Raw genomic sequence first — 134,700 nt, forward strand, 5'->3', positions numbered from 1 at the left:
CATGTAATGGATTTATTATTTATTTTAATTAAAAATAAATATTAAAACATTTTTAATTTAATTTTACATGTCTCTCACATAAAAGCCTTTTGGGGGTCTTCAGTACTTTTTAGGAGTATAAAGCTGTCCTAAATGGAAACACTTGAAAATTGCTGCTGTTGAGCAAACACTAAAAAATAATGCATTGAGCAGCACTATTCACAATAACCAAAAGGTGGAAATAACCTAAATGTCCATTAACAGAAAAATAGGTAAACAAAGTGTGGTATATGCACACAATGGAATTTTATTCAGCCTTAAGAAGGAATGAAGTAGTGACACATGCTACAGCATGGATGAACCTCGGAAGCATGCTAAATAAAAGAAGCCAAACATAAAAGGCCATATGTTATATGATTTCATTTATATGCAGGGTCCAGAATAGGTATATCCATAACAATAATGGAGCTTGGTGGTTGCTAGGCATTGAGGAGGGGAGAATAGTCATGCTTAATGGGTATGGAGTTTTATTTTGGGAAGATGGAAATGTTTTATAACTAGATAGAGGTGGTGATTACACAACATTGTGAATGTACTAAATGCCACAGAATTGTTTTAAATGTTTTTATTTTAAAATGACTAATTTTATGTTATGTAAATTTCATCTTAATAAAAAAATGTGACAAAGTACAGTTAAAAAGCCAGTAGAGAAGTTAAAATAGAATTACAAAAATGATTTAGTTAACTCAAAAGAGGATAGGAAAGGAGGAAGAGAGGAACAAAAAACAATGGGACAAACAAGATAAATAGCTAAATGATAGACCTAAATCCAGCCATATCAAGAATTACATTATTGCTCAGCTGGCGTTGCTCAGTGGTTGAATGTTGACTGATGAACTAGGAGGTCGGGGTTCGATTCCTGGTCAGGGTACATGCCTGGGTTGCAGGCTTGATCCCCAGAAGGGGATGTGCAGGAGGCAGCCGATCAGTGACTCTCTCATAGCTGATATTTCTAACTTTCCCTCTCTCTGAAATCAATAAAAATATACTAAAAAAAAATTTACATGATCCCATGATCTAGCAATTCCTCTTCTAGGTATTTAACCCAAAGAAATGAAAACATTGTACATAGATGTTCATAACAACTTTACTTGTAATAGCCAAGAACTTGAAACAGTCTAGGAGTTTATCAACAGGAAAATGGATAAACAAATTGTGGGATATTCATATGATGAAATAAGACTTAGCAGTGTAAAACTACTTATATACACAGCATGGATGAATCTCAAAAACATGTTGAGTGAAACAAACCTTATATAGAAGAATACTTGATGATTGCATTTTTATAAAGTTTTACAAAAGGTAAAACGAACCTGTTTTTAAGATCAGATTTTTAAAATATGATTTTTAAACAAGTGATTGTCTCTGGAGGGTAAGGGCATGGATGGACTTGAGGGAACTTTTCTGGGTGATAGAAATGTTCTTTCTTTTTAGAAGTTGGGTTTACGCTATTGTATTCATTTGTCAAAACTCATGTCAAAATATTTCATGGTACGTAATTGGTCCAATTTTATTATTGTGGTAAATCACAACATAAAATTTACAATCTTAGCCATTTTTTATATGTACAGGTCAGTGGCATTAAGTATTTCATGTTGTGCAACCATGTCCACCATCCATCTTCAGGGTGCTTTTTATCTTACAAAATTGAAACTCTGTACCTATTAAACAATAGCTTCTCATTCTCCACATTCCCTCCAGCCCCTGGCAATCAACATTCTACTTTCTGTCTCTGTGATTTTTGACTACCCGAAGTATCACATGGTATCATACAGTATTTGTCTTTTTGTGACTGGCTTATTTCCCCAAGCATAATGTCTTCAAGTTTTATCCATGTTGTGAATATGTCAGAATTCCTTCCTTTTAGGGCTGAATAATATTCCATTGCATGTGTATGCCACATTTTGCTTATTCATTCATCTGTTGATAGACACTTAGGTTTTTTCTGTGTTTTAGCTACTGTGAACAACACTTCTATGAACATGGTATGTAAATGTCTCTTTGTGACCCTGATTTCAATTCTTTTAGGTATATACCCAGAAATGGAATTGCTGGATCATATGATAATGCTATTTAATTTTTTCATTTATTCATGTATTTACTGAGTGCCTGCTCTATACCAGGTTCTGTGCTACATCAGTGATACACAAGTAAACCAAACACACCAACATCTCAGTGACAGGGAGGCAGACAATAAACATAATACATAAACTGTATAATGCCTTAAAAGATGAAAATGTTGGTGGGAAAAACAGAACAGCTGGAGGGGATCATCAGTGTTTTCTAGGTTTTAGATGTGTGTGTTTTTGTTTGTTTTTAAAGCCCAGAAGACTTTATTTGTAGGAACTATTATGCAGAAGCTCAATATATAGGACAGATAGGGAGCTGCTGGGAGAGGGAAACAAGAGTTAAGCCCTAGGACCTTTGCACTGCTCTGGACCTCCAGGCTTCCCAGAGACCTAGTTTGACACACTCCCTGCCCATATAATGAGCCAGAGGCTCAGAGAGGGGGAGTGACTTGCCAGGGCCACATAAGTTAGTTACATGCCCTAGTGCAAAGGTGTTTCCTCTCCACTTCACCTTCTCCCCCAACCCACTGTCTCTGGGAAGGAGGGATGGTGCCACTAGGGTCCTGGGGAGGCAGTGTATTTTAAATTTTTGAGGAACCACTGTACTGTTTTCCACAGCAGCTGTACCATTTTACATTCCCACAAATAGTGTACCAGGATCCCAATTTCTCCATATCCTTGTCAACACTTGTTATTTTCTGTTTTTCTGATGGTAGCCATCCTAATGGATGTGAGGTGTTTTCATAGTATGTAGTTTTAAAAAAACTGAACATGCAAGAAGAGTTGAACTAGTATTGATAAGAGTAAATGTTGAAAGTACTTTTTTAAAAAAAACTAAAAAAATCCTAACCAAATACAGTCTAGTTGATGATAAGCATGTTTAGGGGTGAAGTTTTCTGGTATTTGCAATTTACTTTGAAACACATCAGAAATAGGATGGATTGATTGATGGATGGACAGATGGGTGATAAGGTGGTAAGGCAAATACAGGAAAATGTTAACAATTATATAAGTGGTGGAAATATGAGTGCTTACTAATACTTCTTCCAACTTTTCTTTATGTTTGGAGTTTTCCTAATGAATCTTTCTTGAGGGAATTTTCTTTGTCTTGGGGAATTTTTGCTCTTGCCGAAGACTCCTTTAGAGAACTTGGGACCTGAAGGGCTGAAAGGACTCCGTTAGCAATTCAGAGGCCCCAGGGGAAACTGACTAGAACCAACTGACCTAGAACTAGGACCCTGGAGGTAGGTGTGTATTAGGGTGGAGGGAGAGAGAGTAAAAGGGTCAAGGGAACCAGTGACGGAGAGTGGGAAAGGTGGAGGGCAGTTAGAATCCACCCTTGAATGTTTATCTGGAATGGGCCTGTCTCTAGCCAGGAGATTATATAAACTGCTAGTTTTTCTGTTGTATTAGGCACTTAACACTCTAGAGAGTTAATGTAGCATTGTGAACTAGGGGAGGTCAACTGGTCACTTGAGCAGGATCTCCAAGTGGCATGATAGTACCAGGGCTCAGGGTTTGGTTCTCAGGATTGCAAGTCCAGAGACTAAAACATCTGAGTGCCCCATGTGTGCCCAGATCATGCCAGCCCACTTTACAGGAAATTACTACACAAACCAGAGTGATGAGACATGGAAGTGCCAAGTGGATCAGATGTGTGGGGCAGATGGTCATTGTATTCTCTCTCTGAGGGCGTGAAGAACAAATGTCTTCAGAAGCCTCCTTGGGGGGAGGAGCAGTGCAGCAAGAGGAGTGAGTGGGGTGATTGCTTCGTGGCTGACATTGTCGACTCAGGGCGGCCAGATCTATGCCTGTAAATCCGATTGGAAGGCTCATCTTGGCTGGATGTAGCACACTCTCTCCCAGACAGGGCTGGAGACACATTTTTTGTTGTTGTTTTTAAAATATATCTGTATTGATTTCAGAGAGAGGAAAGGAGAGAGAGAGAGAGAGAGAGGGAGAGAGAGAGAGAGAGAGAGAGAGAGAGAGAGAGAGAGAGAGAAACATCAACGACAAGAAAGTCATTGATCGAGCCCACAACCTGGGCATGTGCCCTGACCGGGAATTGAACCCCGATCACCTGGATCTTAGGTCAACGCTCAACTGCTGAGCCACGCCTGGCTGGGCTGGAGACACATTAAAAAAAAAAAAATCTTTATTGATTTCAGAGAGAGGAAGGGAGAGGGAGAGAGAGAGAAACATCAATGATGAGAGAGTCATTGATCAGCTGCCTCCTGCACACCCCCTGCTGGGGATCAAACCTCGATCTGGATCCTAGGTCAATGCTCAACTGCTGAGCCACGCCCGGCCGGCTTCTCCTTTCTAGACACCATGCTTCTTCTGTTAACAGATTTTATTCTTCATATGACACAGTGAATTAGGTTGTGACATTTTAAGTCAGTTATCCCATGGGTATTTTCCATGAGCTAACACCACACCTTTGCACACCCTTGGTTGGGGAGTGGGAGGTGCTAAGAAAGTAGAAGAGGTGATGATAGACAGCAGAGTACCCACACTATCTGTCAGACCCTTTCCAGAGTTTGCAGTCTCTATGGTTCTGTTTGGATTTTAATCCTGAGGTTTTCACGCCCCCTGTTTACTTTCCCAGCTGGTATGTGGAACCATTTTTGACCTAGGAGAGTGGCATTTTTTTCTGTGTACTCGATTCATACAGTGCATCTTTGGCCAGAGCTAAGGCGTGTCTGCACTTGTCAGTAATGTTGGGTCTGATGGGATTTTCTCTCATCGTCTAAGCTGCAGTCCTCAGCCAAACAGTCTCTTCCACATTGGCAGATAGAAAATTGTAAAGCACATTACCCTGGCTAACCAACGTATTGTAGGCGTTTGTCAAAACTCATGTCAAAACATTTCATGGTATGTAATTAAAAAACCCCCAAACTAAACCAGTATTCAGCCTAGTTGATGATATGCATGCTGAACTGTGAAATACATCAGAAATAGGCTGAATTTAGAGGCATTCATTTTAGACAGTGGGGAAAGGGACTCAAAACTTGTTGGGTTCTTATTCACAGAGCACCCTCACTTACTCACTGATTTTTAAAAAGTAGTATTTATTATTATTTCTTAACTTCAGAGTTACGTGTGTGTTATAAAAAAGCCGAAGATTGAGCCATTTCACTTAAGTGTGGTTGTGAATGATGGGGGTGCCGTGCGGGAAAGCACCTTCCAGTCGTGGGCTGAGATGCTTTGGTGCTGGGAGGGGTGGGAGGAGGTAAGATGTACAAGGACCATGTCAGGGAGCCCGGTCCTGTCGCCCAGCAGTAATGCTCGCGGGAGGCGTCTGAGCAGCTTTCCGGGGGGCTGCACAATTAAGAATCTACTCTCATCAGAGTTAACCCGGGCTGAGGGGCTTGTGTAGTGTTCTTTCCTTCCTTGAGAGAATCTGGAATAAAGAAGTTCTGTATGTAATGCTATGGAAAGCTCTCCAGAAGGGGAAAAGAGACCATGCAGAATGGTGTGAGTGTGTGTGCAAAGGGACAGAGAAAGCACGTGCCCATGTTTGCTCGCTCAGCTCCGGGAGGTCTCCACAGCAGCAACTGGTTTCTGATGGGATTGGGTGGAGGTGAGGTCTGGCCCGGTGGGTGATGCAGTGGGAGGGAGGCTTTTCCTGTATACTTTTTTATCGTTTTTGATTTTGCAACCTCTGTAAATGAATTTCCTGTTCAAAATTAAATAAACGAAATATTAAAAAAAGAGAATATAGAATAGCATGAGATGGTGCTCTTCAGTTCCTTGGAAGAAATAAAAATGGGAGATTTTAAGGCTGTGGCATTCCCTGATTAATCATAATTTCAGTTATAAAGAACAGCCCTGCTCAGTGAGAAACCGAGACTCTGTGTCTTAATAAATGTCATGTGTGTGGCTCTGCCGTCAAGGTTCATTATTTTGATATTGGTTTTATTTCTCTTTGCTTTGTTTTTTATTTTATTTGTTTATTCTGTAGGCAAATTTATCTTCACTTCTCCTTTCACAAAAGTATTGGGCTTACCCCTGCCTGTAGGTGGGATTGGGGGATGCAGAAAAGCGTTTTTCTAGAATAGATTCTACAAAGGCAGGCGTCATGCGATGGGAATCAAATTAGCTCCCTCGCCAGACTATCTGCCTTCCCTGCGGCTTCCATCTCTCTTGTTTGAGCTTTTAGGGATGGAGATAGTCACTCTGGCTTTGATCTGGAGGCTCATGATGAGAAGCCCTTCTGCAATATAGCTAATCAATTAGAACACAGACTTCCATTATCCCTACTTGAAACGGGGCCTCTATCTTTAAGGATATCTGGAGAATGGAAAAGTCAACACAGAATTAGGAATCCTAACATTAATGCAATTTTCATTTGTTACCAGCTTACTCTGTTGTCTTTGAGATGCTATTAAAAATGCATGTAGGATGTGAGTGAGATAAAACATATCAAAGTTCAAGTTGATTCAGATTTACAGTGGCTCCATGTCTGTGGCCCTCTGGCTTCCAGCAGCTTAGCCATCTGGAACACAGCCCAGAGCGCGGGCGTGAAGGAAAAGGGCCTCTGAGCAGTGAAAAGTGCTGCATGAAGCTCCAGAAGGTCCACTCCAAGGAGGGTCTTTCCCACACTCAGGGCCTGTGGAATCAGTAACTTATTTTATGTTAATAATAATAGCTCTTCCTTATTGGGCACTTACTGTGCGCCAGCTAACATGCGTTATATGTAATGATTTATTTAATCCTCCGACAACCCAATGAGTTAAGCTACTATTATAATTATCATTTTATAGATGAAGAAGTAGAGAGGTTAAGTGACTTACTTAAGGTCACATAGACAGTGAGTGGTAGAGCAATAATTTGATCCCAGGCAGCCTGGCTCCAGAGCCTATCTTATTAACCATCTCTACTCACCTCCCATTTGATTGTGTGTGTATTTGATTTTCTGACTCTAAGCAGATTAGGAAGCAGGACCACTGGAAGCAAGAATACTCATAACATCAAGAGACTATGGGCAGCCTAGTGGTGACCTGTAAGCTCAAGCAGCCTAGGTCTTTGCTAGGAGCCCATCCTGCACATTTCAGTCGTCCTTACAGGAACCACCAAAACACAGCAGAGTACCATGATTAACACTTTATAAAGATGGCTGTGGCAGACGTTATAAGCTGTCCTTTCCTCTCTTAGTAATAGAACCCCCAACTCTTCCATGGACCAGGGCGTCTCTTGCTGCTAGGTGTGGCCATGTGGCTAAGTTTAGGCCCCTGGACTAGGAGCAGACATGATATGTGACAGGTTGGACAAGCTCTGCCCTTCTGCCTTTTCCTCTCCACGGGCTAGGATGTGATCTTGGGGGCCAGGTGGTGAGAAGGGAGATACCCAACGATAACAGCAAAGGGTGAAAAGTACTCCAGTGCCTGACCCTGTGGAGCCACCACGGGTGTCTCGGACCACTCATTCCTGCTGTGTTACCTCCGACAAGTACAGACCCCCTTGCTTAAGCCATTTTAGATTTCCCTTAGAGCAGCCAAACTCACAAGCCCATGAATGGACACAGGACAGCAAGGAAAGGGTACAATATATTTGCTGTATTTTGTTAACAGATCAAGGAAATATTCAAAGCATTTTAGAAAGAGTTCACTGATGGGCTTTGAGGGGCAACTCTAATTATTTAGAACTTTATAAATGCTGCAGAACAAGGTTGGTGTTATGAGGAGAGGAGGAAAATTCAGTTCAATTCCACAAATATTTATGGAATGGCTACTATGTGCCAGGCAAGGCCGATAGAGTCCATGTTGTCAGGGACTCCCAGTCGGCAGGGCGCGGGGACACAGATGAACATGTGGATATAAAAGATCAACACTCGTGGGCACAATACTCAACCCCAACTTGAGGCATCAGGGAAGGCTCTTTGGAGGGCCGTCCACGCAGCCCTAAGGCTGAGTAGAAGCTTTGCTGGCCAGCGTTCTAGCTCGTGGCGGTGTTGACTTTTCCTTAAAGGATGGGGGACTTGTGTCCTATGGAAGCTGGAGCCAAAAAGCCTATTCAGAGGCTTCTCTGCCTCGAGAAATGTGTCCCATCAAAGTAATATCTTGAGTTCCCCCTTTCTGCTTTTCCTTTTCTTCTTGTTCCAAGCTCCTCCACCCATGGGACAGGTCCCAGCAAATTTTAGGGTGGCCAGCGTGCCCTCTTGGGCTGTGGGTGAGCAGATATTACCTAGGAATATCATCCAGGAATCAAAAGGGTCTTCAGCTAATTGTGTCTTTTTAGAAATTTTATTGTTCAGTTTATTTATTTATGTTTGTTTGTTTGTTAATCCTTACCTGAGGATATTCTTTCCATTGATTTTCAGAGAGAGTGGAAGGGATGAAGGGAGGGAGGGAGGGAAAGAGAGAGAGAGAAAGAGAGGAAGAGAGGGAGAGAGAGAGAAACATCAATGCAAGAGAGACACATCGATTGGTTGCTGTAGGTACCCCGACTGGGGCACGGATTGAACCTGCAACCTAGGTAATCTTTGACCAGGAACTGAACCCACACCCTTTGGCACATAGGCCAATGCTCTAACCATTGAACCACACCAGCCAGGGCTCAGTTTTTCTTTTTCTTTTTTTAAAAATATATCTTTATTGATTTCAGAGAGAGGAAGGGAGAGGGAGAGAGAGAGATAGAAACATCAATGATGAGAGAGTCATTGATCGGCTGCCTCCTGCACACCCCCGACTGGGCATCAAGCCCACAACCTGGGCATGTGCCCTGATGGCGAATCGAACCACGATCTCCTGGATCCTAGGTCGATACTCAACCCCTGAGTCACGCCCGGCCGGGCTTTATTTTTTCTTTTATTTTTTATTTTTTCAATTAGTTTACATTTTGTATTGGTTTCAGGTGTACAGCATCGTGGTTAGACAATCATATACTTCACAGAGTGTTCCCCCTGAATTTCCAGTACCCACCTAATACCATACATGGTGATGACAATATTATTGACTATATTTCCTGTGTTGTACTTAGCTAATAGTGTCTTTTCTTTCGTCTGTCAGTAGTGGTAAAAGCTGATGCAGAGCTTGGGGAATTAAATGAAACAGTGCTCACAGAGGCAGAGCTGGCCCCTGCTCACCCTTGTCCCCCACGACAGGCTGACAGATAGTGGGCAAGTTACTTAACTCTGGTTGTCAGCTCTGGATGATGTTACCCTGACCCAAGCAGGGGACTCTGGGGAATGATAGATCGAAGGTATTAGATGGCACTTGGTGGACGGAGAAAGCCGGTAATGAATTGCTTTGGGACAGTCTTGCAGAAATATTGATGCTTGAAAGACTCTTGACATTGTCTTTGCCCCAGACAGTATTAACTCAGGAAAAGAGTGTAGTGTGTGGTGGGGGGGTAGCCGGTGAGTTGCAGAACAGAGGAGAAGCTAGAAAAGGTGGAGCAGGGCCAGTCAGGAGGACTGTCTTCCCCTGAACTGTGGCTTGAGGCTGGCTTCCTTGGGAGCTCACCCCAAATTTTTGCTTATCTTTTCAGTCCCCAACGTCAAGACCTGGGTCTGATTTTAGTTGAGTTGTAAGTCAAAGCCAAAATCTGGCAGGTCACGGACTTCTAAAAAATTGCCTATAATTTTATTTTAAGGAAAATTGTTTCCTTTCAAACACACATACATATACGTGCATATACATATGTGTGTGTATATATATATATATATATATATACACACATAAGTAATTTTATTTGACTTTTAACAAAGATTAATCACATTTGTTTTTCATGCTAAACTTTGTGACAAGATAAAAAAAGATACTAAAGCTCTGGCCTGTGTGGCTCAATTGGTTGAGTGTCATTCCATGCACCAAGGGGTCACAGGTTCGATTCCCAGTCAGGACACATGCACAGGTTGTGCTCGATCCCCAGTAGGGGGCGTGCAGGAGGCAGCCGATTGATGAGGTTTCTCTCTCTCTCTCCCTCCCCTTTCCTCTCTCTCTGAAATCAATAAAAATATATTCAGGAAAAAAAAGATACTAAAAATGGAATAAACAAAATACCAAAACAAAAAGCCCTGAATGTTGCTGAAATGAAATTTCAGTGATAAACGAGAAGGCTTCTATTTAGCCTGAATGAGTTAACATTGTCCTCTTTGATATAACAGATAAATATATTGAGCAGTAATTATTTGGCACACTGTACTTGTCATTGAAATATAACATAGTGCTGAAAGGTGCTTTTAGGTGACTGTGGGAATGATTTTTTGGTGGTCATGGACTTCTTAAAAATTTTATTTATTTTTATTGTAAAATATACATAACATAATACTTACCATTTTGTTAATTTTTAAGTATATAATTCAGGGGCTTTAAGGACAGTTACATTGCTGTGCAACCATCACCACCATCCATCTCCAGAACTTTTTCATCACCCCAGACTGAAACTCTACCCATTAACCCCCGTTCCTGCCTGGCTGTCGTGGCTCAGCGGTGCAGCTTCGACCGAGGACCCAGGAGATCGCGGTTCGATTCGCTGTCAGGGCACAGGCCCGGGTTGCTGGCTCGATCCGCAGCAGGGGGTGTGCAGGAGGCAGCCCATCAACGATTCTCTCTCATCATGGATGTTTCTGTCTCTCTCTACCTCTCCCTCTTTCTGAAATCAATAAAGATATATTTAAAACAACAGCAACAACAACAGAACCCTGTTCTTCCCTTCCCCAGGCTGGCACCCATCATCCTACTGTCTATCTTTGTGCCTGACTGCCCCAGGGACCCTGGGCTTTTGATCTGAAGTGGGCTGGCTGTGGCCTGAGGCACCATGTGCCTCCTATTTCTCTTTATTTGGTGTAGGTTCATTAATGTCCAGCTGTGTGATGACAGTCCCCAGCCAGCAATGGTGCCTTGAAGACTGTTCTTACGGATTTTTCTCTCACTTCCTGTCATCGCCACGAGAAACCACTTTGCAGCTAAAGTTTCAGTGTCAGACCACTGTCTCCAGTGTGAGTAAAAGGAGCTGCCAACCTCACAGTTAACTTCTCTGGGTCCCAGGAATAAGGGGGCTCCTTCCCTTTAAGCGATTTCAGTTGTGTGCTCAGTGGGGGGACGAGTGCCATCTCAGAGTGAATCAAAGCCATGTTTGAAGGACGCTGCTTCCAACGGTGATGATTTTCAGTGTTTCCTCTGCATTTGCTCTGAAAGACTTGCTTCCTAAATATGAAGGTTTCCTATCCAAGAGTGTTTAAAAGAAAAATGTATTAAGTGTGTAGTTCTGCCCCTTTCCTGCCCTCACCCCCTCCCTAAATCTGAATCCTGTTGAGCCGAGCAAGGAGCATCTGGAACTTTTAAAGGTCTGTTTCATCTGGGAGAAAGGCACATCTGGTTAGAGTGTTTCTGGAAAATGAAAAGGCAGAATAGAAATTTGAAGTTTGCAGTGTGTTGGAAGAACATGTCCATGCCTTATTCCAGAGCATGAGAATCATGGGGACATTTGGTCTGGAGGAAGCTGGCGGTCCTCCAGTTGAGACCTTTCTCTCTCCAAAGCTCCACAGAGTGAACCAGCGAGCAAGGCACTGGAAAAGTGGACCACGTGTTTATTGTGAGAGTTGGAAAAGCCTGAAGAGGAGGGTGTTTTTCCTTCACTTTAAAGTAATGAGGATGAATAGCCTCCTATCCCGCTTGCTGGGTGCTTTGGAAGAATTGCTGAGGATGGATGAAATTAATTGGATTAAATTCTATTGATTGATTGATTGATTGATTTCAGAGGGAGGAAGGGAGAGGGAGAGAGAGATAGAAACATCAATGATGAGTCACAATATCAGCTGCCTCCTGCACGCCCCCTGCTGGGATTGAGCCCGAAACCCGAGCATGTGCTCTGACCAGGAATCAAACTGCGCTCAACCACTGAGCCACGCCGGCTGGGCAGTTGGATTAAATTCTTGTCCTCAGCTCATCACCCCCTCCCTGTGTTAGAACTATATATCCACATTGTGCCATGTGATGGAGTACATGTATGGATGGAGTACATGTCCTCACTTTACTGATTCTGGGTTTCCCACGTGACTGCTTTGGCCAACAGAATATGGGTGGGAGTGACTGTGTGCCAGTTCACTTGCTCCTCTTGTGCTTATGCCACACAACATGAGAAGAACATGTTGGGGGGCTGCTGAACCCAGGAGAATGAGACAAGTCTCAGGGAGCAAACCTGAATCTTAGCTGCACCCTTGAGCCAGGCTGACTTGCAGTAGTAGATTGATGTCCAGACCCATGAGTAATCAAAATATATACTTATTGTAGGCCACCGAGCTTTAGGGAAATTTGTTACAGGGCATTACTGTGGCAGTAGCTGACTAATGCAAAGACCAAAATGCAGAAGCAGAGAGTAAAAGGATAAGGGAAGTAGATGGATGACATAGGAATAAGGAAGGACATGATGGTGGGGTCTGAGCATAGAGAAAGTAGAGAAGGGCTTGAAGGGGAAGATGAGGAGGAGGTGAGAGGAAAGGAATGCTGCGGTTGCATTCAGATGCTGGGTGGGCAGTGGCAGGAGGACACACACACGCACACACACGCACACACCCTTCCTCTGTGCCTCTGGTGAGCACTGGGCCTTTCTGGTGTCTGTTCAGTGTTGCCAATGTCTAGGAGGTAGAAATTTGATTCCTAGGGGGCTCTAGACTTCCAGTTCTGGGTTTATCTAGGCTATGGTCACAATATGTCATTGGAGCAACACTAAAAAGATCGGGCATGTGCCATCTAAGGACAGAACTCTGCTGAGTGGGTACTGGCACCACTAACCACTAGCTGGGATGCTCCCTAACTTAAAAAATGTCGTTAGCATAGGGAACCAGCCCTCGAAAGAGCACACACATTCTGTGAGCTGGACTCTGTCAGGTCTTGTGACCTTGGGAAAGTTACTTAATCTGTTCAGACTGAGATTTGGAGGTAATGGAAACGATAGTACCTGACTTTAGGATTGTGGGGAGGAGTAAGTGAGAGCGATTCTGGCTCAGAGTAAAGCCCTCCATACATTAATGTTAGTAACTGTGCTGCCATTTTGTGATAACAATATCTGTCATTCAGTAAGAAGCTGATATATCTTGTTTTTTTCTGAGCCTAGATAGTTAATAAAGGTAGGAGTCCCACCAAATGGAGTGTAACACCTGACCAGGTCCTGAACTCTCGTTGGCAATGCTCTGAGCAGAAAGCAGCCTCCACTTTTGGTTATCTCCTCAACCCACAGCAGCCAACATGCTGGCTTTTGTTTCTTCTTTTCTCTTTTTCTCGGGGAATTCTGTTTATTCTTATGCTGGAAGGAGGGAAAGGTGGAGGTGCACCTGAAGGAGCAGATGGCAGAGCTCAGTAGGACACCCAATCTTACCGCCAGCTTGGGCTGTGGCCCTACAATATTCTAGTTGGCTCTTCCACCATGACCTATCTAGGTGACTCCTCTGTCACATTTACGGTTTGTAAAATGGATCAGATGACCTTTCTCACGACTTCAGCTGGGGTATTTTTAGCCAGGGTCGGTCTCTGAACCCTAACTTGCATTTATTTCTGAACCTACTGTGTACATTTGCTCCAGTTCTGCCTTGTACTCTCCTTTTCCAGGGGAGAATTTCCAGCGAGGAAGGGAAAGGGGGAGAGAGAGAGAGAAGTATCGTGGTGAAAGAGAAAACATCAGTCAGTTGCCTCCCGCACACACCCTGACTGGAGATCGAACCCTCAACCTGGTATGTGCCCTGACTGGGAATCGAACTCAACCAAATGAGCCCCACCAGCTAGGACCATTTTTCTTAGTTTCTGTGGAGGAGCCTGTTGGCCCCAGGAGGCAGTCTTCCCCATTTGCTTCTTAAAGCCAGTCTTTTCTGAGGCTCTTTGTCCGTCCCTGGTCCTGGTTCAAATACCTGAGCGGGGATGTAAGGGGGGGTGACTCAACCCCTTCCCCAAAGGCCTCTAGTCCAGCTCTTCAACAACCTGCAAAAATGAACATTGCTTTTGTTTTCTCTCTTTGCCCATTCCCCAAGAGAACAGGCCAAATAGTGTTCATTCCTCTTGCATCAGATTTGAGTTTGTGCTGCATTGTGGTATAAATCAGCCGTAGAAGGAAGAGCTCTACACAAAAGCACACACCTACTGTCTTCTTACCATCTGCATTTCATTCTAAGTGCTTCATATGTAGTTACTCGTTCAGTAGCTCAGCCACGTTGTGAGGTGGGTTCCGCTGTTACCCTCCTTTACAGATGGGAAACTGAGTCTCGCAGAGCCTAACTTGCCCAGGGGTGTGCAGCTAGGAAGTGGAAGTAGCAAGATCTGCGCTTAAGGAGTCTGGCTCTGAAGCCTGCAGCTCTACCCACTATGTCATCATCTCATCTTTACAGTACTGGCTGGGTTGAAGGTCACCACAACATTTATTTACATTTTTTTCTGGAAAATAACAAACACTCAGCAATGCTCAAAGACTTGGCAGACTTTTAATAGGCCCTAGGACGAACCTGGCCCTCCACTGGTGAATGTTCTATTTAGAATATGGAGCCCAGCCGGGCGTGGCTCAGCGGTTGAGCGTCGACCTGGGATCCAGGCGATCAGGGTTCGATTCCCGGTCAGGGCACATGCCCGGGTTGCAGGCTTGATCAATGACTCTCTCATCATTGATGTTTCTGTCTCTGTCTCTCCCTCTCCTTTCCTCTCTGAAATCAATAAAGATATATTTTAAAAAAAAGAAAAAAAAAGAATGTGGATTAGTTAATGCTTCTTTGTCCCCAGCTTTGAGCCCCAGGTACCTAGTCCAGAAAACAGGAAAAGTGCATTCCACTTCCTATTATTATGCCAACATCTCTCCGCTTTTAACTTGACTGAAACCAAGTTAACTGTCACCCCTCTTTCCTCTCTAGTTCACACAAAAACTAACAACGTACAATTAGATCCATTTTCCAAGATCTGATGTCCTTGGATACAAGCTTTGGAGTGTCTGCCTCCTCTGTTTGCTTGGCTTCTTATACCCAGTAAGTCCCTTTTGGCCTGGCCCTCCTCCCCAGACAGTGGCCTTCCCATCTCATCAGGCTAATCCACCTAGAGCACGAGGGCTCTAGCAGGAAAGACATGGCTCTCTCACGCTTAGTTGCAGAGTGTAATAAAGGTGTTGGTGGCAGCAAGAATGGCACCAGTTGTTTGTTAGACCGGCGGGGTCAGACTGGACTTGTTTCAGCAACCTCGGTACTTGAGCTCTGGCTAGGAACAAATTCACAGCCAAGACTCAAACTATAAGAGAAAGTTTATTTGGAAAGTCACAGAGGTAGAAGTGATCCATAGAAGAAATGGGCTCAGGAAACAAGTTATAGAGGCAAAAGAAAGGGCCCTTGGAGCTTAGAAGGGGAGAGGAAAGGCTCTGGGACAGTGAGAGCCCAGGCTCTGAATCTAGAGAGACTGGGTTTAAATTCCAACTTTGCCAGTTACTAACTGGACTAGTACTTCACACCTCTGAGTCTCTTTCATCATCTGTAAATGGGGACGATTCTTATAGCACATCTTTACATCATCTGTAAATGGGGATGATTCTTGTAGGATTAAATGAGATAATGAATGTAAAGAGATTGGCATAGCATAGATACTCAATGGGAAGGGGCTGAGTTTTACTCACATTAGAATCCCTGCCCCTAGCACAGTGCCTGGCACATAGGGGATGCTTGGACCTTTCCTGCCCTGAACTGGTGGCAAGGGCCTTTGGGGATTGGGGGCCTGGTGGTGGTAGCAAGTTCTGAGGTAGCTAATGCTACCTCTCCACATCTTTGCCAGACCCCCTCTGCTTAACGCTGAAGGTTTTCAAAGGCGATTCTGAGTCAGTAATCCATTTAGCACCCATTTTCCCAGCGCCCTCTTTGTATGAATGCCGGTGATGCCTCAGCCTAAGGGCTGCAGTGGCGAATCTCCTGCCACAATTTCCTTCCCACGTCCTGGCTTACACTGCCCTCTGGTGTGTGCTTATGGGACAAGCATGCTAAATGAGGGTTTGTGGTGACTTTTTCTTGACATTGAGGAAGATGCTCCCCTATAGCAGCTGTTTGCACTACTGTTGAGGGGAGAGGTGGTGTTTAAGACCCCCTCCCCAATTTTGCTTGCAGCTCCTAAGGTTTACCAAATACAAGGATTTGTCCCTGACCACTCAGCCATCAAATAATACCATCCTCCTAGTCTCAAGTTTCTCTATGGCAGGCAATTTGTGTTTGGCCAAGACTCAAAAGGAACAGGATGGTTTGATGTCATTCCCCATCTGCTGCCTGTTTTTCTCGAATCCCTGGGCACCAAATTCTTAGAGCTGCCCCAGCTGCTTTCAAGGGTCTAGGGTAAAAAAGGCATCAGAGCCAAGAGAGACCCAGAACCGACCCTCTCTCCCCACGCCTGCCCGCCCACCTGCCTCCACCGCCTTGCCTCCTGTCTGATGTCCCTTCTCAGAGCTGGGTCAGTGAAGGTGAAATGGGGTCCCGCAGGCCAGAGGGGGTCAGTGGGCGCGTAAGTTCAGCACACCTTCTACTGACCACGCCATGGAACCTATTGGAAGCATGTGCCTTTTACCATTAGACTGAATCATGAAATTGCCTTTATGCAACGATTTTTGACCTACAGAAACAGCAATTTCATATGGTTCGACATAATACTTAGGCACATAAATTCTGCGTGTGCTAGTGCCGGCCCTGGCGTCCAAAGTTCCCAGGTTCGTTCAGACCCAGGCTCATGGCACATAAGGATCCCAAACTGTTGAGCTGCAAAGAGAGCCCTAATGCCCTAGAGAAGGTCAGGTTGACCTTCGAGCCAGGCCCCTTTGTTCCCACTCGGGTTCCACGGTGACCTCCAGGCCAGGCTTGGTTGGGGCATGCAACCAAGGGAGGAGCTGCCAGCGCTGCACCAGGTGGCAAGGGAACCCTGGAGAAGCCCTCTGGTCAAGTGATGCTCACCTACCCTCCGAGACCCACAGGGTTTCTGGCTCAGCTGGTGCTGGGAACCCGTGGACTAAGCCTGAGATCCGAGGGCCACCAGGACCCCTCAGGTGGCTCCTGTGTCCTTCCAAGCCTCGGGGCCAGCGCCCGAGCAGGCCCTGTGCAGGAGACATCTAAAACTTGCTCAAGGGATGAAGGAAAAGTCACCCGGGAGGCATTTTATTTTATTTTATTTATTTTATTTTATTATTTTATTTTATTTCATTGATTTCAGAGAGAGGAAGGGGGAGAGAGAGAGAAAAATCAATGATGAGAGAGTCATTGATTGGCTGCCTCCTGCACACCCCCTGCTGGGGATCGAGCCCGAAACCCTGGCATGTGCCCTGACTGGGAATGATCTCCTGCGTCATAGGTCGATGCTCAACTGCTGAGCCACTCCGGCCAGTCCTGGGAGGTTTTTAAGCTGCAGAATCATGGGAGGTTTATGAGTTGCTGTTCACAGGACTCACATAGAGTTTCAACTCTGTGATTTGCCTGCTGGCCCTGAAATCCCCGGACTAACAGATAGGTCTTGATGTCTTGGAATCTGCTGGTGCAGGTTAGGGATCTGGTCTTTTTCCTCCCAGGAGAATGCAAACAGGAGAGGGAGGGTCTCAGCTCAGGCCGTTTTCGCATCCATCCATCCACCCATCCACCTAGCCATTTATTCATTCATTGAACAAATGGTTATTGAATGCTTATATGTGCCAGGCACTGTGCTAAGTACTTGGTCTATAAGCGTGAACAAAACAGACAAAAATCTCTGCCTTCCTGGCATTGTTGCATTTTGGGTCATGACATTAATAACGATGCTGTTGCCCAGGTAACATTTCTGTTATGGAACCTACCACATTTACCATGGGATAAGATGATTACACAGACAAAATGTGTTTTTTCTTAAACTTCAGTAAGAGGACATGCCCTGGATATAATGTTAAATAAATAAGCATGAGCGAAAATTGTATACGTAGTTTAGTTCCAACTATGTTAATATTTGTGTGCATAGAAAAAGGACAGGTGGGAAATAGCCCCTAAATATTAGTAGTGGTGCGTCAGACTGTATTTCCTAAGATAGCCACATCAAGGTCCCCCACACCCTGGGCTCCTCATACAATGTGACCTTGATTATCCCTTTGAGAGGTGTGGTCAAGGTTTCCTCTCCCCACATCCCTGACAATATAGCTTCTACCTGGTCCTGCTGGGATGCTTCTTTTTGGAATGCCAGACGCTGTGAGGAAGCACATGGAAAAGCCATGTATAGGTGATCCGGCCAAAGCCCCAGCTGAGGTCCCAGCTGATGGCCAACACAAGTCACCAGACATGAACGAGTAAACTTGAGCCACCTCCTGACTGCAACCATGTGAGAGACCCCAAGCACGAACAGCTTAGCTTAGCCTAATTAGCCAACCCTCCAGAATCAGGAGAGAAAATTGATAGTTTGGGGGTGATTTTTTATATACAATAGATATCCAGAAAAAGTGGTTTACCTAGATTGTGGGACTATGGGTATTGACACTACTTTTCTATATTTTCCCAAGATTTCTACAGTGACCACTTATTTTATAATCTGTAAAAAATTGTTATCAAAAATAAAAACATGGTCTAAACTTTTTCACTTCGCCTAGGGAGGAAAAAGATCTGAATTTGAGTTGAGGGACTTAAACTAGACTTGGAGAAAAGCTTTCCATGCAAGACTGATTAGTTGCTGGGAAGGACTGGTAAGATAAATTCAAGTCTGTATGGTGGAAAGAGTGGTAGGTTTGGAGTGAGGAAACTTGGAAATGAATCTCCGTTTTCTGGGTGACCTTGAGCGAGCCCTTGCTCAACTTCAGCTTTCTGTTTTGAAAACAGCAGCCAACTGTGTAAGGAAGATCACACCCGCCAGGGCACCTGGCCCAGAAGAGGCGCCCGGGAAGTGGTAGGTGATCCTGTCTAATCAATGCCAATGATAAGCGGGCATCTGCAAGCTTTGTGGAGGGCTCATCCTTCACTGCCACCAGAGGGTACAGATCCAATAATGAAACTGCCCAGAGAAGAGCCACACTTTTTGTCTTTTTGTTTTTTAAAATCCAGAAACGCTGAGCCACCTTTCCAATGGTCCTTGCCCACGATGCCCCACCAGGGCTGGAGGCTCCAGCTCTGCCCCCTGCAGAAGTCCCCATCGCACGCTGAGCACCCCTGAGCCCCGAGATGCAGGGGGGGACCGGGGAGCCCCGCCCGGCGCTCACGGGCGCCCCCGCGCGGTGCGGGCCCGGTGTCCCGGCAACCCCGGAACGCGCCCCGGTGGCCGGCAGGCGGCCCAGTCCCTCCGGCCTTTGGCTCTGGGTTCGTGGCCGAGGATCCGGCAGTTTGGCCGCCAGTTGGTGCGTTGATCTCACCTGGTCTTCCCTGGAGACCCCGGGGGAAGGGGCTGAAGGCCCGCAGGTGGAAGGGGGCAGCGAGCCCTGCTGGGGCTGGGGAGCTCTCACCCCAGCTCTGGGGCATCCAAACCGTGGGACACGGGGCTCAGGGAGCCAGGGAAGCGCTGAGGAAGAGCCAGCCCTGCCCTCCTGACTTTCAGAGGCATGCGGAGTTTCTGCTGCTTTTGGTTGCTACGTTTCTTAACAAAGGTCTTCTTGGCCTCCAGCTTGCTTTTACTGTTTAAAATCAACAGGTGCGCAGATGACTCCAGACACGGGAAGCGGCCCCCGGGGCTGCCATCTCCCCTCCATCTCCAGAGCGACCTGCCCGGGACCGCTGGAGAGGGCTCAGGAGGAAGGAGACTCCATCCCCACCGCCGTGGGCAGGAGAGACAGTTGAGTTTAAGAAATCAGGAGGGCTCGATGTGGATTCGGTCTCATACCCAAGTGCACCAAAGCCGGGAGACACCATTTCAAGTTTAAAAGGAGGCTAGTTTGGGGGTATATAGAAAAAGTACCTACTTGTGTAGAATTGTAGTTAATCTTTATTAACCCAAGATCTGATAAGGCAGAGAGCATAAAGCAGAGAGTCTCATAAATGAGCCCCTGGACCTCCCAACAGCCCCAGGGGCATATTACAGACCAGCAAAGGGAGCCAGGGCTTTGACCTGCCCAGTGCTTCAGTCAATAAATGGTGAAGCTGGGATTTGACAAGAGTCTTCCGGTCTCCAAAGTCTATGTTCTTTCTTTCTTTCTTTGCTCGTATATTAGTAGATGTGTGTCAGTGTTCACTGGATGGGACGGGTCAGGTAGAAATTATGACCACTTTAAGGAAAGGCTTAAATTAAATCAGGGATAATAGTTCAGTAATTGGTTCTTAAGGCTGAGGGGGAAATTTGGGGACACATTTGCCTTGAGAGAACAGTGCCATGGAGCAGAACAGCCACAGTTTCTCAGAAAATTGCGGAGTGAGTATATGCCCAGGATGACATTTACCTGCTATAGGTGAGTGGCCTGTGTGCCGCAAGAAGGTATCATACAATCTTCGGCCTCTTCCCCATCAGGTCTTCCCGTGGTCCCTGGTCTTCTGTCCAGGCCTGCGGTCTCTACACTCTGCTCCACATGACCCACCGCACCCACTTACAAGTGGGGCCAGTGGGGCAGACGATGTAGAATCATTAGTTGCCCTACATGCTAGGTCAGCGCGGAGAAAAAGGTTCTGGAATTCTAACCTTAAGCTCCAGACTTCTCTACGGTTTCCAGGTGGTCCTGGGTTAAGGAGGGAGCTGTTGTATTAAGGTGAAATAGAGGGGGGCTCCATGTTTCTGAGTTAGGGGCACTAGCCCCTGAGATCCCCAAACCACATTAACCAAAGAACTGTGGCTTCCCGTTCTGCTCTGTAGGTGTGTCCACTCGGGAGACCACACCTGAGCTCACGGGGTTCAGGAATGAATGCCTCCGAAAACCAGTTGAAGATTAATGCACAACTGTGGGTGTATAGGAATTTTCCGTCACAGAGGGCCCATTGCTTTCATTCTTCTCATGGGAGTCTGTAACCCAAAAAAGGGTTAAAAACCACTATCCTAGATCCTTGGGTTGTTTGTTGAGCACAAAAGCAGGGGTGGGAAACTGAATGCTTAGTTAAAGAGTATCCGCTTTGAGCTAACTTGGTCTGATGTATCATTTCTCCCTTCCAGACAGTGCTATTGTGCAGATCAGCTGAGATGACAAATGTGTGAAAGAGCCTTGGTTATGTAAGGTGTTATTCCTGCCTAAAGAAATGGAAATAATTATCCTGAATTCTACAGATGGTACCAAAGAAACAGAATTTCTTCCAAACTCTTCTTTCCCCCTGAATTCCTTTCTAGTTACCAGAACCCTCGCTTGGTCTTTTTGGTTGCATTGTCTTTCTTCATCTCAGTGTTTTAGTGACTTTGTTAGAATTTCCTGTCTTATGGCTTACTGGATATTTATTGTTTTCAAATAGCAATTGTCATGATAAATGGTGATCCTTTCAGGAAGGACTTACCTTAGCTTATTTGTTCCTCTCCATAGCCTAGTGAGCTGGACAGAGAGGTGGGGCAGGCCTTGGGGCTGGGCACGAGGAAGGTCACTGGCCTGCTTAAAGTTACCTGACGTCCCTCTAAACATCAGTATCCGGGTGGAAGGGCTCAGGCTCTTCTGCCTGAGCAGGTGTGGAGAGGCAACCTGAGGCCACGTTTAAATGTCTCTAAGTCAGGTTTGAGGCTGAGTTACTTCTAGAAAGATCCTGTAGTCATTTGAATCTGGAGAATGTGCTGTGTGCCAGTGTAGCAGGGAGACTGCTCTTTTTGTCCTTGCCTGTCAGATGCCTTCCCTGTTATAGCAGCCACAGGCTACTTTCTAGAGTGTTGCCAAACAAAACTTCTTAAGCAAACAAGGAAATATGCTAAATCTGTAGGTGTAATTTCACTGCTTGCTGGTTATGTAATACATTCAGATTTTGCCCCTAAAATGAAAGACAAAACAAAATCAAAACCAAAAAAAATTGTAAAGGGGCCCAGTTCTTGCTTTGGTGACCTTTAAAGTCCTCTAGTGGCAAATATACAATTAAAATGTTTACATGCTGTGAAAAGGCAATAACTGTTAAAGCCTCTGGGCAAAATTATCATAAGTCAATGCTATAATAAATAACTTAGAACTTATTTATGAGAATCAACCTAGTTTACATCTCTGCCCTTGATCTTATTTTTTCTCTACATGTGTGGGTCCTTTCTGCATCCTTATACCTAAATTCTGTACCTTTTATATAGATTTGTTTCTAGAAGTAGAACCACTGGCTGAAAAGTGCACTTCTCATAGGCTTCGGAGGACACTTATGGCCAAATTGCTCTTTAGTAAGGTGAAGATACTTCCACCAAGAATGCCATTCCTCCAAGTGGGACCAACCTAGGGTATTTGCAAACTGATGGCAAGTGATAGTATCTTAAAATTCCGCTTTTTGATTATTAGGAAAGATGAACTTTCTTCTAAGTGTATGTATTTATGTGTGTGTATTTTATTTAATGAATTACCTAGTCATGTCTTTTGCCCATTTTTTTCTTTTTCTTTTTGGGTATTTATTTTCATCTTATAAATTTATAAAAATTCATAATTTGTGTCCTGGCTGGGTGGCTCAGTTGGCTGGAGCATCATTCCAAACACCAAAAGGTTGTGAGCTCGATTCCTGGTCGAGGCCGGTGCAGTAGATGTTTCTCTCTCACATCAATGTTTCTCTCTCTCTCTCCTCCTCTCTCTCTCTCATTCCCTTCCCCTCTCTCTAAAAATCAATAAAAACATATCTTAGAGTAAGGATTTAAAACCCCCCTCATAATTTGTCATTAACTCTTTCTTATTGTGTATGTTATAAATTTCCTTTTAGCTTATAGTTTGCTGAGGAAGTTTTAAATGTATTGTATTCAAATTTATGCATTTTCCTTTGTTTTGCCTATATTTGATAACTTTCTTAGAAATAACTTCCCTGCTCTAAGATTATATAAACATTTACTTATCATTTTTTCAGGTACATTGTTTAAGTTTTACATTCAAATCTATAATTTATCTAGAATTTATTTTGTGATAAGGGAGATTTAATTTTATTTCCATACCAAATGGTTAATTGTTTCAGCAATATTTTTTGAATAATCAATTCTTTCTTCACTGAGATAAAATGCCACTATTATTATATAAAATTTTATGGCCTAGCTACATTTTTCATTTTGTTCCATTGATTTATCTGTTAGGGTTTGTATCAGTACCATCTTGATTACTGTGATATTAAACTACATTTTATAAATTATACTCCATTCCTGGCCAGTGTGGCTCAGTTGGATGGAGCATCATCCTGTACACCAAAAGGTAGCGGGTTCGATTTCCGGTCAGGGCACATACCCATGTTCTGGGTTTGATCCCCCCAGAAGGCAACTGATCAATGTTTCTCTCTCTTGCTCTCACCCATCCTCTCTAAACACAGTAAAAAATAAAGTAAAAAAAAAAAAACAAAAAAACAAAAAAATTATACTCCATAGCTCTATAGCCTTGAACACATTACTTGACATTTTGGGTTCTCAATTTCTTTATGTGTAAAATTATTACTATTTTATCTGTAATTATGACTTCCTTTTTCTTCCTAATACTGTATACTTGTGTTTGAAATTTTTTCTTGAGCTTTATGTACATTATTAGGTTTTTCCATGAAGCCATAGTTCTGATCATCTTTTTCATTTCATTCATTTCTGCTTTTATTTTATTATTTACCTCCTTAACATTTGTGGTAATTTATTTTTTCCTTATTTCTTGAATTGAAAGCTTAGCTCATTAATTTTGGGATCTTTGTTTTTGTTACACTTTAGCCCATCAATTCTAAGATCAACCCTTTCCACAGTTTGCAGCTCTGAAGTTGAATTGGTCTAACCAGTGCTGTGGGCCCAGGGCCAGGTGTGAAGTAGTCATAAGCTTTGCTGTATGAGCAGTGAACAATGCAGAAAGTGTGTCTGCCGCTTGGAAGAAAGTTCCAGAGGCAGGAGAGGAGCACTCATTTAGAAAGGCTGCATCACCCATGTTTTTTTCCAACCGAGGTCAATGTGGGTGTAAAATGTGGACATCAGTGATTGAGTTGAAAAGTGAGTCAGTAATCAGATATTCAAACGTGAGTATGGTTTGAAGAATGCCTTAACCAATTTATTTTGCTTATATATATATTTAGATATGCACGTGAGTGATATGTGATTAAAATCTCTAAATAAGTCTAAAAGAGTGCTTCAATAAGTATAAAATAAAAATTCTAAGTGGCAAAGCATTGTGCCATAGTTTATTATTACTTATTTTTAATATATCTTTATTGGTTTCAGAGAGAGGAAAGGAGAGGCAGAGAGAGAGAGAAACATCAATGATGAGAGAGTCATTGATCAAGCCCACAACCCGGGCATGTGCCCTGACCGGGAACCGAACCCCATTCACCTGGATCCCAGGTCGACGCTCAACCACTGAGCCACGACTGGCCGGGCTGTGCCATAGTTTAATTGGCAGCCTTTGGGTTTTTTTTGGTTAGTTCTCACCTGAGGATATTTTTTCCATTTATTATTTAGAGAATGTGGAAGGGAGAGGGAGAGACAGAGAGAGAGAAACTTTGACGTGAGAGAGACACGTCAATTGGTTGCCTCCCGCGCGTGTCCTGGCCCGCAGCCGGGGTACCTGCCCTTGACTGGAATCAAACCCCAGGCCCTCAGTCTGCGGGCTGATGCTCTAACCACTGAGCCAAACCAGCTAGGGCGGCAGCCTTTGTTTTTTGTGGTGCCTAAAATAATAATGCTATTACAGTGGATGGTGTCTTGTATTCAGTGAAATACAATATATACATCTATGGCTCACGTTTCTAATTACTGCTTTTGTTGAATCCCACAGGTTTTGCTATATAGTACTTACGTTGTTGCTCATTAAGCACTCATGCTTTCCATTACGATTTCTTCTTTTATATGAAATATTTACAAGTGTGGTTTGAGTTTCCAAGCTTATGGATGCTTTTTGGCTGTCTTTTATTATTGATTTCTAACTGTATTGCATTGTGGTCAGAGAGTGTGGAATGTGTTATATTTGTTGACTCTACTTTTGAGGCTCAGTATATGGCTTTCAGAGACCTGTGCTCTCCGCTCCATAGCTCTGCTCCTTTCTCACCCCTCCACTGGGCTCCACTCCATTCCAACTGTTTACACCTTCCCTGTGTCTGGAGCTGCTCTGGGCCCAGCGGCATGTTCCAGAACAGTATGTTCTTCCCACACTTGGCTGGCCCTGAGAATCAATCACCTGAGGTGCTTCTTCAGTCCAGAGGCTGTGCTCCAACCACTAAGCCAAACCAGCCAGGGCTACCTGAGGTGGTGCTTAAACACACTGATTCCCAGGTCTTCCCTGGTAGGTCTGGGTCAGAGCCAGGGAACCTGCATGTTTTTGAACAAGGGCCCCCACCCAAGGTGGTTCTCATGACTAGCAAATGGGGGATACCAGGCAGCTGGGAATCAGGAGGTGGGTGGATGCAGTGCTGGGATGGAGCTAGACTTGCAGAGGAGGAAAGTCAGTGCCAAATGTGAGCTTAAGAGCTACTGGGGGAGGAGAACTTGTTAAAAATGCGGGTCCCCAGGCCTCACTTAGAGAGTTCTAATTCAGAGGGTCTGCGATGGAATTTGGGGATCTGTACTTTTAATTCTGATGCAGACAGTCCTTAGGCCCTACCCTGAGAAACCCTAGAATCGAGATAGTGTAAGGGGAGGAAGTAGCTCAGCTGGCCTTCAAATGTTGTAGAATCACAGGGAATCCTCATAAGAGTCAAGGGTTTGGTGACAGGGTTGGGACTTGACAAAAGTGCAAAAGATGTGATCCACTTGCTATATGAATTTGATAGGGAGCCGATCAGAAATGAATAAGAAATTGTCCGAGTAGCAGTCCCACCGAGAGATGATGGGAGTTTGCAGGTGGCCCGTGGTATAAACTCTGTGCATGTGCAGCATGAGACTAGGGAGGTGGAACAGCAGTCAATCTAAAGATGCACTCAAGAGCCAGAGAAGTCTGAATCTTATTTCTTATAATTTTCTTATAACCAGGAGTTACATTGTGTCTATTGAGCTCCTATGCTCTATGAAGTTATGCATAAAGAAATGCACTATCCATTTATCTGACATTTTAAAAAATGAATGGACAAGGCACACGCTTATATACAGTGATGAGAGAACAGCTTGTTTTTCACAAAGCAGTAACTGTATAGCAGAGTGAAGACAATAAATAAACTCCTCTGACAGTTGCAGGACTCCCTTACTTGTAATTGTGGGTGACTGGAGAGTTATAATTTTTTTCCATTTATTGAAATCTGTTTTGTGCCAGGTCCTGTTCTGAGTGCTACTAAGATGACTAAGACACAGTTCGTGGGGAAGTTGTGCGCATAAAAGAATGACGACACTGATACTGTTGTAATTAGCTAGTTATGAGTAACTGGCAAGGAACAAAGGGTAGGCCAGATATTATAGGAGTGCCCAATAAAGTCTGGGTGAAACAGGGATGGCACTTGCCTGTTAGTCACTTGTGGGAACAGGTCATTGGCCAGAGTAGGCGTGGCCACTGCAAGGGTGGGAAGATTTGAGGTTCTTAAGCTCCTAAACAAAGGAGTTCTTTCCCTTGGTTCTCTTGGGATCTCGTTGCAGGGGGCACGCTTGCTTGGCTCTCCTGTGTTTGCCCACATGGCTCACAGCCATGTGGACCCCATACAATGGACCGATGGACTGTAACTAGCTTATTGCTGTGCTGGACTCAGCTCCACCATGGAAGGGAAAGTTTGGACACTGGCGTTGCTTTTAGCTCTGCTGAATCCCCAGCTGCACATCTTCTGGGACTGGATTAAGGGAAACGGGACTTTGCAAACCCATTCTACACAAATAAAAATCACTCATTCTCCCATGGGAGTCTTAGAAAATTCTTTTTCTCAGGATATCATAAGAACCCCATTCCCACTAGCCATGGAGAAAGACTATCCACACATTTCTCCAATAACTACAGTGTGAGGGGAACCCATGCAAGTTTTTGAAGACAATTCTGTGTGTTGTGGTCACCAGCTATATTCATTAGTCTTTCTATGAGCAGATTCTTTGGAAAATTGTATTGAAATGCTCAGTAAATGTACAGTGATATATAACTTGAGTCAGATCTTATCTCTTTTACTTAGGTCAGAGTAGACTAACTATGTGGAGATGCAAGCAGTCTAGCATAGTGGTTAGGATTTTAGACTGTAGTGTCATATGAACTGTGATCAAATCTGGGCCAAGGTGTTTTTTTTCTATGTGATTTTAGGCAAGTTCCTTAACCTTCTGAACCTCAGTTTCCTCACCTGTGAAATGAAAAAGTAATACCTATGTCTGTGGGTAGTCATGAGAATTAAATGGGCAAATGTGTGTAAGGTGCCAATACTCAGTATACAATAAATGTTAATTTAAAAATTATAATCTAGGGAACAAGACAGATTGGAAAGTATTTTCATTAATGTAGCCAAATGATGATATCTATGTGTTGCAGGTACTAAACACAAGGATTTTCTGGAATCTAAGGGATGCTTTGCCAACACAACGTCCTCTGGCCAGAGGGTCAGCCCCTCCTCTTCTGTTGTTACAAGTCCAAGTGTCAGTGAGTCTCCAGGCCCCTGCAAAGTGTCTGCTCACTCAGAGTAAGTAAGGGTCCAGTGAAGAGCCATAGACAGTGGGGCAAATTCTGACCAGGGAGCCAACAGTCCGATAGGTAGCTTGACATCTCCGACAAGAGAATGGATTCTGGGGCCAGACTGGCTTAAAATCCCAGCTCTACCAATTAGCATCTCTGTGATCTTGGGCAAGTGATTAGATGACTCCCTGGCTGTGCAAGTGCTTGCTTTTATAAAGTTCAAAAGCAGGTGAAACTAAACTATATTTTTAAGGAGTACATACGTACATACATAGGTGGTAAATCTTATAGAAAAGCAAACAAATGATTACTATGAGGGTTAGAGTCAGGATAGTGCTTCCCTCTCCAGGAAAGGGACACAGACGGTGTCTGGGGAATGGGGGGGATGGGTGGCTTTGTTTTGTTTGATTCTTGTCGTGGATGTTGGCTTTATAATTATTTATAAAACTGTATTTATATTTTATGTTCTATATACTTTTCTCTGTTTATATATCTTTTACAGTAAAATTTTTGAAAACCTTATTCTGACAAATTTTGTTATAATGAAAGTAATTCAATTTGTTGTAAAAATTTTGAAAATATAAAAGCAGTATTTAAAAAATCACAATAACTCCACCTCTTAGAGAATCAATGTTAACATTTTGATGTTTTTAATATGCATAAGAAAGACTTCTACTTCTTTCTTATGCTCAGAAATATATATTTATTTGACACAATTAAGATCATATTATACTACTCTTTTTTTTTTTTAAATATATCTTTATTGATTTCAGATAAAGGAAAGGAGAGGGAGAGAGAGAGATAGAAACGTCAATGATGAGAGAGTCATTGATAGAGCCCGTGACCCGGGCATGTGCCCTGACCAGGAATCAAGCCCCAATCGCCTGGATCCTAGGTCAGCGCTCAACCGCTGAGCCACACCAGGCCGGGCTATACTACTCTTTTTAAAACCTGCTTTTTCCCACTCTGTATTTACTCTTCCACAGTCACCTATTTATCTGTCCCTGTCCTCTGCCCCTCGACTCTAAGCTCCTTGAGAGCAAGGACTCTGTTTGGATGCCCAGTGTCTGGAACAGTGCTTGCCACAAAATGTCCTCGGATAAATGTTTGTTGACTAAACAAAGTAGGTGAATACTTCTAAAGTTGTTCTGGAAAGTCTCCTTTATCCTTGCAATCTTTTTTACACAATTTGTTCAGCAAAGCCTTTCCAAAAATATTTAGGAGAGATTTGTTTCACCCTGATGTCAAAATTATCACATGTTCTGAACTGGAGGGCTCTGAGTTATTGCATTTTTTTTTTTCTCTACCTGCACACTACCAAAGTTCAAAGATACAGTATGTTTATTTAAAACGTGTGCGTTATTGAGCTAGTGTTTGTTGCGCTTTTCAGGCAACGTAGTCCAGAGTGAGGCTGCAGATCAAGCTCTAGGCCCTGCCTCGGTGTGTTTTACCCTTTGCTCCTCTGAAGGTCTATTTCCTTTTTCAAGTGGAAATGGTTCTACATCGTTAGATTGTTGGTAGGGAGCAAACACAAGCAATATAAAGTTGCTTTGAAACTATTCAAATACAAGTGTGATGTAACCTTACGGAAAAAGAGCCTCTGTTAGGTAACAGATAACTATACGTGAAAACACTGGCCAAGGCCATCTATCACCCACAAAGCCACTTAAACTGGAAGTGATTGTGTTTGCTGCTGACACCCACAGCACTTTGATGTAGGCCCTTTGTTACCGGCTGAGCTGCCAGGAATTTCAGCACCAAACATAATGCTCTGTTATTATAACCATTTCAGCCTAGGTTTGTTTTAATATCCCATCGTGTATACAGGAGACATTTTGTTTACCCATTCATCTGTCGATGGACATTTGAGGTGTTTTTACTTTTGGGCCTTTGTGAGTACCGCTGCGATGAATATTTATATACATATATCTGTTTGAGCCTCTGTTTTCAAGTCTTCTTCTTTCTTTAATACTCATCTGAGTATCTGTTGGGGGAGAGAGGGAGAGAGAGATCGGTGTGAGAGAGAAACATTGATTGGTTGCCTCCTCTACGTGCCCTGACCTGGGATCGAACCTGCAGCCCAGGTATGTACCCTGACAGGGAATCGAACCTACAGTCGTTTGGTGTAGGGGACAACGCTCCAACCGACTGAGCCACCCGGTCAGGCCTCTGTTTTAATTCTTTTGGGTATGCCCTAAATGCCTGGGAGTAGACTTCCTGGGTTGTATGGTAACTCTATATTTAAATTTTTGAGAAACCACCGAACTCTTCTTAAGCATGCAACTTTTGAATATGTTTTAGTCTCTTGAATTGTGAATAAATAAGTCATATGTTCATGGATGTGTATGGAAGAGTAAGCCTCGTTGTCATAAGTGAGGGTAATTCTAGTGTGGGATGTGTAAGATCAGGTTCTCAAAACCAGTTTAAGCACATGGGCGAATCTAAGCCTTCTGCTTCCTTTCCAGCCCTGCTGCAGATTTGGATCTGAAATCCTCCTGCTCACATTCTGATCACTCCTCTGAAACCTCACTGCCTGAAATCCAAAAGGATAAATATCTCGGGGAGTTTAGCCTGCTAAAGTCGCAGACAAGTAAGTCAGCCCTAGGTCTTCCTCCACGTGCCTCCAAGCCCAGGGTCTTTCCAGAAGTCTGCCATACTGTTGGGCACCATGCACTGAAGACCCACTGCATGCTAGGCATTCAGCGTTCTTCATCTCTAACTCTCACAACTCCTCTGCTGGGGAAAACATCATCACATGTTTTTCAAAAAATGAAATGCCTTTATATAAAAACCATAAAAGAACTGTATCAAAATGCTAAAATAATAAAGAAGTATATAGCCCTGGCCAGGTGGCTCAGTTGGTTGGAGCGTCGGCCCTCGAACTGAAGGGTCTCGGGTTCAATTCTGGTCAAGGGCACATACCTCAGTTGAAAGCTTGATCCTGGGCCCTGGTCAGGGTGCGAGCACCCAATCGATGTGTTTCTCTCACATCGGTGTTTCTTTCTCTCTCCCTCCATTTTACTCTCTCTGAAAAGCAATGGAAAAAAAATATCCTCTGGTGAGGATTAAAAAAAAAAAAAGTTGCGGGTTTGATTCCCTACCAGGGCACATACCTAGGTTTCGGGTTCGATCCCTGCTCAGGGCATATATGGGAGGCAACTGATCGATTTTTCTCCACATTGATGGTTCTCTCTCTCTCTCTAATCAATATAACATATCCTTGGGTGAGAATAAGAAAAAAGAAGTCTATAAAATATATAAAGAAACCCCGTCCCCAGTATTCTTCAACAATGTCCCCACTCTGCCCGATAGCTGTGAAGAGTTTAGTACATACACTATTCTTCCAAAATGTTGACATGCACATGTGTTTGTATGTATAGATATGCGGGTTGCTTTTCACTAGTAGAAAATAGTATACAAACTATTTTCACTCAAAGTAGATAGATCCTGGACCTTTTTCTTTCTTTCTTTTTTTTAAAACACTGTCATTTCTTTCTTTCTTTTTTTTAATATATCTTTATTGATTTCAGAGAGAGGGAAGGAGAGGGAGAGAGATAGAAACATCAATGATGAGAGAGTCATTGATCGGCTGCAGCCCGCAACCCGGGCATGTGCCCTGACCAGGAATTGAACCCTGATCGCCTGGATCCGAGGTCGACGCTCAACCGCTGAGCCACGCCCGGCCGGGCCTGGACTTTCTTCTGTGTCAATACATGTAGATCTCTGTGGTTAATAGAGACCTACCCATTTTACACAGAAGGAGACTGAGGCTTGGAGAGGTTTGGTGACCCACACAAGCACACATAGCTAGGAAGCAGTGCCTGCCTCCAAATCCTGCGTTCTTTCTTGGCCACCACAGAGCCCAAGTGTTTCTCAAGCAACCATAGAGCTATTAGGGGATCTTTTGTTGCTTAAAATCACTTTAGCAATTTTATAGGAAAAGTATAGAATGCAGAGACAAAGACGCCGCAAGGTCCAGTAACTTGGCCGAGGTCTCACAGCAGCCTTTCCCATTTGCCATAATCACATGTATACATACATGCTCTGGCGTGACTGTCGCATGCATGTGCCATTGTTGCTGCCGACGCCGTGTTCCATCTGGTTAAGTTGCCATGGTTGGTCCAGCCCTCCTCTGGCTGATGGGCATTCCCTTCTTCCCACCCTCTTATCAGAGTGAAGGTTGGACCGTAGGTGCTTGTAAAGCTGTCTCTGAGCTTCCCCACCCATACATCACTTCCAACCAGAAAGTCGGCTTTATTTTTGGAGTAGAAGGTAAAAAGGAAAAGAAAAGAGGCCCCTTAGCTTTCTCCCCACTTCCCTTCCTTTTGTGTCTAGTCTCAAAGAGGCTAACCCTGCTCTGATGCAGGACCAAGGAGTTACGCACGTTGGTAAAGGTACAGCCAGAGAGTGCCTGGGGAGTGTCACGACCTTTTGTCACCCTGTTGCATTATGAGGCTGGAAGCAATGTTAATGGAATGATTTCGATGTCTTGCAGAAGATGGGAAGCGTCCTGAGTGGACATTTTACCCGAGGTTTAGCAGCAATATCCACACCTACCACGTTGGAAAGCAGTGCTTCTTTAAGGGGGTCTTCCTCGGCAATAGGAGGTCTCAGTCAGAGAGGACGGTGGACAAGTGCCTTGGGAGGAAGAAATACGGTAATGTTTTCCTCCTGAACCTTGACTGTGCAATGCCTGAAATTACCCTTGAGTCATGATTCTGCAGGCCCAGCATTCCGTGGCTGCGGCAGCCCTGCGAGGTCACTGTGTCAGCCTAGCGCAGCCAGGAAGATAGGGAAGTGAAGGCGACGGTTGGCAGGCTGCACTTTTTGGCAAAGAACTCACAGCATATGCTGAGCCACATTTCTGCTTTACTCTGAATCTCATGAAATGCTAATGTGACATTTAAGTCATCAGATAAGTTGTCTCAGATACTTATTAATAGAAACCTTCATTGAAGTTTGAAGAAAATCATTTATGTTTCAGTTATATGCTACCTGTCATATGCATTTAAATTGTACTTTGTATCTATCATCTATCTATCTATCTATCTATCTATCTATCTATCTATCTATCTATCTATCTATCATCTATCTATCTATCTATCTATCTATCTATCTATCTATCTATCATCTATCTATCATCTATCTATCATCTATCTATCTATCTATCTATCTATCTATCTATCTATCTATCTATCTATCTATCTATCTATCATCTATCTATCATCTATCTATCATCTATCATCATCTATCTATCTACCTACCTACCTGTCCATAATTTATTAAAGACACTAAAGGGTTGCTGATTACTGACAGATCTTTCATGGCATGCTCTTCTACAGAAATACCAGTGTAGGAGGCAGCCACTGCCTCAGGGATGAAGAGAATGGCTGTAGCAGGAATACAAAGAGAAAGAAATAGAAAGCTCCCATTTTTGAGTTTTAAAATAGGCTTTTAAACTCATATCAGCAACAAGTAGTTTTGAAACCGAAGGATTTTGTTTAGATAGAGAGTATGTGAAAAGTCAGACTAGAGGAGGTAGGAGGGTAGTCATTGATATGGGGACTTGGAAGAGCCCGGCTCCTGGGATCAAAATCTAGTGGGTGATTGGATGTGAATCTAGCGGGAGCTCTTGTCTCAGAGTGTGGCTGGGGGACGACCTCGAGCCTCAGAGGGAGGTGGCATCTGCCCTGACTCTAAGCTGGAGAGTAGTGATAGCTGTGGGCAATGGGTGGGCAGAAAGCCAGCCTCAGGGTCTCATCCACCCAGGATGTGTGGAAGGATAGCTGCCTTTCTGTGCCCTCTGCAGGCTGTGGAGGTTGGGACAGAGAGGAAAAAATGAGAGAAGGGGAGAGAGCAAGCCGAGAGAACTGCACAGGCCTCACACTGGAATGCTGGGAGGGCATGGTGTAATGATCTGTGGATCGTCAAGCCAGGGATCTTATGAGAATAAATTTACGCATCACCCGATGCATTGTGGACGGGGCTGGCTTCCTGAGGCTCAGACTGGATGACACATTTTAACAGACAACAGAAATAAATGCCAACTCTCGGAGAGTAGCAAAGATAAGGTGAGCATCAGATACTAGTGTGGTTTGCAGACAGTAACTAAGGCCCCAAAGCCTTCCACTAACGCCCTAATGTTATGTAAGCCTACTGTGCACACCTCTACTTCCCATTCCCAACTGAGATGCAGCCATAGGATAGAATATGAAGGATTTATTTAACTGATTTGAATCTGAAACAACTGAGAAAAACCAAGAAGGGACCACTTTTAGGTGTATATTACTTAGGAATGCTCTTGGCCGCAAGTAAGGGAAAAACAAATTATCAGAGGCTTAAATCATAAGATATTTATTATATACCTAAAAAAGAAGCTTTGAAATCTAGGCTGCCCAGTAATGTCATCAAAGATATAGGCTCCTTCTGTCCTATGCACTGTCATTCTTAGTAGCGCTGGATTTAGTCTTATCAAAGAAGCTTATCAGCCTGGCTGGGCGTGGCTCAGAGGTTCAGCATCAACCTAGGATCCAGGAGATTGTGGTTCTATTCCTGGTCAGGGCACATGCTCAGGTTTCGGGCTTGATCCCCAGTCGGGAGTGTGCAGGAGGCAGCCGATCAATGATGAGTCATCATTGATGTTTTTCTCTCTCTCTCTTTCCTTTCTTCTCTCTGAAATCAATAAAGATATATATATATCTATATATATCTATATATATATATATCTATCTATCTAAGCTTATCATTTTATGGTAGCAAGACAACTGTTGCAGTTGCAAGCATCACGTCTATATTTAAGACCAGAAGAAGAGGAAACTCGCTTGTTGCCTTCCCCTTTTAGAAGGAAGGAAAAGTTTTACCATATGGTCTTTAGGAGGCTTTCTTTCACTCATGTCTCACTGACCAGAACTGAGCCAGTGACAATAAAGATAAAAAGTGAACGGGATTATAGTGATGATCCGAATCTAACCCTACACCATCACTTCCCTCCTACCTCGACATTATCCTAAATTTTGTGATTATTCCTTTTCCTTTCTTCCTTTTATTTTAAAAAAAAAAATAAACACTGCCCGGCCGGGCATGGCTCAGCGGTTGAGCATCAACCTGGGATCCAGGCGATCAGGGTTCGATTCCCGGTCAGGGCACATGCCCGGTTTGCGGGCTAGGCAGCCGATCAATGACTCTCTCATCATTGATGTTTCTATCTCTCTCTCTCCCCCCCCTTTCCTCTCTTTGAAATTAATAAAGATATGTTTAAAAAAAATAAAATAAAAAAATAAACAAAATAAACAAAATAAATACTGAGGTGTATTTATTGACTATATAGAATAAAATTTCACAAACACTTATATGCTTCTCACTCTATTTAAGAAATGGCATATTACCTTTATATTTGAAGCCTCCAATAGGCCTCTCCCTAAATATAACATTTTTCCTCCCCCTACTCCAGTGGTAACCCCTATTCTACCTCCATTAAAAAGTAAATATTTTTATTAAGGACATTTTCAAATATGTGCCAAAGTAGAGAGAAGAGCATAATGTAACCAGATGATCCCATCACTCAGCTTCAACAATTATCAACATGTGACTAATCTTGTTTCCTTTTAACCCTTTCCCTCAGGGATTATTTATTTATTTATTAATCCTCACCAGAGGATATTTTTTCCATTGATTTTTCTCAGAGAGAGTAGAGGGAAGGGAGAATGGGATGAGAGAGAGAGAGAAACATCAATGTGAGAGAGACACATTGAGCAGTTGCTCCCCCGCATGGGCCCCTACTGGGACCCGAGATCGAGCCTGCAACCAAAGTATGTGCCCTTGACCGGGAATTGAACCTGGGACCCTTTGGTTCTTGGGTCGATGGTCTAACCACTGAACCAAACTGGCCAGGGCCCTCAGGGATTATTTTAAAACAAGTTCCAGACATCATATAACTTCATCTGTAAATATATTCGTACGTACCTCTAATAGATAAGGGGTTATTTTTATTAATATGACCACAGTCCCCTTCTCATGTCTTTAAAAAAAAGCAGTAATTCATTAATATCACCAAATATTTCGTCATTGTTCAAGTATCCAATTGCTTCACAAATGCCACAATTAAAAAATATTTATAGTTTGTTTAAATTAGGGCCTAAATAAGGTTCACACTTACCAATTAGTTAAAAAGTCTCTTAAGTCTCTTTTAATATATAAATTCTCTTCCCCCCTTTTTTTCTTGCAATGTATTTGGTAAAGAAACTAGATTATTTGTCCCCAGTCTAGAGTTTGCCACAGTGAGGATTCAGCTGATTACAGTCCTGGATACCATTTAGCAGGTTCCTCTGTCCTGTGTATTTCTTGTGAACAGATAATCTGATGTGTCTTAGTGTGATTACTTCTTTTAGGTGATGCTCTGCAATGACTTCTTTAAACATCAAATGCAGCGGTCTTTTTCCACTTTTCTCTTTCTTGATTTTCTGGAGCACTTGATGTTGTTAAGCTTGACACTGAACACTTATTCCTTTATGAGACTCTCACCTCCTTCACTTTCTTTTATTTAAAAATTAAAAAAAATTTCAGTTATAGTTGACATTTAATATTAGTTTCAGGTGTACAACATAGTGATTAGACATTTATGTAACTTATGAAGTGATGCCCCTGATGAGTCTAGGACCCACCTGGCACCACACACAGTTATTATAATATTATTGACTGTTCTCTATGCCCTGCATCCTTCTCACCCCACCTCCCAAATGCCCTCCCACCTGGCAGCCATCAATTTGTTTTTTGTATTTAACCCTCATAATTTCTTTTCTTTTTCTTCTTTTTCTTTTTGATCTTTTTTTTTTTTTAATCCTTACCCCAAGATATTTTTTCCATTGCTTTTGAGAGAGAGAGAGAGAGAGAGAGAGAGAGAGAGAGAGAGAGAGAGAGAGAGACGTCGATGTGAGAGCGGCACATCGATTGGTTGCCTCCCGCACATGCCCCAACCGGGTCCGGAGATCGAGCCTGCAACTGAGGTACATGCCCTTGATAGGAATTGAACCTGAGACCCTTCAGTCCACGGGCTGATGCTCTCACCACTGAGGCAAACTGTCTAGGACAAGTTCCTTCCTTCCTTCCTTCCTTCCTTCCTTCCTTCCTTCCTTCCTTCCTTCCTTCCTTCCTTCCTTCCTTCCTTCATCTTTCTTTTAAATATATCTTTATTGATTTCAGAGAGAGGATGGGAGAGGGAGCAAGAGAGAGAAACATCAGTGATGAGAGTCATTGATCAGCTGCCTCCTGCACACCCCCTGCTGGGGATTGAGCCCACAACGCGGGCATGTGCCCTGACCAGGGAATCGAACCACAATCTCCTGGATCCTAGGTTGATGCTTAACCGCTGAGCCACGCCGGCCGGGCAACCCTCATTATTTCTTTGAACAAGATGGAGAAGCAGCTTCAGGGACTGCCATTTTCAACTGGAATCAACACATTATAGAAAAAAATATATTTAATTAATAGTTGACTTCCAGCAGCTATGATCAGGCCTCCCTAAAGGCCTAATTTATTATCATAGGTGGGCAGACAAAATGTCTATGATTATAGGTTGTAAGGAAGTACATCTGAAAAAATATATTTTTCTCTTGTATGAGTCCTCCTACAGTAGAGCATATTGTAGTGGTTGGAATAGGATGGATTCTGCTGGAGTAACAAACCCCTGAAATCTCGGCAGCTTAACCAAAGTTTACTTCTTTCTTTTGTAAAGTCTACTGTAGCCCGGCTGGCATGGCTCAGCAGTTGAGCATCAACCTAGGATCCAGGAGATCAGGGTTCGATTCCCAGTCAGGGCACATGCCCGGGTTGCGGCCTCGATCCCCAGTATGGGGTGTGCAAGAGGCAGCCGATCAATGACTCTCTCATCATTGATGTTTCTCTCTCTCTCTCTCCCTCTGCCTTCCTCTCTCTGAAATCAATAAAGATATATTTAAGAAAAAGTCTACTGTAGATCCAGCAGCTCTCCAGGATAGCTCCCTTCCAAGCAGTGACTCAAGGATGTCTTTTGCTTTCACCTTGTGACTTCTCCATCTCAACACATGGCTTCTAAGGTCACCATAGCAGGAGAAGGAGGGAGTGCTTGAGGGTCACATATCAACTGTAAGTGCTTCAATCTGGACGTGGCACACATCATCTCTGCTCCCGGCCTGTTGGTCAGAACGTGGCTCTACCTGACTGCGTCAGGGTGGAGAGACGTGGGGCAGAACGTGTTCTCTGGTGAACATTTTCCAGCTTCATATGGTTCTTTGGTTTTAATGTGCATATCTCATCTTCTAGCTCCTGAACTACTTCATAGCTCAGAGATTGGCCAGTTTATCTGAAAGCACAAACGAGCATGATGTGTTATGGACCTATCAGCTATTGACACACAGTGGCCAGCACTTCGGGCTGACGCCTGTCTCTGTGGAGTATTCAGGAATTATACCAAGATCCCATAATATACCTAATAGGTTGAACAAACATATTACCTCAGAAGTGTTGTTTGGGAGACTTTCCTCTAAAAGTAACATTTTATACTTGGATATAAGCCATTGGTTCTTTTTCTACTTGCTGACATTATCTTGTGAAATCTGGTAGATTTCTAAGTGTTTTCCTCAGACCACCTGTGCCATAATCAACTGGAGAATTTGTAAAAAATGCTGGTTCTGGGAACTACACCAGACCTTCTGAAACAGAATCTCTTAGGGTGGGACCCAGGAAGCTGCATTTTTAATAAGCTCTCTAGAGGACTCTGAGGTACCCTAAAATTTTAGGATTACTGTCCTATGGTATATGGCATTTACCACCTAATGCAATATTACTTAACTTCCTTATATGCATGCCTTATTTCTCCATCTAGATAAGATTCCCTAGGTAAAGGTTTATACCTTTGCTAGATGGCAATTGTATTTTCCAGATTACAAACCAAATTTGGAGTGGGAGTGGTATTAGCCTAGTCCTGATTTCAAATAATAATGACAAATGTTACTTGAGTGCTTATTAGGGGACCAGATTATCTCATTTAATATTCATGATAACCCTGCAAAGTAGACGTTTGAAAGGAACAGTTTATAAACAAGGCTTAGGGAAGTTAAATAAATAGCTACAGGGCACAGGACTAGAAATTGCAGAACTGAATTTGCACTCAGGCATGACTGACTCCAAAGTCTTAACCCTCTCACCACCTTTTGCTGTTGCCTGACCTTTACTTGACAGTGCCCTGGTTTGGGATTCAAAAGATAGGGTCATTCCGCTCTCCTTGCTCGCAACCTTCTGCACTCGTGGACATCAGGCACTCCATCCATGGGTGCAGTTGATGCTATTTTACTATACTTAAGAGCTAATGAAAAGTTTAGATGAAGAGTCTTAGCAATTGAAAAGGCTTTTTGAAAGAGAATAGTAAAAAAATATTAATTTCTCCAGTACTTACATCTACTATGAGATGGCTTCTCTGAGTTAGCCAGAGGAATTTGGGTAGGAAAAACCTTCCCTTGTGCCCTGGCTGGTGTAACCTAGTTGGTTGAGCAACGTCCCATGCACCAAGAGGTCACTGGTTCAGTTCTCAGTGGGGGCACATGTCCCAGTTGCGGGCTTGACCCCCAGTACAGGGCGTGCAGGAGGCAGCCATTCAGTGTTTCTCTCTGTCATTGATGTCTCTCTCTCTTCCTCTCCCTACCTCTCTCTCTCTCAAATCAATAAAAAATATTTAAAAAACAAACAAAGAAAAAAACCTTCCCTCGCTCTTCCTTTGGCTTGCCTCATGGGTACAGTTGAATTGAGTAATATCAAAACAAGCATTTAAAAAGTGAACACTGAGTTCTGTTCATTGGGTTTGTGGGCTAAGAAGGAGGACATGCTCCCAGCCACGCATCCCTTACTCCTAATTGTAACTGCTCTGAAACCTTATTTTCTTTAATCTGGCTTTCCGCACCCCCCTTTGACTCAAACTGGCCTCACCCAGTGCCTGGACTCACCCACCTCCCTCTCCCTTGCTTAATCATTAAGCCCTCAGGACAGTGAGGCTCCGGTTAGCATCCAGTAGTCTTAGGAACAAGGACCTCGGTCTACTGACTACAGAGGCAGAGTTTTCAATCAAACTAAAGATAATATCTTGGCCTCATTTGTTAGCTCTGTGCCCAGAAAAGCAGAAGGAGCCCACTGAACAGATCCTTGCAAACTCAGAAAGAACAACTCCGTGGCTAACATCAGGACCAGATGCAACGATCAATTACCCCTAGCCCCACCAATCAATAGAGACCATGGCCTCAACTCCTTTAGTCACTATGATTAATGATTTTTTCCCTATATAATCCACCCCCTGGAAGCCACTGGGGGAGCCAGGTTTTTGAACATCAGCTCACTTGTGACTCCGGGCATGGTGCCATTTTCTTAATAAATCCTTACTATCTTGGCTGCAGACTCCTGTTCCTGACTTATTGGGCTTTGATGCGCACAGGCAAATGGACCCCTTCAGTCTGGTAACATGAGCCCAAGACTGGTTAGTCTTGCAGTCCAGGCTTGTTCTCTTAGGAGGTGCATCTGGTGTCAGATGTGTGGGTTTAAATGACTATCTTGTGCCAGCTGTCTGCTTTCGAGCTCAAGTGATTACTTGTTCCCGGGCGTTTGAAGGGGCTGAGTTGGGTGTCATAGTATTGGCCATATAGGCAGTGTGCGCAGCAGCCGTGGACCTTCTCCTGGCTCCTCTTCAACGGGAAGGCACCTCCTGCTGCTGCACTGCCCAGTCCTTGAAGCAGGACTCTCATTAGCTGATTTCCTCCCAAGAACCAGTCAGAGAGGCAGAGCCCCAACGACAGTTGCTTCTAGAGCTTTATAGGTCTCAGGGATTCAAAGAGCACTAATGCCCAGGGATGAAGAGACTCAAGCCAGAGTTCTTGCTCATTGTGGCAGAGGTACCTCGGATACGTGGTTCATTTTAACCCAAACCTCAGCTCTTCTTTACCAGGGTGAGATCATCATAACGACTCCTTTTAGAAAATGTCCCAAATATAGGCTTGCACTTTTATCTTCCTCTCCTCAAGGTAAGGCAGTAATAAACAGAACTTTAAGATACCTATATGTACCTCATTGTAAAGCACTACATTATCTTATTTCCATCGTCAATACTTACAGCAAATCTGTGGATCGTTTTTAGCCGTTTTTATGATTTTTTTTAAACATCGTTCACAGATATTGATCCCAGGAATGGAATCCCAAAGTTAACTCCAGGAGATAATCCATATATGTACCCAGAACAGAGTAAGGGCTTCCACAAAGTAGGATCAACTCTCCCACCAGTGAATTTTTCATTGTAAGTATATGCTAATACTAGGTTATTTAGTTAAATTTAAAGTAATTGTATCTTTCTCTACTACATATAAATTATATTTTATTTATTTTTAATGGATTTTATGTGTTTTTTAAAATATGTCTTTATTGATTTCAGAGAGAGGAAGGGAGAGGGAGAGAGAGATAGAAACATCAATGATGAGAGTCATTGATCGGCTGCCACCTGCATGCCCCCCAATGGGGATCGAGCCCACAATCCGGGCATGTGCCTTGATCGGGAATCGAACCCCGATCGCCTGGATCCTAGGTCGATGCTCAACCATGGAGCCATGCCTGGCCGGACTATAAATTATATTTTAGAAAGGGTTGATATCAACAAAACATGGTTGGTGAAAATTCCTAAGAATGGCCATATGTAGTTCATTAGTGTATGCACACATATGAGTGTATAATTAAAATTATACACAGGACCTTTACTACAAAAAAGTGATTGTTAATTTTTTTTTTAATCCTTACTCGAGAATATTTTTTCCATTGCTTTTCAGAGAGAGTGGAAGGGAGAGAGACGCATCTATTGGTTGCCTCTAGCATGTGCCCCAACTGGGATTGAACCCGCAACCGAGGTACATGCCCTTGGCCAGAATCAAACCCGGACCCTTCAGTCTGTAGGCTGAAGCTCTAACCACTGAGCAAAATCAGCTAGGGCTGTGGTTGTTAATTTTATTCCTATTGTTATTACCACAAATCTGAAGACTTCTCAATTTTCATACCGAATCACGTTGTTGATTAGTGACTACTAGTTAGGTTCACTTACACTTGGAACTAAACTTAGTGTAAGTAAACTTAGTCCAAAGTGACTGAGGAGAAAGGAAGGATCATTAAATTAAAAGAAAAATAGTTGGTGTATTACATTAAAAATACTAATTAAAAAACAAACTACGTTTGATTTAATGATGCTTACTAAAAATGATAAAACTAATAAGAATTTGTCCCTTACAGTTTTGAAGCCCATACATGACAATTAAAATGAGAAAATAAGGCACTTATTTTTAATTTTTATTTATTTATTTTTTAGAGTGGAAGGGAGGGAGGAGTAGGGGGAGAGGGAGAGAGAAACATCGATGTGAGAGAGACACATCAATTGGTTGCCTTCTGCATGCACCCCCACTGGGGCTGGGGAACGAACCTGCAACCCAGGTACATGCCCTTGACCAGGAATTGAACTGGTGACCCTTCGGTCCATGGGCTGATGCTCTAACCACTGAGCCAAACTGGCCAGGGTAATTTATTTTTTTACATTCATATTGATAAAGGCTTTTTATTTTTATTTTTTAAATTTAATTAAAATTTTCCCATCATCATTTATCCCTTCTGTGCTCTCCTCTACCTCCACCCATGCCCCTCCACCCCCAAAAGCACCACACTGCTGTCCATGTCCTAGAGTTCGCTCTCTTTCCCCCCCAATTCCTCCCGCCTGCCCCCCGCCCCCCCAGCTGTAGGCCTGCTCTCTGGGCCTGTCTCTATTTTGCTTGGTAGTTCAGTGTGTTCCTTAAACTTCACATATGAGTGAAGTCATGCGGTACTTGTCTTTCTCTCACTGGCTTAGAATAGAAGACATTGTGTTGAACGCGATGATGTACCGATCTCTCTGCTGCTGAAGCAAGCCAGCTTTATGACCGCCTTTCCTGTTTTTCAGAGCGCCTTATGAAAAGAAATTTGATACATTTATTCCACTTGAGCCTCTCCCACAAATTCCCAAGTGAGTTCTCTCACCGTGGTGTTTATTATCCTATTTTTATGAAAATATCAACTTATTCTTTTGTCCTGTGGAAGAGCTCAGACACCCAGCACACAGGGACCTTTTGCATCCCAGCAGGTGGACGGGGCAGTTGTATGGAGGGTTTGGGGTGAGACACTTGGAGGCAAGTGTCTGTGGAGCCTGACAGCTGGGCTGTCAGTCTCAGCTGTCAGTCTCAAGATATGATTGACAGGCTCCCAGATGCCATGTGGTGTACAGGGAGGGATCATATGGAGCAAAACGACAGGAGCCCTGATTTCCAACACATAAGATTCTGCTGGCAAAGAAAGACACGTCCTTAAATGAGTGCAGCCAGGGAGGACGGTGGGAGTTTGAAAAGGCAGAGAGAAAGCCAAGGAGCATTCCGGTATTTGAAGGAAGTATCTTTCCCCTGACCTCATATTTTGCTTAGTTCCATTCTGAACTTTATTTATTTACTCAAGTAAGGTTCTAACCTAGAAAGAGATATGTGCCAGTGTGTTGCTCTGTCCTGCTGCTTTTATTTGGGTTTCTACTATTGGTCTGTCTTTAAGTGATAGCTTTAAATGATAACCTTGACTGCCATCTGTTGTCTATATGGCGATCTGCTTCCTCCTTGCAGGGATTTCCCTACCCTCAGCCGGCTGATCAGCGCTTTTCCCCAATCATGGTGCATTTCTCCTTAAAGGATACACAGTTTCTACTCTGCCCTGGCTGGTGTGGCTCAGTTGGTTGGGGGTCATCCATGCACCAAAGGGTTGCTGGTTCGATTCCTGGTCAGGGCACATGCCTGGATTTTGGGCTCGATCCCCTGTAGGGGGCTTGCAGGAGGCAGCTGATCGATGTTTCTCTCTCTCTCCGTCTCCCTTCTTCTCTCTCAAAAACAACAACAAACAAACAACAACTACAACAAAAATCTTTAAAAAAACGGATGAAAGTTGTAGCTGCCAAAACACTAAAACATTCTTCATCTCCCTGCCCCAACCCATCCCAGGAGTCACACTGCCTGATAGCTGCGCACACAGTGCAGCCCAGCACGTGCCATTTCACATCTCAACGGACCTGGGGGGACCCTGCCTGTCTGCATGAGCTGAGGTCCCAGCAGAAAACAGAAGGCTCGCTCAGCTGGGAGTCCGAGGGCAGGTTCCTGAAGGAACTGTTCACAGACGTGCGAGCAAGTTGAGAGAACTCATATGGGAGGGTGAAGCACACAGGGGCTCCCGTCAGCGGGAAGCTCTTACTACTCCTGGGTCCGAGCAGCAAGAGGAGGGATCACGGCTCGCAGAGCAGTGGGAGACGTAGAAGGGCTGCTCGGAAGGGGTTCCTGGCAGTGGAGAGTGCAGCCGCTGCCAGAACTGGGGTACCTCAGGAGACAGGCAGGAGGTAGGTAAGAAGCATCCCACCCTCTCTCTTCTCACCTTCTCGTTAGCCAAGCCCAGCTCAAAGGTGGGGGCACGGAGGAGTCAAGGGGATGATAGCTGCAGGGGTCAGCCTCCCAGACAGAGAAGGGTGAGGAAAAGGTCTGGGTTTGGGGCAGGGGCACATGGTGAACGATCAGCATGGTGTGTTATTTTGAGACTGGTCTTCTAAATCGGAGGCCTCCTTACTAACCTGTTTATAAATGTTGCCTCAGACAAATGCAAACTCCGGGCGCTGTGTTCTTCCTGCAGCTTGCCTTTCTGGGTGAAGGAGAAGGCCAATAAGCTGAACAATGAGATCAGAGAAGTTGAGGAGCTTGACAACTGGCAGCCAGCAATCCCTTTGATACACAGTTTATACTCTGCTGGTGAGTTCAGGAACCTTCAAAGAATAGCAGAAAAACTGGAGGCGAGCCCCGAAGAGCAGGCTTTCGAGAGGCTTCTCCATGGAGATGAGAAAAGGCTGAGCCTCTCCCGGAGTGGATGGTGTGCTTTGCCCCAGGTGGTCCCTTGGGCAGATAGCATGGCCGCACTTCATAGGTTGAGTGTGTTGGCTGAGAACTCTTAGTATTTTACTGGGGCGCAGCTTTTAACTCTGTGCCTCTATCCACAGGTGCTTTGGATACTTCAAGACAATCCTGAGCAGAAACAGGCCCACAGAGCATGTACCCGAGCACTCTGGAGAGCCTCTTCCAGCTGATTGGAAGTCACACTTCTGTCATTGTGACTGTGTTTTCAATCAGATGTTGGACTTCCATGAGGAATCACTGTGCTTTGCTTTCTTTAACTTTATATTTTGAAAACTTTCAAACTTACAGAAAAATTGTGAGAATCGTACAATGAACAAATACCTACACATCCTTCACCTAGATTCTATGATTGTCCAAATTTGTATGCACGCTCCTTCTCATATTATTGCTATTATTATTTTGCTGAATTATTCGAGAGTGAGTGGCACACATCATAACCCTTTACTCCTACATACCTGTAAACATCACTATATATCTCCTAAGGTCAGGGGTATTCTCCAACAATCACAATGCAAATGTCAAATTCAGAGAATTTAACACTGATAAAATACCCCCACTATACAGTCCACATTGAGTTTTATTCAGTTAAATTTAGTTTTCTAAGGATGCTCTCAAATCGATGGTAAAATGTAGACGTGAGCTTTCATTAATTTTGGTAAAGTTATTTTCATTTTCTTAATTCCTTTTGAGATTTTTCTCTACTATTCACTTGATACACGCCAGAAAAACGTTGAGGGCTGGCTCTCTATCAGGTTATTAATGCTAGTGCCCTGTAGCACTTCAACATTGTCTGTCTACACAGCCAAGCAGGGTGACAGCTCGGTGAGCACCAGTCATGAGTCTTAGGGTCTCTTATCAGTCAGGCAAGGAGCAAACGTTTGGAGGAAAAGGTGGGCACGAAAGCCACCCCCGTACAGCCAGGCTTCGACTCTCAGCAGTCAAACCAATGACTCAGCATTTCCATAGCCAATCTCTTTCTCCACTAAGGAGACCCCACTGGTTGGCTAATGAGGGGTGCAGATTTGGTCTCCCCAAAACCTTAGAGTGGAAAGAGAGAACTGGGGCCCATGCAGAGACTCAGAGTGCCCAAAACATGAGACACAATTTCTTTTCCTGTCAAAACATGGTCTTCAGACCCAGCCAAAACGATGAAGCAGGCATAGAACATGCCACATTCATGCTCTCTTCCTACACGCCTGTACACACCCTAGGAGAGAACACATGGCTACCGCCAGCAGCTGCTCCCGACCACTCCTCAGGTTAACATCAGCATACCCCTGTGCTGATCTTCTTACCCCTGGGACACAAGGCCCACCCTGCTACCCAACCAAATACAGGAAACAAAATAAAACCAAGTAATTTAGAAACGGGAAAAAGGAGGTTGCCAACAGATTCTCAGATACATTGACTTCTGAAAAAAATACTTGTTACTTAAAATATAGAGATGTCATCTGCAAGCACCTGTGTGAGTGGATAACAGAGAACGCAATATAGACAAATCAAAGGTTCTGCAGGAGTTTCCGGATGGGATTAGCCTGGTGGAACAGGAAACTGCTTGGAGGAAAGGGGTCCTACACAGTAAAGGGATTAAGAAAAAAACTAAAATACAGTTTGAGATTTGTAGTAGTCTTTTAGATTTCAAAGAGGTCTATATAATTCCTAGATGCTGCTCTGAGCCCGAGTAGATATGATTTTAAAAAATTGTTAAATGCTTACATTTCTGAAGCTCAGGGCCACATTCCATCCCCTGGAAATCAGGGCAATTTTTATGGATTTGGGGTTCTCTGTGGGCACATCTAAGTGGCCAGGCCTTATTCCATGGCACTCCCAACAGCTGGCACATGAGTTTCATCCCTAACTTTCAGGTTGTTGTGTGCACACATGCGTGTTTTGGGGAGACTAAGACATAGACAAAGGCCGAATGGGAAAAATATATGGGTCATAGCTGCTCCAGCCCTTTCTTCTTTTTCTTTTTAAAAATCCTCACCTGAGGATATGTTTTTATTTATTTGAAAGAGAGAGAAAAACATCAATGTGAGAAACATTGATCAGTTGCCTCCCATATGCACCCCTACTGGGGATCAAACCTGAAACCTGGCTGTGTGCCCTGATGGGGAGTCGAACCCTCAACCTTTCCATGCACGGGATGACACTCCAACCAACTGAGCCATACCGACCAGGGCCCAGCCCTTTCTTCTATCTAGGCACAAAGAGGTTTAACTTCCTAGACATGAAGATCCCCATCTTGTTTTAGGTTCTTTGGTAAGTAAAAATGTGTGTGCACAGGGGTGTGTGTGTGTGTGTGTGTGTGTGTGTGTGTGTGCACTTCTTACTTTCAATAACTGAAGTTTTCAGGTTTAATAAAAACAACCCATATATGACATTGACAAGTAAATTCATTAGACTACCAACTTACACTGCACATAAGGTATTCTAATTTCAGATCCTGAGAAAAATGGAAAATGCTTCTGTGGACCGGAGGGAAAATTGTTATACAGCTAGTGGCACTGAAGTCCAAATAAGCTAAATGAAGACAGTTCCAAGACTGTTTCTATAACCTCTGCTAAGTTATCAAAATATTAAGATATTAGAATATTAAACTTTTAAAATTCCACAAATGATTTAGGAATATTCTGTATGATTCCATTGTCTGCATTTCTAGGTTGAGGTATTCAGTTTGGTTAGATTGTTTCCTTCTGCTCTTAGGCATTTGGTCCTCAAAAGTTAGGTGCGTAGCCCTGGCCGGTGTGGCTCAGGTGGTTGATCCTTGTACCATGCACTGAAAAGTTGCTGGTTCGATTCCTGGTCAAGGCACACACCCAGGCTTCCAGTTCAGTCCCCGTTTGGGGTGAGTATGGGAGGTGGCCAATCGATATTTCTCTCTCACATCCCTCTCTCAAATCAATAAAAACATACTTTTAAAAAACTTAGGTAGGTAAATGCCTTGTTTATAGGATTTGTCTCGGTGAAGTATTTTAGCATTGGATCGCTTCAAGATCGTGGCAATGGCCTAGGGAGGCTTTTCATTCCTGGCTGGAAAATCAGGAGCGAGTGATACCTTGGCAATGTGCCAGACATAGAGGGTGCACCTTTTGGGGGGTTACTGGCCAAGTTCCCAGTGGGCTCAGGGAAAGGATGTGGGGGCCTCTTTGAGATGCCTGGTGTCTTTTCAATGTTGGGAAACAGTCAGAGCCCAGCCTTGGGGATGGGGGCCTACTACTGACTTTGAGGACCCAACACCTGGACTTTGCAAGAAATACACGCCTGACAAGTAAACATTTCTGGGCCCGGAGGGACTCAGCCTCATATCAGATAAGAAATCATATTCTCCAATGACTTGTTTTCTGAGGAAATGTATCTGCCTCCACCAAATATGGTGAGAGAGTGGGGGCAGCGTCTAGTGGTGATCGTGTGAGTGTGGGTAGGATCGTCTGGCTAGAAATGTGTTCCTTTGGTTGAGTGCAGTGTGGGCTGGAGTAAAAACTGGGGTTCTCTTAGAAAGGGAAGACAGAATGGATGTATGGGGCATAATTATACTAAAAATCATTTGTTTCTCTTAAGTTCAAATTTAACTGGGAGTTCTATATTTTTATTTGCTAAATTTGGCAACTTATAGCCGAGGTGGCACAAAGGAGGGGGGTTTGAATGCTAGCTAGGAGGTAAATGGCAAGACTCGGGGATGGCCCGGGTATGGGTGGGGGAAGATATGGGAGGAGGAGGAGTGGCGACAAGGTGGATGGTGCTGTTGCCAGGGCAACAGGAGGAGTCTGGCCCAGGTGGTATCTTTATACACCCAGAGGAGGTTGCCCTCTTTGTGGACACAGTCCCGTGGACATACCACTTGGTGAGCAGTGTGCAAGCTAGAGCTCAACCCTTGCCCCTTGTGCAGTGAACCACTTACACAACCGTACTTGGCAGCCTCGTGTTATTTACTGAAATAAGGAATGCTGCAGAGAGGCACAGGTTTTCTTGGGGGGTTCAATTTTGGGAAGATGAAATTGAGGACTCTGTGACGCACACAGCGAACTGTCCAGGATGTAGTTGGGCATCTCAGTCTGGGGTCTGGTATATGCATGTGAAAAAGTCTCTTGGGGGAAATGTAAATCCCCAGCCTGTGCCATGTGGATGCAGGGTCTAGATGTAAATTGCCTCGCTGGAATATCAATCCCAGACCGAGAAATGAGCTTAGAAAGACTCCTGAACCTCTGGGGAAAAGGCAAAATACCGAGAACAAGCCAATTCTCTTTGGGGACACTTCCCCACCTCAGGGCACAGGCGGCTTCTTAGAAATAATACCCATGAAGATAAGCTTCTGAGAAAAAAATTACAAACAACTGGACCCAGCATGAGGAAGTCTCAGTAGGTGAACCTCAAGCCTATTAACATGATTAACCACAGTTAGCAATATGATATGAATTACCAGCATTTAGGGTGCATGAAATTCCATTTCATAGTAACTTGACACCCAGACATAATTTCTCTCAATACTCGCTGAGGAATTTCCAAAGGGGAGGGAGGGGCTGAGGGGTGGCAATCTGGTAGATGGGGTAGGGGCTAGAAGACTTGTTCTGAAATTGTATTTGCAAAGCAGCACAGTGTTGCTACTTAAATTCCGTCTGTTTCAGGGGCGGGGGAGCAGATGAAGATTATGGGTGTGGCTGACCCCAGCCCCTAGCCATGGCTTGCTGTTCTCACAGGCTTTTGACCCTAATTTTAGCCCTTTCCTGGACAGTTTCTTGATGGCAAAAAACTAGATGAAAGGGAAACTAGAATTTTGATTGTTTCCTTGGCTAAACAAAGTTAGCTCAGAACCAGCTCCCCAGAAAGGGACGAGGGGTGGGGAATTGGAGGGTTAATGCAACCTACAGAACCCCCCTGCTTACATCTCCCCGTATCCCCTCATAATCTGGATGGGCGGCCAACCTCTTTTTCCTGGGCCACGGTTTCCCAAATTGTGTTTCTGGCATATCAATAGATATAAGAAAAAAGGATTCTGGGGTCAGGTTAGTTTGGAAATGCTATATTATGAAAGGGGTGTATTCATTTCCTAGGGGTGCCAGAACAAAGTACCACAAACTGGGTGGCTTAAAACAAGATACATTTATCCTCTCAGCTTTGGAGGCTGGAAGTCTGAAATCAAGGTGTCAGCAAGGTTGGTTCCCTCTTAGGATGTATTCCATGCCTCTCTCAGCTTCTGCTGTTGCTGGCAATCCTTGGCATTTCTTTGGCTTGTAGATCCACCTCCAACCTCTGCCTCCTCCTTCACAAACTGTTCTACCTGCGTGTCCACGTCTCTTCTTCCTTTAAGGACACCAGTCATTGAATTAGGACTCACCCTACTGCAGTATAACCTCGTCTTAACCTGATTACATCTGCAAAGACTCTATTTCCAAATAAGGCCGTATTTATAGATACCAGGGAATAGGACTTTGAACATATCTGTCTGGGAGAAGCAATTCAACCCACAACAGGGAGACTTATTTCTTCATCTTATAATTTCTTACAGGCTTTAGTTTTGGTAAAAGGGAGTTGACAGAGCATTCTGTTTTTTTCAAATTCAAGCAATCATGAAAAACTTGTTTATTTTTAATGGAGTACCCAGTGTTCTGAGGAACATATTTGGGTGAGTGAGGAAGAAGTGGCTATACAATGCATGCCCCTAGGGGACACAATTCACATTGTAGACATGGTAGATTGCATTTTCTTGTAATAAGAGTGTTCTGTTCTCAAAACAATATTTTGTGACAATATTCCAGCGGGTGTCAATAAATTGCTTTGAAGAAGGGGCACCTTTTCTAGTTGATACAAAGGTGACTTATGTGGTAGAGGTGGTCCTGAGTGGGACGGAGAAGCCATCATCACGGACTCTTGGAATGTTAGATCTGAAATGGCTCTTGAGAGAGGACAGGGTTTGTTAGGAAGCTTGCTTACAAATCATAGAAACCCAACTCCACCTGGCTAAAGCCAAAAGGGGACAAATAATTAGAACTCAAGAACAGGAATGCATCTAGGACTGAGGGACATACTGGATCCAGGGACTCCCACAGTCAGGACCTGCCTCTGTGTCTCTGTACGCTCCTTTCTGCTCCTCTCAATGCATCTGGCGCCTGCTTTCTTCCCTTCTTAAGTCTACATAGTACAAGACATCGTGGCGGACAACTTCTGGGTGTCACATATTAGAGCTTCATAGGCCAGCAGAGAGGCCGACCTCTTCCAGGTTCATGTCAAAATTCCTGGGGAGGAGACTTAATTGGCTCAGCTTTGATCAGATCAATCACAGGGACAGCAAGTGTGTGTGTGTGTGTGTGTGTGTGTGTGTGTGTGTGTGTGTGTGTCACTGTAACCATAGCAACTGAATGGATGTTGAAGGTGGAATGAACTGGAGGGAACAGTCACACATCCTACAGAGGCTTTCTGGCACAACCACTGATCTCTGAAGGTTGCCCTTCTTGTAATAATAGCTGCCACTTTTTTCTTTTCTTTTTAAGTGTTTTTTTATAGATTGCAGAGAGGAAGGGAGAGGAAGAGAGAGAGAGAAACATCAATGAGAGAGTCATGGATCGCTGGCACCTGCCCGCCCCGCTGGGAATGACCCCACGACCCACGCCTGTGCCCTAACTGGGAATCGAACCTCCATCTTCCGGATTATAGGTCGATGCTCAACTACTGAGCCAGGCCGGCCAGGCACAGCTGCCGCTTTTTTTTGAGCAGTTACTATGTATCAGATACTGGGCTAGGTTTATGATATTTAATCCTTAGGCCAACCCTATCAGGTCGGCCCTATTATCTCTGCAGATTGGGAAATTTAGGCTTAAGTAAGCTATTGCCTTTTCCCGAGTATTCTGTGCATAAATTCCCATTAGTTAAATGCCTAAGAAAGTGCTAAACCGATCGTTAACAAAGCGCTTTTTAAACCAACTGGGCTGGAACTCCACGCGCATGCTGTTCCCATTCTCCGCCACTAGGTGACGTCACGACCAATCCCACCTCTACGTTCCTCGCAAAAAGCCGCGGCGGATATCTCGCGGCCGCCGCGTTTTCCTCCGAGCTGTTCTGGACATGCGCACGGCGTAGTGCGCTTCGGCCGGAGTGGATTCAGGGTTTTCTGTCAGCGCCAGATTACAGCTTTAACAACGAGGCGCTTATTTTTCTTTCAGCCACCCGAGTTCTCGCGATACTTGCTACTCTGCTCCCCCGCCCACCTCCATGCGCCTGCGCAGATCTCTACATAGGAGAAGGTCGCGCCTGGAGGAAGTGGCGGCTTTAAGTCTCGTGGCCGCAGCGCCGTTGCTACTTCTCTGAAGCTCCACTCGGCCGCTTGCCGAGACACCCCGCCGCCAAGATGCCTCGAATTATGATTAAGGGGGGCGTCTGGAGGAATACTGAGGTAAGTTCCCCTTTCCCGCCGTCCGCTGCCCTTCGCCCCCTCCGCAGCTTGTGCGCACGCGCGCGGAGGTCCGGGAGGCGAGGCGGCTACTCTGCAGGGTCCGCTTGGGGGGCAGCCCCGGGCGGACCCTCCGAGCCTTTACTCGTTCCCGATCCTGCGTTGTTTGAGCTCCTCAAGGACAGGGACCGTGATTTAACCACCTGACTACCTGCCAGGCGCTTGTTAGGCCCCCAATGAACACTCGTTGAATAGGGGATACGCCCCCCTGCCCTGGAGTAACTCAGAGGATGGAGGGGGGAGATAGGACGTCCGCGAGAGTTTGTCTTCTGGGGGCACACTTGCCCCTCAGCCCAGGCACCGTGCCTTTCTTTGATACTCAAAAATAAAGAAGTGCTATGGCCACAACTTTGTTTCTTCATTGACTTCCGTGCAGAGGGGAAGCGGCTTGAGTGCCAGGTTCCAAGAGCCCGGTTATACCCTCCTCCCTCTGGTTATCAGTTATCAGGGCATAACTTGTCCTCCCGACAGATCCCAAGGCCTGTCTCTTCCTGTCACTCCTCCTCAGCCTGCAAGTAGAAGCCAGATGGGATAAAGTGATTACAGTAGTGTCTTTGCTTCCAGAAATGTAGTGGATACTGCCAATGGTGAGCCGGTAGAAATGAGACGGTAGTGCAGTTTATGTTCAGAGTGCACTAAATTTGTCAGTTTCTAGAGCACATCATATTTTTTTCATGATCCCTGTCTTTATATATCTTGTACTTTAAATAGCCTCCTACTGCTTGGTGTCTTTCCAACCATCCTTCAAAATCCAATTCAGAAACTCTTCTTGGAATTTTTGCCCGTTTCCTGTAAAAAACTAGTTCCTCCCCTAGTGCTCCCATCGCTCCTCTTTCATCCATTTGTTACGCTTGCTTTGACCTTTTGCAGGCATCACATCCTTCTGTGTGATGCTGGGTAAGTTTCTTAACCTCTCAGCACCTCAGTTTTCTCATCTTCTTAATGGGGATGATAATTAGTATTCTTTCAGTAGGTGCTAGTTGCTATTTCTTTCCCCCACCAGACAGCACTGCAAGAGGTCTCCCCTAGAACCTTCAGGACAGTAACCAACATGAAGTAGGTTGCTTAGCAAATTGTTGAATGAATTTAGTAGGGTAGATAACTGCTAAACAGGTGGGCAAAAGTAGGTTTACAGTTGTGAGTTTGCAAAACAGTTAATTTTTGTATTATTTATTATTATACTACTTATTTGTATTACAACTGTAAACCTACTTTTGCTCATGCCTGTATATACCAAGTTGAAGGCGTGTTTATGTTACAACACAGTTACAAATAAAGTCAGTGACAACCTTGCCTCACAGCTTGCACGGGAGGATCCAGGCTGTTTAAATTGGAGAAGAGATGACTTCAGGGGAGAGACAGATGTACAGAATCAAGTAACAGCAAGATTCCTCTGCAGTGGCCAAAGCTCTGGGGCCTTTTTAAGTCTTTGAGGATGAGAAGGTGTGGTGGGGTGGAGTAGCTCATGTATGAGGCATATAACTCAAGTGGAAAAAAGCCTAAAAGCAAAATGCCCCAAGTGCATTTATCTATGGCTTTATTATCGTTGGTGTCTATGGCTTATCTTGCTGGGCTCCCCTGGGATTGGTGAATTCCATATCAGAATGGGTGCCCTGGTGAAACAGTAGCTAGAGACTGGAGGAGGCTGGAGGAGAGCTAACCGGTAGAGGGGGAGAGAAATACTTAATTCTCAAGTTAGATCTGTATGTGGATCCTAGGGTCAGAGTGGGGGTTTTGGGATAGAGAGAAAATGCCATTCATAAATGAGGCAGGAAGCCTGGATTGGATAATGGAGTCACTAGAGTCTTGACTTGCTTCTTGAGGGCTGGATGCGTCCTATTGGGTTCTCTTTCCCTTAGCACACGACCTGGTGTAAGGTAGGAGTTCAGGAAATGTCTTTTGAGTGAATAAGTGAATAAGCTGTACTCTTTTGAGGAGAATGACAGCCACACATTGGAGATTATTTTTTGTGAGTCTCTTATCAAGTAGGATTTCTCAGATTGGGCTGTATCCATCCCAGTTTATTTGAGGAGGGGTCTAGGTTTGTGCGTAAGGGAGGGTAGGAAGTCCGTCTAAGAGGTGTCTTCTTAATTTCTTGCATTGTGCTGATTCTGGCTTTCTCTTTAGTATGATAGTAAGTTAGGTATTTTTACCTTTTTAGAAAAATCTAGGACAGTGATTTTCAGTTTTCATCTCATGGCACATGTAAACTACTAAAATTCTGCAGCACACCGAAAATTATATTATTTTTTGCTGATCTGACCAAAAACAAAAAAGGTATAATTTTGATTTATTCACACGGGATGACTATTGTGCAGGCTGCTGTCATTTTTTTATTTGACAGTCTAAGGGAAAGGAGGTCGGTGCCCTTTACTAAACAGTCAGATATTGCATGTTTTAAAAATTCTTGCAGCACACAGGTTGAAAAATCACCGATCTAGGAGGTATGTGTGTGTCTTTCTCTTTCTTTCCAGAAACCCTATTAGAGTTCATTTAAATTTTGTCTTTTCTCACTTGGAGTTTTGTTTTTCTTTGATAAATTTTTTTTAGGATGAAATTCTGAAAGCAGCGGTAATGAAATATGGGAAAAACCAATGGTCTAGGATTGCCTCACTTCTGCATAGAAAATCAGCAAAGCAGTGCAAAGCCAGATGGTATGTACTAGTTAATGAATGGAAAACAGAAGACAACCTTAATTATGATGAGGAAAATGTCAGTTCTTTGAACCTTACCAAAGAAACAGGCATTGTAATATAACAGAAAGGATGCAGTGGGAGATGGGAATTTAGATTTAAGACTTAGCTGTCACTTGCTTCCTGTGTGATACTAGGCAAGTCATTTTTCTACCCTCTCTATCCTGCCCCTGTTTTTTCCCTTTTGGGGATAATAATACTTGGCTCTAACTGGTGGAGATATGAGGCTCAAGTGAGTTAATGTGTTTGAGAGTGCTTTGTGAAGCATAAAATAAATCTGTTTTTAGGTATATATGGACTCCAGCTTATAAGTGGATTGTGCTCCAAAAGTTTAAAAGTTGTTCGAACTTTCTTTCCCAAAGAAATGAATGATAAATAATGGTTAACTTTCTAGGTTAGCTCACAATAGTTGAGTTTCCTGATAATACAGTTGAAATGTATATTTGCTACCCCAAAATATAACATAACCCATCACTATACCTGTGGTATTCCCTTTTAAGTCAAAAGATAGTAGACACATTAAACTTTTCATATGTGTTCTTGGCATGAGTGATCAGGCCCCAGCCCTGACTCATGTGGTACGGGGGTCATATTTTTAATCGTACAAGAGTGACCTAATTTGCTAGGCACCTGAGTAGGGGAAAGCATCATAATGTAGAGATTGGACCTCAGAGAGGAAGATGGTCCTTAGTCTGAATAAGTGGTTCTGATTTCTGCTTCTCTTAGTGGAGCTAAGCCCCTACTCTGATGTTTGGTAAGGCTTGTATCTTGTTTGCCAGCCTCTCACCCCGCTAAGTAAACTGGATGGAAAAGGTGGGTTGGATGGGGCATGCGAATAGACAGATAATGACAGTAGTTTCACTTAAATTTAAAAACATCAAACAAAAGCAGTGACTATTCTGTTGTAAAAAAACAGCTTTTGTAATTGAAAGATGAGAATTACATCAGTGTATCTAATATGTAAATAGGATATTCATGATAGGTGACTGATTACTGTATTAAATTGTATATTTTTAATAGGTATGAGTGGCTGGATCCAAGCATTAAGAAAACAGAATGGTCCAGAGAAGAAGAGGAAAAACTCTTGCACTTGGCCAAGTTGATGCCAACTCAGTGGAGGACTATCGCTCCAATCATTGGAAGAACAGCTGCCCAGTGCTTGGAACACTATGAATTTCTTCTGTAAGTAAAGCTCCATAAGCAGTATTAAAATGTGTGTATATCTTCTGAATGAGTCTGAATAAACTTCTAGCATTTTCTATCTTTAAACATTTAGTTTCAGATCTGATAAAGCTGAAGGAGCTAAAGCTATTGGGTTATATACTCCAAATCTCATGTGGTTGGTCAAAATTATTTCTTCTGTTAAATCCTTTTTAAAAGAATAATTTGAAAATGTACAAACCATTCATGTTTATCATAGAAAACCTGGGGGCGGGGGGCTGTGGAAATAGTAAAACAAATAAAAATCGCTGATACTGCTGAGAGTTAACCACTGGAACATTTTGTTTTGTCACTAATAGTATATATATTTTTTGTATTATATGGCTGTACTGCATTTGTGATTAAGGGACTGCTTGGATCCTATTTTATAGTGAATGGAAACACTCACTGAAATTAGAGGGACTTTTAATATCATTTCTTTCAGGTGAAGCAATAGCAGAAATGCTTTATTTTGTTGATGTCCATCCATTGGTGTGTTTTTTTTTTCAGTGTGATTTTTTTAAAAATTGAATTTATTGAGGTGACATTGGTTAATAAAATTATATAGGTTTCAGGGGTATAATTCTGCAAAACATCATCTGTACATTGTACTGTGTGCTCACGATCCCAAGTTTCCTTCTGTCACCATTTATCCTCATTTACCCTTTCCTACTTCCCCCCAACCTCCTTTCTCTGGTAATCACCATACTGTTGTCTGTCTGTGAGTTTTGTTTTGCTATTTTTGCTTAATCCCTTCACCCAGCCCCTGTATCCCCTCCCCTCTGACAGCTGTCAGTCTGTTCTCTGTATCTATGAGTCTGTTTCTGTTAGCTTATTTTGTTTATTAGATTCCACATGTAAGTGAAATCATACTGTACTTGTCTTTCTCTGACTGGCTTATTTCACTTAGTATAATACTCTCTATGTCCATCCATGTTGTTTCATTGGGTTTTTGAAGGAAAAGAGTGCCGGCTCTAGGAAGCTTGGTATTTCTAAGGCTAAATGGTGTGATAGTATGACTAACTCATCTGGACTCTTTTCTAGGGATAAAGCGGCCCAAAGAGACAATGAAGAGGAAACAACAGATGATCCACGAAAACTTAAACCTGGAGAAATAGATCCAAATCCTGAAACAAAACCAGCACGGCCTGATCCAATTGATATGGACGAGGGTAAGTATATGCTTGTAAGGAAGTTATTTCTTTGGCGACTCATACACTCCTCAGGCTTCTTTTTAGCCCTTAATTCCTTCCTAAATGCCACTGATATTTTAGAATCCCAGTTCAGTCTGCTGTTGTTATTCTAAGTCTCATTCTAAATGTGTCCAGTCTTCTTTTATAGAGTAATTGCTCTTTTTGGACAGTGTCCCTCTATCTTCTGATTTTTCAATTCCTTTAATAGAATAAGCAATGTAATACTACTGGACAGATTTCCTGGAGGCTAGAGGTAAGCCCTTGATATCCTGTATTCTTATTCTCATTCTGTGGAGAGAGCCAAGAAGTCAGGATTTTGGGCTCCAGTCCTATTAACTACTTTGACTTTAGGCAGGTAATTTAATCTGTGAAAAAGCAATACCACAAGACTAATGGAGACTTAGGATGACTCCTTGAGACATTGAGTCAGGCATCAAAGGAACTGGATTTTAGACCCATGTCTGCCACTTATTAGCTGTGTGACATTAGGCAAGTTGTGTAATCTCTCTGAGCTTTGATTCCATTTCCTGCCAGATGGAGAATAGCATTTGTCTTACAGGATTGTTGTGAAGCATTCAGTGAATAATTGTTTAGTTTTGAAAATTTAAAAGTTTGAGGGTAGTGGTTCCCAAAGGCTGACAGTGGCTGTTCTGGTGCATCATTGTTACCTGGGGAACTTTTAAAAATACAGGTACCAGGGCCTTCCCTGGACATAACTGAGTCAGTAATTTCAGGGGTGGAGGGGCAATCCTGGAATCTGAGTTTTTTCAAAGTTCTCTTGTGATTCCATTGGACAGCCTTGTATAGGAATTGGTCTAAAGCACAGATAATGAATTTATATTCTACTCTGGGGAGCTATGGAAAATATATTGGAGGAGAGAAATTGTTCTGAGGAAAGAGAGGTGTATCGAATGAAGATGATCGATTCCCTTATAATTAAATAGTAGTTTCGTAGTATTTCACAACTTGTGCTTTGCCATTAGTAGATGATAATGAAAGATATGATAATTATAGCCACTTTTTAATGAATACTTGCTAGATGCTTTACCTATTTAATTTTTCTTAGCTCTTAACATCCCTGGTATGTAGGAATTGTTCTCATGTGTAGAAGCTGGGCTTTCTCATCTTGAGCACTAGAGCACCTCTCTTACACTCCTTGTTTCTGTTGGAGAAGAATTTAGTTTTTCTTCTCTTTATTTTTGTAGATGAACTTGAGATGCTTTCTGAAGCTAGAGCCCGCCTGGCTAATACTCAGGGAAAGAAGGCCAAGAGGAAAGCGAGAGAGAAACAGTTGGAAGAAGCAAGGTATGGTTGTTTCCATTCATAGTTGAACAATTAGTCCGTGTATCCTTAGCCAGATAAAACTGCATGGTTTATCCAACCCTGTTGGTGAGTAATAATTAGAATTGTCCAATTCTGGTTTTGGTAATATTCTTTATTACTTTGGAAATGTCTTAGTTTTCCTCCTAATCATTTCAGAATACACACACAAAATTTTTTTTTTGGTAAGATACAGCAGAAGTAATGTCCAGATAATTTACTTGGTCTGTTGGATTCTTCTGTTAGCATAAGAGTGCTTCATATGTTGTGGCCTTCTTGGAGTCAGATGGCTGGAGGACACACAGGCTATATGACTTCCGCGTGATTGCCAATTAGTTACTCTCCTTGATTAGTTTTGGGTAGGCACTGACTTAAAACAGGAAATTTGACTGAAATGGAGGGAATTAATTAACCTTAAACCATATTTTAGGCTTTCACAGAAATTTTTATTTAAAAAGTGAGTGAATTAAGTGTTGCCCTTTATTCAAGGTTTTCTCCACTTTCCCCTCTCTCTTTCCTTTTGGTTAGAGCCATGGTTGACTCTTCATCCTAATGGCCCAGAAGTGGGTAAATGGAAAACCTGAACTGTGTAAGTGCTCAGAAGCTTTTGGAGTTCAGGCATGATGATAACCTCCCTAGCCTACACAGCTGCCTTTTGTCGTCCCCAAGCCAGGAAGTGCTTCCCCACCTGATGACTAGCATTGTGTTGATGGTTTCCCCAGTAATGGCTTTGAAGTGCCAGATCTGGGATGGAGGATTCTTTCTTGTCTGAGGATGCTTGTTGGCATAGCTCGCCAGTCAGTAGCCCAGAAGAGGTTACGATGGGAATATGACTGAGCTGGGACAGTAAGCAAAAACCAAGAGGAGGTACTAAATTTTATGCCCAGTATCAGCCACCTTTCTATTCTGTACATTTGTTAGGGATAAATAATTTGAGTAAGGTTGCAAAAAAGCACTTTTCCATTTTTGTCCATGGTTGGTTGGGAACCAGTTTTTTTTTTTTTTTTTTGAGCCTTTTAACCATATGGATTAGGCCCAGGATGTGGCAAGTGCATGTGTGAAAAATCTCCAAGTATGGCTGACATTGCTTTAAGTAAATTTTTTCAGCTTTAAGTTTACCCTACACCTTCTTGTAGATTTTCTTGGAGGGTCTACACATCTTTATAATTTATGTTGTATGTATATCTTGTCATAGACTAGATCAGCGAATTTCAACCTTTTTCATCTCTTAGCACACATAAGCTAATTGCTAAAATTGTGCGACACCAAAAATATATTTTTTGATGATCTCACCAAAAAAAAAAAACAGGTATAATTTTGATTCAGTCACACCAGATGGCTGTTGTTGTGTTGGCTGTTGTCATTTTTTAAAATTTGACAGTCTAAGGGAAAAGAAGTCAGTGCCCTTGACTAAATAGTCAGATATTGCATGTTCTAAAAATTCTTGTGGTATACTGGTGTGCTGTGGCACTCTGGTTTGAAATCCCTGGACTACATTGGTCTGTATGCAAAGTTCAGTGCAAGCCTATTTAAATGCTAAATAACAGATCTATTTTATAACTTAAAGCTTTTTATTGACTACAAAAATAAAACACTTTTCCTTCAGTATTCTATTTTCTTTTGGGGGCATGGTTGATACAATGCTATATAGCTTGGTTATGTTCACTTAATATTATATTGCAGAGGTTTTCTAATGTCATTTGAAGTCTTTATTTTCTTTAAAGAGTGAAGTTACTTTAACTTTTGAAATATATCCTTTGAAACCTTTCTCAATATAGATGTACATTTATGTGTATGTACACACAAAGTAACATAAGATTAGGTCATACTACGTATACTGTTTTTTAAAAAATTGATTTTTAGAGAGAGAGGAAGGGAGAGGGAGAGAGAAACATTGATGTAAAAGCACAACATCAGTCGGCTGCCTCCTGCACCCCCCCTAATGGGGATCGAGCCTGCAACCGGGGCATGTGCCCTGACTGGGATTTGAACTGGCAACCTTTCGGTGCTCGGGCCGATGCCCAACCATCTGAACCACACTGGCCAGGGCCTATATATACTGTTTTGATGAGAATTCAGATGTTAATCTTATTGGGGTTCCCTTGTAAGTGATGAGTCACTTTTCTCTTGCTGCTTTCAAGATTGTCTTTGGCTTTTAGTATTTTTAATGGTGTTTCTCTTTGTGGATTTCTTTATGTTATGTTTATCTTACTTGGAGTTTTGAACTTTCTGGATGTCTAGGTTAATGGTTTTCAGTAAACTTGGGAGATTTTTGGTCATTATTTCATGAAGTATTTTATTTTGCTCCCTTTTTTCTCTCCTTTCCTTTTGCTACTCTTTTTTTTGTGCATATATTGGTGCACTTACTGGTGTTCCACATTTCTATGAGGCTCTGTTCAAATTTCTTCATTCTTTTTTCTCTGTTCTGCAGATTGCATGATCTTTGCCCGTCTATCTTCAAGTGTGCTAATTCTTCTGTCAGTTTGAATCTACTGTTGAGCCCCTCTAGTGAAGTTTTCATTCCAGCTTTATAGTTTTCAACTCCAGAATTTCCATGTGGTTCTTTTTAATCATTTCTGTCTCTTTACTGATATTCTCTATTTGATGCAACATTGTCGTCATACCTTTCTCTACTTCTTTAATCATTTTTCCTTTTTGTTCTTTGATCATATTTATAATGGCTCCTTTGAAATCTGTCTGTTAAATCCGACATCTGGTAGCTCTCAGAGACAGTTTCTGTTGCCTGCTTTTTTACTGATGTATGGGGTTATGCTTTCCTGTTTCTTCACATGTCTCATAATCTTTTATTGAGAACTGTAGAACTTAGAGGATATATTAGTAATTCTGGGTACTGGTGTTCCCCCACACCTCCTTGTTATTGTTATTTGCTTGCTTGCTTGTTTAGTAACTGACAGGATTATTTAGTGAAGTCTGTTCTCCCCTTCCCTCATCTCAGAAATGTAAAGCCTCTGATCTTACTTCTCTTGGGGGTGCAGTGTTGGGTATACCCACAGTCACCCTGGGATAACCTGGTTTTGACAGGAGTTTATTTGACTTTTTTTCCCCTGGCTACACCCAACTCTACTAATTGCTAGCTGATGGCTTTATTGTTTTCAACAACATTTTGGGGCATAAATTACTCCATAAACTGATCAGTCAAATTTGGGTTCCTTTGAAGGGATAGTTTCTGAGGTCTGGGTTTGATTTGTTCTGATCCCAGGGGAGTTTCTGCCACCTGTCTCTTCCTGTGTTCCTCTCTGGGAAACTAGTGGGCCTACTGCTTATCCTATATCGCCAGTGAAAGGTTCTTCCCAATTGCTTCACCACAACTTCCACTGTTTTTGAGAGTACCCTTAGGATTCACTTCTCCATGCTCTGTTGCAAATGAAGTTAGTTTCTTTGGGAAGTGATTTGGAGTTCCTGTTTCACTAGTGCACTCTGATGTGCTTGTCTCTGAATGACACACTTACTTTTAGGAGCTGAGTGCTTGGTGAGGGAGTGTGACACTCCAGCTTTCCTTGGCCTGCCTCATCCCACAATCTGGGGCAAAGGCTGTTGGGGCTGTATTATTCTTAGCAGCAGTATGCTCAGGATAGAGCTTTTGTCTGGGCAGAAGAAGGAAGCCAGTACTTCCTGGCCACTGTGGATGGAACTAGCCTCGGCAGTGGATATCTGGAGGCAGGGTGAGAAACGCTCCTGGAATAAAAGCCCTCTTACTGGAAGCTGGAGGAGAGACCTAAGAAGCCTGTGTTCTTGGCTGCACCAGTGTGGAGTGGAGTTTCCATCTCCCTGAGCTGGGAGGGAGGAAGAGAGGGGAAGGAATGGGTCTAGATTCAAGTATCACAGACTCACTTTTCTTACCAAGTTTTAGGAGATTTTCTCGAATAAATGTTTCTTCATTTGCTGTATCCCCTTAGGATCCTTTTCAGAGACTTAAAATTATTTAAAAGAAAAAATTTTAAACTAATTTTTGTTAGTTCTGCTAGAAAGTGGTTCTACAGAGTCCCTCAAGCTGGAAGTTGCTCCTATAATAGATTTTTGTGGATTGATATTCCCCCTTTAGTATTGTGAATAACTTCCTCATCATTAAATCATTAAAACTATGGCATCATGGGAAAGTACAATTAAAAAGTAAAAATTAAACAAAACTCCAACTTCCAGTGATTATCACTGTTAATATTTTGGTGGACATCCTTCATATTTCCCCATGCATTTATTCATTAATAGATATACATATAATTTTTACATGTTGCTCTGTAACATGTAGACTTTGAAACAGTTTTTACATAGCAGTGTGTCTTGGGCATCTTTCCATGTCAGAGTAGATTTATGGGCTTTTTAAAGGTTATATGGATGGCTGTATAATGTTCTTTCTTATAGCTATGTATAAATTCATTTAACTAATTTCTTATTGTTGGATATTTAGATTATGTCTGGTTATCCACTATTACAAACAGTGCTTGAAGGACAGCTTTACAGCTAAGTGCTGTTCCTGTTCTTTATTTCCTTAGGCTAAGGCTGGGTTAAAAAATGTGAAAAGTTTTAGTGTTTTAATGTATTTTTCCAAGTTCTCTGTGGGGAAAGCTACACCAGTTTACTTTCTTAACTGCCACTGTGGGAGAGTGTCCACTGTTTAGCACCGTTGCCATTAAAACAAGACAAAAAGCTAAATATTAATAATTAGATATGCAGAAATGGTACTTGTTGATTTAATTTGTGATTTTAGTTAAGTAAACCTTTTGTCATTTCAGCAATTTGTATTTTTTTCCTTAGTGAACTGTTTATTTTCTTTTGTTTTTTCCCTTGGGTTGCATTAAAAAAATTGCGTCAATTCTTTTTTTTTTTTATAACTTTATTGATTTCAGAGAGAGGAAGGGAGAGGGAGAGAGGGATAGAAACATCAATGATAAGAGAGTCCTCATTGATTCGCTGCCTCCTTCATGTCCCCGACTGGGGATCGAGCCCACAACCCAGGCATGTGCCCTGACCAGGAATCGAATCGCGATCTCCTGGATCCTAGGTAGATGCTCAACCACAGAGCCATGCCTGGCCGGGCTGCATAGATTCTTGATAACTAACCATTCATAATATTAATTGCAGATATCTTTTCTATTTGCCTTTTAATTTTGCTTTATTTTTTTAAAAATAGTGCTACAGAGATATAAAATTTAAATTTCAAATTGTGGATGTGACTACATTCCCATCCAGAGATAAGATACATATTACAGTTTCTTCTGTTTTTCTTGTTACGTGCGCTTGCCTTTAAATTGAAACTGAACTTTATTTTGGTGAATTGTATGAGGTGAGGATTTCTTTCTTTCTCAAATAACCAAAGAGTTTTCCCAACTTTATTGGATAATCTGTCCCTTCCTGGTGGCATATGATTTTCAAGGTGTTCTTGTGTTCTTTTTCTTCAGGCGTCTTGCTGCCCTCCAGAAGAGAAGAGAACTTCGAGCAGCTGGCATAGAAATTCAGAAGAAGAGAAAAAAGAAAAGAGGAGTTGATTATAATGCTGAAATCCCATTTGAAAAAAAGCCTGCTCTTGGTTTCTATGATACTTCTGAGGAAAACTACCAGGCTCTTGATGCAGATTTCAGGAAGTTAAGACAACAAGATCTTGATGGCGAGCTAAGATCGTAAGTGCCTTTCTGATTTTGAAAATGGAAAGGTACAGCAGGAATTTTATGGAAGGCCATGTAGTATCCTTGTCAGAGCCAGATTTTTATTATTTAGCACATTGTAGTCTATGTATACTTTTATTATTTAATGGGGTCACCTTTCTGAGGAAATCAGTGACCTTAGCTGTCCTGTTTTTAGCATGGAATGCTGTTTATATCTCTTGAAATGTCAGCACTGTTCTTAGTGAACTGTCTACTCACTGAGTCATAATTTAAGATTTATGTACATTTGTAAACAGGTTAGTTGTTTTAGTAATAGCCTAAAGGAATCTATCAAAATCCGGTCTGGTTCTTTTTGTCTTGCATTGTAAAAATTTTCACTTAATGGGGATAAATAGGTATACTTATAAAATGTTTGTCTTAGGGTACAGAAGATTTTGCGTGTTTTAAGGGATTTTAAGAGTTTCTTTAATTCTTATATCTGAAAATTGTGGGGAGAACCACTTACGATTGTCAAAGATTTTTAGTTTTTTACTTCGTGAATGACATTTTATTTCTGTTGCATGAATTGTTACTAAACAACAGATATTAGGCACTGTAAAACAGGATGTACTCCATGGTATTTATTTCTTAAATTAGGACCTTCTTTAGGTAACTTCTACAAATAAAGAGGTTAAAGATGAAAACGAATCATTTGGAAGTTGACTAGATAGGGGGAGAGGATGGCAGGCAGAAAGGGAGGTGGTATTTCTGGAGCTTTTTTTTGTTTGTTTTTTGTTTTTTGTTAATCGCCAGAGAGAGTGGAAGAGGTGTGGGGGGAGAGACAGACACATCAATTGGTTGCCTCCTGAAGGCCAGTGCTCCAACCACTGAGCCATTGCAGCCAGGGCATTCCTAGAGCTTTAAAAGTTAGCCTTGGGTTTGTTTTTTTACTTCCTAACAACTCTTTGGTGTAATATGTCAGGACTTAAATGTCCTTTTTAAAAATTTTGTGAATTTAAAAAGTTAGACAATTGAATCAGTTTTAAAGGGGAAAATTTTAAATTTACAATGTTTTAATTTTGTTCCCTTTATATAATTGTTTTCTTTTTACATCATTTTCCTATGTGTACACACATATTTTTATGTGAATATAATATGAAATAGGAATAGTTTTAGGTTTTTATTTTGATGTTATATGTAACATTTAGCTTATAGTTTTTAAAAGTATATCGTTTTTAATATTTAATACTTAAATCACGTAGTGTATCCTATTTTCTTAATTCTGTTTTTATTCTAAGTCCGCGTCTTCTTGAATATAGTAGGTAGTTAATGGCGTAGGAACCAACTTAATGTATATAGTTTTTATCTGTTAATTAGTAATTTTCTTAGAAATGGGATTATTTTGTTCAAAATGTAGGGGTATTTATATGGCTTTTAATGTTATTGCCTATATGTAACTTTTAAAAATCTCTACCTTGATCAATGGCAGTGAAAAAGAAGGAAGAGACAGAAAAAAAGATAAGCAGCATTTGAAAAGGAAAAAAGAATCTGATTTACCATCAGCTATTCTTCAAACAAGTGGAGTTTCTGAATTTACTAAAAAGAGAAGCAAACTAGTACTTCCTGCCCCTCAGGTAATATAAAAGCATTATTTTCATGTGTGAACTCATATACTTATCATTTATTCATCAAATATTTGAGGGCTTATGTGCCAAGGTTTTGCGTGGTGTTCAGTGCCCTTAAGAAATTCACGGTGTAGCCCTGGCCAGGTGGCTTGGTTGGTTGGAACGTTGTCCCGTACACCAAAAGGTTGTGGGTTCAATCCCTGCTCTGGGCAACAGGTTGATGTTTCTCTCATGAATGTTTCTCTCACTCTCGCTTCCTCTCCAAAAAAAAAAATCAATAAGATAAAATAACTCATGGTGTAATATGTGAGTCACATAAAAATAAGTGATTGTGATATAGCATAATAAATAAGCAACAACTTCTCTGTATAATCATGTTAGGTCTGAAACTGCTCATATGACGGTTTAGCAAGTAGTGTCAGCTGTTAGCAATTTGTCATCAGGTTAGGGCTCTAGGCCTTTTTTTGTGGCAGACCAGAATAAAGGTATTGTGTGACTTTTTGGACTTTAGGCTGCTTACTTTTAGTGAATGTTTTGTCATGTCATACTTAACTTTTTGAGGCAACAGCAATGAAAAATCAATGGGGGAGTTGTGGAGAAGACAGAAACATTTCTTCATTCAGCTCATCACAGGCTGTATTCCTTTGACTTAATTATAGTTGGTTAGAAACACGGGAATTGTGAATAAGTTCTTGTTTTTGTTTGGTTTGAAAGAGTCTGCAGATGGAAAAGGGATGTATTTTTTTTGCCATAGGAGAGGAACTGCCTAAACTCTTGTTCTGTTTTGAGTGATGTAGCTCTGCAAAATTAGTTTAGTGAGCAGAGGGATGGACTTAGGAGGCAAGAGGAGCTTCTCTCCCCAAATGAGTGCACCGGCGGCATCAACACAAGATTCTTTGGCACAAACAAAATAATTTGTCAGATGCTGCCATTCCTAATAGTGATATTTCTTTTTTTTTTTTTTTTAAATATATCTTTATTGATTTCAGAGAGAGGAAAGGAGAGGGAGAGAGAGAGACAGAAACATCAATGATGAGAGAGTCATTGACCCAGCCCACAACCCGGGCATGTGCCCTGACCGGGAATTGAACCCTGATCGCCTGGATCCTAGGTCGACACTCAACTGCTGAGCCACGCCTGGCCGGGCTAGTGATATTTCTAAAACTGAGATTTTTGCCTGTTATTTTTTTCCTTAGTACTCCTTAGGATATTTATTTTGGTAAAATTACTAAGATAACACATTTAAGTTTTCTTAAGGATCTTGTGGATTAGTGGGCTCTCCCGTGTGATGTTTTAATTGGTTTTCAGTCATTTCCCCATATGATAGTTTTGTACAAACACTAATATTTTATATGATTGGTATATTAATATGTTGCTTGGTTTAAAAGGATTTCAGTGTGGAAATACATACAAGGCTTTGCAGCTTGATACCATGGAACATCCCCCCCCCCACACACACATTTATATAGGAAAGACTTTAAAAAACTGTATTGTGGAAATTTTCAAACCCACAAAAAGTAAAGACAGTGGTACAGTGAACTGTGTATTCATCACACAGCTTCAGCAATTTATCTTTCTGGAATATGGAATTTTTAAGTTGTGGTGTCCTCTGGTTAAAATATTGCTTACTGTGATAACTTTGTCTTTTTAGATTTCAGATGCAGAACTCCAGGAAGTTGTGAAAGTAGGCCAAGCAAGTGAAATTGCACGTCAAACAGCTGAGGAATCTGGCATTACAAACTCTGCTTCCAGTACCCTTTTGTCTGAGTACAATGTCACCAACAACAGCATTGCCCTTAGAACACCACGAACGCCAGCTTCACAGGACAGAATTCTGCAGGTAAGCTGCCATATAGTAGAGTGAGCATTTCACTTTTTGTTCTTGAAAGTATGAAGCAGAACATTGAGTGGTTTGGTTTTGTTTCTTTTAGAGTAAACAGGTTGAATCTTGAATGCATGGATCCTAGAGATTTCTGTAGTAGGGAAGCTAAGTCAGCAGATTCAGTAATTAAGTGGTTTTCTTTCTACATTTATGAATTCATAGTGGTTTTTTTTGAAGCCAGCCCTTCTACCTTCATTAGTATTTAGTACCTGTCAGTAAAAAGCACTGCATTTAAAATTGAAATCCTTGAAAGAAGTCAGATGTGTGTAGTCAGTAATTTTTAAAACTACCCTGCATTTCTGTACTTTGCTTGGCATAGGCTGCCGTCAGTACTACCTCCTTCCCTCTCCTTAACACCTGAGGTATACAGCTCTTTGTGTTCTTGGGGTGTCTGCATGCCAGAGAATAGCCAAACTTGACAAAACACTGTTGAGTCTTACTAGCCTTCCATCTCAATTTCCTTTTCTCTAGTAGTCAGAAACACTGTTGTAAGGTCTTGATTCAGGAATTAAGTATCCTGTATGGCTTAGTAAGAAAAAAGTTGTGTCCCTTGTCACTTGCTCTCTAGAGGCACCAATTACAACTCTCTGTCTTTACCACCTTATTGCTAAGACACTTGTTACATGTTGATTTTTGTTTGGTTTTAGGCATAGTTTTCCACCCAGAATTTGAACATTTGTCTCCCTTACATCCTCTGCCTCTGCCATGCATACACACTCTTTCCAGTCCCTCATCTTCCATTATAGTTGTATCATAATTTTGGTTAGCTCCACAGTCGTGGTTTATCTTATGGCTATGTAGACCATAGTCCGTGCTGAGCCACAAAGTGCCTTATAATTACTGCACAGTATTTTGATTTTCTTTGAGTTAATACTTGTTTTATTCTGTTGTTAAATTTTCTGATTACTTAGCACTAATTCAACTTAAGACTCTACATTAACTGTAAATCTCCTGTGATCTGGGTAAATTTTAGGTATTTTTATCTTTTTGAAGAAGACTTTCCCAGAAATTCTGAATGTTCTGGTCTGGACTGATTATTCTTTAGATCTTGTTTTTAGCTCCTTCTCTTGATTTCCTTTCACTGTCACCCTAGAAATGCCCTTGGATGTCCTCTTTCCTGGCTCCCCTGCCTTTGGCTCTCTTGGCTTACTCCCTTGTTAGTGAAGCATACCTTTCATTAGCTTTTTCAGGATGCATTCATGGAAGATGGAATTTTTAAGACCTTGCGGATCTCTGAATTACTATTCTACCTTCTTATTTGATTGGTAGTATAACTGTTTAGAATTCCAAATTGAAATGATTTTTGTTCAGTTTTGAAGGCAGCACTCCAGTGTCTTCTAGCTTCCATTGTTACTGTTGAGACCTCTGGTGCCTGTTCTTTTTCTGGAAGTTTATGTGAGCTTCTCTTTTTCACAAGCATGCTTCTTGGTGTGGGACTGTTTTTAACCATGGTGCGTGCTAGGTACTCTGGATCTTTTCATTCTAGAAAGACTCATGGCCTTCAATTCTGGGAAGTTACTGTATTTTGAAATTTAATAATTTTCTCCCTTTCATTGATCTGGCCTCTTTATCAACCTTACATTTTCTTATTTAAGTAGCTTCCATTCTCCTGCCTGGAAGGCATCAAGCTGGCCAGCCTTTTGGGAACCTAGATGGGGAAAAATGCTTTGTATTTGGAATAGCAAAAAGAACTCACACAGTTGATAATGTGAAATGTAAGGTTCTTTTCATGAATGGTGCATAATGGAATAAGCCTTGTTCCAGTTATCTTCATTTTGCCCTAGAACTTAGTCGTTTAAAACATTGTGTTATACTCATGCTTTCTATGGGTTAGGAATTCAGACAGGGCATAGAAAGAATGGTTTGTGCATAGGGCCTCAGCTAGGATGAATCAACATTTGAGGGTGACTACTTGATAGAAAGGCCTGGAATCATCTTCTTTCCTTGTTGGGTGTTTGATGCTGGCTGTGGGTTGGGTCTTCACCTGGGAATGTGGAGTAAGTATATGCGGCCTCTCCCTGTGGCTTGGGATTTCTCACAGTACGGTGGCATCAAAAGTTGAACTTCTGTGGCCTCTCAGAGCTCCAATGTGAGTGTTGTAGTGAGTGTGGTGGGAAGCCGCATTTTTTTTCACCCTTGCGTTGGCAGTCAGGCAGTGTCATTTAGTGCTGCTTTCTGCTAGTTATAAGTGAATCCACCTAGATTCGAGAGGAGGGGACGTAGACTCCACCTCATAATGGAAGGAGTGTCAAGGTTGGATTATAACAAGAGCGTGTGAGATGAGAGATAATGGTTATAACTATCTTTAAAAATTATCCTTTACAGACCCTAAATTGGGTATTAAGAGATGTGTAGGTACAGTGATAGTAATGAGTACAGGGTTACAGTGGAGGGACTGAGGTCAAGCAAGACTTCAGAAAGGAGCCTGAAAGAAACATGAGTTTTCTTATGAAGTGATAGGCCAGTTGGTAGTGTCTTAACTTCCCAGTAGGAGAATCTGGGATTCAGAGAGGCTAATGAAGACTAGATATACAATTAATGGTAAAGCTAGATTAAAGTTTAGTTGTTCTGACATTTAGCCTAAGCTCACATTGGGAAATTTGAATTCTTAGTTCTTTATGATTATAGAGAGGTTTGGTGCAGGTAGTTGGAGAGGCTTTTGGGTAAATGGTAATGTCACATGCGAGGCCACAAAAGCATTTCTTGACATATAAAACTTTGCCCTTAAGCTTTTGAGGTGCTATGTTAGGTTGACAGAAGGAATGGAAGTATTGAATCTGCCATGGTCCAGTAGTCATTTCTCTTTTGGTTTTCACTGAGAAAATGTATAAGAATTTTGCCTGTTTTAAGATTTGTATAGTAGAACCAGAAGAGAGGATTGTTCTGTCTTCTGTCTAAACTTTTAAAATACTTTATTTTCTCATTAATCAGGAAGCCCAGAACCTCATGGCCCTGACCAATGTGGATACCCCATTAAAAGGTGGACTTAACACACCTTTGCACGAGAGTGATTTCTCAGGTGTGACTCCACAGCGACAGGTTGTACAGACTCCAAACACAGTTCTTTCTACCCCATTCAGGTATTGTAAATAAGCACATGTTTTCTGTTTTAGATAAACTTGAATTTGAGGACTTGGACAACATGTTTGCTTTAGTAATGTTAACAGAGAATGGAAATAAATGATCAACTTGCCTTTTTGATTTTTCCTCACATTAGTAAATAACATAATAGTATCCAGGAAATGGTTAAATACTATATGGAGCTTACCTCTTTTTGTAGAGTTTCTGATGCTAACACCTTGTTTCTGAATACTTTTTATCTGATTTAAAAGAGCAGATCAATCTGTTATTAATCATCATTTGGTGAATTTGATAAAAATCATAATCCTTTTTATGTATGTATACTATTGCTTTCCCCCCAACATTTTATTATGAAAATTTTTGACATTCAGAGAGGTTGAAAGAATGGTAAAGCAAACTTCCCCATACCTACCACCTAGATTCTAACTAGTTGTTAACATTTTACTGTGTTTGTTTTATCACATATCCATCCATCATCTGTCAATCCACTTTATTGTAATACATTTCAGAGTAATTTGCAGATATCAGTTTATTTCACACTTCCTTGTTTATATCATTAACTATAATTCAGAGTTCAGTATTTGTTTGCAGTTCTTTTATTTTAAAGAATTTTTAAGATACAAACATTATAGAAGCAAGTTGTATTAAATGGAATTTAAGCTTTTAAAGGTTGGAAATACTTGGGGTTTACTTTTTTTTTTTTTTAATCTTCACCTGAGGATATTTTTTCTATAGCTTTTCAGAGAGAGTAGAAGGGAGAGAGAGAAACATTGATTGGCTGCCTCCCACTCTTGCCCCAACTGGGGTTGGAGCCTGCAACCGAGGTATGCACCTTTGGCTGAAGTCGAATCCAGGACCCCTCTTTCTGAGGGCTGATGCTCTAACTACTGAGCAAAACCAGCTAGAGCTTTACTTTTAATTTTAAACATTAGGATATGTTCCCCCACTGGTTGTTTAGATGGGAAGCATATGGCTATTAGAGCCATACATGACAGCAGGATCAAGAAACATTGGCAGCCAAATCCTTATATAGTAACACTTCTTGCAAGGCTTGTAAGAGAGCCTAATCCCTCTTTTCCTGTGTATGTCTTGTCTTTCAACTAGATTGTAAGCTCCTTGGGGGCAGGGACCATGTCTTGTATGATAACACCTCACTTCACCTCTGGGGAGCAGCTGTCTGGCAGCATCACCTGTCTGGAACACACCCAAGATACAGGAAGTAAGCAACCAAAATAAAAAAAGGCTTTGGACAATTAAAATTTAAGTTGCAAAGGCTATGGACTTTATTCCTAAGAGATTCTCTTAGTTCTCACTCACAACTATTCATATTTAGATATGATTCCAAAGAAAATATGAGGAGAGGAACTACTTACAGTATGCACACTGATGGTAATGATGTGATAGCCAGTAGAGGCAGGGAGCATAGAAATGACCAGATGAAGACCCTCAACTCAAACTGAGAGCCTGGGGTCTTTGACTGTGATGGCTCTCCTCTCTGGCCACTGTGTGTTCTTAGCCGCCCTACTGCATCAAGAAAAAGTTGAGATGTTTGATGGATCTAGTTTAGGAAAGCAAGAAATGTCACATGTAATGCCTTTATTTGAAGTCATTAAAATAAAAATACTCTGTGTAAATAATAAGCTAGCTGAGCCAAACCTTTATTTTAACCTAGAGATCTAATCCTAAAACCAGGTAGGGAGACAGAATTTCTGGAGTCTTTATTGCGTTCCTTGTAAAATAACTTAAGTGAAAAACAATTGAAAGCACAATACAAATAAAAGTGGCACTTTTATTAATTAGAATTTTTGTCTTTCTAGGACTCCCTCTCATGGATCTGAAGGGCTGACTCCCCGGAGTGGAACAACTCCCAAACCAGTTGTTAACTCCACCCCGGGTAGAACTCCTCTTCGAGACAAGTTAAACATTAATCCTGAGGATGGAATGGCAGATTACAGTGATCCCTCTTATGTGAAGCAGATGGTACATGTCAATTCCTTTTTAATACTCTTAATTTTTTTTATACCTTAGGAGTGCCAAATTAAAATTTCCTCCCTCCCCAGTCAATGCATATTACATATATCTTAAGAATCTATACACCTATGGATATCAGAAAAGAAAAATAATTTGCAGTACTTAAGAAGGGAAACTTAATCTCATATGCCTTTTTTTTCTTAATATGTCTGTGAGTATTGATTATGTTTATAGTAATACTCCTTGTACCTTTTATGATTTTAATTTTTATCATTTACTAATCAATACTTTCTTGAATGACACATTTATTTAAAATTTTTTTATTTCTGTAAAATAAATCTTTAGTTTCGAATGCCTCAAATCAAATTTAGACCCTTGATTCTTGTTAGCTCTGTACTTCTGCAAGGACACATCTATATCTCAAAGCCAAGTTAATTTGATGTTCATTGTTGATCTTAGTGAAGATTTTTTTCATATGTTTTGCATGGTGATGTAGAAAGGTAATTATAAAAGTTGCAGTTTCGCTCTGCCCATGTTACTGCTTTTATTACATCACTATTTTGCCTTATTATGTGATGCCACAGAAAATCATTGTGAGGTATTTATTTTTATAATAAGTTCCAATGATGTTGGCCCATTTTCAGTTTACAAATTCTAACTTTATTATATAGATTTGGTTAGAGTTTTTTGTTGTTTTAATATGTTTTTATTGATTTCAGAGAGAGAGAAAGGGAGATAGAAACATCAGTGGTGAGAGAGAGTCATCGATTGGCTGCCTCCTGCACACCCTCTGCTGGGGATTGAGCCTGAAACCCAGGCATGTGCCCTGAATGGGAATTGAACTTTGATCTCCTGGATCATAGGTTGATGCTCAACTGCTGAGCCATGTTGGCTGGGCTAGATTTTTTTTAATGCCAAAATTGATACTAACTAATGCTAACTCTGAATTGCTACATAAGAATTAAATGAAGAATGTAATGTGTGCAAAGCACAGATCTGGACACTTCAGGGGATCTAAAGTTGAGTAAAGATGTTCTTTGTCTTAAAGAAGTTTATACTCTGGAGAGATTGGCAGTACTAAACCAAGTTAAAAATAATTGCAATATAAGAACAAAGTAAGCACCAGTATGCTTATATAGGGTGGCCAAAGAAAGAAATAATATTTGTTGGGTGGGTATTAGGAAAACCTTCGTTGACGAGGTATGCTCAGAAGGAAGGTGGTGGCTGTCCCAGATGGAGGCCACAGCATGAGTATGTGTGGAGCATGTTTTTAGCAACTCATCTGGTTTTTACACCTGACAGGTATAATGAAGCAGTGGGGAGTGAACTGGAAAGGTGAGCCAAGGATATACTGAGGAAAACTGAGCACATTGGACTGTTTTTTAGCCTGGCATATGATACAGTCTTTCTATTAAACACAAACACACACCCAAATTCAGGCATATTTTTCAGATTAGATTTTATTCGTCCAAAGACAAAGTAACTTTTGAACTTGTTCTTTTATTTGCTGTTAAGTTTGTGTCAGAAATGTTTTTCTTAAATAGAAATAGGACATTTTTTGCCCCTGCAGAAGTACTCCCAAGTCTTCTATTAGAATATCCCAGAGTAACTTCACTGATTTCAAATTGATTTGTCTTAATGTAAGGAAGAAACAGAAATTTAAAAACTTTTCTCAGCTCTGAAGTTAGGGATCATTTTCTAGAATTAAAATTAGGCTGATTATTTTTTAGAAACTCATAAAGTATTGGTTGAATACTTAATGTTTGTGAATTGAGAAGGACTAATTTTTTTCTACAGGAAAGAGAGTCTCGTGAACACCTCCGTTTAGGGTTGATGGGTCTTCCTGCCCCTAAGAATGACTTTGAAATTGTTCTACCAGAAAATGCTGAGAAGGAGTTGGAAGACCGTGAAATAGATGATACATACATTGAAGATGCTGCTGATGTGGATGCACGAAAGCAGGTGGGTCATCGTGCTGGAAAGGAAGGAAGTGTGAGTTTGCTGAATGTGTCACTGGGCTGAAAGAATGAAGAATGGCCATTAAATGTCTCAAGATCTCTACTAAAAGTTTTTTTCAGTATTTAAAAGAATTACCGTAAATTACTTATATTGTTAATAGTATATAATCACAAAATTAATGATATACTCAGAATATCTTGGTAGGCATTCTTAACATGTATATATATATGTCAGTTTAAATACCCTTTGTACAATTCATTATGCTTTCTTAAAATACACAGTAGTCTTTTAGACATTGCTTTTTACTCTAGTCAAGAAAAAGTGTTACTGATCAGTCTTAAAAACAAGTACATTTGGATTGGTTGAGTAAATGGTTTTAGGTCAGTGTAAACTAATAAAAAAATGTGGATTTGGAAATTTAGAGAAAGTGTGCCAGAATAATAATAGTAACGCTTTGTACTAATATGTCTTGTAGTTAATTACTTTCTCATTCTCACATGTGATGTAAATAGGATAAGTACCTGTATTAGCTTCATTTTAGAAATGAGGAAACAGGCTCAGGTGAATTAAGTTAACTTTCCCAGGTCTCATGGCTGGAAAGTGGTGAGTCTTGAACTAAAACTGAGATCGAGTGAATTCCCTTTCAGGAATTCCTCCTCAGTATAGTTCAGGATGGTTTTAGAAGTTGAATAATTTCATGGGATTGCAGTGAGAATGATATCACTGGAAATCATATTTTAGAGGAAACAACATGAATGTGCTTTTAGATGGGAATACAGAATAGTACTTTTTGTATTTAGTTCTCTTAGTTACTTTGAGATACATTTAGTCAGAAATAGTGTGAAATTCTAATGTGTTATTCCATATTGTTCATAATTTGAGGATCAGGAAACTACACTCATTGGCTGGATTTTTAAATTAAAATAATGGTAGCTTTGGGGTGGACAAAAAGGGTTGTGTTGCAGGAGGAATAATCCACTCGAAGTTTAGGATTCTGATTTATACAAGAAAAGGATAATTATCCGATGGATACAGGCATATAAATTTGGAGAGTACTCTAGTAGATGTTGGAAGTTCTTAGTTTCTGTTTTACTGAGTGAATGAATAGATGAATTAATCTCTGTTGCCTTGTATGGCCTTTCTACAAACTTACAGATGTCTGTAGCTTTAGCTCTTGAACATATATGTTCTTATAGATTAAAGTGTTTTCAACTTTATTGAAATGTGTTGAGTACTGTATAACTGCAGTAATGGATATCAACATAATTTTTTAGGCCATACGAGATGCAGAGCGTGTAAAGGAAATGAAGAGAATGCACAAAGCTGTCCAAAAAGATCTTCCAAGACCATCAGAAGTAAGTGCAGAATTTTTGGCTGAGAAAGTTTTAAGTTTCTTTTCATGTGATTGATGCTTTTTTAAATATCATTCATAAAGTCCATAAAACAAAATTTTATCTACTCTGGAATATTGTGAAGCAGTTCCCAGATCTAGTCACTGGTAAATAAGAATTTAAAAAGGAAAAAAAAGGATTTCTTTTGAAAATGTATAACTGCTATTTAATTCATGCTAGAACAAGTAATAATGTTAATCTGTTGCAGTGATATGTTTGGTAATTTTACTTATTTTACAATTTTAGGTTAATGAAACTATTCTAAGACCCTTAAATGTAGAACCACCGTTAACAGATTTACAGAAAAGTGAAGAACTAATAAAAAAAGAAATGATCACAATGCTTCATTATGACCTTCTACATCACCCTTATGAACCATCTGGAAATAAAAAAGGAAAAACTGTAGGATTTGCTACCAATAATTCAGAGCACATTGCCTATCTGGAACATAACCCTTATGAAAAGTTCGCTAAAGAAGAGCTGAAGAAGGTATGATTGAGCAGGAATATTTCTGTCTTGAGATTTAAGTAGTTGGTTGATACTGTGTATCACAGACAAATATTAACTTCTTTTCCCATATTGATATTCATAAACAGCTGACATGGTTAGGAGATAAATGTTCCTATTAAGTGTTATGTTCAGTGATAGACCTTTATTAAACACTGGCTCTGGTGGCAGGGTGTTTTTGTTTAATGGGTTTGTGCCTGATTGACAGTTGCTACAGTTGCTGTTTTCTCACTTTAACTCTGCTCTCTGAATAGAATCGAATGCCTTTAATACTTATACCGCACTTATTTAGACTAATATAAAAAAAAATACTATATTTAAATGTTTACAGATTAAACTTTTTACCTATTCAAAGAAAGGAAATATTTTTTACTGAATTTATTTCCCTCACATGATTTTCCCCTGTCCTTTTGGATGAGGAAAGAAATATTTTTTGCATAAAGTCTGTCCTGCCTCTTCCTCTGTATGTATTCTTTCTCCTCTGACAGAGCAAACAGTTGTGATTGTGAACAGAAATCTGTACAATGGTGTAAGAAAGTACAATTGGTTTCATGGTTGGAAGCAGAGTGGTCAGTAGCTTAAAAGTCTTTTTTCTTTAGTGTTTATCCCTGAGGGGCATTGATTGGAATGTGCAAATGTATAATTGGGAGAAAACAAATACGATTCTTTTTTCTGTTTTCTCTCCTGCACCTTTTCTCTCCCTTTTTCTTTTTCTTTCTTTGTCTTTTTCTTATTGATACATGTTTATTCTTGATACATGTTTGTAAGTGATACATGTTTATTATAGGAATTTTAGAAAATAGAGAAAGGGAGGAGGGTTTAGATTTATATTTCAAAATTTGCCCCTAATTTATGAGGAACTTTGAGTTACTTCTTTAAAATAAGTGCAGTGGGAAACTGACATCTGTTGAGTGCCTGTGCTGTGGTAGGCACATTTGATCATTGAACTGGGGTTGAGAATTAGACTATGAACTTGATACCTGAACAGTTTTCTCTTTTTAGAGTAAAAACATGAGGGAAGATAGCATTTAGGAAATAAGGTTTTCTAAATTAATTGTATGTATGGACACCTGAAATGAGGATCACATTTGCCCTGGCCAGTGTGGCTCAGTTGGCTGGAGCATCATTCTGTACACCCAAAAGTTGTGGGTTCCATTCCTGGTCAGGGCACGCACCTAGGTTGCAGGTTTTTTCCCTGGTCAGGTACATACAGGCGGCCAACTGATTGATGTTTCTCACATCATCCAACCTCCCTCCCTCCCTCCCTCCCTCCCTCCCTCCCTCCCTCCCTCCCTCCCTCCCTCCCTCCCTTCCTCCCTCCTTCTCTCTCAGAGATTCTGTAGGGGATACATTCTAATAAAATTTTTGAAAGTAGTAATTGTAAATAGTGCTTTGTAATTATTTAAAACCGTTAAATTAGTTTAAATATTTTCCCACATTTTATTTATTTATCATCCTGTTTGTTCCAAAAAGAACTTGAAGCAGCTGTTTACTTAGCAGATCCTTTATGGGCAGTTTAAAGATAACTTAGCTCTACTTTCTTGTAATAACTATAAGAGCTGAACTTGTAAACTTTTATTATGTACAGTTGCAGAGTAGAATACCATTTCTCTTACAGTAAAGTGTCAAATTTTCATTATGTTAAAATTGGTTTCTGTTATTTCGTCTAAGAGGTATTATTTAAAAGTATCAATTTTTTATCTTCTTTAGACATTTTTTATGTTTTTTGTTTAAATTTTTTGTATGCTGATCATTTCTCTTTAATTTTATGTATTTTGATCTCTGTTTATTTTCTGATAGTAAGAATGATTTCTAGTTAGAATGATTGAGAGCTTTCTATAAAGCACAAAAAGTGGTTGTCAGTTTTTCACGAGCCATGAAGCAGAGGGCTGGAAGAAGTCCATGTGGTATGCTCACAGAGTCGGTACCCAGTCTAGTGTTGGGCTAGGCGCTCTGTGTATTATCCCCATTTTAGAGATGAGAAATGAGTTCAGAGATGTTAAGCATGTCCAGACAACTACTTAAAATGGTAAAGCTGTGGTTTGAACCCAGGCTTGTCCAACTCCCCCTCATTCTGTCATTTTAAACTGTTTCTTTAGTAGTGAACTAAAGCTGGTTTGTGATCCATCATTATTTGATTTCTTACCCCAATCTCATTCTCTAGCAGTGTCAGGGAAATTCTCTCAAATGAGAGAAAAGGCCTGGGTTAAAAAACTGCCTAATTCCCTTTCATGATCCTGTGAGGTCCTAAGTGTAGATAGGGATGGTAGAATGGAAGTTCACTCAAGTGATGTTTGGCTTGGTCATGATCCTGCCTTGCTTGCTAACTAATGATATGTTCTTGAATAGCCTTTTAATCTTTCTGAGCCTTAGTTTCATCAACTTTAAAATGAGATTAATATTGGCTGCTTTCTAAGATGATTGTATTATTTGGAGGTAATATAGGTAAAACCATTAAATCCAGTTCCTGGCACACAGTAGACATCTGAGAAATGGTAGCTGTTACTATAATGAGTGAAGGCAAAGGATGTTTATATTATTGGGGCTATATGGGTGCTTGACTTTTCAGACCAGTCTGCATTGGCTTACAGGCTTCATTATTCATTTTGCTTAGGTGTTGTTTCTCCCTTCCAAGAAGCAACCAGTCAACTAGAACTCCTTGCCTTCGTCCAAAGAAGGAGGAAAGACTAGTCTTTTAAAGCTCTCCGTTGATGGCAGGTTTTTCTAGTACTCAGACTTACTGAAATTATTATCTTGAACAGGCCCAAGATGTTCTGGCACAGGAGATGGAAGTGGTAAAACAAGGTATGAGCCATGGAGAACTCTCAAGTGAAGCTTATAACCAGGTGTGGGAGGAATGCTACAGTCAAGTTTTGTATCTCCCTGGGCAGAGCCGCTATACACGGGCCAACCTAGCAAGCAAAAAGGACAGAATTGAGTCACTTGAGAAGAGGCTTGAGGTTGGTATCCTTTTAACATTCTAATTTAAATGTACTTTGATTAAAATAATGAACCGCCTGGCCGGTGTGGCTCAGGGGATGAACATCGACCTCTGTGATCCAGGAGATCGAGGTTCGATTCCTGGTCAGGACACATGCCTGTGTTGCAGGCTCGATCCTCAGTGGGAGGCGTGCAGGAGGCAGCCAATCAATGACTCTCTCCCTCTCCCCCCTCTCTGAAATCAGTAAAGATATATTACAAAAATAAAATAAAATAATGAACCAAGTAATACCACTGGAAACTTCAGAAAAATAGACTTGAGGTGATTTGCCTTTGCAGTTCTTGAGGGAAAACTATACCGAAGTGTTTGATCCTCTTTGGCTTTCTTTCTTTGTTGGATTTTCAGAGTTGCTGGCCTTCATGATGAAGAGTGTCCTCCACGTTGGCCACAGGTCAACAGAATCTTTTAGATGGAGCAAGGAGCCAAGAAGTTAACACTAGTCACTCAGAACAGTGTAGATCAGTGCTAGAGTAGCTTGTTTTCTCTAAGAAGGAAACTCAGTGGTACCAAGGAGCCTTTTTTCTAGAGCCAAAAGAGCACATTTATAAAACTTGAGTACCTTTTGTTCATTCTCTGATTCCTGTGAGTTTGGTATAGAGCGCTGAGTTGGATTACCTAGACAATGGCTTCCATGATTTTTCATATCTCTGAAAATGTTGAAATGTACCAGATGGTAGTTTCATGACATGTGGTTTCTTAATATTGTCTGCATTTTTTGAATTTCAGAATCCGTGTAGGCATTTTGCCAGTGGCATGCAAATTGTGGTTCATGGACCACTAGGCTGCCTTGTGGATTCTTAATGGTGGTCTTTGGGGATGTTTCTGAGGCCAAGTTGGAGTGGGAAGGAGGAAGGGGTGCTTCATGCAATCACATGCAGAAAATAGCCTCAATTTTCTCTTATGTGATTGCCAGTTTCTCTTTACAGAAAGCATATTTGAAACAATTTTTATTTAGGGTTAAAATAAAAAATGGTAAAATTTACTGGGGTGTTTGGGACTGTGTGGGGTTAGGAACATGAACAGGAAAAAGCAGTATCTTTTTTTTTCTTTAATTCTTTAATTCCTACCCAGAATGGGGATTGAACCTGCAACCTTTTGGTGTGTGGGACGATGCTCCAACCAGCTGAGCCACCCAGCTGAGCCACCCGGCTGGGATGTAAAGGTCTTTTTAATTATAGTTGACATACAATATTATATTAGTTTCAGGTATACAGTGTAGTGATTTGACGTTTATTTATGTATCTTACGAAGTGATCACTATGAGAAGTCTGGTAACCATCTATCACTGTACAAGTTATTGTGATATTTACTGTATTCCCTAGGCTCTGTTACATCCTGTGACTTATTTATAACTATAAGTTTGTACCTCTCAATCCCCTTCACCTTTTTACGCATCCTCCCATCACTAAACCCTCTGGCATCTATCAGTCTGTATGAGTCTGCTTTGTTTTGGTCAGTTGCTTAGTTTTTTAGAGCCCGCATATAAGTGAAACAGTGTCTTTCTCTGACTTATTTTACTTGGCATATACCCTCTAGGTTCATCCATGCCCCAGATGGCAAGATTCCATTCTTTTCTATGGCTGAGTAATATTATGTTGTATATATATGTAAATCTCACATTGTCTTTATCCATTCATTTATGGATGGACACCTAGGTTGCTTCTGTATTGTGGCTATTGTAAATAATGCTGCAGTGAACATAAGGGTGTGTATATCTTTTCAAATTAATGTTTTCACTTTCTTTAGATAAATGCCCCAAACTGAAATTGCTGAATTGTATGGTATTTCTATTTTTAATTTTTTGTGGAACCTCCATACTGTTTTTCATGGTGGCTGTGCCAGTTTACAATTTTACCAACAGTGTACAAGGATTTCCTTTTCTCCACATCTTCACCAACACTAGCTATTTCTTGTCTTTTTTTATGACAGTCATTCTGACAGGTGAGAGAATATCTCGTTGTGGTTTTTACTTGCCTTTCCCTGATAATTAATGATGCCGAGCCTCTTTTCATGTCTGTTCGCCATCTGTATGGCTTTTTTGGAGAAATGTCTGTTCAGGTCCTCTGCCCATTTTAAATTGGATTATGTGTTCTTTTGATGCTGAGTTTTATAAGTTCTTTATATATTTTGGATTACAACCACGCAAGTATCTTCTTCCACTTAGTAGGTTGCCTTTTTGTTTTCTTGATGGTTTCCTTCACTGTGCAAAAGCCTTATTTTTTATTTTGTTACCCTTGCCCAAGGAGACACATCCAAGAAGAAAAAGCAGTATATTTTTATTTGAAATTATTCTAAGTTTTAATTTTACTTTTAATATCACATGTATAGGCACATGATGGCTGATGCCCGTGAACCTCTTTTATCATTTAGTGGGAAATCAGAATTTGTTTTTGAAGTCATTCTCATCTTGGATGAAATTCTAGCAGTCCAGTGTTGCTGCTTATTCTGGTTGTATTACTAACTTCCAGCAGGGGGTGCTGTTGCTCTCTTTTAATTCACAGAGGGAAAATAGAACATCAGTGGTTAAATTTTAAGTTATATTTTCTGTTGTGTAGGCTTCATTTCTTATAAATGGTAGTTAGCAGTGTAATTCTGATCTAAGGTCAGCCTCATAGTTGATTGGAAAGCTATTTGGAAAGCTTTCTTGTAACATTTATATATAAATACTTAGGTCTCTCACTTAGTTAGAAAATCTTCTCATTTGAGGTGGGTAAAGTCTTCCTGCCTCAAATTGTAAGGACATTTTGTGCTGTTTAAAAATGTAAAAAAAAGTTTTTCCCTAAATCTCAATTACTTTGTTGAGGCACTAACTTTCATGACAGCAAATAAATGTGTCACAAAGTGAGTGGTGCCATAAAGTACAGTAATTTTTATTTCTATGTTGAATTGGTCTTGTGAGTTTTGAAGGGAAAAGTACAGAAAGAACCATCGCTGTTCTTTTGGAGATTTATTTGGGTCGTTTATGAGCAACCATTAAAAACATGTGGTTCTCTTTGTTCAGTTCAGTACCAGGAACTGAAATCTTCCGTTGAACTATTTTTGTTGAAATATTGGTGATTTTGAAAGAATATTCATAAAACAGTTTGAAGTAATTTTTCTTTTCTTGACTCCTGGGTATTGTTTACCCAGCTAGTTACTTTTAAAGAATATGTAATCAAATCCTTTAATTTAGTAAACTGTGCTTATTTCAAATGAAAGTTCATTAAATCTTTAAAAAGAAGAAAAGAGACTCAAAAACCCAAATAAACAAATCCCCCGTTTTACTTGTATCCATCCCTAATTCAGAACTAGGTTTGTCTTAGCTTATTTTAGTTTTTGAAGACACAATTCTACTGGTTTGAAATACATAAATATTTTATTTCAATTGTGGTAATTCTTTCATCATTTCAGTTGATTGCTAAATTATAAACATTATTCAAAGTTTGTTGTGGGGAAGAAACTCCAGTTGTATTATATAAACTAAATGCTATACTTAAATTATCCTTTCCACTCTTAGGTTCAGGGAGATATGCTTTTCTGTGTAAGCACAGTATACCATGGCTGCCAGTGTGTTTGATTTTTGCTGCCATGAACTTTGGAACAGTGAATTTAAATTATGGCCCTATCACAGCATATCAAGCAAGATGAAATCCAGCTTTGTCGTGGTTGGTGTCTCCTAAATGGATTAAAAAATATACCCGGAGGTTTATATTGGAGCTAGTCTTTGAACCATTACTCATGATTAATATTTGAAACTTAGAACTTAAATGAAAATCCTTAAGATACTCATTTAAAACTAATAGAACCATCTCAGATTTTATGTAGAATGTGGTGGGTGGTGCAAGGAGTCTTTTAAATAGAATCAGAATGTAGACACAGGTCAGAAGTAAGTGGAAAAGACTTCTGAATTATAACCAAGTCCATGTATTTTATTCTGCTTTGGAGGCAGAATTAACTTTAGAACCTTGTCAGACATTTGTGTGTAAAATAAGGCAGGAACAGCAAATAGAAATGACAGCTAATATCAGAAAAGGAAAAGTTAGAAAGCTTAGCATGTTGATGCCATTTAAGTATGGTGACAAAAAGCCGTGTGAATTTTAATAGCTTTTGAGAGGGCATTATAATGTAGGAGGGTAGAGTGGTTGCTGTTTATAGAGATACCCCCAAATAAATAAGAAAAGCTTAATTTCTGTTCAGTGTTATGTTATTGCTTTGTTTGTTTTTTTAAAGAGGTATGGCTGTAATTGTAGAGAAGTTGTCACCAAATGGTTAAAAAGAAAAGAGCTTTAGCACTTTATTTAATCACATGTTTGGTGAATGTTACTGGACATCTGTGTGCCAGCCCCTGTTCTAGGCCCTGGGGGCACAGCAGCAAACAAGGCAGATGAGCTCTCCACTCCTTTGGACTTCAGTTATCTGGAAAAGGCTTCATGTGGAGAACCTCCTTTTCTGACGATGCCAGATAAATGAGTCATTACTGTGTTTGGGAAGTGCAAATAGAATTTGAAGTGTTCTAATTTGTTTCCACTTTAAGTGGAAATAGGAAATCGTCTGAAGACATAATTATTTTGAGTGAAATAATTTCCAGTAGGTGCAAAAGTGAAATGAGAAGTCTGAATTTAGGCCTGCTATTAAATTTAATAGTATTTGAAATAGTATCTAAACTGCTGTGTTGAGGAAGTTTGGCTGAAAAGTAGATTTTGTCATGTTAGCTATAAAAATGGAAAGGCTTTCCTTAGAGGTGGAAACTAGGTCCAGAAGTAATACTTCTCCCTGTATTTTACTGGCACAGTCAACTTAGTCAAGAAATATTATGTAACATTGACTTCTTGGAAATAAAGTAACTTAAAGAACACAGATAACAGACTTAAAATTCTTCTCAGTGTATTTGTAGAACTCTTTGAGGACCCTTGCATTTACTGAATGGTTATGTTTCAGCAAAATTGGCTGCATAATGGATCCCATTTTCTCAGTGACTTCTATTATAAAGTCAGATGTTTTAACACAGGAAAAATATTCCCTTAATACTTTAAAGAGTGAAAACTTAGGGGGTAAGGATTAAGTTGGTGGGCAATTCTGGATGGAGGACTATATGTTGTATCTCAGTAGGCTTATATTCCCTTGTGAGTGAGTGAGAGAGAGAGAGAGAGAGAGAGAGAGAGAGAGAGAGTGTGTGTGTGTGTGTGTGTGTGTGTGTGTGTGTGGGTGGGTGGCATGGGCTGCAGGAGAGGAGTCCCCAGAACTTTGGAATGCTCTGTTTCTCAAGTTCTGCTCTGCCATGACCCTTAAAGGCATTGGCAGATGTCTTGGTTGTTCCTAGTAAGAGTTCGAGAGCTAGACCAGAGATCTTGGTACAACCATGTTGCTTCTCTTATGCGTCTGCATTGAGTTGAATTTGTTTCATGCAGTTTGTGTTTCATTTCCTAACTTGTGCAGATGTAAAGTGCTCTCGGTGTTGTTTTGTTGGTACATTCCTGTTTCTGGAAAGGTGTTTAGTAAGGTTTTGCCTACCACTTAGCTTGTTTTGCAGGGGTGCAATCTGAGAATTGCTGACAATCACTTACTTGGACCTGCATCTCATCAGTATAGAGAAGGTTTGCTGATAAAACTTAATGCTAGTAAGCAGTATAGAGAAAAAGGAGAGACACTCATGGACTCTTGTTTGAAAACTTTTTGATGGCTGAACCACATCTTTACTACTACGGGATCATATTGCTTAACAATGGACCGGGAAGTGGAGCTGCCGTTGACTATATTTTTTCCAGTGGCATAAGTTTATATTATGAGTCCCTAAGCAAGAGTTTCAGCGAGGGATGCTCTTAATGTTTCTGAACCTCACTGTAACAGGCTTTAACTGAAGACAATATTGGAGACCCAAGGATAATGTGTTTATTTTGGAATTACTTAAGCTTAGTAATCTTAACAAATTTAGTGAGTTTGAAAGTAACAGTTACTTTTATAAGTCCCATACAGCCCCCTTTTGTAATGACCCAAGGAAATACTTATGCTTCCACTGATTCATCTCCTGGGGACCATCAGTTTTCCATTGGTCTCTGTCTAGTCTTTTTTAGACAGTTTCTTTTCTATGCATTTAAAAATAACATTTGTAGGGCATTTTTCTATAATACCAGTACTTTGTAGAAAATTTAAAAGAAATTTAAAAAATGAAGACAACCTACCATCTAGACATAATCACAAAATAACATTTTGTATTTGTGTATCTGTGCGTGTGTGTGTGTGTGTGTATATATATATGTATGAGTACAAATATATAAGATTAAATGTGATAGGAAAATGGTTACTGTACGTAACACATCTGTATGGATGAAAGGAGGGAAGTGTTTAAAATTGGGATCGTCATATACTGCTTTGTTCATTTAATAGTATAATATTATAAATATTAAAAAAATAGAAAGAAACCTGATCACTTGCTCTCATTTAAAGTCTGTGGCAAAGATTAGGTGTTGTGAAATCTCCAAATAATTACATGAGTTATAGTCTGCCCAACTTCTTAAAAAGTTGTTAGTAACTTTTTTCCTTGGTAAAATTTTTCTGAGATGATTGTTCTCCTAGTTTTTTAGCTTGTTAAGAATTAAAGAATTATGAATTTAAAAATATAAGCTGGGGAAAGTAAAAGCTTTTTTGAAGTGTCAAAATTCTTATAAATGGATATGTACAGGTTAAGTCAGGGGAAGCGTGATGGGCAGATCCATTAATTAAGATTTTGTTTACATGTGTCTGGAATAATTTGTTCTTCAGGGAACTGTCTGGTGGCATTAAGCCATTTAGTCCCACAACTTGAATTTCTTCAGGCATGTTTGCAGTTCCGGGGCTGAGGCAGGGAAGACTTTCATTATTAGCAGTGGTGTAGGCTAATGTGTTGGACTTTTAAGTAGGACATAACTGCATAGCTTTGTCACTTGTGGCTGTGTGGCCTAAGGCAAGTTACTTAACCTCTCTGGGTATCAAATTTCCTTATCTATTAAATTTTGGGTAGAGAATAGTTTTTATCTCACGGAAATAAGAGTTTGAGATAATATAAGATTAAATGAGATACTGTGTGCCTAGCAAATACCAAGTTTTAGTGAGTGGGAATTTTCTCCCACGCCTTTCAGGTGTGTTCATCCTTAGTGTTATCTAAATTGGGTAAACTTGGTGTATGCTTTGAGGTATCAAAAAGTAACTTCACCTTGAACAGCAGCAGGGCGGCTGAGTTTTTATTTTATAAAATTTGACGAATGTCTGAAATTTGAGACATGGTTGATCTTAAGAGAGAGATTAAGACTCAGTCTGATTTTGGTTAGTATAAATGGGTTTTACATAATTGTGGATTTTAATTTAACATTTGATACATATATTTTGGTGTGTTGAAATAGTTGGCATACTGTACATTTTAATGTCTACATTATATTTCATTGTATTGATGTTTCATGGTTTGTGGTGTGCAGTCTTGAAATAATTACCTTTAGAGTAGAAATTGAATTTGAATTTTAAAAAGCCTTTTATTATGGGAATTTAAAAATATAGCCAAAAGTACACTATTGTAATGAGTCCTTGTGTATTATCACCCAGCTCTGACAGTCATCAACTCATGTAGCCACTGCTTCAATTTCCTCTTCTTTATTATTTTGAAGCAAATTCCAGACATACTATAAAACAGAGTTATGGTGCATGAAATTTGTCAGCTTGGTTTCCTTACACATACGTAGATATATTCTCATTCATCTCCTTTTTTAAATTGAATTTTTCTCTCTCATTTTGGTTGTAGTCAGCTTTAATTATATCAAGTGTTATTCTGCTTTAAATTTGTAATGTTATAGTGAACTTTATTATTAGACATTTAGTGCTGATATATATTTAAAGCAAAAACTTCCATTGTAACCATATTTGGGAGGCTGGTCTGGTGACAAGTAAGCAACATATTTAATCCTAGCTCCACTAACTTTGTTAGGTGTTTTAAGACTTTTAAATGTATCTTTAAGTGCATAAAAGGAGTAAAAAGATTTATTTTGAGAACCTTTGTTAAATCAGTCAAAAGGTGCCGTGCGATCTCCTTTAGCCAGTGGTGTTTAAAGGCTTAGAAATGTGAATCTGGTTAAATCAGAATCTGGTTCTTCCCGAGTCTTTCTTTATAAACAATAAGGTGTTATACTCTGTTGGACACTACTGTTGTTTCTGTGTGTGCGTGTAGGGTGGGGGAGTTGGGACTTTCTGAAGGTAGTTCTCTCCCATATCTGCATTGGCTGGAAAAAGGCCCAACAGGTTAGGGTAGGTTTTATTTTTCTCCTAAAGCACCTTGAGCAGTCATAGGTTGAACATTTTACAGTGTATACAGATATCTTCCTTCACATTTTATTTCATTTACAGGTTACATTTGATATTATTTTGTATTAGTTTCAGGTGTATAGCATATAGTGGTTAGTCACCATATACTTCACAAAGTGTTCCCCGCCAATATTTCCAGTACCCACCTGTCACCATACACAGTTGTCTCGCTATTTGTATTATTGACTATATTCCGTTATGTGCTTTACCTCCCCCTCACTGTTTTGTAACTACCAATTTGTTCTTCTTAATCCAGTCATTCCTTCACATTTTAATGATCAGATGGCAGATGTAAGATAACTAAGCTAAAATTGAATATTAAAAGCAGTATTCCATTTCTTTATATTTTTAGTGACTAACTTTATATAGTTGACTAAATTAAATTTTTTCTGTACTTAAAATTTTTTTGGTATAATTTATTTCCATATTTACTTGGAATCTTAGCACAATATTTGAGCCAGAAGACTGTTACAAAGCTCGAACTAAATTAAATATAATTGTTGCCGTTAAATAGAAGCTAGCAACTTTGCAGTTTTATTGGGAATAATAAATGACTCAACTGTGTGTGAGGTGGTAATTCACAGATATAAGGTACTAATCATACTGCATGTGCCTTGATGACTAGTTAAACACTTTCTGAGCATAAGTATTATGTTGTTACACCAGATTAGAAATTGAATATCCATGGAGTGCAATGGGTAGCTAATTGGATGATCTTAACCAATGAAAATGATAATTTGTGTGACTAATTTTAAAAAAGCAACCTCCCCCCCCCCCAATATATATTAATTTGAAATTCTGTGCTGTTAAGGTTTTTGGAATGTGTATTTGAATCCACATATAATTAGAGTATCAGATGTTGGTATTCTTAGAACATGCTGAATTATAATAGAAGGAACTCATGGGTTTTATTTTTTACTTGTTATTGGGTATGAGGACTTTTTGGTAGGTCTAGTTAAGAGAAGATAGCTGATATCTAGTTTCTGTAATGACAATGGCTGATTGTCTATTAGAATCATCAGGGGCTTTAAAAATACAGAGGTCTGAGACCATTAAATAAGGGTCCCTGGGTTTAGTACACTGGCACTGGTAGATTTTAAAGATCTATAGATAATTCTAAAGTTTAGCAGGGGTTGAAAACCACTGGCTTGAAAAGATGTGCTCTAGTTACATGGTGTGGTGGTCCTCAGGAGGCAAACTGCTCCCTTAAAATGAGGAACAGGTGTTTTTCCTTGCTTTATTTCAGGAAGGGGTCCATGTCATTTTTTTATCAAAGTTGGAATTATAAAGAAGGTTTTAAAGCCTCATTTATAGTCCCTTGGTCTTTTAGAGAGGCGAGCAAAAATGTTTAAACTCTTAGTGTCTATAAAATAATTGTAATCAGAGCTAACATTTGTTGACTGCTTACTCTGTGCCAGTCACTGGGCAGCTAAAGGCTTTCATATCACATACATTATCTTATTTAAGCTTCATAATAACTTTTAGCAATGGCTGCCATTTTACTGATGGAGAAATAGAGACACAAGTCAAATAACTTGTATCAGCTCAGAATATCTGGGTGGCAGTGCTGGGTAGGAAGAGTGACTTACTCTTAGCACCTGTGCTGTGCCACCTCTCTTCATCCGGTATTCCCTGACCCTTAGCAGATATATCATTGCCATGGAATGTATTTCTATTTATTATCTATTAGAGGAAAATGGCTCCTTCATAAAAGATACTATTTATTCATGGATTTATTCTTCAGGTGAATTACAGAGGAATGAAAGCTTATTAACTTACAAAATGCTGAAGATACGACTGGTTTTAAAAGAGCTTTACTTAAATTAATTTTAGATTAATCTCATGTAACGTCCTTCCTCTGCTCCCCTTTCCAAAGCTTATCTGACTTTGACTTTTAATAAACTGAGTTGGAAAAAATGAAATACCATTTTCCCAGTAAAAGTGTACCTATATTTCAAGGAACACTTTATTTTTTGGTGTTCTTATATATTCTGATTTTACATAAAGCATTGATATTGGCATGTTTATTTTTAAATTAGATATCACTCATTGAAGTGTATATTTCAAAGTTATCATGGAAAGCTATATATTAGTTTTGGTGATTATATTGTTTATAAATATTTAAAAAACATCCTATGTACAGTTTTCATATTAGCCTTTTACATTTGACATTTTCCCTTGGTACCTTTTCTGCTTGCTTACTGCTACCCCCCACATTTAGTATCGCAGAAAAAAAAAGTATTTACATTGTCATCTGTCTCCTTTGTTATGGGTGCTCTCAATCTTGTTATTATGAATTAAAGAGTATCATTGGGGGATCTTTTATCCTGAAGCTACTTAATTTTGTTTATGGAGGCCACTTGATGGAATGGAATCAGTGTGAGAGGGGACCAGGTGGGAGGGAGGGTGGAAAGAAGAAGTGGAGGGAGGGAGGAGAGGAGGAACTGACACACAAAGAAATCAACCCTGATTTAATAATTATTAAGGCTTTGACCTCATAATTTTAAGTGTTGTATGTTGAAAGCAAGCATTTGCAGGTCACTTTAAAGTGGGGTGCAGAATATACCAATGGGATGTTATGCCAGTGGGATTCTGCATACACACCTCTTCCCTTCTCCTCCACCTTTCCTTAGACCTTCTCAGCTGGGGCTTTCTTTGACTGTGTATCAGCTTTAGAATTTTGTTCAAATCTTTCTTCTTCTTTTTTTTTTTTAATATATTTTTATTGATTTCAGAGAGAGGAAAGGAGAGGGAGAGAGAGAGAGAGAAACGTCAATGATGAGAGAGTCATTGACCAGCTGCCTAGCCTGCAACCTAGGCATGTGCCCTGACCGGGAATCGAACCCCGATCGCCTAGGATCTTAGGTCGACGCTCAACTGCTGCTGAGCCACGCCCGGCCTGGCTCAAATCTTTCTTCTGTTAACTGCTCCTCTCTTGTTCTTTTGTGGGTTTATACATTTTTAAGTCTTTCCCTCTAATTTTAGAATGATCTGAGGAGGAAGCCCACCTGTGCTCAATATATATATTTATAGAAAACTCATTTTTCTTAATTTTATGATGTCCTTTCACTCCTTAAAAATTAAAAAGAAAATTGTGTTGACAAATGTGATACTCTCTTTCCTTAATGGGTTATATGCCAAATTTAGGATTTTTACATTATAAAAATAATCTAGTAATTTTATAATTTGAGGGGTTATGTTTTGATCACAATTATTAAAAATGTACAAGTATAATGTAGAAGTACATTTTTGAGCTATAGGTGGTGAAGATGAGTCGCTGGCAGTTCCAGAATCAATGCAGATTAATGATAGCAGAAGTTATTTTCAGAAGTAGAGATTAGTTTTTCCATACTGTGACATTCAGGGCTGCTTTGAGATTGAATTATGGGTGAAATTACTATAAATATGTTATTTAGGACTAACCTGTAAAACCCTTCAGGTGCAAGACAGAGCCTTCTTAAGCCTAATTTTGTGTTATGGTAGCTGAAGTATAAGGAACTCTATTGTGCTTCTACTTTGAGCCAGTACTGCCTTTTCAGTTCTGTTGTTTAGCCTGCTTTTCTCATGTGTGCTGATGTGATCTCCCCCCAGATAAACAGGGGTCACATGACAACAGAAGCCAAGAGAGCTGCAAAGATGGAAAAGAAGATGAAGATTTTGCTCGGGGGTTACCAATCTCGTGCTATGGGGCTCATGAAGCAGTTGAACGACTTATGGGACCAGATTGAGCAGGCCTACTTAGAGTTACGCACCTTCGAAGAACTTAAGAAGCATGAGGACTCTGCAATTCCCAGGAGGCTAGAGGTAACGTCCTTACTGCCCTGCAGCAGGGCTTAGAAGGAGAGCTGCAAGAATTCTCCAGGGCTTTCCCCTTTTCTCTTCTCTCCCACCCCCTCCTCCTCCCCTCCCCTCCCCTCCCCTCCCCTCCCCTCCCCTCCCCTCCCCTCCCCTCCCCTCCCCTCCCCTCCCCTCCCCTCCCCTCCCCTCCCCTCCCCTCCCCTCCCCTCCCCTCCCCTCCCCTCCCCTCCCCTCCCCTCCCCTCCCCTCCCCTCCCCTCCCCTCCCCTCCCCTCCCCTCCCCTCCCCTCTCCCTCCCTCCCTGGCTATCTTCTGAAGTGGATACTGTCTGGCCTTTTCCAGTGAGGGCCTAAGCTTTTCTGATCTAGAATTGCCTGGGTGTGGATGGAGATAGGAGACCAGCGATGCAAAGGCTTTTCCTTTACTAGTTTTCTGTTTTGTATAAAGATACATTCTGAAATGAAATAAGTACCCTTGTGATATATCCCCCTGAAACAAAATTGTATCCCATTCATGTAGCTCTCCAAGGTACATTAAACTGGTATCTTTTTGTTTGGTAATTTAGGGTGCTGGGAATATAGGTAGTCATTCCAAACCATCAAGTTCCTTTGGTCACATTCGATTAACTTGATTTCCTGAGTGCGCATGATAGCCCCTGCCAAGATAAAATGCAGGCAGGGCTTAAGTGCATTTTTTGGTATTGATAGTACAATAATGGTTTGTTTATTTGAGATAGAAGCAGAGATTTTACAAAAAGATGGCGGTCATCTGACTAATCAAAGAAGGGCCTTAGTAGTATTTGTTTTATAGCAAAAGTAGGTGCTATTTTTGTTTCTCTTTGGGCAATGCTTGCCTCCTAAGAGTCAATACCACTGAACTCAGCTGTTTGTAAGATGATAAAGTACCATAAGATCCTTTTTAATTTTCAGTGCTTACTTATGAAATAATTATTTAATATTTTTGTCTCTTCAAGTGTCTAAAAGAAGATGTTCAGCGACAACAGGAAAGAGAGAAGGAACTTCAGCAAAGATATGCTGATTTGCTGATGGAGAAAGAATCTTTAAATTCTAAAATATGAAGCACAGTGTATATTCTGTCACAAGATAATTAATTTCTGGTTTTCATACTCTGGAAGGCTGAAACTGATGTTTATCTTCATTGACAAATTTGCCCATAATCTGTGGTTTTTTGGTTGTTTATTTTAAACGATATCGATCTAACACATTCTATGTATAAAGACTTTAACTCCACAAGACATTTTAGGGTTTAAATTATTATGACAATCATTCTTTTAGCAGTGTCATATTTGCAGATTTTTTAAAAGTTTCGGCCTTTATCTTAAAAGCTTGATTTTAAAGTGCTGCCTGTGAGTATACTCTTGAATAAAAACAAAATAAAAAAATTGAGGATGTAGCCTTTTGTTTGAAGTAATTGGATACTTTTAGAGTGCCCACAAACCAGGAAATAATGAATAACTCTCTGTAGTCAAATGGTGACCCAGTATCTTAACTTAAACCCCAAAGAGGCAATCCTTTTGTGGCTTTGTTAGTTTTTAGTTTTTACTGTTTTAGCATAGAATGGTCATTTGTCTCTATACTGACAAGATAGATTAACTTTTAATACCTCTTTTTTTTTCTTCCCTCCAATATAATTTTAGGGAAGATCTCTTCTCTGCCCAGCTACTTACATATGTAGTTTATGGATTAGGGCTCAAGATTTCTTTACTTGTTATTTTCTTGTAAAAGTTTTCTGACAAAGGCATTTTAAAGATTAATTTCAGCAGGGCTATCAAACTTCAATTATTAAAGCTCTGTGTTTATCTTAACAAGTCAGTCACACAGATGTAGAATTTGGGGAATGGATGGGTAGAGGTGAGAAGATCTAACTTTGTAACAATGCATAGGAAATCATTTAGGGCAGTATTAGTTGGCTACACATTCAATATAGGCCAACAATGTGTTGGAGTCACCAAAAAAATTTGCCTAATCTTAGAATATTAGGGACTTAAAAGGGAGGGAGAGAAGGATACATTCATTAATCAGATATTTATTGTCCGAGTCCTGGAGACAGAACAGTGAGTAAAACAGGCATAGTTCCTGTTTTGTGGAGCTTACAGTTTATTGAGAATGACAGACAACCAAAATTCAAATGTTTATTGAGTGACTTGTATGCCAGGCACTTTTAAAGTGTTGGAGTTGAACAGTTATTAAGACACAGTTCTTGCTGTCATGGAGGCGACATTGTGGGAGGAGATAATAAACATGCAGGGAATAGGATCAGATCATGAACTTTAAATTCTGTGGAGGGAATTAAAATAGGGTGATGGGAAATAGTGACTGGGTGGCTACTTTAGGTCGATTGATCATGTTATCTCTAGGGAGGTACCATTTAAGATAGTATGTGATTGACATTTTAGAAGGAGCCCTGTGAGATCGAAGGGAAGTGCAGTGCTAGCAAAGTGAAGAACTAGCAGAAAGGTGTGTAAGAAGCAGAAAGTCAGTATGACCAGCGTGTCACGAATGGCATTTGTATAAGGCCCGATCGTATAGGGCCATATTTATAAGGCTGTAGTAAGGAATTTGGATCTTACTCTATGATGGGAAGCTTTCCTTCTAAGCAAAGGAATGACATGGTCAGATTTGTTTTAGAAACATCCTGTGGCCATACTGTGTAATTGGCCGGTGTGGCTCAGTTGGCTGAGTGTAATCCCGTGCACCAGAAGGTGGCGGTTTCAATTCCCCGTCAGGGTACATGACCAGGTTCCAGGCTTGGTCCTGTAGGGGGCGTGCCTCTCCCTAGGTCGAAATTAAGGAATCAGTTACTTCAGGAGCCTGATGCAGTAATCCTGGCAAACGAGAATGACTCATACTAGGATAGAAGCAGTCCTGATGGAGGCGTGGAAAGATTTGAGCAGCAGTAGTTCTGGTCAGATCATACATTTGTATTTTCCTGGTATCTACTTAATTCTAGTACTTTTCCTGGTAATTTTGCATGGGTATTCTAGGAAACACTTAGATAGCTATGAGGAATGATAGTTTTCTAATAGTCTTATTTAATTTTTATTGCATGTTTTGTTGGCTGAAATGTTTAGAACAGCATTAAATAACGATTATAACAGTAGACATTCTTGTTTTGTTTCTGACTTTAATGGGAACATCCATAGCAGTTACCTTTAGGCTGGCTGTTTTGAGTCAGATATTCTTCATCTAGAAAGGAAATTTCCCTCTATTTTTAGTTTTTATGATTTTTTTTTTTAAATTCTCACCCCAGGATATTTTTCCCATTGCTTTTCAGAGAGGGGGGTGGGGAGAGAGGGGGAGAGAAACATCTATGTGAGACACATTGATTGGTTGCCTCCTGCACATGCCCTGACTGAGGCTGAGCCTGCCACCGAGGTACTCGCCCTTGGCTGGAATTGAGCATCCGCAGGCAGACACTAACCACTGAGCCAAACCAGCCAGGGCTATTTTTAGTTTTAAAATAATTTCAATTAGATGTGGCTCTGGAATTTTGTCAAATATGCTTTTTGGGTATCTGTTAACATGATTATATAGTTTTTTTTCATTTGATTTGTTGATGACTTTTTTTTTAATGAGAGTACGTTTATTAAAGCTGGGGATAGTGAAACAAGGAAGGGCTTAGAACAAAAGAAGCAATAGGAGAGAGCCTAGGAGGGGCTGCTTTGGCTCCCTAGAAATGTTATAGGAAAGAAATGAACCTAGGTGGGGCTCCTTTTAGCTCATTGAAAAGTCAGAGAAAAGGGGACCTTGGTGACAGGTTCAGGGGGTTAGCCTGGGACGGGCTGCCACTATCCATTTCTTTCCTGGTTGCATATCTCGTGGGGACCCTTAGAGTTTAGGAGATGGATGCCTGAGAAGGAAGAAAGGTGTGAGCATGCTCCCAAGAGGGAGAGCTCTGTTGATGACATATTAATAGATTTTCTAGCATTAAACAATCTTTGAACTGCTGGAATCAGGTAGATTAATTTAAATTTCTTTTTAAAAAAAGATTTATAGCTTACTTGCATATTATGTAGACTTGAATTATACCGATTTGAAATTGTTGATCTAATAGTAATAAAGACTCATTTTGATTTTAAAATTTGAAGTAATACATATACAGTAAACCCTTGATTTTGTGGACAAAATTTCTGGTCCATATGTCATGTGAAGATTAACACCTTGTTAATTTTAAATGCTTTTAACCAAGATTTGCTTATAATTAAATTAAGTTATTTTTAAAAAGTTTTAGCAAATAGGCCATATGTTGAAAAAAAACTGTAGTAATTTCACCGACATAAATAAATACTATATATCTGCAACTATAGTGTACATATTTAAATCCAAGAGTTACTGCTTGTAAACAATGTTCGTGGAATGGTTAGCACCTGATCACACTGCAACACATGGATAATTGGTTCTGTTGTTGAGTGGCGTGACTTTCTGCAGCAGTTTTAACACACAGGGGCAGGTGTTCCAACACCGTAGCCACGCCCCATCTGTGTACATTTGTTTACTTGCAGTGAGTAAATGCACGCATTTACTAGGCCTATTCAGTATAAATTTAAAATTACAGTAATATATATAGAAACTTTTCTGTGAAATTAATCTTTTCACACATACTTAATTTTAATTATACAAATATGTCTACATAAGTAAAAACAGGTAAACTAGCCTTGGCCGGTGTTACTCAGTGGTTAGAGTGTGGCTGACACATTGTAGGATCTCTGGTTCGATTCCCAGTCAAGGGCACCTACCTGAGTTGCAGGTCCGATCCCCAGCCCCGGTTGGGACATGTGTGGGAGGCAACCAATCAATGTGTCTCTCTCATATCTACGTTTCTCTTTCTCCCCACCACTCTCTCTCTAAAAAAAAAAAAATGGAAAAAATATCCTCCGGTAAGGATTAACAACAGCAAAAACATACAAAAAACAGGCAAACTAATTTGTCAAATTTTTAACACGCATTTGGAAAACCTACTTTATTATATAACGGACACCCCCTTGCCCAAATTAGTCTGTTATATCGAGGTTTTACTGTACTTACAGTTTAAAAAGTGACCAAGAATTGCATTGCCTAATTTCAAAACTGGCAGCGTCAGTGCATTTGTAAGCTGTTTGTGCTTTTGCCACACAGCAGTAAAGCTTTGACCGGTAAAGAAACACCCATTGTCCTCTCAGCATCCTGGAAAGCCCAGGGTTCCTTACCAGCACCATGCTGGCAGTGACTTTGGCCACTAGTTTAATACATTTATCATACTCTCTTACGAGCAACTCATTGCGTGGAAGTGTTAAAACTAGCATTGAAAAGGATGTTCAATTCTCAGTAACTTTGGGACAAATTGAATGTGATAAAGATCCAAAAGAAACTACCACTGAGCAAGAGTCCCTTTTGAAATAGTAGAAATAATGGCGAGATAAGAAAAAGCAGCCTTGGAGAGAAAGTACACTGCAGTGATTGTGGGCTTCTGCTGCCCCAACTGTGCACCCCCTGCTTTTACATTTATTTTTCTGGGAAAATCAGTTTTAAAATATATGGTGTCCTCTGGAATGCATTTTTCCTAAAATGTGACTGCCTTAATGGTACTATAGAGTTTGATTTGCTAATATTTTACTTAGGAAAATTGCATTTTCACATGAGTGAGTTTGGTCTTTTGGCTATTATCCAAGCTTTGACATTGGGATTTTGCTAGCTCTATAAGGCGGATAGGATAACTATATATATTTTTCTATGCATTAAGCAGTTATATTATAGCACAGGAGTGATTTGTTCCATGAAATATTGAAGGACTGTGCTTATAAAACTGGAGTTCAGAGCCCTTTTTGGAAAGAATTTCTTGATAGCTATCAGTTTCTTTTGTGACTATCAGTATGTCATCTGTTTTTAAATTTAGGTAACTTTAAAATTTTGTTTTCAAATGTATTTTTCCTTTTGTGTTTATTATTTACTAAAGATAATTTATACTTTTCTAGCAAACTTCATTTTTTGAAATTTAATGCATTTATTAGCAGAGAATATTAATAGAGAATAAAAAATTTCTATTAAATTTGCTACTTCTAGGTTATAAGAAACTTACCTTTTCTTAGTTCTACCATTTCTTATTTTTTTCTTGATTAGACTTGCTAAAGGTATCTATTTTCCTTTCAAAACAACCAGTTTGGATTTGTTTATCAATTGTGATTTTGTATTTATTTCTCATTTTATGTTTATTATTTTTGTTTTCTCTAGATGTCTTCCCTGTAACTTTTGAGTCTGATGCTTATTTTTTGTTTTTGGTTGTGTACAGTGAATACATTGAAGGTTTTTGCTTATCTCTAATTTCACATATGTTCCCATCCCAGCTATGTTGATGTGTTTTCTAAGTAGTTTATTATTGTGTTTTAAATTTTGGGTTTATTAATTAAGAATATTTGAAAAATTCTGTGCAGCTGGCTTTTTCTTTGTTTTTCAATTTTTGCTACTTGTAGGATTTTCTTACCTTGTGGAAAGAAAATATGGCTTATATAGTTTTTGCTTTTTAGAATTTATTGAGATATTGGGCCTAACATTTTAAGAAAGTATTCTATGGACGTCTCTAACGAAGGTTTATTCAGTTTGTGTGGGACAGGTGAACTTGTGTTTCACTTTATTCAATCATCTTACATTGTTCCAGTTTTGTTTTTTTATTTTTGGTTATAAACTATCATAGACAAGTACTGTTGGCCTAAAGTCTCCTAATATAGGTATTCCTATCAGTTCTATCTTGTTCGTCTAGAGCTTTTGCTTAGTGTATTTTGATACTGTTATTTAGTGTACAAATACTTGTGTCTGTTAAGGTCAATTTATAAGAAAGACGTACTAGTCTGTAAATTTACTCTTTTTTTTTTCCCTAATTATGTTTTTTGTATTGGCTTTTACTTGTTGGATATTAGAATATTTCTCTTCTTTTTTGTTTATATTTGCTTGATAAATTGATTTTTATCCTTTTATTTTAAGTTTTATATAATTTTTAGTTGTCTCTTAAACAACATGTCTTTTTATATTTCAACCCATTTGGAGAGTGTTTACATTTTATTAGGGGAGTCTAATCCATTTGCTTTTATGTTAATTACTGACTCTGTAATCATGTTTTATGCTTTCTCACTGATTCCTCTCATTTCCTAAAAGGACTGTAATTTCCTGGCTTTAATTTTCTTAGTGATTTAGAAAATATACATCCTCTTTTTTTAAAAGTTTTCTTTTGTTCTTTTTTAAAAAATCCTCACCTGAGGATATGTTTTTATTGATTTTAGAGAGAAAGGAAGGGAGAGGGAGAAACATTGATGTGAGAGAGAGATAGCGATTGGTTGCCTCCTGTACGCACCCGGACTGGGGATCAAACCTGCAGCCTGGGTATATGGTCTGACCGGGAATCGAACCCTTGACCTTTTCGTGTATGGGGTGATGCTCCAGCCAACTCAACCACACTGGCCAGAGCAATATACGTCCTCTTTTAAACTTTCCAAATGATTGTGGTATCATTTAGGGTTCAGGACTATTCAGGAGAAAGAAACCCCACCATAATTTGAACAGGGAAAATTCAGCATGAAGAATTATTAACTAGTAATGAGATTAATGAACCACCAAGAGAGTCCAGGACATCTCTAAAGAATACAGGACTAGCAGCTGGAGGGACCAGCCACTACTTGTAGACCGCAGTACCCAAGGAGGGGACAGACTTGGAAGAGCTCTTTCGCTCCCTGCAAGGCTGAGATGCAGGTCTCATTGAAGGGGATGTGTGGATGCAATTTGTTGAGGTGCCATAGTCTTGAGGTGGCAGGCAGGGTGGCAGGGAAGCTCTAGGAAGCCACTTGCTGGGGTGCCAGTGACACTTGAGAGGAAAGCACCAGCACAACTCTGCAGAATGTGCACCACTGGCTTTCACACATTGCTGGCAGAGAAGCCTCCTGCTGGCAAGAAAGTCACATGTTGACAGTGGCTCAATAGGAGCAAGAGGGAAGAGCTCTGGGACCAGGAGACAGGAGGCCCCTTCCACTTGCAGTGCCCCTCCAGTGCCACCAAATGACAGTGCCTAAAACTGTCCACTGGAAATGAGAAATGTTTATAGGTTACAACTCCAGTACCACAAAACAGGGCAAAAGGGTGAATTTGCAGCTGATCCAGTAACCATTGTTTTCCAAAATCACACACAAGCCTGTATTTTTCTTAGTGGCTGAATAAGGAATGAAGCCAGTGTCTGAACCACTTTTAATTCCATTAACAGCTTCTTTACACCATGGTAAGGGGACTCTATTTTTATTCTGGGAAACCTCTAGGGTATGCATGCCATTTCACTCTTCAAAGCTATTTATTTCATCTGGTTGTCCCTTGTGGCCAGTCTTTGGGTTTGGCTTCAAGCATTTCATCTCTCTGCCTGGCCTCTCGTGCTCTGGATATTCTTTGGAAGCGTTTCCTTGTTGCTCATCCCTCCTGCAGCCCTACACTATTTCTTCGGGTCCCCTTTAGTCCACATTTTCAGCCAAAGACAAAGGAGAGTTCAACATTATCTCTTTAAAAACGTTTATTTTTATCAGCAATACATGCATATGTTTTACAAAATTAAATTCTGGGATGATGGTGATGGCTGGAATATAGCAACCAAAAACCCCTGGACAACATTTACAACATAACTAGAGGACAAGCTATCCATCCCCATGAACCCCAAAATATGTGTGGGTGGGGATAAACCACCAACAGGCATAAGACCTGTGTGCTGTGGAACCTGTGCAGGAAAAATCAGAAGCAGGCAATGGGGTATCTGACACACCTAAGAACAGGAGAACCATAAAGTAGCCAATAGGTATTCATGGAATGAGTGGTAGACCAATTTGAGAACAGTGGCTTAAGTTGGGAAGACAAATTAGCAACCTTGATGATTAATATGTCACCATTTTTTTCAGATAGGCCTAAACATTTCAAGAGTCTTCCTGTCTCAAGGCAAGATTTTCTCCTTTGGGGGAAAAAAAGTACAATTTAGTAATACATGGGTATTAACAATATCAGCTATAACATATTTGTTAACTATACCATGCTGACTTGTGTGGTCCAATATGGTAGCCACCGGCCACGTGACTGTCGAGCATGTGACACATGGCTGGTTCACATTGCTATGTGCTGTAAGTAATTTACCAGATTAGGAAGACTTGTATGAAAAAAAAAATCTCATTTTAAAATATTGCTTACATGTTGAAATGAGAATATTTTTGATAATAGTGGCTTAAATAAAATATATTATTAAAATTAAGCCCACCTGTTTCTTTTTACTTTTAAAAATGTGTCTAGTAGAACATTTAAAATTACATAGTGGCTTGCATTATATTTCTGCTCACAGCACTGTTCTAATTTTTTTGTTATTGATTGCTAATTCAATTCCATTGTGGTTTGAGAAAATACTCTGGATGATTTCAGTCCTTTTAAATTTATTGAAACTTGTTTTATGACCCAGCATATGATCTCTTTTGGTGAATGTTCCTTGTTCATTTGAAAATATGTATTCTGTAGGCTGTAATGTTCTATAAATACCAATTAGGTCACATTGTTTGGTAGAATTCAAGTTTTCTATATCTTTAAATGCTTTGTTTCTCTCTCCACTTGTTCTGTAAGTTGCTGAGAGAGGTATGGTGAAATAACCAACTATAATTGTAGATTTGCATATGTCTCCTTTTATTTCTGCCAATTTTTTGCTGCTTTTGTTTAGAAGTTTTGTTACTGTCTACATAAACATTTAGGATTATTATGTTTTCTTATTGAAATATCACTTTTGTCATGAAAATGTCCTTTATATCTGGCAACATTCTTTGACCTGAAGCCTACTTTGTCTGAGGTTAAAATTGCTACTCTAGTTATTTTATGCTTAGAGTTTGCATGATGTATCCTTTCCATCCTTTTACGTTTAACCTCCAGTTATCTTTATAGTTAATGTGGGTTTTTATACCTTTCATATCGTTGGTTGGGGTAGACATGTATCTTAGCTTGATATTCCACAGGTCATTTAGGATCTGTTCTTTTTAAAAATTATTATTCCTATTCATATTGTATAAATCATATTGCAATTTTTCAAGTTTACTGACTTTTTTTCTGCAGTGTGTAATTTGTTGTTATTCCTTTGCAGTGAAATTTTCATGTCAGATACTATATTTTTGTCTTTAGCAGTTCCATTTTGTTCTTTTTACATAATTTCTCTCTCCTTTATATTTATATTTTCCTTTACATCCTTGAGCATATAGAGAATGTTTATAATAGGTGCTTTAATGTCCTTATCTGCTAATGCCATTATCTGTCATTTCTGGGTCTATTTCTATTGACTGATTTTTCTCCTGGACCCTGGTCATTTTCCAGTTCTTCCGTCTAGTATCTATGAAGGATGGTACACATTGTGAATGTTCCATTGCTGGCTTTGTTTTCTTTATATTGGGCTTTATTCTAGAGATAGTTAATTTACTTACACATCAGTTTAACCCTTTTAATGCCTGTTTTTGTAAATAAAATACTATTGGAACACAGCCACGCTCATTTGTTACTTATTGTCTGACTGCTTTCACAGTACAACAGCAGAATTGTGAAGTCGTAACAGAGACCATGTGGCCTGCAAAGACTAAAATATTTATTTGCCTGACCCTTACAGAAAAACTTTGCCTACCCCTGCTCTAGTGAAGTATTTATTATTTTAAAATGAGTTTGTAGGTAAATATCTAAAAACATTCTCAGTTTTAATTTCTACTACAGTAAATATCAATAGCTATGATCCACATAAAATATTTATGGGATCCTCAGTTTTTAAAAGTGTAGAGGAATCCTGACATCCCCAAAATTGAGAACTGCCAATTTAGATTAAACTTGCTAAACGTAAGGAATGTCTTCTGCTCGGAGACTGTGCAGCTCTCCCTGGTCTTTGATCAGAAGTGCAGTGTGCCCTGTTCTCCTGGGCCTTTGCAGCCTCACTTGTGCCTGGGAAAGGCTGGTGGTGTCTATGTCATGTGTGTGCAGTGAGTCACTGTCCTTTCCTTACTCTCATTATTGGATTCTGAGGTTTTTCATCTTAAATAAGCAGCAGAAGTGACTAGTTAGATTTTGTTGTTTTGTGTTTAGTGATCCTAGAGAGGTGGGTAAAATACAATCATGAGGGCACACTAAGCAATTAATGCAACAAGCCTTATTTGCAGATGAGGTGACCGAAATCTCAGGAGAACAGATTTGACCAAATAATGAAACATGTCCAAGCCAAGTCCAAGGTCCAGTCCTTGTTTTTCCACTGTAGCCAGCCACCATGGGATCTGAAATCTTAAAGCAGACAAGTCCCTGAACACTTACTTGTTTTTAAGTAAAACAACCCTTTGTGTTACTGTACCTAACAAAGCTGAGGGACTCATCTCCTGGAAAACTGGCAGGAGCTGAAGGTTTAAAGAAGTCCACAGTTTTGATTCATGAGTAATTTGAAGGTTCTTTTCTATATCTTGGGAATATATCTTGTACTGATAACCTTTAAAACTGAATTCATGGAAGAGCAATTGCCATCCCTTCCCATCAAGCATCTGCCCCTTTTCCCACCAAGAACATTCGGGTAAATGTACTTGAAAATTGTCCTGGTATAATGAAGTGGTTAAATACAGAAGTTGGGCCAGATTTTAAAAGCGATGCATGCAGCCTGCCTCTAGGTGGTGTGTCACGGATTCATTGGAAGATGAAACATAATTTATGCTCCCAGAGTAGCCCTTGCACAGAAACTTAATGTCTGACTGAGAGAACTGTTCAAAATATGTGGGTAATGCTTATCCGATTAGTGAGAACTCCCTGCTTCCCTACAAAAAAGGACAGGTCTACCAACTATAATTTTGTGTTTAAAACTCGACCCAAGGAAGGAGAGGCCAAGAAAACCTGTCCAGACTTAGGAATTGCTCGCCTAAGAAATCTAGAAGTTTTAATGTCCATAGAGGTGTCCAGTGTCTGTCCCCGAAGTTCAGAATTGGCTCATAAAACCTGGTGGAAGAAGAAAGAACAGCAGCCATGTGTTAACTTGATGTTTGGCTGGCAGGGAACGGAGAAGAGGCATGAACGAGCCTCTTCCCTGCTTGATGAGCTAAGAGGAGCCCAGGTGAATGAACAGCTCCTGAATACTGAAGGGATTGCACCTTGGAGAATGGGGCTTGGAGGGAAGGTGGGGATCTTAGCGGTGATGAGCCCGCAGATGGGAACAGGCACTGAACTGGAGGGTGTGGGGGCAGGTAACCTGCAGAAACTGACATTTTCAGGGGGAAGGGGGCTGGAACTAGAGGGTGAGACTGGGGAAATGTGTGTGAAATTATTTTTCAAGTCACCCGTTTGGTTTTATTTTCAGCTATGGCTTTGATGGTAATCAAGTATTTTGTTCTTGCCTTTAATAAGAACCGGTTCTGAAGTGACCTACCTTTATGGTTGGGTAAGGAAGTGGTGGCACACCTCTTCCAAATTCCAGCTGTCTCCTGTCTGTCAGGGAACCAGGGGGTGGTCCTAACCTTAGCCAGTTGGCTCAGCGCACTACAGCTCAAGTGCCATCTAGTGTTTAAATGGGGGAATTACTTTTACCTGAGGGACTAACCACTGGTCCTTTTTGACTAAGACTTTTTGACCTTCAAATTTGAGAAATAGAACATGTTCATTCTCAAGTGTCATCACTGTTTTCAAGCGAACTTGCTTCTTTGGAAATATTTATTTTGAACTAGATGAATTCCAGAATACCAGGTCCTAAAATCCCTAGTCGGTAATGAAGAAATAAAATGATTTTGTTTGATGACAAAACCACAGCAAGTATGTAGAGAGAAAAACCTAAACAAAACCAGTGCTCTTTGAAAAACAAGTTCATCCAACCTGAGACTAAGTGTCCCTCAGTGGACTGAGCTGTCAACACCTCAGCATCCAGCCCCAGTAGGAGCTCCCTGAGTGTGGATGAGGCAGTGGTCTGCATCTCTAACAGTACCTGCTGCGTGGCTCTAAGGTATCACAACTGATCATGAGCAATTTCATAAGCATCATGGCACATGTGTGTGGCCTTTTCCCAAGTAGTCCCCTGGGAAGCCATGCACTATTCCAACAATGCTGCCGCTACTTTAACAAATGTCTTTGGAACTGCTTATAGGAATTGTTTTGAATACCTCCAGCAGTGCTTGGGAAAGACTGACCTGGAGGCAGGTCCTGTAATGACACTGGAAAGGAGAGAGACAAAGGCAGGAAGACTGGTGAGAAGTTAATGCAGGAGTCCAAGGACAGGTGAATGAGGGTAGAGGCAGGGGACACAGAAGACGGTGGGTTCAGGAGGCTTGGTGAGGCAGAATTGAAAAATGTCAGTACCTGGGTGTGGATGCAAAACTGACCATGGCTTGTTGTCTCTGACAGGGACAATGATGATACCTCCCATAGAAGACGGTGAGGGGAACTGGTTTTGGAGAAAAGATGAAATGTTTGTTCCTAATGGATGTATCAAGCAGGCTTTGGGTCTGGAAGTCAAAAGGGAGGTTGTTATTGGAGACTGATCTGTACTTATTCATGGAACAAACATCACAAAGTACCTCTAACTGTAACAGCTGTCACTTAGTAAGCACCTGTCATACTAGGGACTGTGGTAAACCCCTCTGTGCACTAATTTAATCCTTGCAAAACTGAGAGGTGTAGGCGCTCTATTGTCTTCACCTTATAGATGCAGATTAAGTGGTTTGAAAGGGCAAATTGGTATACCCATTTTGCTCCCAGTTAAGGCTGAGTTAAGTGAGAGAGTAGGAAATAAGAAGAAATAAATGAAAACATCAACATCATTACTGATGAAACCAAACTGGGGGATGGCGCTTAGATTTGTGCTAACAGTGACTTCCTAGTGGTCCCACCACCCTCAGCCCTCCGAGCAGCTCCCCGAGGGGCCAGTGTGAGTTTGCAGAGTGGATGCATTTACCCAGGCTGCTGCTTCACACTGGTCTCTCGGGCTTTGGTCCTATACATTTGATGGGTTCTGGCAACTTTGCAAAACAATCAAGTTGATAAAGCAGGGCTGAATTCCTAGGAGACAAGCTCCAAGATGATCCTTTCAAGAGAACTTAGCCCTGGGCAGGCAGGGGTGGGCTGGGAGTCTGCACTGGCAGCCAACAGCCAGATGTTGAGTGGTCTGTCTCTGGACTTCAGGAGCAGTGAGGCTTCGAGCCTCGCTATGCAAAGTGTAGTCTCTGCACTAGTGGCTTTAGCGTCACCTGGCGCTGCTGAGTGGGAATCTGCATTTTAACAAGGTTCCCCAGCTTGTGTGCCTGCACAGGAAAGCTTGGGAAGCATACCCAGGAGCTGCCTTGTGTGTGAAGGAGAAGCTTGTTTCTGTCCTGGTTCCCCCTGCTCCTGGGAAGGCTTGACTAACATTCTCTCGGCAGAGGCCTTCCTGCTCAGAGGCTGCCCACCGGCCTTCCTTCCATCGCTCATTATAGCAACAATTTGTCCCTTATTTGGGAGCAGTGAAAAAAGCCTTCTCAAAACATGCCCTGAAGCTCATGGGGCATATGTGATAACTTACTCAAACCAACCTGATACTTATTTCATTTCCCCGCATAGTCCACTCCAAAGAGTTTTGAAAAAGTAATTTTCTGAAACCTTTGGATAGGCCATTTGTTTCACTACAAGACTTTCTCCCCAGAGGGATTTGTGATTATAACTGGAGTGAGAAAGCTCTGTTATTAGAAATAATATTTGGTCCTAAAAAAACTCTAGAGAACTTAGATGGAAGGGGGAGTGGAAAGGGCAGGGGAGTGAGGGGTGAGGGTGGGGAGAGCAGGGCTTTTGCTATATCCACAGTCCCCATTTTTGTACTTTCATAGAGGGCCAGGGAAATCCATGGAAAAATAAAGGCTCAGAAAGGTGCTGGTTCTCTTAGAACTGTGCTGTCCAATATGGACATACAGCTGAAGGGAGCATTCTAACTCATTACATTTACATTATTTTAAATAAAATTTACATTTAGCCACATTCCCACCTCTGAGAAAGTTCTGCTGGGCTGTGAGTGCTATTCTGGAAAGTCAGGTAGGGCTGTAAGACATGCTGGCTGCTAAGATGGAGTGAGTTATTTCTAATTCAAGACTGAACTGCCCCAGAGGGGTCTAACGGTCTGCATGGCCTGCCCCAGGCCATGGTGGGTACTGTTCCTTTCTACTCTGATGCTTTGAACACAAAGGAAAAACAAGTGCCCCTTTCCTCTGCTGGAGTGACAAGGAGCTGTGGGCCGCCTACTGCGCCCAAAGCCAGAGGCCCGGCTTCCTGGCCTGCTCCTCGTCATACTGGGCAACTGGGAACACTCGTGGTCACCGGCTCGCAGTGCGCTTGTGTGCCAGAGAGACGCGTGATTCCGAACCGCACACGGGGCTTAGATGAAATCCGTCACGAATCCTCATTTAGCTAAACTGCAACAGCAAAATTCACCACCACCACCACCAAAATGTATTCCTGTCACCCTGCTCTTCCAACAATGTGCATATCATTCTGTCTAGAAGAAAACTCGGGGGTAAATACGAAGTTACACAAGTTTAGTATTGCTTTCGAGATTGCATTTTAATAGGTTTGAAACGAACCCCATGCAGGCTGTTTTACATACACCTTAGTTTGGCTGATCGGCAAAATGACATGTTAAAACACAAAGGTATTTGCGTCCTGATTTAGCTCATTTTATGTGAAGGTTTGCACGTATCAAATGTGTCTATACATTTACACATTTCAAAGCCTTGTTCTCGCAGTTTTTCCTCTGTGAGTAGGAAGCTTTTTCCTTTGGACTCAGTCAACGCTGTTGATTGCTGCTTGTACACAAGTAAGGCAGCGTTTGAGAATTAGCTCCGTGTCTGGGTGTTGGTCCTTGAGAGCATATTTCAATGCATTTCAAGCTCAGTTGAGATCACAACTTATAGACTCTGTGTGAACACAGGTGCCAGCTTCTACGCAATACTGACATCGGTGAGAGAAGGGATGCCCCAGTCAGGGTTGACACTTTAAGACAAAATTAGTATGGCAGCAAAAATAGGAGGCTTTCATGGTTTAGCCCAGATCTGTGACAACCCAGTTTCCAGTCTTTGTGCCTCCTTGGCCTGGGGTTGTGGAGGTCACTGCCAGAGGACAATGTCCTCCCTGTGTCCTTTGAAACAAGCCCTGCAAATGTCAATCTATCTGGAACCTGGACACTCCCCACAGCGCATAAAAGATTGTTCACTTATTCAAGAGTCCGTGTGGAGCTTACAGACCTACGTAGGCTTCCTAGTACATTTGGAAAGGTTAGAATAAGCTTATAAACCTTAATTTCTCTACATTTCCTCAAATACACCATCAGGGCACAAATGACCATGTCACTGAGCTGGGCAGGAGCAGGAGGACCCCTCTGGGGCTGTCCTAGCACAGTGAAGACGGCGGGGAGCCTGTAGAAAAGAATCAAACCCTGCAGTACGGAATGTGTTAAGAAAGCTTGAAAAATGCTCTTTGAGTGCCTAAGTCCACATCTGGGGTTTACCCTACAGCTGGCCCGGCAATGCCAGGGAATTCACTGCAGCACTGGGAGCAGCCTAAATGCCCATCAATGGGTTAAACGCTTCATGGCAGCACCCACGCCCGTGGGGCCCCGCACCTGGGGCTGGGGGCCTCTCCGGGCCTCTGTCTGTCCCCCCCTGGGCCCCCTTCATGCTCTTTGCTGTCCGCGGGCAGCCCGGCCAGCTCCTGCCCTCCTGCGTCACCCGCGGTGCTGACATGTGTTTGGTCTCATGTGTGTTAGACCTCATTTGTGGTTTCTGTGTCATGGCAGCTCCTTAGCTCGATCCTGAGCTTCTTGGAAGCACGTCTCCTAAGCATCTGCCTAGAAAGAGGGCTGCTCGGTTGCTCTGCTCTCCGTGTCTTCCTCTCCCTCTTGTCTCCGGGTACCCCTGGCCCACAGACACCAGCTCCCCCGCCAGTCCCCTCCCCCGGCACCCACATCAGCACGTGAGTCTTCAGGCTGGAAATTATCAAAAAATTACTTTTGCTGCGCTGGGCAGCAGGGAGTGGGTATAGGGCAGTCAGGGCGGAGGAACTTCCCGGGAACGAGAGCAAGCTCTGCTCTGAGTCAGGGGCCTGAGTTTGAGTTCTGCGTCCGTTTCAGCCTGTGCCCCTTGGGGCAAATACTCGATGTTTCTGAACTTGGCTTCTCCACGTGAAATGCAGCCGGTATGTGCTCATGAAGGTTAGTCTCCAGGGTCAGGTTAGTCTCCGGGGTCAGGTTAGACTCCTTGGCCAGGCTAGTCTCTGGGGTCAGGTTAGTCTCGGGGTCAGGTTAGGCTCCATGGTCAGGTTAGTCTCCGGGTCAGGTTTGGCTCCATGGTCAGGTTAGTCTCCGGGGTCAGGTTAGGCTCCATGGTCAGGTTAGTCTCGGGGTCAGGTTAGGCTCCATGGTCAGGTTAGTCTCCGGGGTCAGGTTAGGCTCCACAGTCAGTTTAGTGGGGCCTGAGCTGCTGAGCACCCGCACCTGCAGACCTTCCTTACCGCACCCGTCCCTTCTTGACTTCTTGACTAGCTCATGAGAAAGGTACCAGAGAGCCTCACACCTGATTCAGAGCCAAACATGGTACCCTGGAGGAAGAGGGGACTCGGCTGGGGGCTGGGAGCACTGGCGGACTCCTCAGTCCATGGTGTCGTGACTCAGATACCCTTGGCATTGGCTTATATCTGAGTAAGTGAATGTGCTGGTTAGTTGTACTTGGTGAACCAGAAGCACAACCAAAATATGTGCCTCTGTGGGATTTAAAAATATGAACAGGAAGAGCAGTGTGTGGTGATGAGTGTGGAAACACATTTCAGTTTTAATTTTCAACCATTAACACGTATGTTCTGAAAGCTAGTCTGGGAAAACAGACTTCTGTCAGCTGTTCAGTTGGCTGGTTGGTTCCCTCCTCCCTTAGTGCTGACAGGGGTGAGGAGTGAGGGGGGTGAAGGTGTCACTTGTCCCCTGAGGGGGAGGCAGTGGAGTAGAAAGAGTTTGGATTCATGTAAGCTCAACTATGAAGGAGCTGTGTGACCTTGGGCAAGTTACCTACCTTCTCTGAACTTCAGTCTCTTCACCAGTAGAGCGGGGATCTCCTTTACAGGGAGGGTCTTGTGAAGATTAAATATAAAGTGTCTAGGACCGTGCCTGGCACACAGCAGGCCTCTAGTCACTTAATTCATTCAGAAATGGGAAACAGAACCAAACCACTGTTACTTTGGGGTTTTCTGTTACAGCTGAATTTAATCCTGCCTAATACACTTTACAAATAAATTCTCCACATCTTTTAGGAAAGGAAATTAAAGTTACAAGCCCAAACTTCCTACACATGGCCTGGCCTTTAAGCCTGTTTTGTATTTTTCCGAAATAACTACCACTCTCTCAATTAACATTCTCAGCACTCGTAACAGTTTTCAGAGTCTATATAAAAAAGCTGTGTGTCTAAGTTCTGGCCAGAGGGATGGGCGCAGAAATGGATGTGAGAGATGTGTTCTTAAAAAGAGGGGGTGCCCTTCTTTCTGCACTGGTTTTACTTACAACACTTATAGCATCAAATCTGTGGGCTTTGTTTCCCCATACCAACCAATTTTCTAGACACCAATTAGTCTCCTACAAGTCAATTCAGTTCTGACATAATTGACCTGGAGATAGCATCAGATTCCACAGGGTAAGGGCTCAGTCCCACACAACTGCCCCCACCTCGGACACCAGTCCCAGCTCGCCATCTATACTGCTGACCAAACTGTCGGTCATTCTGACTGGCAATAAATTGGGGATTCCCATGGCTCCCTCCTCAGATTTGACAATCTGTTAGAATGACTTACAGAACTCGGGAACTCTGCCTACTGTACTGGTTTATTGTAAACACTGCTGTAAAGGGTACTGATGAAGAGCCAAGCCAGACGAAGAGGTCCATACAGTGAGGTCTGGAAGAGTCCCAAGCACAGGAACTTCTGCCCCGTGGAGTTGGGGAGCAGCACTCTCCTGCCACGTGGGTGCATTCACAATACAGAAGCTTTCTGAGCCCCGTCGTTTAGGGTTTTTATGGAGGTTCCACTGTGTCATCATAATTGATTAAATCATTGGCCATTGGTGGCTGCATTCAACCTTCAGCCCCTTTCTTCTCCCTGGAGGTGGGGGAGTTGGGCTGAAAGTTCCAACCACTAATCACATGGTTGGTTCCTTTGGCAATTGGCCCCCATCCTGAAGCTACTTAGAACAACAGGAGTCACCTTGTTAGCAAAGCCTCAGATTATGGTTGTTACAAATAACAGAAGACGCTCCTATGATCATATCACTCAGGAAATTCCAGGAGGTTTAGGAGCACTGTGGCAGGAACTGGGGACGAAGGAGATGCTGAGAAGGGAAGCCGGGCTTGGGGGAGAACAAAATAAAAGGTGCCTAGGTCCCTTACACTAGGGAGGGCCACACCAGCCCCAGTCTGATAATTTCTGACTTTCTGAGCATGTGAAGAAATCCCTAGAGAGGCTGATTATTTCACCCAATGCATGACTTAAAATTTCAGTAGGTGTAACCGGGCCTGTAGTAGGGCCCGGTAAGGCTGGGCCATTGTGAATAAATGAGAGCAACAGGAAGAATAAACGCTTGAGCCAATGTTAGGAATGGTGTGATCCTCAAGGGTAGTATCTGGTGCTGCGCCCTGGGCTCTGACCTTGACCCTGGTCTGCTTCACGCCATAACTTGTCTGAAGACCTAAAAACACATTTACCACATTTGGGGATGATCTAAAACCAGTTAGGAGAGCTGATATTTTGAAAAATGTTACAAAGATACAAGAAATCTTTTGACCAAACAGAATGATGAGCTGAATGTAACGAAATGCAAAATGCTTTGAGGACGAATGGGAGAGTCTGCCTGCTTTGGGCCCAACCACCAGTGACCTCAGTTAAGCCTACGGACGGAACTGAGTTCACTTGTGAATTTTGGGGAAATATGACCATCAGGGTGAAGAGATTCCAACAGGTGATCTGGGAGTACAGGTCCGAGGAAAGAGCTGGGGGTGGGGTGAGGTGGGGGTGAAATGACATAGAGCCCTGTGTGTATCAGTTTCCTAGGGCTGCCACAAACTGGGTGGCTTAAACAATAGACATTTATTATCTCACAGTTCTGGAGGCTGGAAGGCTGGGACCAAGGAGTTGGCAGAATGGCCTCCTTATTCGGGCTGTGAGGGAGAGTCTGTTCCATGCCCCTCTCCTAGATTCGGGTGGTTTGCTGGCATTCCTTGGCTTGTAGACACATCCCCCCATCTCTGCCTTCACTTTCACATGGCGGTTTCCCTGTGTGCATGTCTCTCTGTCCAAATTTCCCCCCTTTAAAAGGACTAAGTCATATTAAATTAGGGCCCACAATAATGACCGTATTTTAGCTTGCTCATCTGCTAAAACCCTTTTTCCAAATAAGGAATTCACAGGTATGGGGGACAGGACTTCAACACCTCTTTTGGGAGAATACAATTCAACCTGTAACAAGCTCCCTTCCATGTGATCCCAAGGGAGAGAAGCAGTCCCACGGAGACGTTCCAGCCAGTGAGAGTGTGCAGGGCTGGCGCTCACAGTAGTAATGTGGCTGTTCTCCGTGGATCTGTGTTGATCTCTTCTCTCACTTCTACCCAAGGGTCATTGTCCTTCCCCCAGTCCTTATAGAAGCAAAAACAAAGATGCAAAGAAACTATTGATCATATGATTCATCATAACCTGAGGCTTTGGAGAGTGATAATGGGGGGTGGTAGGAGCAGTCCAGCAAGGGGGTACATTGATTAAGGAATGACCTCCCTCCCAAGAAAAACCCAAGTGAAATCAACTTTTCATGACCACCACGCACCAACAATCAGCAATTCTGGACCATGTCAGGGATAACATACTCCTCCTTGAGAAGGTGTTTTGTTGACTTAGGTCCTAAACAACTATGGTTACTGTTGTTTTAATACACACATAGCTTCAAAATAGCTTTTTAGAATTCCTTACCATTTAATAAATAAATATTATATTCTACATGGAAGTTGATTTGGAGAACACCCAGTTATACGGTTGGCCCCAACACACGGGGACTCACTCTGTGTACATTCATTTGGAGTAGTTCATCGCTATTCAACATCATTCAGGCTCAGTGAGCAACTTAAGTCTCTAACACCCGATGAAGTACTCCTGGGTTTAAACAATAGGTTTGAAATAAACAATGATAGTACAATGATTATAAAGATGAAAAAAACAGAGCTTGAGTTGCTTTCTATGTGACCACTTGGAGTTTTTATTTGTATTCAAAATTTAAACAGTGAAACAGTACAAATGATGAATTGTAATATTTTTGTTTGGTAAGTGTAAATTTTAGCTCAATGATTTTTTAATGTGTGAAGCGTGGGATGTGTTAAAATATGATTCACTCTGGGTATCAAATACGCTGAGTGAACAGGGGTGGGTGCTGATAATAACTGCAAAATCAAGGATATCCCCTGGGACACCCCACTATTGATCAAAGGTCAAAGGGTGAATCTTGGGGGAACAGTTCTTCTCTCTGAAGGACTAGAAAAGGCCAGTTCTGGGAAAAGATGAGGTAGGGGGAGGAGACACTGATGGGAGAGGAATGACTACCAGGAAGAAGGAGGAGGTCAAGGATGATCCAATATATCCTTCAAAAACATGCATATTTGGTTAATAAAAATGCTATCATAATAATGCAAATGCAGTTTTGTAATTGGCTTTTTAAAAATGTAGTATGGCATGGTAAATCTTTTCATGTCATTAAATTTTTTTTCTGCCATATTATTTTTAGTGGCTGCCATCTTATCTCCTAAATTCTCTTCTGCATGTCTCTTTGCCTTGTCTCCCTACCTCACACCATACACATAAATACATTCCAGATACTGTAGGAAAGTAACATTTAAAAAAGTCCTAAAACTATTAGAAAAAACCCCCCAGGGAACTATTTTTAAGATTTTGGGTAGGCAAGGTGCTAAAAAAGATCCCCCTCTCCCCCAAGCTCAAGGGGAAAGAACAATTAAGTTGATCTTTTTTCATGATCGCCAGAGAGATTACAAAAAATGAAAGACAAGAAATGTATTTGTGACGTATATAAAAGACAAAAGATTGCTAACCAGAGTTTGTAAAGAGCTCTTCCAGTAATTAAAGAAAAACAAATGGCTTGATAAAAGAAATATGAACAGGCAATTTGCAGGAGAGGAAATCTCAATGGCTAATGAACACACAGAAGGATGCTCAATCACACCTGTAATCAGATTAAAACAACACTGAGGTATCATTTTCACTCATCAGATTGAAAAAAAAAGTCTATTAACATCAGGTATCGAGGAGAATAAAAAAGACAGTAATCAAACGGTAGATTTGATTGGCGGAAGAGAGTTAACTTGTCAGAGACTAGTAGAGTGGAAAACGTGTGTATCCTGTGATCCAACGGTTCTATTTCAGCATTTATACCCAAGAGAAACTCTTCAGCCTGTGCACAGGAAGTGCATCTGATTGGAGACAACCTGAATGTCCATGAGAAGGGGGAAGGCTAAGTAGAAGGCAGGAGGGTTTCAAGAGGAATTCCTGGGCAGCAGTTGAAAGGAACAGCCGAGGAACAATGGGACGCAGAATGACCCACTTAGCAAGGTAGCATTCATGAAAACCCACCCCACCTATTTATTGGGCAAGGACAGGAGTTGATACTCAGATATTTACCTGGAATGATGATAATGTAACTCACACAATTCAATATGTACGTCAGAAATTAAAACTATTCTCTTCTGTTCTCTAAGTTCTAGCACAAATTGTTCATCAGTGAAATCTGATCTTTTCTAAATCATTTGTTCATAGTTGGGAATTGCTGGGATGAGCTTTTGTTTGATGCGGCCGATCCTTGTTAAATGATGTACCTACCGGGGCCATGGCCTGATACAGGAAATGGCCTCAAACTCTTTTGACAATTTCCCTATTAACTCATAGTCGTTAGGTAACTTGTAACTTCAATAAGTGGAAAATCTTTCTGAATGTCAATGATATTATAAACGGTGTTGATCTCTTCTCAGACTTTGTAAACTGACATCAATTAAATTAAACATTTTCCATGCCTTATATAATCATCCGAGCTGTCCATATATTCCATATCTCTATTATTGACTATGTCATTGAAAATCATTTCTTGAAATGTCATGTTTAGTTAGGTCAAGTCTGACCTTTCAGGTGAATGAGAGGTGGTGCAGCACACTAGCTAAATGCATGGGCTCTGTTGCTAGATGGTCTGTTTTGAATCCTGGGCTCTGCAACCTAAATTTTAAACATCTCTGTCCCCAGATTCCTCATCTGTGAAAAGGGAATGATGATGACGATACTGATAGTACTTAGTGAGGTGTAATACATTTAAAATGGTGCCTGGCAGTGAGCAAGCACTTATGTGTCAGCTCTCATTTTCATGAATTAAATTAAGATAGCTAATGTCAGTGATGGGCAGGTGCTTAAGGAATTTTCATAGTGCTCCATTAAAAGGAGGTGGAATTCAACAGAAACTGTGGAAAAGGGGACCTATATTGGAGGTAACTTCTGGCCCTGAACTACCCCTACAGATCTGGCCGGTCACTTCCTTCTATCACATGGGTGCCTACCTGCTGCGCTTCTCAGAGTCAGTCCTGCAGAGACTGCAGTTCCCACATGTGACTCCAGAGGAAGGCAGTGGCCCAGCTGCAGTCCTTGGGAATGCGGGTGGGGGTGGGGGCGGTCGTTTCCATGCAGGATGTCACCACCACTGCCAAGCAGGCCAGGCTGCTGTGGCCAAGGATACATGTAGAGATGGAATCTTGCACGCAGGAGCTTCAGAGGGCTGGTGGGGCAGTAACCTAGGTCCTGGGGGTCCTGGGCTGTGCCAGGTGCTGTGTTGTAGACAGGTGCAGGAGTCCCCCAGAAGGGTCCTGAGCAAGGGTTATTCACCAGCCAGTATGTAAGAACTTCAACCTTTTGCCAACCAATACTTTTGGGCACTACCTACAGCTCCCTTGTCATAGGTCAATAATAAAAGCCAAATAGGCATGATCACAGCAGTTCATATCTCATAGTTATGTTCCCGAAAATAGACAACTCCCAATTTAGGACAGTATGAATATAAGTGCTCATTACTATTCTTTATGCTCTTCTGTATTGTGTTAAAAAATCCCCAGAAAGAGAAAACTTAGGTCATCTAAAATATTTCTGGAAAGATTCCATTGTGTGATATTAAAAAAAAAAAAAATCAGCATAAACAAATAAATCTACTGAGGTGTCATTTGGCACCAATGAATTCTTTCACAAAATTGCAAATTACGTACATTTTATTTTCAAAATTCCTCACTCCAATTTCTGTGCCCTGTGGGCGCTCCCACCTTTGTTACCACTGTCCCCAGGGCCGCTTTTCTGCTCTCAGCTGTCTGCACTCCCCCACCTTGACTTTCTGTGCAGTAAGGGAGGTGTGCGGTGTTCTCGCTCTGGCCCAGCCCTCAGCTGTTTTATTTTGCTTTGGGGCTCAGGACTGCCCTTCCATAAAGATGTGCAAAGAGCATGACTGTCCAGAGTTCTGCTCTGTAATAGATTTCTTCTTTTATTATGATTTTAACTGTTTTTCAGAAACTGACAAAAGTCAAGATACTAGATTTATAAAGGATTAGCAGCTATAGCCCTGCTTTTTGCACACAAAAAAGTAAAAAATAAAATTCCATGAGCAAATTTGTTATTATTTTCTGACCAAATTGTACATTTAAATTTAATACACAGCTTGGTATTAAAGAACTAGTTGATACATTGCCCTACTCCAAAAAGAATCGGAGATAATGGCAAGTGAGGTGATTGAGCAAAATGCAAATTAGAATCGTAAAATAAAATTATTTCACCCTATGTCTCCATGCTCCCTGTAAAACAACAGCAAAGCTCCCTCTTTCACTTTTACTCTTCACCTTATCTCCTCCATAGCTTGAACGTTTAGAACTGTAGATTTCCTGCTCAGAGAAATGAACAGCTAATAATGTAATTTCAGGTACAGACACCACAGTTGGACAGATGACTTGGGGTGGGAGCCCCTCCAGGGGCTAGTCAGGCTGAAGTGGGAGGGCGGGGGACAAGGGCCTGCCCTGTGGAAGTGAGCAGCCCAGTGCCAGCAGCATGTCCCAGAGCTGGGTGCAGGGCAAGCCTGAAGCTGGAGGGACATGCCCTGCACACTCCTTCCCCTTCTGGACCCTGTTAGTGGTGAAACTCTAACAGCACGTGCAGACAACCGGGCCAGGGGACAAGAGGTGGCTCTTGCAATCCTTGCATCAGAGGGGGCATTTTCTAGGTGTCTGGGGGGCTCGAGTGCCCAGAAGCTTGCCTGGGGGACCTGTCTGCCACTGGCCCTGATTTGATAGATGGGCTGCTTTGCAGTTCGGTTTTTCTGTCTCCTTTGGCCTCCTCTACCTGGCACCACCACCTCCTTTCCTCTTCCTGGCAGCCCTCCAAGGTTACCCCTTCCTGAGCATTTATATTTAAAAAGGAGACAGTGGGGCAGCAGGAGAGGTGATGCTCCAATTCAAAGAATGTGATGAAAACCGGGGCCTGCTGAGCACCTACTGTGTGCCTGGAGCTTGCGAAGCACCACCTCATTTGATCTCCACAACCACCCTGAAAGCTTTTATTTCCCACTTTACAGATAGGCAAGTGGAGGTTGGGGCTTGAGAAGGTCTCTGCTGGGGTTGCACTTGACAGCACAGGGGGGAGAGTTTCAACCCCCAGCCCTTCCTCAAGACAGCTCCCCCTTCCCTCCCTCGCCTGGCCTCCAGAGCCCACCTGGGGGCCAGGCTACTCGCCCCTCGCCCACCTCGCCCACCTCACCCTCGCCCACAGCGCCTGGGCTGCGGTGGGTGGCGAGGGAGGGCTCGCTGGTCCCGGTTGCCCTTCTGCGGCTTGAACAGGAAAGAGACAAAGGTCCCATTTTCGGGCTGCTGTCTGTTTCCATGTCTCTAGTTGCTGAACCACCAGGAGGAAAAGCATTTGAGGTATTTCCATGGGAAATGGTAGCCAACCAAAGCGCCGTTGGGTGGTATTCTAGTTAATTGCAGGAAGGCGGGCAGCCCTCCAGGATATTACCTTTCTTGGGCTGGAAAGTGTTTCTTTGAAAAACGTTTCGGTTCAGCCGAGGCCTCCTAAGTTTTCGCAGATTTGCCTGTTCATAACTGTGAAGAGAGTCACCAAGTCGGTCCTTCCGGGGGCTGGGAGGGGTAAGGTGGGAGGCGGCGGCGGGCGAGAGGAAACCACTCCGATGACAACTCTTTGCTAAATGATGGCTGGAAAACACCGGATTATATTTCCCAGCCGGTAAAAATTCCTAAAGGGGGCCCATTCCCCTGAGGCCTGCCTCCCCCAGACGGAAACAGAATCTGCGACCCTGAATAAAATGTCTCGTGCCCCTGCGACAGGGAGAGGGCAGGAAATGAAGAGAGGTGATCACTCTTCTTAAGCACACTTTTTTTTTTTAAAATAATGAAAAGAAAAGCAATTGCAAAGGTGCATGAATCCAAGTGTGTTACTCCTGACACGTTGGGTTTGCATGTGCTTGTGCCTCTGCGGAGTGTTTCCAATTCACGGCAGCCCTGGGGGGGAGCAAGGCCTCCATCCATCTACACCCCAGAGCTGAGGACAAGAGGACTCACAGCCCAGGTCACCCCGCTGGTGAGGCCTGGAGCTCGATCTGTCATGATGGCTTATTTACTGGGCACCTCTTTTGTGCCAGCTCTGGGTTGGCAAGGACCTGGAGGTGGCTGCTGTCTAGCTGTGGATAACCGTGCTTCGTTTAAGTGGAACAGCCCAGAACAACCCAGCGTGAGCTACAGTTCTTCAGCTTGGAGCTCTGAGCAGGGAGGGATGAGGGTGGTTGTAGTGGGACCTTGTGAAGGAGGTGACAGGAGGGACTTCGTGAAGGAGGTGACCCTCCTCCCACAGGGCTTATTCCATCAGAGCTCACTGATTTCTATATGCTCTTCCCCAAATGGAATATTTTAATTATTGTTGACTATTATACATTTCCTGTATGGTACTTGTTATAAATTCAAATACAGAGGCATAGGAAATAAAAGGTTAAAGTGTTAGTCCTCCTACTCCCTGCAACCCCTCCCCTCAACACTCCTAACACACAGTGTATCCTTTTGGACATGCCATATGTTTACATGGGTCTCTTCTGTGGGCCCTCCTCCAGGTCCACTGTCCACCCTCCTTGCCCTGCTCTGCCCCTGCAGGGGACAGAAGTGGGCAGGAATATTTACTCTTTGGCTGGCTCCCTTTCTGAGGCCGGTGACCAGCTGCAGCCCTTGCCCCTGGGCAGGACTCCTCTCTCTGGATTCCAGAACTGCCTCCTCGATTTACCCTTCCACCCTCGGCATGGTTACAGGACCCTGGGTGCTTCATCATCTCTCATTGATTTTCTTAAGCCCTGTAAAGAAACCCTTTTATTAAACTCTCCTCAAATCACCCACCGCAGGTTTCGCAGGACCTGGACTGATAAGCATGTATATTGTTTTGTAATCTGCACAGTATGTGCATGTGTGTGCAGAAAGTCAGAGCATATAGTTAATGGCAAGCTCCAACATGGAGATCAGAACACTTATATTTATAATTTTAATACATATATAATTGCCTCAAAATCATAATATATGTTTACACATATATATATCTATATCTATACGTGCGGATAAACATTTAAGGTCGTGTTGTTTCTCACTTTGATAGGCATTCCCAAACACGGCTATGACTTGGTGCAGGAGCCTGAGCAGTGGCATTCAGCAGTGGCAAGGTCCTTCGCTTCTCCCAGCCTCAGTTTCCCCATCTGCGCGATGGGAATAGCACACAGTGTAGCTCATTGGCCCTCGAGGCTTGTGATGGCCCGTGATTTCGCCGAGGCCTCATTTTTGAACAGCCGCCGTTGTGAGGCTGGAGCGCGGGCGGGGCCGCGGTGGGTGAGCCACCAGGAGGCAGCCCGCGGCGGGTGTCCCCCCCACCCAGGGGCGCTCTCCGGGCGGCACCTCCCCACTGTCCTCATAAACTGCCGAAATATTAATTTCTGGAGAGAACCCGATTAGTGCTTGAAAGAGAAAATGAAGATGCGGAGAAAGCGCTAGCTCTTAAAAGCAATTGAGAAGGGTTAGGGGAGAAATGGCGAGTTCTTGGGGCATTCGGGGAGCTGCGAGGGGGAGATGGGTAAATCGGGGAGCGGGCGTTTGCGGCTGCAAGGCCGCCGGGGGCCCCTCAGCGCGGTCCAGACCCCCCCTCCTTGTTCTTCAAGGCTGTGGGGGGCCACGTTCCCGAAAGGACAGCCCCGCGGCCACTGGTCCCTCGCTCCCCGGGGACGCAGGGGCCGCGGCCCCACGAGCATCTCCAGCCCAGCTGCCCCGACGGGCCGCCGTCGCCCAGGGCCCGCGGAACCCCGCGGAACCCCGCGGAACCCTGGGGCTGGCGGGTCAGGCGGGTCAGGCGGTCCAGGCCTCCCCTGTGCGGCCAGTGAGGGTCCAGGGGGCCTCCTGGGGCAGCAGACAGTGGGGCCCCCAAGATATCCCAAGCGCGGCCGCGTCGGCGCCCACGGAGCCCGCAGCCCCGGGCCCGGCCAGCAGGTGTCGCTGCTGCCTCAGAGGACGGAGGGGCCCGCGGGACGCACGGCTCTGCGCCCACCTCCCAGGGTTTCCTTATAAATGACAGACGCCCCCACTCCGCCCGGCCTAAGAAAAGAATGGAAACCCCCTTCCCTCCTTTCCCCAAGAGGCCAGGAAGGGGCGGTCGGAAGAGAACTCCATGCAGGTGCGCTGGGCTGCGAATTCCCTCCCCGGCCCGGCCAGGGCATGTGGGTCTGCGGGGCATCCACTGCCTGCCACTCTGGGAGCTGTTGGGGTGCACGGATGAAGGGGCGCAGGCGGGGGGGGGGCACAGCTCTTATGGACTTTAAAATCCAGCAGGGGAATGGGACTGCTTGAAGGGAAATTCACGAGTGTAACAAAGCGGCCCAGCCTGGGTCGGGCAAGCCAAGACCATCTTCGCCCTGGTCCATTTTTCTTTAATCCAGAGGCTGTACTGAGGTTCCAGGTTTTCAGTTATTCCTCTGAGAGGAGAACAAGCAAATCACTGCTTAGGGTTTTAGGGTGACCAGTTGTCCCATTTGCCCAACATTTGCAAGGCTCCTAGGATGCAAGACTTCAGTGCTTAACCCTGGAAAGCCCAGAGGAACCCCGAACCACTTGGTCGTCCCATCAGTTACCAGCCACTTCTCAGGCTTTATCTTATTTAATCCACATCAGTGTAGTGTATCATCCCCAGCGTACAGAAGGAGAAACTGAGGGTCAGAGAGGCTAACAGCTGCCCAATGCCTCAGGACGGGGAGGGAAGAGCTGACGTTTGAATGAACGTCCGTTAGCTTGTGTTCTTCCTGCTGCACCCCACTGCCTCCTGGATGCCTTTGAAGTTGGGAGCTGAGAAGTGGCTTTCACGGGCAAGCCTGTGAGGCCCAAACAGTAGGCAGCTGTGGGTCATGGGCACAGATAATTACAATGTGTCCTGCCGTGGTTGCCTGAGCTGGGGCGCAGCCCAGGAGCTCCTCAAGGGCTTGGAATTCTGACGAAAGCAGCATGTTGGAAAGTGGGGGAGATGGGGGTTTGTGTGGACCAGCAGAAAAGCCCACGCTGGGCCGGGCTGAGGGGCATGTTGGGGCTGACAGGGCTTGGGGATAACAGCAGATAACACCAGTTGGAGAAGTACAAGAACAAAAACCTGCCCAGCCGGGCGTGGCTCAGTGGTTGAGCATCGACCTAGGATCCAGGCGATTGGGGTTCGATTCCTGGTCAGGCACATGCCCGGGTTGCAGGCTCAATCCCCAGTTGGGGGCGTGCAGGAGGCAGCCAATCAATGACTCAATCATCGTTGATGTTTCTATCTCTCTCTCTCCCTCTCCTTTCCTCTCTCTGAAATCAATAAAGATATATTAAAAAAAAAAAGAAAGAACAAAAGCCCCAAGCCTGCTGAGCTCAGGACCTGGCTGTTGCAGCACAGGGAATGGTTGGCCTGGCTGAGTGAGCTGGGCAGGGGCGGGGTGGGCAGGAGGAAGCAGATCTTGAAGGAAGTTCACTGTAATCTCTCTTTTGGGACAGGCAGGGACACCATCAGCTACTTCCCCAGCTCGTCATGAAATGGTGTCAGGGTCTGACAGAGGAGCTGGAAATACACTCAAGCTGAGCATGAAAACCCAAAAGAAATGATTCACATGGTCCTTGGTCCGTTTGGCCTTGGTCTTGTCAGCCCAGGCCGGGCACTGTGCTCAGGACTAGTGTCACAGAGATGAGCCCCAGCTCTCACCCTGCCTGTGAGAGCAGCCAGTCCAGCAAGTCGCTGCAACCAGGATGAGTGATGAGCTTATCAAGACAGCTGCTCAGGGTGTCAAATGACCGCTCCTGGGTTCTGTGCATGTCTGCGGAGCAGGGCTGCTGCTGCCTTCACAGGTGAGAATTACGGGAAAGTGCCCCCTCTGGGTGGGTACAGGTCTCAGCAGTACAGGTTGGCAAGCGGACTTCAGCCCCGACTAGCGCCCTCCACTGGATGCCTTTGGGCAGTGCAGAGACTGAACATGGTGCTGCCCACAGAAGTCTGTGTGCCAGGGACCGAGGGGCCCTTTGGGAGAGAATTCACCAGGAAGGATGAGCGTGCCAAGAGAGTGGATGCAGGAGTGAGCTGGAGGTGCCTAGACCCGGGTGACGCTCTCCATACCTGCCCCCTTCTGTGCAGAGTGGCCATGTGCCTGGAAGCACCCAGGGGAAGTTATTCGAGAGAATGAGGAGGAAGGGCCTCCCGGGCAAAGGAACAACATGTGCAGACGCACAGAGACATACACCTCCAGGCTGCCTGGAGGGTGGGGTGCAAGGTCAGCGATGAGGGGGGCCCTGGCCAGAGGTAGAGGCCTGGGATGCGGTGCGCTGTTCCATGGTTGAGGCCAGGACGGGATGAGCCAGGCTGGAGACAGGGGCAGCCAGAGAGGGCAGGTGGAGAGGTAACCCCTTTTTTTGTAGGCTTCCCTGATATTTACTCCCATGCCACGTAAATGCTAGTCCTGGAAACCTCCACGAATGCTTCTGAGCTCTGTCTTCCACTCATTCTGCCTGCTCGTTTATTTTTTATAAGGTTTGAAAAAAAATTATTGATTTGAGAGAGAGAGGGAGGGAGAGAAACATCGATTTGTTGTTGTTCTACTTTATGCATTTATTGGTTGATCCTGTATGTACTCTGATGGGGAATTGAACCTGCAACCTTGGAGTATCGGGATGATGGTAACCAACTGAGCTACCCGGCCAGGGCCACTTCTGCTCTTTCTGGAGTCTTGGAAATAGAATTTGGGAGCCTTAGTCTCAAGTAGAAATGTCAGGTCTGAAGAAGAAAGTCATGACACTGCACGTGTGCCTGCTGTGACCAACAGGACCAAGGGTGCAATGGGGGCCTGGAAGGAGGCAGCCTGTGCGTGGGGTGTTCTGGAAGGACTTCTTATACCTGCCCACTGCTTGTGTGAACCCGGCTGTGGGCATGGCCTCCACCCCTGACTAGCGCACTGGGTTCTGCCACTTGCAGAAGGGCCCGGCCGCTCCCACCCACCCAGTGGCCAGGGCATAAGCTGCCAGACGTCACGATTATTTACTCTTCCTCCTGGTGGGTGGCAGCATCTCAGGGACCAACTCCTGCCTCTCACCTGCGTGTGGGCCCAGGCTTGACGTTTTTTCCTCTTAAGTCCGGTTTCTCTTTTTTGGGCGGCCCAGGAAGGAGGCTGGAGGGGCTGCCTTGGCGGATGCAGGTCTGGAAGGGCTATAATTGTGCGGACAATGGCTGCTGGGCCAGGCTGGCTGTGTCCCGGAGGCCAAGCCCCATGCTGGGCTGTTCTAACAAGAACTTGAACTGAACCAAACCATGACCCCCGAATTGGAAAACACTGCCCTGATTCACTGAACCCAAAACCGAATCCAAATATTATTATTTTTTTGACTGAACTCTGAATTAAACTAATGTTTTTTTCTTAAATACCTACCAAGCCAGTTTGAACTAGACACAAACATATGTGTTTTCTGAAACTATTGAACCTGAACTTCAAAATAATCTCCTATCTGAGGGCAAAGTGAGACTTTATTTGCTCGAGCTTCCTGTTCACAGTGGGCAGCTGGAGCGTCCTTCGTGGGAGGAGTAGCTTCCATGGGCTCAGCGCTGTAGCCCGCTTCTCATCTTTAAAAATTAGGGTGTAATTTGTATATAACCTATGCACAGATCTTAAATGTATAGTTTGATTAATTTTGACAGATGCATATGCTCAAGGAATCTGCATCAGCTCAGTGCCCTCTCTGCCCCTTCCTAGTCCATCTGCCCTCACCAAACGACCACTGGTCTTGTTCTTTCCTCCTTTCCTTCTCATTTGAGCCTTATGAACACCCCCACCACCACCCTGGAAAGAGGGAAGACAAGTATGACAATACTGGTACATTTTAGCCCTGGCCAGTTTTGCTCAGTGGTTAGAGTGTCAGCCAGCAGACCCAAGGTTCTTGGTCAAGGGCATGTACTTGGTTTGCAGGTTCGATCCCCAGTCTCTCTTGGGGTGCCAGTGGGAGGCAACCAATCAATGTGTCTCTCTCAGATCGATGTTTCTCTCTCTTTCTCTCTCTCACCCTCCTCCCTCCCTTTCACTCTTTCTAAAAAGTCATTAGGAAAAAGTATCCTCTGGGGAGGATTGAAAAACATACCCATTTTATGGATAAGAGAACAGAGGCTCAGAGAAATGCAAAGGGCTTGCTTTTGCATATAGAGCTAGGTGGTGGCAGAGTTAGGATGACCCAGGTTTCTGGTCTCCTGGCCATGTGCTCCCTTTTTCCATCGGAAGCCATCTGCTGAATTGAGTACTGGATTTAATACCTCCATGGGCTTCCAGGGAACATGGGATTGGCTTACCCTCCAAGCAGAGTGGTTTTAACTATTTTTAAGGCCCTTTTGGCACAGCGGGCCCGGTGTGTCTCGGTCCTAGGCTGGGCTGCCCTGCAGATAGGACCTTCCCCTTGGGCCTCCGTGCACCCCTGTGGCGGCTGCCTGCACAGGGGCGCCTGTCCCATCTCCAGCCTGCCTGTGTGTGGCTGTCTGTTGGTGTCTCTGGCCGCCTGTGTGTAGACAAACTGTATGTGACCCCCGAGGAGCAGTGTCTGTCTCCCGGGCAGCCGAGCTAGAGAACATTGACCAGGTTCCCAGGCTGGTTTTCCTGGGGAAACATTTTCCAGAGCCTACAACAATGTTGTATTTGATTTGATTTTCCCCCCTTTGCAGGCGATTGTGTGGTTTGGGGTGTTTTGCTCCTAGTTATAATCCAATAAAGAGCAGCTGCTGAGATTTTTCCAAGAGTGCCGCTTTCAACCGCCCTCGTTGAAAACGCTCTAATTTATTTCAGTCGCTTGTGGGAAAACCAGCCTCAGCTCAAAACAAAGGCGTCCTGTGCTGATGTAATTGCCCCTTGAGCCTCTCCGCAGGGCTCTGGGCCTGCGATGGCTACTGAGGCGGCCTGGGAAGAAGCCTCCTTTCCAGGTGGCAGAAGTTACCCAGAAGAACCTCGCTCTCTTCCCACCGTCTCAGGGGATGCGCGAGCCCCAAAGCCCAGTGGGGTCAGGGGCCAAGATGTTCATCCCGGCTTGACCGTTTCCTGTGGCTCACAGAGGTCAGTCAGTCCATGGGTTTATGACACCTTCATGTGAATTAATCTGATCACTTTTCTTTCTACTTAATATGTAGTCAGGTCCTGCCCATCGAGGCGCTAGAACTTTGGGTGAAAGGACTGATTAAGACAGAGGGAATTTCAGCTAAACAGACCCCCAGAGGGGCCCTTGTGTGATGGAACCTGTAAGAGGGGTTTCTGGGCACTTTGGGGTTGGGGGAGGGGGAAAAGACACCAAGGAGGGGGAGACCTTGGGGGTCAACCTGCTCTCAGCCATCCAGGCTGGTCTGTTCCATCTCCCATCTTTCCAGGTGCCACTAGACCCAGGCTAAAGTGATCAGAGACCACCCAGTCATGGACTTGGGTTGATGATGCACAAACGCCATTCTTGGGAAGCACAGGGGCCTCCTGGACTCCAAATCCAAAGTGGCGGCCCCCGCACAGAGTGACGTGGGAATGCTTTTTGTTCCTTTGTCAGCTCACAGAGAAGATTCTGCTAGGTGCCACCTCCTTGGCTGTGACTGTTTCCAAGATTGGGACCTTAGGGCTGTGCTGTGGGGCTGGCCCTCTCCAAGGCCCTGCTTTCCATTTCATTTGCAAAGTGATTTCCATACAGCCACAGAGCTCTGTTTTCTTCCAAGTCAGAGGAAGTCACATGCCAGGGAGCATTTGCCTGGGAGGTGCCCTTGCTCACCCATGGGTTGCCCTTTCCTCCCAGCCATTCCTTTTCCAGAACCATCTAGAGCGGCAGAATGAATCAGGTGGCAGAGTCCCGCACTGGCGGGGGCAAAACCTTTCATTCTTAGTAGTGAGTCACAAAGCACCAGCATGGTGTAGGCGCCGAGAAGACCCAAACATTTTGCAAGTACAGATTTCTGGGATTCACAGCCTTCAGAGATTCTGGTTTAGTCTCTCTGAGGTGGGGCTCAAGCATCTTTATTTTTATTTCAAAAAGTCTTGCCCTGGCCAGTGTGGCTCAGTTGGTTGGAGCATTGTCTCGGACATTGAAGGGTTGAGGATTTGATCCCCAGTTGGGGCACGTATGGGAGCAGCTGATGGATGTTTCTCCCCCACATTGATGTCTCCGCCCCACTTTCTCTTTCTTTAAAAAAAAAAATCAATGAAAACATATCCTTGAGTGAAGATAAAAAAATAAAGTCTTGTATGCATATTTATTTAGAACATTTAGAAAACTAAAATATCCACTATAATCATTCCTCCCCTCCATTGAACATTTCTGCAAACTTCCTTCCAGTCTTTATTATTGTACATACACTTATATCTGGATCAGTATCACACAGTCACTTTGGTGTCCTTTCCTTTTACCCATCATGAGTATTTTCCCACGACATTCAATATTTTTTGAAAGCATGGCTTGTACAGGCCGCACAAGGGAATCTTTGTTTCTATGTCTGATTGCCTTCTTGAGCTGGGTTCCTGGCTGTGTGAGAAAGCTCTAGAGTGACTTCAATACTTAGCTTAGCTCATTCCCTTGAGCTGGGTCCCACTCCCCCCCCCCCCCCCGCACCCACCTCCTGCCCCCTCCCAATATGGAGCATTGTCTTAGTGTTAAAATTGCAAAAGCAGTGCACACTCAACAGGAATCAGTCAGGCTACCTGGAGGTATGTGAAACAAAACTGTTCTTGTTTCCCCCCAGGGATCCGTTGGTTTGGGTGCATCCTCAAACACCTCTCTCTTCATTTTTCTTTTTCAGAAGTTCCTTGGGTGGTTTTGCTGCTGGGGAGCTGTTGGTGTGGGGAAAGGACAGGCTGGGGTCTGAGGACCTGAGGGCCTGTCCCAGCGCCTTCACTCACCAGCTCTGGGAATGTGAGCCCAGAGGAAAACCCTGGTGCTCATTTTCCTCCTTGCAGTGTAGGGACAATGACATCCTTGCTGCCTGATCGCCCAAAGATTGTTCTCAGATTAGATTAGTCAGAGTTAGCAAGCGAACAAATAAACAAACAAACAATAAAACAACAGAAACCAAACAGGGTGCCTAGTTAAATTTGAATTTCAAATAAACTACGAGTAACTCTTTAGTATAAGTGTGTCCCATACAATACTTCATCTGTGTTTTACCTGGTGACCCTACACAAGATGGAATATGAGGAAATGACTTGGAAGTGGGCTTGGCAGCATGGCTCCCAGGGCCCCAACTGACCCTTCCCTTTTGGGTAGAGAGTGTTCTTTTCTTTAGAGGAGATCAGGGCTCATCCATCCTTGGACTTGAGACATCTCCTCAATCACTGACAAGTGGCAGGACAGCAGAGGCCCTGGTGCATCAGGGCTAAGGAGGAAGCACCTACTATGTGCCAGGCTTCATGTTTACGCTCCTGCTTTTAGTTGCTAACCCTGCTCCTGACTCCCTTGCCTTCCTAGTGCTCACTTCCCACTCCTCTGTCTGTACCCCATGCCCAACTCCTGCCTCATCAGGCAGTGTATTTGGAAATGCTTCTGGGGCTTGAGCCCTTGGCTTCCTATACTTGTCTTCAGGTTGTGGACTACAGAGACCCAAGGTCAGGAGTGAGTTCCCCAAAAGACCCTGAACTCTAGCTTCCCCTTGGGCTCCTCTGCTCCCACCAGTCTCAGTCTTTCATGAGGTGTGAGTGGGTGCATTGGTGCTGTGATTAGACAGCACCCAAGATTAGACAGCATTAGGTGACCCTGGAACCCTACCTCTATCTTCCCTTTGATGAATCACATAGACTGACTTTCCTGGGCATCACTGAGCATTACAGGGGTATTTCAGAGTGCCTTTCCTCTCCTGGGGCTATATCCCAGCGGCCTGGGCACAGTGCTATCCTATAGTGCTCTCTGATCTGCCAGCAGCCCTCGCCTGGTGTCCCCCACACACCCTCACAGCCCTTCCACGACTGCTGTCTCTAGCAGGAGTGGGAGTAAGGACTTTGTGGAACCCCAGGAGACACAGTTATAGTAAACTCAAAATGACTGAGCACAATACTATAATTCTGTTCTAAGTCAGATGCCATTTTAACCTGTACCATTCTTAGTCCTTTACATTTGAAAATGTTCTACCCTCCATGAGTAGTTTCATTCAAGAAGCTACACATCTGATTCTAGGAACTGAGTCTGAGAATCTCCTGGGGCCTCAGTGTCTTGCTGCCCCAGTGTATTGGTCCCATGGAGGTTACTAACACCAATGAGAGACACAACTCTGGGTGTGTTCTCTCTCCTGGATAAAGTCATTAGCACTATACTTCCATCTCATTAGTAATGATTATAATAATACCTCAGATTTACAAAGCAGATTTTTATTCCTAATCAATTTTAATAACTGAAACAATGTTAAGAAAGCAAAATTCTCTTCTCTGTCCCCAATTCAGTTCCTTCTGTCTCCTGGTTTATTAGCAGTTTGGGTTATAATCTTCTAGACTTTTCCATCCATACATAAAAATATGTGAGCGGTTTTTTGTTTTTTTTTTTACATGACTGGTATCACACACACATATTGTTCTGTAGTTCTGCTTTTTTCACTTAGCAGTAGGTGATGCACACATTCTTCTTAATGGTGCTGTCCCAAACGGATTGGTGTGTCCCAGTGATTGCCATAATCTCCCAAGTGACATTGAGGTTGTGTCCAGTTTTGCTGCTATCATAAACAGCGCTGGAGTGAGCACCTCTGTGTTACCTGGGCACCTGACTCATTTTAATGAGTCAAATTAGAGAACTGCATTCCTGTCTGGTATTTGATGTGTGGAGGTCAAGCATCATCCCTCCACTTTACAGATGCAAAGTCCCAGCACAGATAGGCACAAAGTCCTGTGGCCATGAGCTAGTGAGGCACAGGCCTGGCTTGCTTTTGAGGCCCAACCCAGGTCTTCTCCACTTCCCCATGGCTGTCCCCTCCAGGGATCAAAGTGCCTGAGACCCTGCCTCTCACACTTCAATGTGGATTCTGATCTAGTTGGTCTGCAGTGGGGACCTGAGGTTCTAACAAGTGCCCTGAGGCTCAGATCCAGGAATCAGGCCTGGGTCAGATGCCACCAATCTGGATCCCACTCAGATCTTCCCACATGGGTGCTGGGGACTGGCTACTACAGGAGGCTGGTGGGGCTGGATCTCAGTCCCATCCCCTGTCCAAGTTCCTTCTTCCTATGTTGAACCATCATGGCTGCAGAACTTGATTTGAAGAGCTAACCGGGGAAATGGTTGTGGCCTTAGATAGTGAGGTGTGGGGGAGTACCATTCTGGCAGAGAGGTCACTCTACCAGGCTTTAAAAAACCCACTGATATGGACTTAATGACAAATATTCCATATTGGTTGCTGAACACCAGAATGTTGCCCAATGCTTTTAACTGGGCCCAACTGCCAGGCCTTGTCCACAGGAGGGCCAGTCACTCACTGGGTTTGTCAGCCAATGCTTTTTCATCTTCTGCCTGTCATCAGGACCCATACATCCACCCATCCATACACGTGTCCCTCCACCCATGCACCCATGCACCCATCATCCATGCATCCATGTATCATCCATGCATCCATGTATCAATGCATGCATGCATGCATCCATTCACACATTCATCTATGCATCCGTCCATCCACTCAACAAATGTCATGCCCCAGGAATGGCTTTAAATGCTATATGGGGATTCAAAGATGAATGAATCAGGGTCCTTGTCCTCAAGAAGGGGAGATAAGTCAAGAGACAAATACCTCTAAGAGCATTACTCTGTCTCTCCCAGTTTGCAAGTTTCATTCCCCACTCCGTTTAGTCTTTAAAATAAAAAACTGTATCCTTGAGAGAGATGGTGGTTGAACCAAGTCACCTGTATTCAGAGGTTACAGCTGTGTCATGCCTCACCCTGCCCTCCCATCACTTTCTGGGCATTGGTTCTGTGGGGGGAGGTGCTGAAGGCACTAAGCGGATTGAGGACCTCAGAAGGAGGAGGGACAATGGGACAATGGATGTTGACATCGAAGCTCCTGTGGAGGGTTCAGTAGGGGAAGAGTCTTGAGTCTGGGTGATTCAGGACCCAAGGAATGTGGAGCTGGCAGGGGAACGTCCTTTAGAGATCTGATAGTCCCTCTTTCAGCAAGGAAGAGAGTCTGAGGCTGACTGGGGAAGACACTTGCCCAGACTGGGGAAGAAGTCATGGGGCGAGTGGGGGCAGAGCTGAGGCTGGGACCCGCTTCTTCCTCGTGGCCATTTCTCCACCCTGTTCAGAGTCTGAGTAGGCGACCTCCAGTGGTGGAACTTGATGATCTCTGCAAGCCTCTCGGGCTGGCCTCCCACTGCACCTCCTCCTCTCAAATGTAGGGTTGAATTGATTTTTTAAAGTTGTGACTTTTGGTTAATAATCTTGAATGGGTCAGGTGAAAGGTCAGTTCCTCACTAAGCTGGTGGTCACCCCGGTGAAGTCACTGATGTTTTCTGAGAGCACCTGAGTGCCCCATGAGGGTCCAGGTAGGTGTCTTGGCAACTGGGGCCATGAAGATCCCAGATGGGGATGTTAAGAGCAGGGCGGCTGCTTAAATTGTGTGTGTAAGGGTTGTCACAGAGTGGTGTCTGCCTGAAAGATGTGGACATGGTGCAGGGAGTTGGGGGCACTGCAGCAAATCTCACTGACCTCACAGATGCTCCCCACAACATTTGCACCCAGGCTTGTATGTGGGCGGTCCTCCAGAGGCTTCTGTGAGAGCCAGTAGGGGACAGAGTGGTTTCTTTGCTATCCAAGCCCCACCTGCCACTCCAACCTGCCGGATCTGGGGGTGGAGCTGAAAGGGGTCCCCACCTGTGGCGCTGATGGGTTCCAGCTGTGCTCCTGCACCCCTGACTCTGTGAGCTGCAAGGTGGGGCTTAGGCTCCTGCTCCCTGCAGGGAAGGCCTGGCAGATCTTTGAGGCCTTATGCCCCACTTAATGAAAGTCAACACTCAGCAGACCCCAGCGTTTACCTCGCGCCTCTGTGCCTGGTGCCTCGGGGGTCTGGAGTTGGGGAAGGTCTCTAAAATAGTTACGCTGTGCAGACAGCCCCTGGGACACCTGCTGTGGTCCACGCTCTTCTCGCCCTCTCAGGAGCCCACGCACATGCACACGCACACTGCGAGGCCTGCACCTACCTCCTCCCTGTGATGCTTTTTCACAGATGAGGAAGGCGAGGCTGCAGAGGCCAAGGCACACATGTGGTCCCACAGCTGGGGACCCAGCTGAGGATTCAGGAGGTCGCCTGACCCCAAAGCTCATGCTGCTTCTACTTGGATTTGCAGGATTTCGGTTGGACGGCAGGAGAGCATCCCCACCCTGATGTGCTGGGCTCCCCGCTGGCCTTGGCAGCTGCTATTTGGTGTAGATGAGATTCCACAACCTGCCAGTCATCCAGGCCGAGGGGGAGAGGGAGGTGCTGGGGTGGGGGCCCCTGGCTCTGCCTCTGCCCCGTCTCACTCTTTCTTGCTTCGCTAATCCTCGGACTCCTGAGAGGGCGAGAAGAGTGTAGTACCGTGGGTGGCTTCCTCTTGCTGCCCGTGGAAACTGAGGAAACCGAGGCCCAGAAGAGATTTACCCCAAAGCAACTTCCAGGAGAGTTCTGAGAAGTTCCACCTTCAGGGAAGTCTTGCCTGGCTCACTGTGGATCTGGCCGCAGTCATTCCATTCTGGCTCAGCTATTCGGTTTATTTAACCCGTGTGTGTGTGTGTGTGTGTGTGTGTGTGTGTGTGTGTACATGGGCATAGTGAGAATACTTGTGTGTGTGGCACACCTGCAAACCCTTCTCCCTGACTGAGGTATTGGTGTGATCTGGGCCAGGCCGCAGTCCCTGGGAATGAATGTTCCTTGGGAGCGAGAAGCAGCTCTGAGTCTTCCCTGGGTCTCCATCCTGGCCTGCGAGCAGGTGCGATTGCTGTGTTACTAGATTTCCTGAATGCACATAACTTGATGCACTTGGAGATCAGGGAGGGAGGAGAGATGCCCCTGCAAAGAGAGGGACCCTTTTGTGTTGGGGGTAAACCTTCTCTAAGGTGATCTTGAAGAAGATACTTGAAAACTGGTTGTCTTGAGATCAGAGGCAACTTGACAATAATAATAGGACTTCTTATTGTTGGGGATGGGGTGGGGTGTGGACTACGGTGAGTCAGGGGTCCTGGGCTGGGGCGGTGACAGTCTTTAACTCCGTGACTTGTGTCACTCTGGGCCTCAGGCACCTGATCGGAAATGAGGTAGTGAGGCCAGCACTGCCCAGAGTTTACTGTGCATGTGATCACACGGGGATCTTGACAGAACATAGACTCTGAGCCAGTGGATCTGAGGAAGGGCTGAGAGTCTGGGTGTCTGACCAGCATCAGGCAGTGCTGGTTTGCGGACCACACTTGGAGCAAAGTTCTAGAAAATCCCTGAGAACTCTTAAAAAGATCCAAACCCAAGGATATGTTTTTTATTTTAAAAAGGGAAGGAGAGAGAGAGAAACATTGGTATGACAGAGAAACATTAATCGGTTGCCTCTTGTACGTGCTCTGAGCCCCTGACCAGAAATAGAACCCACAACCTGGGTATGTGCCCTGACCGGAAATCGAACCCACAGTCCCTTGGTGTGTGGAAGGGTGCTCCAACCAACTGAGCCACCCGGCCAGGGCCCTGAGGACCCTTTCAATGTGAACGTCAGGCTACAGTTTTGAGGTGGGAGAACAGAAGTTGGTTCCTCTCATTTCTGGGCTACCTCAAGCAAATGGTGCTGTGGGTGCCATGTGGCCAGGGGCAGACACAGCCAGGGATGCTGTGAATTGGAAAAAGACAGGAGGAGAGACTTGGGAACCGAGAGAGAGAGAGAGAGAGAGAGAGAGAGAGAGAGGAGAGAGAGGGAGGGAGGGAGGGAGAGGGAGACACAGAGAGAAGGAGGAAGACAGGGCGAGCACAGGTGGAGGGGGAGAGACGTAGAGGGCACAAAGGGAGAAGTGGAGGGTCCCAGCTCTGCCTCCATCAGGGGTGGAGTGTGCGGTGGCAGCCCTGCCCAGCATCCTGGTCCCCCAGGGCTGACGCTCCCTTCGGCTTTAATCAGGTCTGCTTCAAGCCCTGAGAGGTCCCATTATTTTATTTCTCAGGTTTATGTTTGAAAAAAGATCTTCCCTTCCCTCCTCGCTCCTCTCCCCATCACTGGACTCCAGCCACCCTCCCAGGCCCGAAGAGGAAGGACCCCCCCATTAATCAGAGCAGAGGGAGGGGACTGGAAGCTACTGTCTGATTGAACATTAGTCATGCTGCATGCTGTAGTCTCTAATGAGAAAATTATTCCAAATTGCCCCGAGGGATGGTTGTGATTAAACTATTTGCCTTGACTTCCTCTGCTAAATTGAACGCGTGCGTGCACACACACACACACACACACACACACACACACAGTCACCCTCATCATATCTGCACACCCAAGGCCTTGGAACACCCTCTGGAGGCATTGGTACAGCCTCCTAATTCCAGAGAGCTGACACTCCCAACCTGTCCCCAGCTTGCCTGCTCCTGCTACCTACTGAAGCCAGCTGAGCTCCGAGGGAGAGGGAAGCTGAGCGGGACCATATCAGGGCTTGTCAACGCTGTTCCTGCAAGACCCAAACTGCCCACACTGAGAAGGGGGCTCAGCCTGTATGGGTGAGCGTCTCCTGGTGTCAGATGTCGTCTCTTAGGAGGAGAAGTATTTTTTTTTCAGGCAAGAATCTGGAGCTCTTTTCAGGTCCCTCTTTATCTTCTCTGCTCTGAAATCCCAATTTCGGTTGGACCTCCTTCCTAGGCACAGGCTGGGCCAAGCCATCCACACGCAGCCCCCGTTTGCTGGAACAGGTTTCTGAAGCATGCTGCCAAAGAACCGAAGCATACTGTTAAACAAGTATTCATGGGAACTAGAAAGTTTTTATGTTTATAACAAAAAACAAGAACCTGAGAGTGCATGGTCTTGATTATTAGATCATTAACATATCGCTTGCCCAGCTGCTTCCTCTTTACATCCTGGCCAGACTTCAAGGTCGAGCACGGATGTTCCCGTCTCCCACCATCACCTGTCACTGAGCACTCCTAGCTCTGGGATCTCATCTCTGGTCCCTAGTTGATAGAATTCAATGAACGTTAACTGAGTATCATGCTGGTCAGTTTTGGGCAGGTTTTACTGTGCTAACAAATGACCCCCACACCTCAGGGGTTTACAGTAGCCTCCCACGTCCACCTCGGGCTGGCTGGCACCCTGCCCGTATTCTGGCATCCAGGCTGAAGGAGCAGCCTCCATCTGGGACATGCCATTCTCAAGCCAGGGAGAGAAAGGGAGCAATGTTGGCACCAAGTGTGGCTCATGAAACTTTAGCTCAGACGTGGCACACATGACTTCTGTTCACATCCTATTGGCCAAAGCAGGTCACAGAGCTGAGCCTGCTATCAGCAGGG

General features: G+C 42.7%; 2 protein-coding genes across 2 annotated transcripts; both read left to right on the forward strand.

The window, feature by feature from the left end:
- The first annotated feature begins 19,349 nt into the window (after positions 1–19,349).
- Positions 19,350–44,981, forward strand: SPATS1 (spermatogenesis associated serine rich 1). Its single transcript, XM_081140900.1, has 9 exons — positions 19,350–19,385; positions 19,676–19,816; positions 27,492–27,639; positions 30,098–30,222; positions 32,128–32,289; positions 40,818–40,938; positions 42,613–42,675; positions 44,364–44,479; positions 44,725–44,981. Exons 2-9 carry the CDS (start codon positions 19,684–19,686, stop codon positions 44,751–44,753), a joined length of 897 nt encoding a protein of 298 aa, XP_080997026.1. The 5' UTR covers positions 19,350–19,385; positions 19,676–19,683; the 3' UTR covers positions 44,754–44,981.
- A 6,705-nt stretch (positions 44,982–51,686) lies between these two features.
- On the forward strand, positions 51,687–94,729 carry CDC5L (cell division cycle 5 like). The gene is made up of 16 exons (XM_081141569.1): positions 51,687–52,028; positions 54,636–54,739; positions 55,799–55,960; positions 57,023–57,150; positions 58,377–58,476; positions 63,909–64,127; positions 65,581–65,725; positions 67,368–67,556; positions 70,530–70,678; positions 72,497–72,659; positions 74,448–74,612; positions 75,884–75,964; positions 76,247–76,489; positions 79,270–79,467; positions 91,404–91,616; positions 92,583–94,729. Exons 1-16 carry the CDS (start codon positions 51,984–51,986, stop codon positions 92,685–92,687), a joined length of 2,409 nt encoding a protein of 802 aa, XP_080997695.1. The 5' UTR covers positions 51,687–51,983; the 3' UTR covers positions 92,688–94,729.
- The last annotated feature ends 39,971 nt before the right edge of the window (positions 94,730–134,700 follow it).

Source organism: Miniopterus schreibersii (genome assembly GCF_964146895.1).
Source record: "Miniopterus schreibersii genome assembly, chromosome: 6".
Classification (NCBI taxonomy): domain Eukaryota; kingdom Metazoa; phylum Chordata; class Mammalia; order Chiroptera; family Miniopteridae; genus Miniopterus; species Miniopterus schreibersii.

Bases quoted from the DNA above. Each gene is read 5' to 3' on its own strand.
- SPATS1 (XM_081140900.1), top strand. From the start codon at position 19,684: ATGACTCCAGACACGGGAAGCGGCCCCCGGGGCTGCCATCTCCCCTCC. The intron at 27,640-30,097 runs GTAAGTAAGGGT...CTTCCTTTCCAG, and splicing joins AAAGTGTCTGCTCACTCAGA to CCCTGCTGCAGATTTGGATC. The intron at 40,939-42,612 runs GTAAGTATATGC...CCTGTTTTTCAG, and splicing joins CCACCAGTGAATTTTTCATT to AGCGCCTTATGAAAAGAAAT.
- CDC5L (XM_081141569.1), top strand. From the start codon at position 51,984: ATGCCTCGAATTATGATTAAGGGGGGCGTCTGGAGGAATACTGAG. The intron at 57,151-58,376 runs GTAAGTATATGC...TTATTTTTGTAG, and splicing joins TCCAATTGATATGGACGAGG to ATGAACTTGAGATGCTTTCT. The intron at 75,965-76,246 runs GTAAGTGCAGAA...TTACAATTTTAG, and splicing joins ATCTTCCAAGACCATCAGAA to GTTAATGAAACTATTCTAAG.